General features: G+C 36.5%; 3 protein-coding genes across 8 annotated transcripts; 1 reads left to right on the forward strand and 2 right to left on the reverse strand.

Moving 5' to 3' along the window:
* Positions 1 to 338: 338 nt before the first annotated feature.
* Positions 339 to 31081, reverse strand: LOC121413898 (centrosomal protein of 162 kDa-like). Its single transcript, XM_041606884.1, has 30 exons — positions 30962 to 31081; positions 29490 to 29658; positions 28141 to 28244; positions 26847 to 26937; positions 26363 to 26402; positions 26028 to 26077; positions 24469 to 24751; positions 23570 to 23631; positions 22961 to 23007; positions 22278 to 22308; positions 21542 to 21694; positions 20412 to 20597; positions 19650 to 19885; positions 17931 to 18123; positions 16223 to 16353; positions 15747 to 16004; positions 14840 to 14986; positions 13815 to 13927; positions 12694 to 12841; positions 10843 to 10992; positions 9925 to 10086; positions 9073 to 9156; positions 8340 to 8588; positions 5913 to 6214; positions 5254 to 5357; positions 4029 to 4165; positions 3295 to 3519; positions 2159 to 2308; positions 1373 to 1425; positions 339 to 617 (listed from the first exon to the last, which is right to left on the reverse strand). The coding sequence occupies exons 1-30, from the start codon at positions 31025 to 31027 to the stop codon at positions 386 to 388; spliced, it is 4356 nt and encodes a 1451-aa protein (XP_041462818.1). The 5' UTR covers positions 31028 to 31081; the 3' UTR covers positions 339 to 385.
* Positions 31082 to 41540: 10459 nt separating this feature from the next.
* Positions 41541 to 66660, forward strand: LOC121413899 (rab-like protein 3). Of its 6 annotated transcripts, none has more exons than XM_041606887.1 (10): positions 41541 to 41596; positions 54400 to 54491; positions 55145 to 55262; positions 56607 to 56724; positions 57263 to 57410; positions 58567 to 58638; positions 60959 to 61006; positions 62339 to 62350; positions 64582 to 64673; positions 66289 to 66660. In XM_041606887.1, exons 1-9 carry the CDS (start codon positions 41545 to 41547, stop codon positions 64645 to 64647), a joined length of 726 nt encoding a protein of 241 aa, XP_041462821.1. In that variant the 5' UTR covers positions 41541 to 41544; the 3' UTR covers positions 64648 to 64673; positions 66289 to 66660. The 6 variants fall into 6 exon arrangements, with proteins under 6 accessions (XP_041462821.1, XP_041462819.1, XP_041462822.1 ...); XM_041606885.1 differs by having other exon boundaries at positions 64582 to 64620; XM_041606888.1 differs by lacking the exon at positions 62339 to 62350.
* Positions 66661 to 71710: 5050 nt separating this feature from the next.
* On the reverse strand, positions 71711 to 81352 carry LOC121413900 (transmembrane protein 135-like). Its single transcript, XM_041606892.1, has 7 exons — positions 81203 to 81352; positions 79904 to 79970; positions 78667 to 78834; positions 76573 to 76713; positions 75319 to 75417; positions 73309 to 73376; positions 71711 to 71864 (listed from the first exon to the last, which is right to left on the reverse strand). Exons 1-7 carry the CDS (start codon positions 81334 to 81336, stop codon positions 71738 to 71740), a joined length of 804 nt encoding a protein of 267 aa, XP_041462826.1. The 5' UTR covers positions 81337 to 81352; the 3' UTR covers positions 71711 to 71737.
* Between the last annotated feature and the right edge of the window lie 31103 nt (positions 81353 to 112455).

A 112455-nucleotide genomic window follows, 5' to 3' on the forward strand; every position in this document is an offset into this window, starting at 1 on the left:
CGGAAGAACTACATCATATCTTTGAAGTTCTTGAGGTGTGCCAACTCTCAACCAGCAGATAGTCCTACATGTGTCATAACTTAGAGTGGACTGACTGGCTGTCTAACGTAAAAAATCTAAACCTTGCCTTTGAAGCTCTCTAAGAACATCTAAAGGCATGGTCACACCGCCCAAGCGTTGTTGGAGCGGCAGTGGAGCAGAGAGAAAAGAGCATCACCGCTCGCTACCGTTCACCATTTTCGATTTATGTTTTCAATTTTTTCCCCAATTTGTGAGCGAAATTCTGCCCTCTTTCCCTACCACTCCAACAACGCTCGGGCGGTGTGACCATGCCTCTGAGATAGACTCTGGCTAGACCCTAAACCTAAGGATTACCCTACATGTGTCATAACATAGAGTGGACTGACTGGCTGTCTAACGGAAGAACTACACCTTGTCTTTGAAGCTCTCTAAGAACCTCTAGGATGGCCTCCAGCTCAACTCGGAACCTCTGAATCTCCATGTTCTTGGACGCAACAAGCCCTTTGAGAGTCAAGATCTCCTGGTCCTTCTCTGAAGTAGCACTGTGAGTAGCTCTCTCCACCAAGAGTTGTAGGTCTTTGTCACGTTGGATATGTCTGGGAAAGACACAGATTATGTATGACATACTAGTAATCTTCTTGTCGTTTATGGATATGTAGAAAATAATCATAATGATAATCTGCTTTCATATAGCACTTGTACATCATAGCAACATCTCTACTATCATCCAGGGGGCCCGTAACACAAAGCTTAGCAATGACCGTTAAATACTTTTCTATGATTGATTGCATTGACTACAATGTACAATTAATCGTGAAAATCAAGCATATGATCAATTGCTAATCTTTGTGTTACGGGACCCTGATCATAAAATCATCTAATATCACTCTTTCTTTTCTTTTTCATGAACTGGAACACACTGCAGCCTCATTATTGCACTCATTTCAACTTGATCTATGATCATGCTTTGCATTATCTTGCTCTTGGAGTATCAAAGACAAAAATAACAAGTATTCTTTCTTAAATCATTTGCTTCATTGCATATACATGTGAAGTTCATGATGTGATGTGCTCAATACAACAAATTAATTGTTAAATATATTCTTTCATATGCATGTTCAATTCAATTCAATTTTATTTATTTCATGTATTATCCTTAACCTCATGGTTAGTAATGGGTGTCTTTATTCATTTTTTTCTTATTTTTTTCTAATGCAAGTCATTTGGAGGATGTGTATTTTTATGACTGACAAGTAAACCATACCTGTGAATCTGCTTTTGTCAATGAATGGAGAGAAATAATCATCATCAATGACAAACAAACACAAATCAAATCACAATATGAAAGTACCTGCTTTCCAATGCTACTATCTTGGCTTGCAGTGCTTCAAAATGCTTCATCTCCTGTAAGATAAGTACATAAAAAAGATAAGATGAATTGAGGGGTGGAAAAGGAGAGAGGAAAGAAAGAAGGTATGAGAGAGAAAAGAGATTGATTATACAGTTACACAATTGATCCAATGTCCATGATTTTCCAAATTTTGTGTTCTATGATGTTCTTGACAAAAGTCCCATGTTTGTCAGAGACATCTCCATTAGATGCAATTGTAAAAAAATAAAAATCATCAAAGAATTTTAGTTTCTGTACCAAAATGCACAGCAATATGATATGCAGATAATGCTTGGCAAACACATGCTAAACACTGCGAACATGAAATTCAGCAGGGGCCCGTCTTACGAAGAGTTGCGATTGATCCGATCAATCACAACTATGAACGGCCAGCAACGTCGACATCTAAAATGCATGAATGCTCAAAATGTTTGAAATTCATTGATTTCTTGACAACCTGAGGTGTTCACCTTCGTTTACATAGGACATTATGCAAATTTCATGTAGAAAAAAGTTATGACACTGATAGATTTTCGTAATTCAAACTGATTGGCGTGAATTTTTCAGTGAAATTCTGCGTTCCCAATTCCAAATATTTTTTCCTGTTTTTCCGTATTGCAGAAGCTGTGAAATTTACATGTACATTAAATCATTTGCATTCATCTCCATCAAACCCATCCATCTTTATACAGAGTTTGAGAGTCCCTTCCCCACTTACGAAAGAAAGAATTTAAGATTTTCACTCACAGGTGTGTGGTTCTCCTTAGCCTCACGTAGCTCCATCCTCAGTTGATCCACCTGCGTCTCCATCACACGCTCCCTCACCCTGGAGGCCTGGAGACGATCTATCTCCAGACGAGCCTCGCTCAGCTGGTCCTGTAGCTCTCTTACCATCACCTGTGGGGTATGGAAGAGGGGGGGGTGAGGAGAAGGGAGTGTTGGGGGGACATTAATGGGTGCATCTTTCTGATACCAAGTATTCTGCCAAACTTTGGCAAAAGGAAGCAAGTGACACATCAGTCAAATTTGAGTTATTGTTGTTTCTGAAACACCCTTTGTGTGTTGCACGTTCAGGCACAATTTGGGGAAGAAATGATCGTTCTATGGAAAGATATTGAAGAAAATATGCTGTTAAATTGCATCGACACCTATGTAAATGACGAACACACATTGCTCATTTACAACAAATGATACTTTTGTAACTTAATTCCTTTTGCCAAAGCACGGTAGTACCATGCTGCTGTCTAATTTGAAAGAGACCGTCACATTACAGCAATACTCTCAGGTGAGCTTTTCCATGAAATGACCAACCTTTTCATACTATGACCAACACCATCAAACTGGCATAATCAATATACTACGTGCAATAATTGAAACAAACTGGGCCAATATTCTTTAAATGGGAAAATCTCTTCCATTAAATCATCATTCAGACAAAGTTCCATATAAGAGCATGTGTGACTTTACATGCAAACAAGCAACAAGTCATGTGTTTGATATATTTGTCTCTCATCCTTTTATTCTTTTTTCTTATTTGCACTTCAGAATAGAAACTTCTACATAGATAGGGCTATATGCAGTATATGTTTATCATTATAGATATTTATAATAGCTATGTCAAATAATATATATATATATATATATATATAAATAACAAGCACAAAATAGTATAATAGTTTTTTTAACTACATGTGAATCTGCCTGAGTGAAATCTACCAGAACCAAAGAAACTTGTTTGACTTAATAGGAAAAATCCGACTTTAAATGTAAATAACACATGTTTGCATATTCTGGTCTGGAGAATTGCTTTGATTTAGACAATTGCTTGACTAATGGAAGGTTGATATATCTAAAAAGCAATGCTCTTGATGGAGGCCACTAACCTGATGTGTTTCCACCTGACTATTCAACCTCGCCATCTTGGAATCTCCCACCATCATTGCTCTCTCGGCTTTCATCCTCTCAATCTCCATCTGATGATGCGATCTCAACGATGACATCTCTTCCGTAGCTCTCTCCCTTGCCTGTCTGGTGGCGCCCTCCGCTTCGGCCAGCGCGGCATGGAGGCGGACCCTCTGCTGCTCCATCTCTAAGGATACATCATCCAGCTTGAACATGGCACAGAATGGGGGAGGTGGGGTTAAATGGAAAATGTTAAAAGGAAAAGACTGTACATGAATCTACATCTGTTTTTATTTTCTCCTGCGCCCTGTTGCATAAACCATCACTATTCTGGTAACTTTGCTATCCGATGGTAACTCTCAAAGAATCCTTAATTTTGATTGGCTGTTTAGATGTTACCAAATCTTAAAAAAAAACTTTTCATATTATACACACACACTACAGCAGCATGCAGACTAAGCTTGACAAACAATAGCTAAACACTGTAAACAGGTTTGGTCATTATATACTTTATTGATGCATCGATTGGCAAAATTAGAATTTGCTTTACTTTTCATTTATCATATTTTGAGGAAATTAAATTTTTGGGAAATTAAATTTTTGGGAACCTGAGAACTTGTGGGTTTCTCTGGGAGATCCTATGTTCTTCTAACAGTCTGCAAATTTGTGTTCCTTATCATGGAAATCTTGGGAATTGATGCAAGGAATTTCCTACCTGATGTTTAAGTCTCTCATTCTCCATCAGAACATCTGATATGTGAGACCCAGTGAAGTTTTCTGGAATGTACGGCTTGGTCGATTCCTCCACCACCTCTGATTTACCTCCTTGTCTCTTTAACTTCTTAGTTTTACCTAAAAGCAATGAAATCTAACTTGTAAATACTGTTTAATTATTGAAGGGTAAATTGTGTTGAAATATTATCTGCATGAAGATACTCACATATTGACTAGATAGATTATTGTTCCTTATGAATGCAAACGAGCCAAATTTGACGTTGTTCCCTATTAGCGCTTTGAAACTCATGTAAAAATCACTATATAAATAACGATATTATTCACTTATTTCTTTTTTTAACAGTTGTTTATTTGCTGCATGAATGAGATATTTCCAGACATATTAGTGAAATATGCAATATATCGTACAAAATTATGTCTTCAGAACTGAAGAACTTTAGAACTGAAATACATTGCAAACAGAACTCCTAAAATTATCAACTCATCATTTTCAAATGCATTCATGAACCAATTTCCTCATTTGTTTATTTATTATATAGGCTATTGGGTTGAGCCATGACCTCCATGCCATGTGACCCCAAAATCAGATCAGATTATTATCCCTCCCACATTTATACATGAGTAAAATTTGAATATGATATTTCAACCAATTCTTCATTTATCGCAACATGTCCTTTTTACATGTATGTATGAGTAACTCTATGACCTTTGAACTTAAATTAGAGATTATCTTCCTTGGTGGCAACTTAAATTAGAGATTATCTTCCTTGGTGGCAACTTAAATTAGAGATTATCTTCCTTGGTGGCAACTTAAATTAGAGATTATCTTCCTTGGTGGCAATATGAAATGTTTGTTTCTGTTCTCAGATTTCCTGAGAATTTTTCTTTTGTATTTAATACACATCATGGGGAATACATGTATATTTCAAACCCTTAGTAATTTTTCTTTAATTAAGACTGAAGGAAAAAAGGATCAAATTCTCTATTCCTTTTGTCTTAGTTCCAATGACAATAATGGGTGTGCAGTACTGAACTAGTGCAGCATCAACATACACATTCAGGTTCTTATTCATAATTTGTAATCATTTCAGCTGAATGCAAATTCCAAATAGCTGCATTGTTGTTTGTTTGCAAGTGAAAACGAATACATAAGCACTTTCTATTTTCCTATTTTTCCTATTACTTACAGTTTTATTATGACATACCTTTACCACTCTCTGTTGCATTCATAGCATGGAATCGTTCTTCCATCAATCTGTCGACTGTAGCTTTTAGTAACTCAAGCTCCTTGTCTTTAGCGCCAAGCTCTCTGTTTGCGATGAAAGAAAAGGGTCAAAGGGAAATCAAAAATAAAATATTCAAATAGCTTAAAGATAAATACCAGTTGAAGTAAAGATCTCAAAATGAGTTCGAACAGAATCCAATGAAATTACCACCAAAGTGTTTGTATGTATAAATAAAAAATATGCGCCAAATAGCCCTGGAAGAAAATGCGTAATTGCTGAGAAATGAGCAAAATAAGCACGTAATTCCATCAAATTTCAGGTGTTTTTGGAAGCAATATTATTGAACTGTTCCACATATATCCTTTTCTATGTTGGTGATCATCAGAATTGTCGATTTTGAGCTAAGATCTCATGATTTTACAAAGATAAGTTTACATTAATGGACAAGATCTAGATGTATTATAATATTTTGACTATGAACCTTCAGTTAAAAGACTTTCTCATGAAATAATTGTTTGCTGCAACTACTGTATTTTACCTTTAAGCTCTCTACATTTCTCATCACTGCTGTTGTTCAACAATTCAATATCATGAATTCATAATTGTCAAAAAATCTTTTAAAATAGAGAAAGACTTACAAAGCCAGCTGAGAGAGCTTTCCTTGGAGATCCTTCTCTCCCAATCCTCTTCCTATTCGTCCATCTTTTCCATTCCCATCTCCTCCACTCATTCCTGATGACACTGCCTTGGACAACCTTCTCTTCAGCTCCTTGTTTTCCTTCTCCAGCTCCAGGAGCTGGCTCTTGTTCCTTTCTCTGATGCCATCCAGCTCCTTCTGCAGTGCTGTCACACTGGTGTGGGGACGGGTCTGGGATTGCCTACCAGTCTCAATTTGCTCTACTTGTGACTCTAAAGAGTTGATCCTGTCTTCATATCGCACCTGATTCACAAAAATTAAGATATATTTCAATTACTGTTAGACTCTTATCACTGCCAAAAAAAAATCAAGAAGATGATGTGAATTCTGACTTGCAGCGATCAAAGGAAGTAAACAAATCTATTTCTTCTGCAAATGTTTGAGTATTAAAAGCACAAGAAAAAGTACAATCTTAGGATGCCAACTTCGCACCTATCTTATCAAAATGCAGAGATGCCAACTTTTGGAAATAAGAATTAGGGAGGATTTGCAACCGCCACCAAATTATGTGCGCGTAGCGCTCGACCCTTGCGGCCGGGGTCCAGGGCCCGCCTTAGGCTTAGGGCCCTGGAAGCTCTGGGTTTCTAAATGTTTTCTGGTGCAATCTGACCCTTATTTTGGGGCATTTCACAGGTTTTGAAATAAACATTGTTCCCACTTTTTTAACATAAAAAATATCAAACATGTCAAAAATGCATTTTCACATGTAAAAAAAATGAAGGGACAAATGAAGTACCTGTTCAACAACAATAATGAGGAATTATCACTATCGGCTATAGGCAGGTTGTGTTCCACTATATTAAAATCCAGTAAAGAAAAGCTCAGCGCTGGTCCCTTGCTTGGTGAAAAAAACTGAAATAAAGACAACAGGGTACTAGTGGAGCTCGAAGATCTTGTCTTCGCAATGTCCGTAGGCCTATGCCGTTTGCTCCCGAACGTTTGTGCTTCCGAATTATCATCACGACCTCCCTGCTAAACTGAAATGTCCACGCTGCAAATTGCGCAAAATGCATGGTAAATTCCTCTTTCCGAACACACAGGTTCTGGAGACTGTATTCAGTCTTATACTTCTGAGACAATTTCTTGGTCTTCTTTTCGCCATTTCGAGTCAATATCAACCCATCAATACGCCGAAATCACACACTGATATTCCACCGCACGACTCGACAAATCCAGTGGCCGCGAGCGCACACGCCTCGCGAAGCTAGCCGGGCCTACCGGCCTGGTGCACAGTGGATTCCCGTTGGGCATATCACATGCACCAGCTTTTCGCTGCTCCTTATTTGTCTACCTTTCACACAGAATTAAGTAGCAGCGAACGTAATGGAGTTATACATGCTAAAGTTAGCAGACGATACATGTCCTTCCAATCCAATTTGATGATTTTGATCAATGCAAAAAAATCATAATTTCGGGAGGATAAGGATGGTAATCGTAAGGGCGGGAGTTGGGATGAATTTTCGGGAGCCTCCCGATGAAATCGGGAGGGTTGGCATCTCTGCAACGGTTGAATGTATAGAGATTTTTTTGGGGGGTGGGGGGGGGCTTTTGAGGGGGAGGGGGTTGATAAGGAAAAAAAAAAATTATTTGTGTTTACAGAACTAAGCTTTGTTCACAAGCAAATATATCCAGGAAAATCACAAGTTACTGTCCAGGGTGACTTAAAGTAACTGCAGGAAGTAAATTTCCTTGTTTTAATGATCTTGTAATCACCATTCAAATGTGACAGTACTTTTTATTTCAATCCAAAACTAGTGTCGAGTGACAACTTGCACCAAACTCCAGAAGCAATGTTACATTTACATTGAAAAACACAAACTTGATGCAGTACAATCTTCATTGTGGAAGCATCACAGCGTAGTTGTTCCAACTCTTCTCTTGAATTCAGAGGCCAGTAATCTGAAGTCAGGTTAAATTTAAACTCTGGTTTAAAGTTGTGGTTTATGGACGGCCAATAGTTGCATAAATCTCTAACAATATAATATAAATGTATCAGCTCATTTTTCGCTAAAACCATTCTCAACTGTTTCGGACAGGTAAACAGGATAACTTTCTTCACCATTCACGAGTTAGGAAAGAGCACAGTAAGCATAAGAAACATGCAATGTAAGGAAAATTTTGACATGTTTGGCTTTCCATAATTTTAGCACAGAGGTAGACCATGGTCTAAGTGAAACCTGACTTCAGAATACCCGCCAGAGGGTCATATGATTGATTCCCAAATGTTGCCACTATCTACCAAGGTGTTAGAAGGGAACCAGATAGGATGCAAAAGCAAAATGTAGTATACACCTATGAAGAAAGTGAGAAAATCCTTGTTGGATTGATCTCCAGGGAGTGGACAAAATGGAATGTGATTATCTCATACCTTCATGGCATTGTACTTTTGTTCAACAACTCGAAGACCTCTCTTGTTGTCCTCCTCTTTCCCTTCCAATTCCTTCTCCAACCTCTTGACCTTGTCCTCCAGAAAGGTTATTGACCTTGGTTGACCTTCAGTTGACTTTTGACCTTTGCCCTCGGCTGGGAGTGGAGATGAGGTGGAGGCAGCAGCGTAGATGAGGGCAGGCAGTGAGTTTGGGTGTCGCCTTCTGATGATGTCGTTCATTTCTCGGACCTGTTCACATACAAATAATAACAAGCATGTGATGACTTAAACTGTGTGGAATGAGAGGCACATGTATATTGTATCAATTCTCAGTCTGTAATAAAAAATAACTTAACTTCATAGATCAAATTGAAGTCATCAGCAATCTAAAATTGCAACAAACAAGCAAGGTTTGAGACATATTGTGTCTCAGAGCCCCCAATAGTTTATGTGTGGCCAAGTTCAGCGGTGTGCCTGATAAGGAGACCAGGCCAGACAGAAAAATTCTAAATACTATGGCAGTGCCCTTACCCCTACATCATAGACATCTTGATGAAAAACTGACTACTTGACTTATGAAGCTATACCTTTCCTGCCTGACATAAAGATTACAAATATAATTAAATCACCAGCTGGATTTTGATTTTGAATCCTGTTACTAAAAGAGCACCTTTAGGAAAACCACCTATGCTGGAAAACTTTTCAATATATAATCTGGAATGATGTCACATACCTGTCTTTCAAGATCTTGTATCTTCTTAGCATCAGCTGCTCTTTCTTTGGCTCTCCTTTGGGCCTCAATACTCTTACTGTTTGGCTGTGGGGTAATAAGGATGTATACTTTAAAATATCACATCATGTGTACAACCTAAAACCTTTAAATTCACCTAATGGTGTAATATCAAGAAAAAATAATAATAATTGTGCTTACCATATCAAATGGCTTTCCCAAACCTATCCTGTCTGAATGGTAAATAACAATGTCACAACAGATATTTCAATCAGTGTCTCCCAGCCCTTATACCTTTTACACAATTGATAAAAGGCTTGAATTGGAAATGACAGCATGTAACGTTCATTTTTATTCATATTTCTTTCAACGTCTTATATGTCTCAAATGTTGATATTTAATTACTTATTTTTTATTTCGGTATAAAAAACATTGCACATAGCAGCTTTACGGCTGCATTGCGTACAATTTACAAAAATGATCGATACAAATAATACACAATAGTTGATCAAAATAAGATATTAAAATAAGACATAAATAACTAAACTCTGATCTAGATTCAATGAATATTGGTAATAGGATTTAACAAATGATTTTACTAGATGAAGATTTTATAATATAATATAATTCATTACATAATTCAATGTACTTTCACATTAATATTGTATCTTAATGCATGTATTACCAGAGGACGGTAAATTTTCTATGGGTCTTTTTTGAAGATACATCAATAAATGAATGAATCTGAAATTGAATGGAAATGTGGCACTGAATTCTTTTTTCAAAATACCACAAAACAATAGCTATGATATAGAAGAGTACATGTATGTGTAGAATGAAGAAATTGTTTTCTACCTTGTTAGGACCACTCTTAAGTTGTTCTTTCAGTTCTGCTATTTGATCATCTTTCTCCTTTAGAGCCGCTGCATCCCTGTCCAAGAGTTCTTGATTTTCGGAGTACCATCTAACCTTCTTTTGAAGGGATTCCATCTCACGCTCATACTTCACCTGCAACTCCTGGAAAAATAAATGTTTTGTGTTTTTTTTATGATTCAACGTAATGCGCTTAGTAAATGTGCATGCGATACGTGTATGGCTTACTGGCTGAAATGAAATGCGCATTGATGCTGCAGATAAGATGTGCGTTTGAAAGGATTTTCCTTTCGCTTTCAAAATTTTCTTTCTTATTACCATAGATTTACTTAAGAAAAACTACTATTGTTTGTATTTTCACTAAATTCCGAGGCATGGTACAACATAAATAGCGAATATGCTTTTCGTGCAATGATGCAACATTTCGTGTTCGGTGAGAGAAGAGACACTCTATTAAACTGGGCTAACTTGCTGAATAGAGCATCTTTCTTTCACCTTATGCAAAATCTCGCACTATAGCCTATTCGCTATATGTATAATGAGGAATACCATACAAGGAAAACAAAAACTTGTGGTCTTTACAGATAGGTAGTTTTCCTGTACAGGTGTTTGCTAAAATAGATTTAGCTGTATTTGATGCTTTTTCATAAATGGTGCTCCTAATATATCTAATCTTACTATCAGCTTCAGAAAATGTACTTCAAACAATATACTTTCAGTACCAGAACCAGTTTCTTCAACATGTAGGAAACAAAACTGTCTGCCTAGCAGAGCTTGGGTGAAAAATTTAATGTTTGCTATCTCTCATAGTATCAATTCTTTATTGGGGTATGAACTAGTTGGGCTAGGGGGGGGGGCACACTTTCAAAGTATTACATACTTGCTACAAATCTCACTTACCTTGAATTCAATATTTTTGCCATCTCTCATAGAATTCAGTCTTTCTTGTTGCCTAGTCTTCTCTCTGACTAGCTGTTCAATGTGGGCTTCAAGTTCTTTCTTCTCCTGGGTCAACTGTCTAGCATCCGCTCTTAATGTAGCTCCACAAACCTTTGCATTTACCGATAAAGATACAATCAATCGTTCAATTAAGTACAACTGGAAGTTTGGTGAATATCTTTACTTGCCATGCATGGGCCGCGGAAGACACACATCACTGGCTCTTTCGGTCATTTTCTTCAGGTGCACGAGGCAGTCAGCAAGACACATCACATGTACAGGCTATCGTGGACATGCCCAAAATGCATCAAGTGTGCAGCAGGCGTGCGCGAAACACAAAAGACATTCCCCACAAGATGGCGACATTCCATTCAGGACAAGGTTGTTATAATATAGGGCCGATGTACTATGTATGGCTGAATACATGAATTAACACATTACAGCAGGTAACACGTAGGTAAGTTTAACGTGATCAGTCATGTTTTTATTTGGGGGGGGGGCTACTTTATAGAACCTCCAGTACTCCCTAAATCTACATTAGAGAAGCTTGAACATTGCAGAGCATGAGGATTTTTCAGGGCTCATTTTTTTAATTTCTGTGTGCTCTTATGAGCATTTCGGAGGCCAAAGCACCGCGCAATTTTTCCCAGATCAGTACTGTACAGTATATCTTCAATGGATCGGACTGGAAAAACTTCTCTCAGAATATTAGGAAGATACTCTCTTGATGAATCTACTTGGTGCATGTGTGCACGGAGAATAACAAGTACCGGTAAAAGAAATTTACTAGATTCTGCTCAGACTAGGGAATCATACACTGCACACAGAATTTCATTGATGGGACCTCACACATGTATGACGGACATTACATTTGAAGTGCTTTGTCACATTTTGAATGTGAGGCAATTTGCGAAGCAGACATCCTCACAGTGGACTTTTTTACTCTGTAGCTGTCTTCTATAATCCGCCGAGAGATGTCGTTCTAATTGATTAATTGCCAAAAGGCAGATCATGACTTTAGCCAGGAACATCTCTAGAGACTTGTCATCTAATCTACCCATTGCTGCCAAGACTTCTCAACTCTTCTGCTCTAAGTCATCTCAAGGACTTAACCTTATCTCACAACAAATTCACTCTATACTCTCAGATATGTCCTCCTGTTTCAATTCTCTCTTTCAACACAGAGTCAGTCTGTTCCATTTTTCTTTTCTCATTGACTTCCTTTTATTCCACCACCAGTCAGCCATTAGACTGACTAACGACAAAGTGAAACATAAGCCTCCTCTACGTTATCTGTTTTATCATGCAAACCTTCAAACATCACCAGATGACCATTGGTTGTATCGATATTTGAAATAAGATAGAAGGCATCTGACAGTTGTCAATGATTGTTTCACCCTTCTGACCTGATGGCACAATTCATTACATATAATATCCAAAACCATCGGAACACATGCATCTATTGGTAAAGAAAAGCTGGTACAGTATGTTGGCACATGCTAGACGCTTGCATTAATTCAAGTTTCTCACATTAACATCACCACCATAATCACCATCATCACCACCACCACAATTGAAATTTGTGAGATAAATCCCTTTTTTTGAGCAAGTGCCATGAGCGCCCAGCTGAGGCGGATCCGGCGCTTTACAAGAACCCATCATCATCACCACTACGACTAGCACCACCATCACCACTACCCTCATCATCACCATCATCAGCATTACCATCAGCATTAGCATCATCAACATCATCATCACCATCACCTCCATCATCATCATCATCAACATCATCATCATCATTCACTCTCATACCTCATGTTCTTTGATCTCTGCCTGTAATTCTGCTATCTTTCCTGCTCCCAGTACAGCTGTATTCCCTGCAGCTATCTCTTGCTGTATCCTATCGCCTGTGATGATGCCTTTGTTCCTCAATGCTCTATCTTTCATCTCCATCAGCTCTCTTTAGAGAAAGAAAAGCGAAAGTGAAAGATTGTGGCCCGTATCCTGAAGTCGGGTTTAACTTAAACTCAGGTTTAAAGTTGTGGTCTAAGTATGGACAGCCTCTGTTACATAATCACTAACAGTAGAGATATTATACTTCAGCTCATTCAGCTCTCAAATCATTCATAATTGTGTAGGAAGTATAAAAATAGATGATCGTCTCCACCATTGATGAATCAGGAAAGACCACAGTAAACATAATAAACATACAACTTAATAATAAATTTTGATACTTATGGCTTCCCATACTTAAACCACAACTTTAAACCTGAGTTTAAGTTAAACCCGACTTCAGAATATGTGCCTGTGGGTCCAAGTCCACCCATATCAATGTAGAGAAGAGTCCTATCCTTTTCACATTGAGAACCCACTGTGCTATTCATATAAATGAGATACCGAACATTAACTCTAATAATAATATTAATAATTGGGTGGTAGTTCCAATTATGAATATACAGTCGATCCCTTCAATATGGGTGTCAAATTCCATGGTAGAGGCAAGTTTCAAGATAATCCACCTAAAATTATCACAAGAGCAAAACAAGATGGATGGTCATCAGAGAAACAAACAGTCAGCCTAAAAATATTACGTCTCCCTCACACACATATCTTAGGTGGAGGCATTGAGACAAGAAAGGATTTGTTTAACTTCATTTAGGATCTAATATGTTTTTCTCTTGCAGGTAATGCTGTAATCATAATTGCAGAGACGGAAATCCCCCCAAGATTCTAAGCTAATCGGTCACTCAATTGCTGCGATAAAGATGACTACATCCATTAGCATCCACATGGATGGTGAAGTTAACAATTTCAGGGATTCCTCCTGGTACACTATTTTCATGCACTGACAGCATGTACAGCCCCAGAGCTCAGATTTTGCAAACTTCCACAAAGTTATTCAATCCATTTAAGTCGGGAAACATTTATCATACCTTAAGTTGCCGACTTCAGTTTGCAGTCTCTGGTTCTCTTTGAACATCCTTGCCTCGTTTTCTTTGTTGCCTCCTTGGAGTTTCTTCACCTCATCAAACAGTCGTTCATTCTCCTGAGAACATGACCAAATTGAAATGATGATCTTGGAGGCAGAACCCAAGGTGCGCGAACATACATTAACTCAAATGTAGATGCAACATTCTTCTGGTAAATTAAGCATTGTTTTAGACAGTGAGAAAGGGTCACAGACCAATATATTGAACGCATTTCCAATTTAAATTCAATGAGGTCCAAAGGAGAGAGCCATATGGTAATTTGAGCGTCAATCCTAAATAATCATTGTCCTTAAAATCTATTGCACCTGTTATATGACTTATCCTCAGCTGAAGTAAATAATGTTCAACAATTACTTGTGGAAGAAGATGTATATCACCATAACATTGTATTCCAGCTGGTAACCAGATACTATAATATGCAATACCAAGCAGCCCTAATAGAAACAAAATTCAGTATTGTTGTGGACAAGCTGGAAATCAATGGCCATTGCCAAAGCCAAAGCCGGACAGTCACGAGTCTAAGACTTAAAAACTCTAAGGGTAAGGCCAAGACCAATGATCATTTCACAAAGGACTAACAAATCTTTCTTATTATGGCAACTACCATAGTAACAGGGCTCAGCAGCCAATATCAATCATGGTTTAAATGGTAGTTCCAATAATGGTAAGGTTACCATAGTTGTAACTCTTTATGAGACAGGCGACCAAGACCATGGTCTCTGGTCCCATTTCAGAAAGACTTCTTATAACAACAAATGCATAAATTCTATAATAAATTCACTAGCAGCCAATCAGAGTGAGGGATTTCAATAGCTTAAGCGTTATTGTAACTTTGTTATCATAACAAGTTCTATGGAAAGGACCCTAGATGTCTGAAGCCTGAAACATGGCTACATAATTGTTCTTGAGACTGACATTGAGGAGCAAAACACTGAACAATTACTCAATTGCACACATTTTTGCCTAACCTGTTGGTATCCTTGGAGCAATGTCTCTTGTTGGACGATTTCTCTCTGCATCAGTTTGAGTTGCTCCTCTTGGCTGACTCCTTCTGGTGTTTTCCCTGAAACCAACTCTCTTCTACGGGCCTTGTCCTGATCATCCTGGCTATTCAACTAAAAGGATGATGATGATCAGAGTCACAAACAATGATGTCAACAACAGATGCTAGAATTCCATGTCAAATCTGCCACAAGGCAATCAAATGGCACTATTACAGTAGCTTACAACAATGTTGCTTATATAAATCATCAACAAAAAGCTTTATGTAACAAAGCCCTGGACTGGTATTCTCAATTAGTATCTCAAGTAAGACAATAGTGGCATTCTTTTTTTAACGTTATTTGTAACTTTTCACTTTTTTACAAATTCATTACGATTTGAAAACAAGAGAGATTGCACTCCAGATATAGTAAATTATTTTCAATTATCAACCTAAATCTAGATGTGCACGTTGGGTCAAGCAATAAAACTATGGTAAACTGTGAATGCTCAAAGTGTTACCTACATCCATTACACCTCATTCTCATTTGCTCGTGAAGTATAAATTAAAGTTCATCAAGTGTGTTTATTACTCTTAATATTAAATTTACTTCATAACATTTTATCATATCTAAAAGAGCTCTTGACACCAAGTCAATATGACTACACACAAAAAAAAAGAAAAAAAAGAGAGAGAGATTGCAGACATTGTGATGGGAAGCATTTTCCTGAAAGACAATGTATTGAAGAATAATAGCAGGGCCCGCAGGAAGAAAAGTTTTTGAAACTGAAGTGGCTACCCTGGGTAAATATACCTATATTATTATTATCATAAGAATAATCCAAAATGATACAATAAGTGACAACATTTGCCAAATAAAAGAAAAAACTTACTTTTGCAACAAGAACAAAATTCTCTTGCTTTAGTTTAAAGATCTCCTTCTCATGCTCCAGTCTCAGCTGTGTCTCTTTGCGTTCATACTCCCTCTGTAGGTCCGTTATCTCAGCTCTCATCTTGGCGTTGAGACGTCTCTCCTCCTGCCACTGCTGCTGCCATTCATTCACCTCAGCGACCAGTGCCCTCTCACGAGATAGCATGTGAAGTTTGGCCTCCCGCATGCTGGCAGAAAGGATCGGCTCTTCTGTGGATTGCTGAAAAAAAAGAGAAACATAGAGATAGAGAGAGAAAGGGGGATAAGTTATGTCAATAAATATGCTAAGATGTCACCGCATTGCTGCATAACTTTTAATCTAATATTATTCTAATTAACATAAGAAATGTAAACCTCACAATTATTGTTTTTTATGCTTGCCTCAATTAAAACTTCCCTTTAAATCAATAAGGCTCTGAAATAGTTTCCCCTACTCACTTTAAGAGGTGGTGTGGTTCTCCTACCATCAGCGAACTGATCATGAAGATACGAAGCGAAGGATTCCACTGAAGCTAGAAGATGTCTCTGAGATCTATCATCTCTTCCATTCAATGCTGGGATCTCAGAACCTGGAAAAGATACCGACATTCACTGAGATGTGTCCAGTCACGTCTGAACCAAGCCTTTTGGCAAGGTCCCACGGACATAAGTGTAAGGGGATTCTTTGCCATTACAGGCGGGTGTTTCAGAAAGCTGTTTGTTAGTTAAGAACGACTTTACGAACAACTGGTGAACCTTTCTTACGCGCTAAATAATCACCAATGAACATTGCACGGTGAATATCATTTGCCACAAGAAAGGTTAACCAGTTGGTCTTAACTGACAACAGTCACACTTAACTTATGAACAGCTATAAACATAAACGGATAATGGAAACTACATTTGGATTATCTTAAAATGTTTTCATGGTGGCATAGATAATCGTGAAACACATTTACAGTACACTTGTGGTGAGTCCTCGATGGACTACGAAAAGTGGATAGAGGTAGGGGTGAAATAAGGAGACGAGAAAGTGTAAGGTTGGAAGGTAGTATTCTTTTCTGAGATGAGTGAAGTCCTTAACAGGACTGTTAAATAGAAGAGGTGAGAGGCTTGAGTTGTTTGGAGACATGAGATGATGCTGGTTAGAATTGGCGATGGAGCTGTAGAGCAGAAGTTTCAGGCAGGTTGTCTGTCCATATTCCAGAGACTACAGAAAACTAAATTACACTCATACATGTAAGCTGTCTGTGTAGCCTTTTGAATCAACATCACCATCATCGTCATCTTCACCATCACCACCACCATCATCATTGTCCCGCATCAGAACCTATACACTATATAACAGAAGGCCATGACAAAAGTCTAGTCTGAACCAGACATTTTTCCCTTGTTACCATTATGTTAATTGCATCACCATCATCTTCAAAGTCCTAAAGATTCCTAAGGCCCCCATTCTAAAGAAGGGAGACCTTTGACGGACTTTTGAAAGACCAAAAATTGGCAAGGTCTTACAACAGTCTCCAAGATCACTGAAATTTGTCATCTCTGTGAAATGGCTCAGAAAGACTCTTTATAGAACTGTGAAAAACTTATCGATACTTCTTGTCTTACTGTCTTCTTGTCTCACAAGTCCTGTAAATATCCTTCAATGGTCTTTCAGAGATCTTTCATGCAACAAGTGATCTCTCAGAATTCTTTCCATGGACTTTCCCTAGTCTTTCAATCTCTCATGAGTCTTACAGTGATCTCCACAAAACCTTGAGAGACAGTTTAAATATCATGGAAAGTTAAATAAGAACTTTGAAAGTCCATACAAAGATCACTGAAATACTGCTGAAAGACCACCAAAAGACCATTTTCCTGAAAGACCGCTGAAGGACTGCAGTGAATCGCTTATAAAAAGTTTTTGGACTGAAGAGGACCACAAAGACCATTGAAAGGTCCATCAGGAATTCTGAAAGACCTCAGAGATCTTTGAAAGTTTTTTTTTAATTTTTTTTAATTTATATGTTTTATTGGGTCAACAAGTTGATTGAAAGACATTTGAAAGATCAAGCAAGCTTCAAAGTCTTACAACAGTCTTTCAGAGGGCTTGCTCTCTGTGGAATGGGGATTAAACAGGAACACGATGATATCAACGTAAAGAGACATACTAAAAACTCACCCTTGACCTTTTGCTTGCCAACATCAGCCGGTGACCAAGCAGCCTTCTGACCAGACTGCTTTGGTCCGTATCCGGAGCTCCTTACATGTGAATAGCGCCCTCTCTGTTTAGATGGAGTTCTTTTCTTAGACGCTGGCTTCCGTGCCTGAGAAGGCATGGGTTGGGCACTGTCGACAGACTCAACATCAGCACCCTGGTGAAAGTAAACAAGGGAGATGTAGAGATTTTAATAAGGAGAAGAGAGAAATGAACAAAACAAGCATCACATTCCTGCTGGGTGACAGGTACATGTACACATGTTTTTCCAAACAATGATAATACAGGTTCTCCCGCATGTGCTTATCTGCGCTGGCAAACTTCAATTTGCAGGCTTTTCAGCCAAGATTTCAATATTACACAAGTTTATTTTGCGTAAACCTACTATATCTGGATTGACGATGATATGGGAACAACTAACCTTGATTCCAAAGACTTTCTAATGAAATCATAACTTCCTACAACAAAGGAGGTTTCAATTGAGATGGAGTAACAGCAAATAAAATCTCTTTGAACTAGGTTAAAAGTGGCCAGCAGAAAGTATGTCAGGCATGCACTTAGCTCAACATCTCTTGCAATTGTGTAGACAAATGATTCCCGCATGACTCTGCAGCTATAGGTCATACATAAAGGGAAATATGCTTTTATGATGATAATTACTTTTTCGCCGCATCTTGGTCTGGTTATACAGTATGTGTAGTACATAGTTCGGAGGCATGCGAAAATAAACTATGCAATATGTCCTGAATACGACTCAAATTTGCTCGACTGGCCATGTGCGGGCACTCATCTGGCATATACAGTAATGAACAACAATATTCTACAGACCACATTTGAAATTTTAATTTGCCCAAAAGATCGGAAAAGTGTTAAAATCTGGTTTCTGTAGGGGTCAATTTTTTTTTTCACTAATTGCAGGTTAATTGATATAATCTGGGCAAATATCTCGTCATAATAGTGCTTGGTTATTGATGTTTTGTCATGATTCAAATTTCAGTTTGTTTATTAATATGAAAGATGGAAAAATGATACAAATGGATATTCGTAAAATTTCAACCCTCTGCTTTCTTCACTGAAACTGGTGGCTTCGAAGGCAGACATCAAAAGGTCCTTATTGCCGTTCTTTCTTTGGTACTTCTTTAGAAATGAACAGCTGCTTGAATAAATTTGTTGCCTGTTGGAACTCCAGTCATAGAATCTTCTTGCTACACCAACCTGAGTTTAGCTACATGTATAACAGGGCCCGGGGTTTCACAAATGATTCAATTGTGGGCAGTTCTGTAAAATAATCAACCTTTTTTTACATCGGACCCCCATTTTTCTCAAGTTTTACATCACTTCATGAACTGACCAAGTCATGGTCCTTTTAGAACATCACAGACTATAAAAAGAAATCAGATATCAGAGACAGAAAATTCATGAAGATCCCACATATATGGGGGCGGACATATATGTACATATCTTATTTAATTGGCCTTGTGACTTAGAGTCGCACTAAAATTCAAGTTGTGTATGGTATAAAAGGCACCACCACACTGGTTAAAAAGATACTTAGAGGGCTCACTTCTTCATATTAATAAATAAGATTGTGCTTTACATATCGTCTACTTTTTGACATTTAAGCACGACTCTAACGTTTAGTTGAAAGAACCTCCTGGTCCATAATGAAATACATGTATTTACACTAGCCTGTTGAAGATCCATCCCTCTAAGCACAGGTGACGCAGGCTGAAGATTGAAACCTCTCGCCTCCCCAGCTTCAGAGACAGGACTTAAAGCAAACCCTCTGGCCTCGGAGTCTGTACCACGAACATCAGTATCCTGATTGGCAGCTTGTAAATCAAACCCTCTCGTCCCTTGATCTTCCCTGGAGGGATAGTGCGCAGGCTCGAGACTGAAACCTCTGCTCTCATCTTGGGCTGGAGACAAACAATGGGAGGAAATTCTACTCAGATTAGTGGGTGTTGCAAGAAAACATTTGCGATCAATTACAAATATTCTATTGCAATTTTACAACTGATAGATCAATGTTAACTATAGCAAATCAGATTAAATTTCTTGTTTCAATAAGCAGATTAGAAATCAATCACTAATTTGCAATTAACTATGCGACATATGATTGATATCGGGACCTAATATAGACTTTCAATTGATCCCGAATTTCTTGCAATGCCCCATTAGAAATAGTTGGAGGATATGAGATTGTATGGAGTGAACAATTTAATACACATAAATGGCAAAACCATCGCCCCAAAACTATCATCCCTAAGAATAAGAAGTTATGATTTTAAATAATCATATTAATGATAATGATTAACAATTATAACATGACACTACATTCAATACAACTCGGTTGAAATAACCCGAGAGAGTTTATTCAGATTTTCTTCCTGCATTGAAAATTCAATGATAAATAAAAACAGGACAAATGAATTATCCCCCTACCATCATTTTTAGAATGTCTTTCTTGATTTGCTTCACGTAGTATATCTTCTACAGTGCGTTCCTTGATTCCTTTGTTGACAGAGTGATCCATGTCCTCACCAAGGTGTAAGGTAGGAGTGTCAGCGGCTTCCCTCAAGATCGCCTGGAGAGCTTCCAACTCTCCTGTAGTACCACCAGTACTTAGACCTGACAAGGAAGAAGGATAGAATAAAATGGTTGGCGATTCCTGAGCCTTGTTAAATAAGACTTTCGTGTACTACTTGGAACCAGTATCATAACACGATGGTAGGCGCTGGTCGGAATCTTACAGAACTCAAATTTCTGCCTGGTGCTCAAAGAAAAATAACATGAAAAAGAAATTTTTCATGTTTAAGCCCTAAAAACTGACTAGTCTAAATTCACACCTGAATCAATGTGGAAAGCCATCAGGAAATCAAATTTTCACCTTGATAACCCTGCTTGTAATTTGATCAGCATTTGGGCAATGTTGCCATGGCAATTTCAACATATGGAAGAATTACTATTAATGGTAAGTTTTCTGCCACTTGGCCCGATGTGGCAGATTATATATCATTCATTCCCTTATTTTCTGATAAGTAATTATAGATGACAAGAATGAGTTAGGGCATTACAAGGCCATGCTGGAGCCTTGAACACTTCAGCCTTGAGACCTTGAACACTGTTAAGGCGACCGCACACCTTACGACTGGTCTGCGACCGGATTTCAGAATAAAATGTAGTAGAATTTGATGGTAATATTGAGACTTGGAATATCTTACTGTGTAATGTTTTAAATCATTGTATGAATACATATGATCAAATTTGTAACTATGCTACATGTATCATCCTTCTTAGAATAAAAGCAAAATTAATATCCAGTCATAATGACGTCATAGCAGTCGTACGATTGGCTACGACTTGAAACTAATTTTGCCTTTACTCCTACATAAGGGCCTGCAATTTTTCAAAACGGTTATAATACCATTCTTTCAATTAATTTTAACCTCGAATAAAATGATATGTTCCACTGATATCATCAGAAAATGAGTCAAATGCTATTTGTTCCAAAATTGGATAGCGAACAGTCATAAGGTGTGCTGTGGCCTTTAGACTCACAAGTTCCCACTTACCTCTAGTATCTGTAGGAGCAAGACCTGTTGGTCCAGAATTTAAGAAGCCTCCTCGATTGGTAGAAGGGGCGTCACCATGCCCGCCTGCGGGTGGAGATCTCCTTGGAGCTTTCACTGGACTAAGGGTTGTGTCAATCGTATCTAATAAAGCAACTGCAAGTTTGAAAACAAATATCATTGAACAGAAGGCTATTTAAACCTTATGCTGTCAACTTGTGTTCATTTGTTTTGAAATGCTGAATTATTTGATTATCTTTAACATGATGGTAAGAAAAGAGCTTTTGGGCAGTGCAGCTGCACACATTTCAAATGCTGCTACACATGTATACAAAATTTATTCTAATCATTTTTAGTACCATGATTGTTATTTGTTTTCAATAATGACACCATGCAATAATCTTTCTGAAGAAAATAGAGTCATTGAAGAATGGAACAGAGAATTTTTCCCACAAATCCACAATAATAAGACTTGTTACACTTCAAGAAACTATGATTTTTTTTCACAGAACAGATTCTCTACTTCTCTGTTCTTTCAAATCATTGTTAAAACAAGTTCAATATCCATGTCAAATGCGTAAATCTGCCATAGACATTGAAGGAAATTCGTGATACCAACAGGACTTAGGAAAGGAATTATGCATGACATTACTGATGTGCACTAAGACAATTAATCAAAACAAATCCAAATATTCAACACACAAGATTAGATCATTTAGAAAGGGTAATGAGAGCTCACCTTTCCCTAGCATACCACCATCAGATTGGTCCTAAATAGTAGATACAAGGAGTAACCATGTGATATTCTGTAGGAGTAATATCTGTATCTGTAATTCCAAATTCTCTAAATTCAGTCTCAAATTTGTATAATGATGTATTCAGGTTTGATATGACTGTTTTTGTGGGGTTTCTTTCTTTCCCTCTCATTCTACCTCTTTCAGAGCGCTAAGAGACATAACTGTAATTTGTACTATATAAAATTGAGTATTATTATTTCTATCAATATATCCAAAACATTCTGTATTCATATGGCACATGCAGAGGAGTATAATTCTAGTCGTCGGATTGAAACTTGTCAGTAAATGGTTGTTTTCAATGTGGTTTTATTTTGTTGAGTTTTGCAAGCCAGTTCCTTCAATGGTATGTGTACAATACGGAAACCTTATACTGTTGGATTAAACATATGTCCAACCCAGTATATATACAAGATTTCAATGACCAGACACAAATCATGACTTTTAATTATCTTTTAAGGTAACTATACATTGACAAAAAATTCAAATTCAATTTGACAACAATTTGAGTCAATATGGCCAGTTCATACTTCTTAAACAATTTGTAAACTGGTAGGAGCTTTAGAAACAGCAGAATCCAGTTCACAGCAGTTTGAAAGTAAATGCAAAATTATTTGCTGGATTTTACCTTTTCATTTGGAGAAGACTTCTTTGCCAGAATATCACCTGCTTTACCTGATGTAGGAAAAAGAAAGAAAATAAGTAGCCCTAACAGAGATGATAGTAATGTTACGAAAAAACATAATTTTCAAGCTGTATTTAGAAGAATTTAAACAAAATATATAAAAAAAAAAAATGCTGTTAACATACAATCTTTAAGAAACAATGCTCACAATTCATTTGTTCTTATAATAAATATATTTAAAAATCCCTCTTTACCAGATGAATACACACACTTTAACCCCCCCCCCCCACCAACCAAACACATATACATACAGGCTGTAAAATTGAAAATATACATACATTTAAATAATGCATTCTTATCAAATTTAAGGGATGTCATCCTCTTGTATACGACAATGAATATACATGTATTTTTTATGTCTGAGATAATATTTTAACAATTTCTGTGAAACAAAATAATATCTTTTTTTCTGGAACAACATTACAATAAACCCATACAGCAGAGCATTGATACTGCAAGCAAGTATTTATTTTTAAACATCTGTAAAATGGCCAGTTGACATCTGCTAATTTCTACACTTCTAGAGCAAACTATAAAACAAGTGTAAGTTACCAGAGTCTGCTGGAAACAAATCTTCCATCTTCTTGACTTGTGGGCCAGTGTCCTCTGGAGATCTGTATGATAGGAAATATTAACAAATCATATGAAGAAAGAAAAATGAATCAAGTTTATCTGACATTCATAAACAACTATGAAAAAAGGGTCTGTTCTGTTAACATGTGAACAGGTTTTCCACATATCATGACTGACCACATAACATGAAATGCAAGAACAACCAATTTTTTTGGACCACCTCCTGGGATTTGGTTTACAGAAAGTTAAATAATTATTCACAAAAACACCATTCATATGATAACAGAATAATAAGTTCATTGACCCAAAATGAAATTTGACCTTGATCGTATGATCCAGGACTTGTGCAAGATGATCAGTGATACTTGATTACCCTTATGTTCACATTTCATGAACTATATCCATAAACTTTCAAAGTTATGATGGCAATTCAACAAATACCACAACATGGCAAAAGTCCACTAACCCTGAATGACCTTTGACCTTGATCATGTGACCTAAAACTCAGGCAGGATGTTCTATATCATATTCTTTTAATTTTAAGAAGACATTTCAAAATTTTAACCTTGGTTATGATTTCAATCTTGATTCTCTACACATGGTCTTAAGTTTATTGACCCAAAATGACCTTTGACCTTGGGCATGTGCTCTAACATGATGTTCAATAGTACTTGATTACCCTTATCTACAGGTTTCATGAACTAGGTCCATCTAGTCGCTAATTTATGATTAAGACATTTCAAGGACCTAACCTTAGGTTGAGATTTCAATGTTGACGACGTCCCCTGCCGTCAGAAAAGCGGCGCCTATAGTCTCACTCTGCTAGGCACGGTGATACGAAAATGAAGTACTTAATCAATTTTGGCCGTAACACTCACCCCATGTAAGCCGATGGGAGTGTCCCCATGGTACCCATAGTGCCTGATAGATCAGCCTCTCTGTTCAATCTACTATAGTCTATGGTCCTCTCTGCTTTCTCTTCTAGCTCCTTGAAGAACCTAGCCTTGTCAGCCATTTCTTCAAGCGTCTCGGCTCCTGGTCCGGTAGATCCGAAGGTGCTCTGGCCTCCGTATTGATCCTGACCGGTGGAGCCCATTGTGCTCTGGCCTCCATAAGGATCCTGGCCGGTCAATTCTCCAGTCGTCAGACCTTCTGTTGGTTCTATACAAAAAACAAGCAAACAGAAGATGTGGTATAGGGGTAGTAAATTAGAATTTATATGGAATATTTGCTTCCATCTTTAATAATTCTTCAATATTCATGACAAAGATGACATTCCAAATAGACATAGCTCATTTATGGAAAAGCCTTTCATTAAAGGATTAAAATATTATCTACTTGGTGGATGAGATTAAAACTAGCATTCCACAGAAAGAGCAGATGAATAAATCATTGCTACATGAGAATACCATCCAAAGTGGATATTCCTAGTATACACTTTCCAACTTCTTATTAAAAAGTCTAATAAAAATCGCTTTGTGACGCATATGTGTATGAACATGAATGCTTGTATGAGGTCTACCACAATCAAAGCCATTTTTAAATGTACATGTAGCTACATGTACCCGAACACACAAAAATGAAAATATCAGTGTTCATTCACTATGAATACACCTGCAGATCAGTTCGCTATTTTTTCTTTGAATTTTTCAAAATATGTATTATTTTGAAAGGTTTTTGTTTTTATTACTTACTGTACGTAAAGAGATATTCATATTTTTATATTTCCAGAGTGTAGTGGTTTCATGGTACACCATGTATTCAATCCCCTGAAGACAACAAGAACACACTTGCTGAAACATAAGTTTGGGCGGACCTTTTCAGGACCAACATACGCCCATGGAAGCATACATGGTGTACTACACTACACTCTTCTTCCTTGCTATGGAAACCTTTAGAAGCTACATTTCTCAATCTTTTTTAATTGCATTACAACAAATATTCAACAATTCATATCACACTTGAAATAATCTTACCAATCTCCCTATTTTCGAATATTAGTTTCCTTCCCTTGTTTTTCATATATCAACAGCCTCTTGAGCTAACTAATCATCCCCTCCACCTATAACTATCGTATCAGCCAAACTTCTCTTCTTCAATAGATGATAATAATATGCAACATTTATATAGCACTTAATACCAATATTTTTTTGTTTTGTATTTACATGGCATAATACAAATGTTTCTAAATGCTGCATTCTATTACCCCGGCTTTAGCACAGCTATCCTGATCGGACAATCGAGCATTCAAGGAATTCCTTCCTCCTGGGCACCCATTTACTACACCTGGGTGAAGAGTGGCGAATGTAGATAAATGCCTGGCCAAAGGACGCGAGTGCTGTGATGGGATTTGAACACCCGACCTTGTGGTTCAAAGTCCAAAGACCTACCCACTGAGTCATAACACCTCTACGATAAAGAATAAACTATGTATCACCTGACTGACTGTATGTATCCTCAAAGCTGGCTTGCTCTGGTATGACTCCACTGAGAAAGAAATTTAAAAAATTAAAAATATATAAAACATTATTCAAGAAAGGTGTTAGTGGATTTTTTTTTCAAATATCCATAGTAACCTGTTGACTAATGAATTCGGTAATTTCCATAGGTTTTGAACAGGGACCCATCCGGTTCCATCAGACAATGGGTTAATAATGAATTTTGATATATAAAACAGTATTGTGTTATGGCATATACTTGTAAAAGACAAAAATATAAAGTTGAGTCTATATATTTCAATGATTGAAATAGAAAATGGGCAGAAGTTCTTACCTTCTTTTTCGACTTTCCTCAAACTTTTCATCAAAGTCATCTACCAATGAAAGTAATGAAGAAAATTACATAGATAATCGAATTTCACGAAAACTGTTAACAAAAAGAGATTAAATATCTGCAAAAGGTCTCTTTATTCCCTGTAAATTATAGATAAACTATCAGTAATGAAAAAATACAACATACTAAAATACCACAAATCTTGGTATACTTTATAGCTTTTCATATCATCAAAAGTAAACATCAGCTTAACCTATCAGTGAAGCATAGAGCAGTCAATATCGATGTTTTTAACTAGTAACTTGCAGAAAAAGAAGGTTTTTTTCCTAATACAGTACACCAACATGAAGCTTTACTGGTAATGAGATCTGGAAACATGTAAATAATTATTCATAACTAAATGTAGATGAAATTATAGATAACAGTAAGCTATGCCTCTCTTTTAAAATGGTATTTACTTCCTGTTTCTCAAATTCATGCTCACCTTCTTCTAAACTATCGCTGCTGATCTGCCTTCTTGGAACTTCAGACGTCTTTGCGGGCTCCACTTCATTCTTCTCCTCTATACGTTTTCCCTGCAACATTCAATATCATACAAATAAAAAATAACCTATATAAGGTATCAAAGCAAAACTAGAAATATCACTACCCCTGTCCAATCCCGTTACCATGGCAATGAAATTTCCAATTCATTTGGAAAAATTGGACTTTACAAAAAGACAAATATCTGTGCCAAATTTCTCAAGCACTGGTAAAAAACCAAGGAAGTAATTTAATCCACATAATTTTACCAAAATTTTGCCACATGTTGTTACCATTGCAGCACATTGTCTAAAACATATAAAAACTATCTCTTGCATATCTTTACCTCAATATCTATGCGTGAGCCAAATCTATAAAAGAGAGTTTGTTAAAAACTGAGGAAGTAGTTCAATCCACAATATCTTCAACTCATCAAACACTAGACTGACGTACACTGATTCCTAAATAGCAGTCCCCCTCCAAGCTTGTTATTTGGCAAGGGCATAAAAGTCATTTCCTTAAAGGACAAGTCCACCCCAACAAAAACTTTGAATAAAAAGAGAAAAATTAAATAAGCATAACACTGAAAATGTTATCAAAATCGGATGTAAAATTAGAAAGTTATGGCATTTTAAAGTTTCGCTTCATTTCACAAAACAGTTATATGCACATCTCAGTATGCAAATGAGGAACTGATGACATCACTCACTCACTATTTATTTTGTATTTTATTATACTAAATATAAAATATTTTAATTTTCTCATCATTGTCATGTGAAATGAAGTTTCATTCCTCCCTGAACATGTGGAATTCCATTATTTTAACGGTGTGCTTCAGGCAAGGAGGCCCTAATCATCAAATTCGTAAAAATTGCAATATTGTATAATTCAAACAATAAAAAACAAAAGAAATAGTGAGTGAGTCACATCATCGACTCTCTCATTTGGATGTAACTGGCTCGTTCACATACCAGGTAACTATTTTGTTAAAAATAAGCAAAACTTTGAAATGTCATGACTTTCTTATTTTACATCCGATTTTGATGAAATTTCCAGCATTGTGCTTGTTTGACTTTTCTCTATTGATTCAAATCAACATTTTTCTAAGGTGGACTTGACCTTTAAAATATGATGCATCCATATATATATATATAAAAAATTTCAGACATTCAATATTCGGCTCATATTGATATGATTAATCAGTGTCTGAATCATAATATATAACAAAATATAAAAAGTTTATTCCTTCTTTTTACCTTCTGTAAAATGCCCTTCGGCTTCACGACTTCTTCATCTTCTTCTTCTTGAACATCTCTAAGAGGAGTAGATTGTTTCTTGGGTTTCAACCATTTCATGCTGCCTGCAACAAGTTTTTTAAATTAGGATTTAAAAAGTTTGATAAGGAAATAGAGTAGTGCGCCTCCTCTTCGCATGATCTGGCCAATGCGGCCATGTGTTTTATAACGTGTGCAACAAGACATTTAAGTGCAACTCTTAAGTCATTCTTCAATCTTTGTGAAACACCCCTCTTTGACCACAGTGGACAATTTAGATAGGTTTTAGATTTGTACTTCAGATGATATGATCCTTCACTCTTTTGCTGTAAGTTCATTTGGGTCAAGTGCAGCCATGTTCCAGTTTCTTCATGAACTTTACTCTTTGATGATCACTCGAGCCTTTTACAAGCATAGAGACTACTTATCGTCGGCTTTATGCCAAAAGGGCCTTAACTGCTTTTGGCCATTCCGAGATAATGGCGTTTATGAAGGTTTTGGCCTCTCTAATAATCAAAAGTTTGTGGTCGTTTTTTTGCTTTTGAAGCCAATTTCGATAAACGTGTTAAGTTATTAAGTTTTACATGAAATGTGTTAAATTTATTATAAAATATTCAGAACCCCTAAAATCGGGTTAAGGCCCTTTTTTGGCATAAGGCCGACGTTATATGGTTTTATGCATCTCTAAGAAATACTTATTATTATCATTACCACATGTGGTGACATGGCTCAGCAGCCATTAAATATCAAGGTTCCATGAAAGTTACGATTGTATTAGTTGTATTAGTGTTAATGAAACAGGCCCCAGGTGGTTGAATGCAGTAACTGAGAAGCCATATTGGAAAGAGTGGAAAGCCACTCTCTCAACAAGATAGAAGGCCCTAACTTCAAATCTGTATTCAAACCATCTTTCACATGCTAATGTGATTCAGAGAGCACAGATTCTCTGAACAATCTCAGACATTAGGTCTTTCTTCAATGGGTTCATACAGGTAATAATTGACAAATGCCGCCAACAGGGAGTTGTCATTTGTAGTTCTTCAATTTAAATGTTCATATTACTCATCTTTGGTTGGGGGGGGGTAATGTATGTTTCAAAAAAAAATATTAAATTTTCAATAAGTGACAAATGTTGCAACCGAGAGTTATCATTTGTAGTTCTTCAAATTAGATTTTCATATTCATCCACGTTTTGTTGGATTGGGTAATGTATGTTAAAAAAAAACAAAGATATTTAATTTTCAAGAAAGAAAGGAATGTCTACTTATTGAATCTATAGAATGAAAACAAAAGATCTCGGCACGCAAAGACAAAGGGCGCAGATAGCTTACTTGGTGTAGAAGCGGGTTCATTATCAGTGTTCTTCTTGCCTCTTCCACTCTTCAATCCATAGTCATCATCTCCTTTCATCCACCATGGGGTACCGGTGTCTTCTTTCTTCCCTCTTCTTGGACTTCTGTTCCGTTTGCTGGTGAAATCCATGGAGTCATCGGAAAGAGACTAGGATATCATGAAAAATAATAATAATATGCATTTATATAGCGCAAAAACTATATCTATATATTCTATTGTGCTGCAAGAGCTTCCTAGGTGCTATACATACTATTGGAATAGATAGGTTTTTAATTTTAACTTGAAATTATGTAAATTTGTTGAATTCCTAATGTTGAGGGGAAGTTTGTTCCATAGTCGTGGGGCTGACATCAGAAATTACCTATCTCCTAGTGTTGCTTTAGTCTTGTGTGGGGGTACTTGTAGTGTGAGTGTATCTTGTGAGCTACGTAGATGATGGTCATGAGATCGGGATTTCAATTTCAAGAGATCTGAGATGTAACTTGGGGCCTAACCATTAAGACCTTTAAAAACTATCATTAGGATCTAATTCTTTGTCGGACAGGTAGGCAGTGTAATTCTCTCAATAATGGGGTGACAGGAGAGAATTTGGGAAGACGACATATCATACGTGCGCATGTGTTTTGCACTCTCTCCAGTTTGCTTATTTGAGAATCGAGTAATAATAAGTTTTACCAAATTATGAATAATTGTCATTCATAACTTGCAGCATCCACATAGTGCTCAACACATATTGCAATGTTTCTAAGCACCGTTGGATATTACCAAGGCTTTAGCATGGCTATACTGATCAGGTGCACGAGCATCCAAGGAATTCCTTCCTACAAGGTACACATTTACTACACCTGGGTGGAGAGTAGCAAATTATCAAGGTAGAATCATGACTAATTTGAGGGACAGGGTTGGGCTCAATTACAAGGAAATTGATCAATTACGTAATAGGTTACATTTTTTAGTAATTGTAATTGTATTTGAAAGTTTGAAAAGGAAAGTAATTGTAATTGTATTTGAAAAAATGTTATTGACTTCAATTGCTGTCAATTACTTGTAAATACATTCAATTACTTTACAATAAACTTATTATAATAATCTATGAAATAATTTCAGCATCAAAGAGTGTAATAGGCAGAATCCGTGCTCTTCAGCATAAACCTTCATCTAGTCAGTTTCTCTGTAACTTAGAATTATTTTGAAATAGGCCATGCTATGTACAGAATACATATTGGCTTCAGTCATGACTTTCATAGAAAGTAATTGAAATTGTAATTGAAAAAATTGGTAATTGTAATAAAAAATGCAATTCAATTCAAGTAATTGTATTGAAAATTTCTTCAATTATGCAATTACAATTGTAATTTCAAAGTCAGAAGACTAATCCACTGGGCCATAACGCTCCACTACATCGCATAGCATAGGAAAGACTGTTTAGAGCTAGAGAAGTGAGACAAACCTCTTTGAGAAACTGCTCAAATTCATCATCAAGTTCTTGTTGGGACAATCTTGGTGCTCGAGGCATCTTGCTCGCATCTTCTTGCTGACCAGTTTGTTACTAACAGGATCCAGGTGACCTCTGTAAAAAGACAATGGGAATCATCTTTTAAGAGTCAACTTTACAGACTTAAAATGTCATAAAACTCTCCTTGTCAGATAACTTAGAAGTTTATTGATAATTGTAACAACACTTTACCAACAATGTAACAATAATGTCTCTGCATGAATTAGGGGCTAGAAAATTTGAATACAATTAAAATCTACAATGTACATTTTAGTCCTTAATGCACCACGAACCGTCCTCTCTGCGCACTTTGATGCGAAAGTTAGTTTGGTAGTAAACGCATTTAAAGAAAAGCTTTTCTAAAACCAGCAATAAGTGCACCTACAAGGAGAGCAAATTATTTACCGGCGTCTTCGTTCGATAGTTCAGGTTCAAAGTTTCATCCCATATCTTTATATTTTCTTGAAGTGAATTATTTACGTTACAATGGGCATCGTAACAGACACGGTAAATAATTTGCTCTCCTTGTGTGCACTCATTGCTAGTTTTAAAAAAGCTTTTCTTTATATGCGTTTTTCTGCAAAACTATCTTTCGCATCGAAGTGCGCAGAGAGGACAGTTTGTGGTGCATGTGACGAATTTTCATGTCGAGCAGTCTAACATGAAGGTTTTTGTATTAAACAAAAATAATTAGAAGCAAAATCATCAAATTTGGACTAAACCAGCTAGCTAATAAATGATTAGAGTGGCCACACCGAGAAGTCAACAATACATTGCATTAATTACTGAATTATATTTCAATAATCTTGAACTATACTCTTTAAAGAGGACTGTACTCAACGGAAGAAGAAAATTGCTATTGGGATTTCTGAGTCATTGTTCAATAATCATTCTGTCAAGGCATTGGAATATCAATCACACATCATTTTTAAAGGTTGCGATCATTAAAGAGGTGATATCGTTCGAATTAGAAAAGATGCCCACTGACTAAGAGGGGAAGTTCATCCTGACTAAAAGTTTAATGTAAAATTGTTTAAACTGATGAAGGTTTGAAGAAAATCCATCAAATATTAAAAAAGTTATATGATAAAAACATTCTGAATTTTTCTCTTTTTTTTAGAAGAAAAATTCAGAATAATTTTTATTGTATTGTACCACCATCATTATATCAATAGAGAAATCATTTCACATCTATTCCTCATAGAAAAAATAGTCAGCATTATTTTAACCATTTTGCATTTTATATTACACAACATATTGAATAGCTGGCTATACGAGTCTAACGTTAAAGACTCTACAAACTACAAAGTCAAAGAAAAGTGTTAAACTAATTTCTTATTTTACAATTTTAGATCCCAAGGGCCCGTTTCTCAACACCGTCATAAGTCTAACTTCTTGACTAAATCGGAGATAGTGAGCTACTTGTCCGCTAACCGTTTCACGAAGCCCTCTTTACCAAGATCGGGTACAACAACCTCACTAAATATTTATGACACCTCCGAACCTGTCATAACTTCTTTCTTAATGACGTAGTGGCATCACGTGGGTAGACTATGACATGCAAAAGTGCCGAGAAATTTGAAAATTATAATCTTACGTAATCAATCATAGAGGTTGAAATTACATCCCAAAATAAGTTGGATAATGCATTCAATGATCATTGTAATACAAAGTAACTATGAATACTGTTGGTAAAACGCCACAAACCCATTCATTTTGAAATAGTAAAATAATCTAATCGATAAAAATTCTACCACGTCAGGCCATCCATAACTGGACTTGTATTTGTCGTTTTCAGACCCATTGACATTTGGATAATTCTAATCTCTAATTTATGCATAGAATTTGTCAAATCGTAAGATCGGTATCAAGGATTTAAAAAAAAAGAATGTTAAACTATATTTCGATGTTTGGAATCGTAAAACATTGTATAATTATCATAATTTTACAAATAAAACCGTTTTGGTTTACTTTCGTAAACTATCAAAATTGGATATCCCGGGGGTACCCATCTCAACGTAAACATGTGATTTTTTAGTCATGAAATAAATTATTCATGATTCCATTTTTCAGCAATTGAATGCCCCAGTCTTCATGGTATAAGTATGTATGATGCATAATTTACCTGTGCTATTATTTTTAAAAGATGTAATTCCCAATTCATCACAATATTTGCAATTTCGTCATAATCTTTCTTTTTGAAAATTATGCTATTTTGTGACTAAGGCTACGTCTCGTCTGCTCTTTTTACCGATAGTATCGATATCAAGGTATTTTAGTTAGGAAGCCTTTCGTGAAACAGGTTTAGTAAGATTGGAACTAACTCCGTGGTTTGTGGATAAAGATATGACTAACTTGTCCAGGTGTTGAGAAACGGGCCCCAGGTTCCTAAGAGTAAGACTAGTAACTCATAGTCATATTCATAAGTCAAAACTTTCATCTTAATAATACCGGTATATCAACACTCAAAAATTATAAAGTCCCCATCATGCCCATACAGTAGGCCCTAGTGCGCGCTTGTTCTATTAATTAACTGGGTTCACTTTCAGGATCTTGATTAATTAAATTAACTCGGCTCAGCCTCAGCTCAACATCCGCCTTCTGACTCGGCTTCGTGGCATATTTTTTACAAATACAAACGGAGGTAACGTATCGTACTAGTACTCGGGGTCCACTTCGGCTTCGCTTCCTCGAGCTCGCCCAGCTCCCCGGCGCGGGCGGGTGCTCACGCTCGCGCTCGTTGCCATTGCGTTGGGTCCCGCGTTGGATAGAACATCATTTTTATCTTATTATTCTTTACCTATAAATCACTTATTTAGTTTCCTAAACTATGGTGGCTTCCATCAGGGAATATTTCCCATTTCACTCAAATATCTAAAATATCTCTGAACATACCTAAATGAAAATCAAATGACCAACACAAAAAAGTCAAAATCGGATTCAAATAGAAAAATCTCTGCGGCCAAAAATGAAAATACAGTGTAATCTAGATGACAAACAAGAATTGAAAATGACTTTGTGAAAAAAAAATTGTATTCGAAACGATTCAACGATCATTAATAAATTGAAAACTTGAACCTTGACACTTTATTTGACTGTTTTAACCACTGATTCGGCCTCGACCCGCCACAGGGGCCGCGGAAAACCATGTACAAACACGTGAAAATGACCATCATATGATTGTGATTTTTTTTGCATGCACAATCATAGGCGGCGTCCTTAGAAGATTTTAGTGGCACCAGAGTAAAACTGTTTGACGTGCATGATTTCCCTAATCTGTGGATAATAGCGGCTTAAATTAAAAGCAATTAAAAGCGAGGGTCTTTAATGAGCAATTCTAATGAAATTTTGGAAACTCGAAACTCGAAACTCGAAGTTTAGCAACACACGTAGTAGGAGTTTTAGTAGTAGTAGTAGTAGTAGTAGTAGTAGTAGTAGTAGGAGTAGGAGTAGTAGTAGTAGTAGTAGTAGTAGTAGGAGTAGCAGTAGTAGAAGTAGTAGTAGCAGTAAGAGTAGTAGTAGTAGCAGTAAGAGTAGTAGTAGCCGTTTTAGTAGTAGTAGTAGTAGGAGTAGTAGTAGGAGTAGGAGTAGTTTTAGTAGTAGTAGGAGTAGGAGTAGGAGTAGGAGTAGTAGTAGTAGTAGTAGTAGTAGTAGTAGTAGTAGTAGTAGTAGTAGTAGTAGTAGTAGTAGTAGTAGTAGTAGTAGTAGTTTTAGTAGTAGCAGTAGTAGGAGTAGTAGTAGGAGTAGGAGTAGGAGTAGTAGTAGTAGTAGTAGTAGTAGTAGTAGTAGTAGTAGTAGTAGTAGTAGTAGTAGTAGTAGTAGGAGTAGGAGTAGTAGTAGTAGTAGTAGTAGTAGTAGTAGGAGTAGCAGTAGTAGAAGTAGTAGTAGCAGTAAGAGTAGTAGTAGTAGTTTTAGTAGTAGTAGTAGTAGTAGTAGTAGTAGTAGCAGTAAGAGTAGTAGTAGTAGTAGTTTTAGTAGTAGTAGTAGTAGTAGTAGTAGTAGTAGTAGTAGTAGTAGTAGTAGTAGTAGTAGTAGTAGTAGTAGTAGTAGTAGTAGTAGTAGTAGGAGTAGTAGTAGGAGTAGGAGTATTAGTAGTAGTAGTAGTAGTAGTAGTAGGAGTAACAGTAGTAGAAGTAGTAGTAGCAGTAAGAGTAGTAGTAGTAGTAGTTTTAGTAGTAGTAGTAGTAGTAGTAGTAGTAGTAGTAGGAGTAGTAGTAGGAGTAGGAGTAGTAGTAGTAGTAGTAGTAGTAGTAGTAGTAGTAGTAGTAGTAGTAGTAGTAGTAGTAGTAGTAGTAGTAGGAGTAGCAGTAGTAGAAGTAGTAGTAGCAGTAAGAGTAGTAGTAGTAGCAGTAATAGTAGTAGTAGTAGTAGTTTTAGTAGTAGTAGTAGGAGTAGTAGTAGGAGTAGGAGTAGTAGTAGTAGTAGTAGTAGTAGTAGTAGTAGTAGTAGTAGTAGTAGTAGTAGTAGTAGTATAGGAGTAGGAGTAGTAGTAGTAGTGGTAGTAGTAGTAGTAATAGTAGCTTATTTTCAAAAATTTTCAAACTTTAATACTAAATGTTACCAGGGGGTGAAACCACTTATCCAAGGTCATTCGTTTCAAAAATACTTTTTTTCTACAAGCTTAGGCGGCGATTTGCGGTTTAGCTGCAATTTGCGGTTTAGGGCCTTAACAGGCGGAAGCGGGGGGACAGGGGGGACGTGTCCCCCCCTAAATTTGAGGAGGGGGGGCAGTCCCCCCCCTAAATTTGTTGTTGATGACCTTTTTTTTTCTTTTTTTTTTGCTTGTCAATTTATTTTCCTACGTCCCCCCTAAAATTTTTTGGGTTGTCCCCTCCTAAAATTTTTGGCTTCCGCCGCCAATGACAATGGTCATCCCCCACCGGCACTTTGTCCGCGGCCCCTGCGCCTAGCTCGACTCTGTACAGCAAGATTTAAATAATAAAAAAAGATAAATAGTTTTGATATGTTGGAAGGGTAAATAAAATTATTGAGTGAGAAATTAAAAACTTCATCGAGAAGATAGACAAGTCATTTTAGTAACCATAAGTGGATAAACAGAATGAAAGAACAATATCCCCATGCCCTTGGCTAGGGGGTTCTGGTCGGGGATTGTCTGAGGAACACCCCCCCCCCCCCACCCCCTTTGCCAATAGCGAGAGGAAAGAAAAAAAGGAAAGATAGGAGGAAATGTAGAAAAAATAGGATTAGGGGAAAAGGTGAAAAAATCACGCACAGTTCGCCTCAGTGGGCAGTGGACCGGGGCAGTGGATGAGAAAAAAGTCTGTTCTAGATTTCTATTTATTCATTCTCCGAAATTCACAGTAAAAATCATAAATGTACTTACAGGAAAAGCAAGATATAAAATAATAACAAAAAAAAACATATAAGAAAACTTTGTAGGCCTATGGTTGTATAATGATGATAACTTTCAGCTCGTGCTACACGCTTGCATAATTTGCAAGAATAGTGAATAAATAGTCCTTGGAATGTCTCCATAACTCTTCAGGTCAGCCTGAGAAAAACATCAAATATTTTCAGCGCTTTGCATAATTGTTTAGTCAGATTAACTGCTTAGGCCTACAAAATTAGCAACATATGATCTACATGTAGAACGTACGGCGAGTGCTAACATGTTTCCTTTCGGGGTAGAGTATCAAAACTCGTTTGTCATGCTCGCATAGATTTTTATTGAAATAGGGCCTGCCATACAGCTCTTATAAAAATGCTCAAAATTATTATTTAGCATAGATTGGATATGACAAGAATTTTTAACTCTCGCTTCGCGTTTACGTTCTTCATTCCGCCAAATACAAATGTTCCATGATGACGAATCAGAGTGCATGTGAATAATGTCCGCATGCAGTTATACTCGATCAATCCTAAACAAGTCAGCCGTAATTTACAATAATTGTTGATTTCAAATGCCCTTTATAAAAACGTACTTCAGGTCAGTCCACCCAAAAAAATGTTGATTAGAATTAATAGAGAAAAATCAAACATGCAAAATGCTAAAATTTTCATCAAACTCGGATATAAAATATAACTGTGACATAAACTTCTTATTTTATATTTGTTAAATTTTTAGTGTGATATGCTTAATACAGGTTTTTCTTTTTTTATCAACTTCCTTTAAACTGCCCACTTTTCAGATTATATAATATTTCTACATAGGCCTATCCCCGACCCCCCCAAAAAAAAAAAATCAGCTAGCGCTTCGCATTTACTGATAGAACAGAATTGTATTCTTGTGACTAGGTTGAAAGGCATCTGTCAGCATATGTGAATACTATATATTATTCATTTGTTATGAAAGTGTAAAGACTATCCTAATTACATTGAAATAGATTTATTATTGAGGAGTGCTATATATATACATATATACATAGGCGGATCCAGGGGGGGCCCGAGGGACCCGGGCCCCCCCCCCCCCTATTGGCGGAGCAAAAAAAAGGAAAAAAGGGGGAAAAGAAAGGAAAAAAGAAAAAGGGAAAAGAGAGGGGAAAAGAAGGAAGGCAAGCATAAGAGGAGGAAGATGAGTGAATAAAATAAGATAAGGGGAAGACTTGGAAAATATATTTTTTTAATCTTTCATTTTGGGATATAAAGTTTTCGCTCGCGCTTTGCGCTCGCATTGCCTTTTTGGTGATATCTTGCTCAATATGGACCTTAAAATATCAAATTCTGAAGTCAATATACAAAACATATTTCAGCTGGGAAATTGAACTTTCATTATTTTGTTTTATTTACAAATTGATTTTTTTTAATGTACAAATTTCTGTTTTATGGTCTGAACATTAACAATTTCCGCTTGCTCTGTGCGCTCGCAAAATTTGATTTGTCAGGTATTTTCCTGTATTCCATGAAGTTCTCAAAATACCCCTATTTAGGTCAGATTGTCAAAACGTATCAGCTAGCGCTGCACGCTTGTATTTTGATTAGTGAGTTATGTATATCTCAATATAAATTCTAAAACAAACTACTTAAAATCACCATTTGATGACAATTAGTCATAAATTTCTGCTCGCGATTTTGCGCTCGCATTGATAGATATTAAACTCATGCATCTTATGCATAATTACAAAAGTGCTTTACATGTCCAGTTTTCAGGCCATAACATTAATAGATTTCGCGCTCTCATACTTATAGGAAGAGAAATAGGAAGAAAGTCATCATTTTCTTATGATGACATAATGTCCTTATAGAATCTCCCGGTCCTATGTCAAAACTCAAAGTAACAATAATGAAAAATATCAGCTCTGTTTTAACTGTGATTCTTTTTCACCTCACAATTTTTCCACAAAGTGCTTGCAATACAGAGAGTGACCCCTTTTCAGATCTGAATATCTTATATTTTTTTAGCTCGCGCTTTGCCCTTGCTTTATTGATTTTCATGGTAAAAAATGGTATTTAGAATACCCAAATTCTAGGTCGATATCTGAAACAAACGTTCATTCAGATACACAGCTTGTTCTCCATTTAAATAATTATCCACTTTCAGATAACAATATAAAAAAATTGTCTGGTCGCGCCTTGTGCTCTCATTATTAATGTATGAAAATTTCCAATAGCTTAACCTTTTCATGATTTACAAAACATGAATAGAGTGTCCAGAATTTTTCCGCTCGCGCTTCGCGCTCGCATCAATACTGTTCAGTTTTTGTCTTATTCTTTCCACGATTACAAAAAGTGCTTGAAATTTCCATTATTCAGGTAGAAATGTCAAAAATTTTCAGCTCGCGCTTCGCGCTCGCAATATTTGAATGTTTAAATATATAACGTCTTCATGGCTAAGTTCAAGCAGTCCATAACAGATACGTTTTCGATCAGCTCAAAACGTATATAAAACTTTTCCGCTCGCGCTCTGCGCTCGCATTATTAATGTAAGGAAGATCCCCACTTCCTCATCCTTTTCATGATTTGCAAAACTTGAATAGAGTGTCTCGTTCAGTAGGTCTAAATCTCGAAATTTTTTGCTCACGCTTCGCGCTCGCACCAATCGTTTAGTTATAAATATGCATTCTGTTAAGTTACAAAAATTGCTTAGAATTTCCATTCCTTAGATAAAATGTCAAAAATTTCAGCTCGCGCTTCGCGCTCGCATTATTTGATATTTTCAAAATATGTAACGTCTTCATGGCTAACTGCAAGCAAGCCCATTAACAGTACCTTTTCCATCAGTTCATTTCTGCTCGCGCTTCACGTTCGTAATAATTATTCACTTGCATACACATCTTTTTTCAGGACTGGCAGAATGTTCAAAACTTTTAGAAAAAAGTACATAAGATTCCAAAAAAAAAAGCTCGCGCTTCGCGCTCGCATTATATAAATAAGGATTATGGTATTATATATTTATGTTTATTCATAAGAATAAAGCTAAGAAGTGACTAATAGGACTACCCATTTAAAGAAACCAATAATCCCGGCAAATATCATATTCGAGTGGCCGATCGGGGAAAATATGGCTGAAAAAAATTCCGGGCCCCCCCCCCTATTGGCGAAGGCTGGATCCGCCCCTGTATATATATATATATATGTATATATATATATATAGTAGGCCCTAAGTCAGAATCGTAATATTCAATTAATGAATACCGAAAATCGCCGGCCGAAGTCTATACATAGTTTAGCGAAAATTGGGCCTAACCATGGTGGTGGGCTACAACTATCGGGAAGTAATAGAGAAATTTAAAAAAAAATCACAAGCTTCTTCTTCTTCTTAGATTGGTTTGAGTGGCAATTAGTCATATTTGACTATTGTCGCCATTTACTCTATTAATAAAAAATCTCACTTCTCACATAATAAAATTATTACCAATACATATGTGAAATATTTTTCATGTGCATCCTTCTAATATGAAAAAGGGATAATTATGATATAGTTTGCCGTAACTGGCGTAACTCTAATCAAAATGGCATATAAACAAATCTTCACCAAAAACAAACCGCTAGCTTCAGCTCAGTTCCAACTAGTTGCGCTTGCCCTGTCCTTTCAAGATGCAATCATACCGGTCAGCACGGTACATTGTGCCGATTTTTCGGACGTAAATGCCTAGGTCACCCATGCATAGACGAGGGGGCGCTAGTGTACCTGTGCTTACAGATGGGTTAAACATTAAAATAATTTGTTTCTTTTTTAAAAAAACAACATCAACAAGGCGGAAACACTTGTGGGCTTTGTAAGTTATATGTGCAGAACATATTGTACATATTATATCATACATTATTATGCATATATATATTTTTTTCTTTTCACATTAGACTTGTACAATCATATCCTTTCATATTTCTTAATAAACAATACAATATAAAAAATAGTACATCACTCCTTACTGAAACGTTTCGTTCTTGAAACGAAACGTAAAAGTGCTTTCTGTATCCCTGGATCATCTTTTTTTAAATACTCCATTATTTGTCCAGGCTGTGATTCATTCAAATCTACAAGGAGCATTGATCTTTCAATTATATATTTTGGACAATGTAAAAGATAATGTCTGACAGTTTCTACCTCACGACATGTATCACAAAACCCTGTTTGATGGATCCCTAATCTATGTAGATCTTGGTTAAGACCAGCGACTCCAAAACGGAGACGATGGAGCACAGTTTCCTGTCTCCCTAGATTACATTTATATGTGGGTAACACTGATGGTTGCAACTCTTTCAGTGCTGAGTTAGTTTTATTCCATCTTTCTTGCCAAACTATCTTACAACTTTTTGAAATAAGTTGCATAATCTCTGATAATGTTATTTGATTATGAATTTCTATTTTGTTTGATAAAGCTTTTTTTGCGCAGGAGTCTGCTATTTCATTTCCTTTTATTCCACAGTGACCAGGGATCCACTCTAGGTATATATCTAAACCTTTATATTTGAGTCTTGTAGTAATAGTCAGAATTTCTGTGATAATAGGATCGTCTTTCCGATTCTGTAAAGATAAAAGTGCACTTAATGAATCACTGAAAATAACAACACCTGTATATATATCTAAATATTCTATCCATTCCAGTGCAAGAATAATCGCAATCAATTCCGCCCTGTAGGAGGAGGTGAAATTAGATAACCTTTTGCCTTGGTGAAAAGAAAAATAAGGTACATAGAAAGCGGCTGAACTAATTCCCTTTTCAGGAGCTTTGGATCCATCAGTGTATATATGGAGTTGGTGTGACCATCGCTTACAGCTATGTTTTTCTGTGAGGGTATCCTTGAAAAAGTAAAAAAACAATAAAATGTTGTGAGCTATACGTATAAGTCATCAGGTTTTCACAAAATTGACCTAGTTTAATGAGTTTAATAATCTTTGAGTTCATTTCCTCCCCCATCCCATTTTTTCCGGGAGCGCCCCCCCCCCCCCCCCCCCCAGATCCGCGCCTGTGCATGTGACGACGGAGTGCCGTAATGTATTTTGAATGCAATGCAAAAATTAAAATAATGCCAGCAATATTTCGGCGATACCATACTTGATTAAATCGGATCTTAGGCTTAGCCTTAGGAATCTAGATCTGGATTTGGTCAAGAAAAATTACTTTATCGATGTTACGATGTCGTCAATTGATATCGAAAAGGTGAAAATCCTAGTCGTAGGGGATTCTGGTAAGTTGATATGTTGAAATAAGTGGCATATTCGTTGTAAACCACGTAGAGCTTACTGCCAATTTTTGACGTTACGAAAGTGACAACACTGTCTACACTACAGTCCCGTGTGTAGATTTGGATGTGTGTGATTTAGAATACTGAATTGAATAGATATGAAAATTGAGACTTAAGATTAAGAAGACACAGCATCACAGATTTATCCTGTCAAATCCACGACTTGCAATGTTTTATAAATAAGATTTTGGTCCCACACCTGTTAGAGTTTACCAGTCAGTCTCTCAAATAAATTTCAGTAAAAATGCAAACTTTTAGTTTTACATTTTCAGCACTCCTAGTACCAATGAGGTCCAAACATTAACATGTATGGACCTCATAGGCGACATTACCCAAAATTATGGGTTAGACAATTCAGTTCTGATTTCAAACCCAAGACTTTGGTAAATGTACGCCTTAATACAAATTGGAGTTATGCGATATGACTTTCATTTGGTGGGAAGCCTTTAAATATTTCAAAAAATGAGTTGAAATTAAAATGAATTACTATTAAACTTACATTTCAGGCCCTTTTTGTTGATTTTCGGTGAGCGTTCCACACAGCTGCGACGAGTGATCAACTCCGAAGTGATACGCGAACTGGTCAGCTGATCGGTCAGGTGATCGGTAGATTATCTTTTTGTCAGACGTTCATAATTTATGTAAAGCGTATCAATCTTCAGTATCTTGATTCCAAAGTATCAGTATTGCAGATAAATGTCATTATTGATTGGAATCAGTGGCGGATCGGGGGGGTGGGGGTGAGCATTTCTGCCCGATCCCCCTATTGAGATTTGTAGTAAATATTTTGGAATTAAATACGTTGTTCATACTAGTTATGCGACCCCTCCCTTATGATGATCACAGCATTATTTGTAATGGGGATATTTCGTTCATATTCTTGTCTCTTTCTCTTTTTAGCCTTTTTTTGCTTGTTAAAACCTTTTTTCCTTTTTTTTTGGGGGGGGGGGGGCTCGCCAAATTTTACGTGGGTCAAAATTACCTTCATTTTTTTAGTGACAATCTTTTTTTCATTTGTCCAGTTCTACGCGAGACAAAATTACCTTCGATCATTATTATAGTTAAAAACTTTTTTTTATTTATTTTTTTTTTTGGGGGGGAGGTTGCCAAATATCACGCGAACGTTTTTCAGCTTCTACTTTTTTATTCGACTTATAATCAAATATTAAATGGGGCTTACCACAGTTTTTTTTAAAGTCAATTCATAAGAATATTCCTCCTCGGGATTTGAGCTTTCATGAAATATCAATTTTTTTCATGATTACCAAAAATACTTAAAATTTTTTATCGGTGTATGCCTATAAAGCTTTAGCTCATGCGTTGCGCCTGCCATATTTTAATGCTGATCAACTTTATGCTTTTAATGAATTCCTAAAAACAATAAATTCTCAGATCATCAATTTTGTCGCAATCGAATAATTCGATTGCGTCTCTCTATCAGTTTTGAATATTCATAAAAAATATCAGCTCGTGCTTTTTGCTCATAATATTTTGATTAGTAAATTCTTCTCTTATATAATCGAGTCGGATAGATAGATAGATAACTAGAGAGAGAGAGTTGGGGGGGTCCCTCAGCTACTTGTCCTCGCTTATTTGTTATTATTTGTTATTATGCTCATGTTGTGAGAGCTTTGTGTTTTCACATTTTTTTCTTTTTCAACCTTTTTATTGTCTCGGAGCTTCCCTCTATTTCTTTACACTATATAATGTAGTCCTTTTTACCTCATTGTTTCAATCATTGGCGGCGGAAGCCCCAAATTTTAGGAGGGGACAACCTAAAAAATTTTGACAAGCAAAAAAAAAGGCTCTCAACCCAAACATTTTAGGGGGGGACGTAGGAAAATAAATTGACAAGCAAAAAAAAAAAGGTCAACAACAAATTTAGGGGGGAACGTCCCCGCTTCCGCCGCCTATGGTTTCAATTCTTTTTTTGTTCTCATTTCAATGAAAACATCATTATTAAACTGACGTAGAAGACTTTATTACGAAATTTTGACATTGTTTTGTTTCATTTGTTTGGCTTTCTTTTTTTCTTCTCCTCATCTTCTTTTTCTTCTTACTTTTTCCCTTTCCTTATTTTCTCTTCAGTATTTCATTTTATGAGGTATCCGCCAATTTATACAACACCAAGCATATAGAGGCGGATAATCAGTGAGGGAGCATGACGGTGTGCCGCTCTAAAAAAAAGGAGGAATATTGGAAGAAAAAAAAAGAAGGGATGGGGAAAAAATAAAGAAAAAAAAAAGATGATGATGGCAATGATGATGATGAAAATTATCTTGGTGATGATGATGGTTGTGGTGACGGTTGTGGTGATGATGATGGTGATGCTAATGATAGTGGTGATGATGATGATGACGAGATGTAATTTTGTTATTTTGTCTTTGAAAAAATTAAGTAGTGCAAAGTTGAATTCATTTAAAGTTTATTATGAAAATAGCAGAAAAAAAATTGGTATGCGTTCGAGGAAAATCCATCCCCCACCAATCTTTTTCAAAGGTAAGATTTTTTTTTTGCCCGGGGGGGGGCCACTTCCATTCACGAGTGGATACCATGCGCGACCATGGGGTCTCGAAAAGCACCCTAAACACGTAATTTCCATATTCTGAAAATGCACCCCTTAACAAGTATTGGCGTGTGAAACCCTACCCTTAACAAGTATTGGAAACAAAACGATACTCTTGGCAAATATTCCCTGAAATGAACCCCTAAACAAGTACAGGAATGTTTTATTGTTACGGGTCCTTCGGTCGTCGGCTTTACCTTATTTGGTTTAGTACGACCCCACCTTCTACACCTCGCGCAAATCGGACTCTAAACACGAAGTGTTGGAGCAAAAAGGACATCCTTTATAAAACATTTTGATTTTGTTTTATCATCCCCGCAAATTAGACCCTAAACACGACGGTTTTCCTAGCGAATTAATAGATACCCTTTTTTCGTTATTTTTGTGTTTTTGACACCCTTATCACGTTACGTAGGTAACGTGCCCTATCGTGAAAAGGACATCCTTTTTACGTGTTTTTTTGGTCGCGCATGGTATCCACTCGTCAATGTAAGTGGCCCCCCCCCCCCGGGTTTTTTTGTGACGGCGTAGGCCTTTGCAAGCAGCTATTATTATGGTAAAAAAGTAAATGAAATGTCAAGAAATACATGATAATGATTTTTATGGTACATTTAGTATATCAATTCATACTTGTTATCAAAAAGAAAAAAGTGGGTCGTTACGGACCATTAAAAATGGGAAATTTGGGCATTTTATATTTAGGATAGAACAACTGCTCGTTATAGACGTCACAATAAATCAAGCATTCTAAATTCTATCAACTCCATTTTTTGTCAAATAACACCTTCATCGATATTTTGAAATGATTTTTCTCATATTTTCATCATCTTTTTATCAGGGTGAAATTCCCCTTTAATTTACAAAACAGATTCGCAAACAATATCAAGAGTAGTGGGAGGCAAGGGTGGAAATCTAAGGTAGGGGACCAGGGGCTGGAAAACAGGCAAAAAAAACAAAAACAAACTAACAAAAAGGAAGGTTTATCACCCCCAAAAGAAGGTCGTCTCGTCCAAAATACATGTTTTACTTCGATTTAAATGATGTAGGCCTATTTCTTACCATCATATATAAACAAAAATAGTAGGGGGACATTTGATAATGTGCCCCTACTATTTTGGGTTAGGGGGAAGTGTCCCCCTGGGATTTGCGCCCATGTGGGTGGGGGGTGTTGCACCTCCTTTCGGAATCATTATGGAACAGTGTGAATAGTCGCTGTGATTTCGATCTCATACCTATAAAAAAAATAGAACAGAAGAACGCCTTGACCACAGGCCAAAATGCCTAACAATTTTTCCGCGGCATTAGCGACTCTCGTAAGGGGCGCTCCATTTATAAATAAAGTTGCATGTGTAGCTGTCTATGGCGACAGAATTTATAGCAGAATTGAAGCCAGAAGCGTGGGAATTTTCAAGAAAATTCAAGAAAAGAACCGGTGAGTACCGATTTAACAGTACTAATCTAATTAGTTACATGTATTGAATTATAAGAATATTCAATTTTTCGTGAAACAAAGCTTAGTTCTAAGCTAGGGCGGCCCAAATGCGCGTGAGTGGAGTCCCAGTTTCTTAACACGGGTAAGTATTGCGTTGTCGCCTAGAGTGATTTTCAGTAGAGGCGCTGGTCCAAAAATTGGGATTGTCCCAGAAAACAAGGATATCCTCATAAACCAAGACAAATCATGTCTTGATAAATTGAGACTGTCTTTGTTTATGGGGACGTTTTTTTTCACTTCCCCCTACGGCTACGGGACAAAGACAGCAATTACGAATATTGAGAGTGCTAAAAATAGATTCAGTGACCTCAATTCCACCCACTCTAGGCGACACCGCAATACTTACCCGTGTTAAGAAACTGGGACTCCACTCACGCGCATTTGGGCAGCCCTAGCTTAGAACTAAGCTTTCTTTCCGTAAAAAATCTTTATTCTTATGATTCAATAAACGTTAATGAATGTATAATTACTCTTAAATCGGTACTCACCGGTTCTTTTCTTGAATTTTCTTCCAAATTCCCACGCTTCTGGCAACAATTCTGCCTACGATTCTGTCGCCATAGACAGCTGTTCATGCAACTCTATTTATAAATGGAGCGCCCCTTACGAGAGTTGTTAATGCCGCGGAGAAATCGTTAGGCATTTTGGCCTGTGATCAAGGCTTAGCTGTTCTATTTTTTTTTCATATGTGTGAGATCGAAATCACAGAGAGTAAACACTCTTCCATATGGAAGAGTGTATACTCGCTGTGATATGATCCCGATAGGGAGGCGCAACACCCCCACCCACATGGGCGCAAATCCCAGGGCCGTGGGACATGTACCCCTCACCCAAAATAGTAGGGGGCACATTATGAAATATCCCCCTACTATTTTTGGTCATTTCATTCAAAATAGAAATAAAACATTTGGAAGAGACGATCTTTTGGGATGCCCCCCTTTTTTTGCTTGTTTGCTTGTCAAATTTCTTTTGGTTAAGATGACCTTCTTTAGGGGGTGATAAACCTTCTTTTTTTTGTTTGTTTGTCAAATTTTCCAGCCCCTGGTCCCCCTACCTTTGGGGAGAGATTTCCGCCCTTGCAAGTAGACATACTCTTGATATTGTTTGCGAATCTGCACGGGCGTCGGAGGCTGGGGGATGAGGAAAAGCGGTGAGACGAGAACAAAAATAGAAGCGGAAAAGAGGACAGAAAAAAGTGAAAGAAAGAAAAATTAATGGAAAATAAAAGGGAAGAGAAAATAGGGAGAAATGTGATGGGTAAAAAAAATTGGGGAAAGAAGACAGAAAAAAGTGAACGAAAGAAAAATTAATGGAAAATAAAAGGGAGGAGAAAATAGGGAGAAATGTGATGGGTTACGTCGAGATTTATGTGCCCGTGCAAAAAGAAATGAGCAGAGGTTGAGATGTTGTCCGTTTGGGCAAATGCCTCTCTGTTTCTCGGACTGGCGCCCGTGTTGCAAAAAGTGTTACCGTAAGCTGATGGAATCACTGCTTCATACCGACAGTGACAGGATTTAGCGGTTGTAGGTATAAATCGCGCTCTAACACTCTAAAACTGTGTTCTTTATCAAAAAGCTGTCCTTCATATTCATTTTCGCAAAAGAATATAAAGTTAATTTAAATCATTGTCTGTAGTTATCCTGTTTATGTTTAAAATACTTAGAAATTGGGTTAGGTTATAAGGTTACCAAATTATCAGGGCAGAAAATATATATTTTTTTTTTATTTTGCGCGTCGAGCTGGCATTATTTGATCTGTGAGATTATGTTTTTGATGACATTCATTGTGTTCACAGCAATAATTATTAAACATTGCGCACGCGCCGTGCGCCGCATGAATTATGTAGATCAGTGAATAACTTACCGCTACACACGAGCAGTTGCATAATATATACAGAGCAACTGCCCATGTTTAATGGTCCATAATATACCGACTTTTTTCTTTTTTGGAAAGAGTATGAAGTTATCTACTGATATACTGAATGTACAATAAAAGTCATTATCATGTATTTCTTGACATTTCATTTACTTTTTTTCCCATCCCATAGCTGCTCGCATAGACCTACGCCGTCACAAATAACAAAACAAAATCTCACTTTTTTTTTCTTTTTTGGTGGGGGATGGATTTTTTACTGGATACGCAACGGTACAATTTTTCAAATCATTTTTTTCTGCTATTTTCATAATAAACTTTAAATGATTTCGCCTGTGCACTATTATTTTTTTAAGACAACTTAACAAAATTACATCTCGTCATCATCATCATAGCATCGTCACCAACTTCATTCTCATCTTCATCACCACTACCACCATCATTATCATTATCATCATCATCACCGCCACCATCACCACCACTATCATCTTCACCAAGATAATTTTCATCATCATCATCATTGCCATCTTCGTCTTTCTTTTTTTCTTATTTTTTCCCCTTCCCTTCTTTTTTTCCTTTCTATTTTCCTCCTTTTTTAGATCGAGGGGCATACCACCACGCCCCCTCACTGGATATCGGCCTCTAAATATGTTTGTTGTTGTATATAAGTTGGCGGATGCCTCATGAAATGAAATAAGAGAAAATAAGGAAAAGGAAACTAAGAAGAAAAAAAACAAGAAATGAGGAGAAGAAAAAAGAAAGCCAAACAAACAAGAAAAAACAATATCAAAATTTTGTTGTAAAGTCTTCTACGTCAGTTTAATAATTATGTTTTCAGTGAAATGAGAACATAAAAGAATTGAAACAAGTAAGAAGGGCTATACATCGTAGCAAAGAAATAGAGGGAAGCTCCGAGACAATAAAAAGGGTGAGAAAAAGAAGACTTTGAAAACCTCACAACACGTACGAGCATAATAAAAAAAACTGGAATAAGCGAGGACAAGTAGCTGAGGGACCCTCCCCCTCTCTCTATCTATTTATCTATCAAACTCGCATATACAAGAACTTCTTACTAATCAAAATATTGCGAGCAAAAAGCACGAGCTGACATTTTTTTTAAATATTCAAAACTTATAGAGAGACGCATTTTAAACATTATTCATGAAACTTATTAATCATTCATTTCCAATCATTCGATTGCGACAAATGATCTGAGAATTTAGTGTTTTTAGGAATTCATTAAAAGCATAAAGTTGTATCTCAACATTAAAATATTGCAGGCGCAACGCATGAGCTAAAGCTTTATACAAAGATTTAAAAAAATGACATTTTAAGTATTTTTGGTAATCACGAAAAAGATTGATATTTCATGAAAGAAAGCTCAAATCCCGAGGAGGAATATTTTTATGAATTGACTTTAAAAGCCGGGGGCCACTTCCATTCACGAGTGGATACCATGCGCGATCATGGGGTCTCAAAAAGCACCCTAAACACGTAATTTCCTGATTCTGAAAATGCACCCCTTAACAAGTATTGACGTGTACCGTACCCTTGACAAGAATTGGAAACAAAACGATACTCTTTAAATATTCCCTGAAATGCACAAGTACAGGAATGTTTATTGTTACGGGTCCTTCGGTCTTCGGCTTTTTTACCTTTAATTGGCTTAGCACGACCCCACCTAGCTTCTACACCTTGCGCAAATTGGACTCTAAACACGAGGTGTTGGGGAAAACAAGGACATCCTTTATAAAACATTTTAATCTTGTTTTATCATCTCCTCAAATTCGACCCTAAACACGTAATTTTCCTAGCGAAATAGATATACCCCTTTTTCATTATTTTTGTGTTTTTGACACCCTTATCACGTTACGTACGTAACGTGCCCTATAGTGAAAAAGATTTTTTTTTTGTCGCGCATATGGTATCCACTCATGTAAGTGGCCCCCGGGCTTAAAAAACTGTGGAAGCCCCATTTAATATTTGATTATGGGATTATAAGTCGAATAAATAAAAGCTGAAAAAAAAAGTATTTTGTGTTCCTCTATCATAATTCTCTTTCTCTTTAACACTAGTTCCCTTTTTTTTTTTCGGGGGGGGGGGTATTTTGGTTAAAAAAGCTAGCTAGGAGAGAAAAAAAAATCATAATTTCTGGCTGTAGTCGTTGAAGTGGTAGGGACACCCCCCCCCCCCCCCCCCGTTATGCATTACGCCAATATGGGACCAAATGATCCTTCATGTCCGGCACGAAACTTATGCAATAAATTAAACTTTATTTTTTGAAAAATTTAAAGCTTGCGCTGTTAACTCCAATCGCTTTCACCTGAATTTGCGATGAATGCTAGCGTTATGAAATATATCATTATCAACGTCTGGCGAAAAGAATAACCAACCGATCACCTGACGAGAAAGCGTATCACGTGATCTGCATAACAGCTTCGATCGCGAGTCAGAAGTGAAGAGCAACTGCCAAGAAAATCAGGAAAAAGTCGTCAAAATGTAAGTTTCCCTTAATATCTTTCATTTTATTTTTGTTGCTTACAATGAATTTACGATCCTTAATTATAATATTGGCCAAAAAAAGAAATAGAGAGCGTACTTGTGAAATAATATCGAAATATCCTGTACTCAAAGATTTCTAACCCCGCAATTCCACTGATGTCGCCTATGAGGTCCATACATGTAATGTTTGGACCTCATTGGTACTAGGAGTGATTCCACCCAGTTCACCGTCTATTTTTATGACTTACCGTCTTCCAATAATCTTGTTATGAAACCTGATATGTTTACATTGACTAGCACACTTGATTGGTGTCGGCACTTGGGCGCTAATGCAGTTTCGCACCGGCCGGTTACCAGCATACCTCATCACCAATATTTGTTCCCAAATGTCATGACAAGTCAGAGTCTCTCAGTCAGATTTCGATGTCAATACATCCACCACTTTTCAAAATATCGTGATCGGGAATGGCTGTATTTCGACTTCGATCTCAACGTCGTTGATCGACACGGCGTAGACATCGCTTCGCAGATCGCTTGGATTCACCGTGCACCGTAATGTTGATATGAACTGAAGTTAGCAACCAAATCATGCGAGAATGTGGCGAACAAACTGCCAGCATGCCGCATGCGAATCTATGTTCGCATGATTTGGTTGCTAACTTCAGTTCATATCAACATTACGGTGCACGGTGAATCCAAGCGATCCGCGAAGCGATGTCGATCAACGACGTTGAGATCGAAGACGAAATACAGCCATTCCCGATCACAATATTTTGAAAAGTGGTGGATGTATTGACATCGAAATGTGACTGAGAGACTTGTCATGACATTTGGTAACAAGTATTGGTGATTAGGTGTGCTGGTAATCGGTTGGTGCGAAACTGCATTAGCGCCGGCACTTGACAGGTGAATGAACTTTCCTAGATTTCTTGTGTGAAGAAATCCTTATAAACTGAGACAGTCCCTTTAAACTGGGACGATCCCAATTTTCTGACCAGCGCCTCTACTTATTTTACATAACATGGTCATGGAATAATTTTCCTGGTATCGCATCGCAATTTGCTCCACTGTCCACATTTTTAAAGACTGTTATACATATATTATTGCATGAAGTCTTTTGTATAGCATATTTTTACATAGGACTGTACATTAGGCCAAGTAAAAAAAGAAAGTAGTTGATCGTCCTCGCGCGCATCTATTTTGGCCGCCGCATGGAAATTTTTTATATTTACTATTTTCAAAAATTGGCTAAAAAAAAAAAAAAATTGTGATGTTCCTTTTTTGATGTTCCCTTTTTCATTGCAGCATCAATTTTCTTGATATTTACTATTTTTATGGCTGCTGAATAGCGAAAAAAATCGCAAAATTGGCGAGCGATTAAATTTTGCTCTCATTTTCTTTGGGATCTCTCTCGCAACTTCAAAAACAATTGCAAAGTCCGATATCGCCGTAACTGCAAGAAAGAAAAAAATTCTGATTTGGTTTTCTATTGGAATTTTGAAGATACCATCATAAATTAGCAAGAAAATAAAGTTTGCAAACTCGGGGAAGATCACGGATTTCTTCATTTTTAGTGCATTTTCGGGGACCCCGCTTCCTGAATCTGAACTAATCCGTCGCGTGCTTTGGAAATATGGCGCAGAAAAATCAATTTTAGTGACGTAAATTTGTATTTCGGCGGGTTTTTTGGTGAGTGATAGCACCTATACTTCGATGTGTGTTACGGTGATTGACTGTGCTTGTTGTGACTCTGTTGGGTAATGCATGACTTGTGTGCTGGGATGATGTTATTGACTGTGCTGGCGCAACATGTGAATTTGTGAAATCAATTGAGTTTTCTAACGTCAGCAGGCAGTGCATTGAATATTCAAAAAATAATTTCAAGTGGGTTATTCTTTATGAAGATTGAAAATCATTAATGGGATTCCAAGAAGTGCCAATTCTGTTCAAATTTGATAAACTTAAATTCTTCCTTGAGCTATTCAATTTGATGGAAAATTGTAAAACTAAAAATTAGTTAGTAAATATATCTAACACTTACAGTTACAAACATGAAATAATAAACATTATGTGAACAATTAACAATTAATTCAATCATCATTTAACATTTGATATCAATTAGAAAATGAATAAAAATTGAACAGTATTAAACAACATGTTAATGAATATACAAGCAGCTGGAAAACTGCGATGCGAAACCATGCCCAGAGCTAAAAAGAGATTGGCTCTGGAAAACTAATGATGGCTCCTTGGTAATAAAAATGACCCCACCCCCATGCTTTTTTTACCTTTACAATATATATAGGCCTATATTAATATAGAATAATGTTTAAATCATTCACTTGACATGAACGTTTTGTTTTACAATACAGTACCGGTATACATCAGTATAAATACATCAATAGATTTTTATCGCATAATACATTTTCCATATATTTCCAATCAATTGTATGTATGCATACATTTCTTCTCATTTATTATTAATATTAAGCATGCATCGATCAAATATTTCGAGCTTGACATGGCCTGACAACCATTAGAATAAAAAATAGCAAAAAAATAGTAAATAGTAAGGACCTCCCTCATCATTGATGTCAAAAATCGGGCCGAGAAAATGCCTCCTTGTTTTTAAAAAAAATAGTAAGATAGCAAATAGTAAGGACCTCCCTCATCACCGCTCTCAAAAAACCCGGACGATCAACTACTTTCTTTTTTGGCCTAAATTTATAGCTGAGAGAGCTTTTCTCTTATGACCGAAAATGCTATTCAAATTTGTAAAGCAAATTATTTCTAGACAGCTGGCTGCCGTCTGTTTCGAGGAGTTTTTCAACATTTTTAAACATTTCTCCTTGTACACAGATGGCTCGCGATCGTGCAGCCGCCGTTTAGGGATTAACGATGCCAAATCCCCCGACGGGGTTCATCGATTTTTGTCTTTATTTAGAAAAGATATAAAGAACTGGACCAAAGTACAGATTATTATTCTGTTTTCGCCTGAAATGCACCAAAATGGGAAAAATAAATTTAAAAGGACAAAAACAGTGATTTACTTTGGCTGTCGCGCAACTTTACTTCCTTGGTTTATCCTAACTTAATACATAAACATATGGCCATTGAGTCCTTGTACAGATTGAGTTAGAACTTCAGTCTCTGTGTTTGGTGAGTGGAGCCAACAGAGTTCAGCGGAACAACCAATTTAACAGAGACCAAAGCTTTTGGTCTAAATTATTCCCTGCATCAGAAATTATGCCTACTATTCACTAACCAGGATAGGATCTTTTAGTGCCTAACGTTAATCAAATTTGTTAAAACTAAAAAGTGCACAAATAATCGGACAGTTACAAATATCAGACTTCGGGCTTGGCCTCATTTTTTTTTTAGTAAAGAAAGTTCAGTTTGAAAAAGGGAGGGAGAGAGAGAGAGAAGATGAAATTTCTAATAATTTACATTTATTATATTTTTATTTGTTACTTATACCATGGTCACATTTGCTCTACGGCGGCCGTACGGCGAGTCGAAAACAGCCGTTTCAACATTTTTGTACCAACCACATATACATGATATAGGTGGTTTGAATTGAAATTAATAAAACGGCTGTTGTCGACTCGCCGTACGGCCGCCGTAGATCAAATGTGACCAAGGTATTATCATGCTTTTATTTTAATCTAACTTATCTAGATTCTTGATAATTTATTTATTTACACAACATATTTTTTTAAAGTGCAGTGATACATGTACATGTACCTTGCCCTCCCCCCTCCGTACTGGGAACATAGAAAATGTTAGGTTATGATAAGAATGTTTCTGTGTGGTGGGTACAGATCATTAATTTTCCGTTTTCCTGTCCCTGGTGCATGAGATTAATATAATAGCATGTTGCACAATGTACTTGGCAAACTGTGAAATACGAAATACCAGTCATTCGTGGACGCATTGTTGTTTTTCGTGGATGTAAATGAAAACCACAATTCAAAAGAATATATGAATAATCAAGACATCAAAGTTGGTGCTTATCTCATTAGATTTTAAACCACCATGTCAATCTAGTACAAATGACCTTCCTCTGATCATGCGTAGAATCTTTTCATCATGCGCAGAAAGGAACTACGAACTGGCTTATTAAAACTGCTGGGGCTTGTTAGTAACATCATACTGTAGATATTTTATGAAGATATACAGTTGCATTCTTTTGGAGCGGGCCATATAAATAATCTAATTGTTTTCATCCAATACAGTTCCAGTATAGTTTAAGGTATGTGGAAATAATTGATATTAAAAACAAAAATTATGAAATGTTTCTAACTTGATTTACAGGTGTTGGCAAGTCATCTCTAGTACATTTGATATGTCATGGGCAACCTATTTTGAATACCTCTTATACAATAGGAGCATCACTTGATGTAAAGGTTTGTAAACATATTAACATTTATACTGAAAGAACATCACAAAAAAAAATCAAATATAAAATAATTGATTTGTGTACATGTTTATAAATTTAAGTTGCTTATTATGGGAAATACAATTGGTAGGAACAACAATGGAGATTGAAATAAAAAGCTATCATATGAAATTTTCATATACAAGAGATGGTGAAGATGATTTATAAAAATGTAAAGATTGAAATCATAAACATGTAGGCCTCCTGAAATTGCATCATCAGCATTCAAAGGGGTTTGTAAAATCATACCAATCTTTTATATGATCAACATTATGGGTTCCTGTCCACATCGCTTGCCCAAAATGTTATACATATACATGTATTTGATGATTAAGAATTAATCAATTTACATAAAAAATATGATCTTGATGTTTTCCGGTCTAATATTTCCAATAACATACTTCTGAAAATTAAAATGAAATGGAGTACTCTTACATGGACAATTGTATTAAAGCAGACATTCAGTTTTAGTCTACTGTTGTATTGTGTTTTTGTACATGCTAGTGGTTCACCATCTGATATGATAATCTTATCATACATGATAACTGATTGGTCAATATTCCACTTTTTTATTGAGTAATGAATGCAAGGAATAATATGATTGGTCATTTTCCTCGTCAGATTCACGAATACAAAGAAGGTACTCCCTCTCAGAAGACCTGTTTTGTAGAATTCTGGGACATCGGTGGGTCTGTTAACCATGCCAATAGCAGGCATATATTCTACGCATCACTCAACGGTAAGTAAGCTCAAAAGACATACTGAAATCATCAACTCCATGGTATATTCACAGAGAAAAAATGTAGATACATGGTTTCTGGTTAATATACCAACACCTCAATGATTCTAGCTATTCCAGTTTTAGTACCAATGTTAAAACAGTTTTTTATATATAATAATCTTTTTTTATTACAACCATGGATGATCGTGAGCTCATAAGTAGCCCATCCACCTCATATCTGAGTAGTTGTAGGTGTGAACATAGACCGAGTCTTACAAATAGGGATCTACTGCTTGTATCAAAATCATGGCTCTCAGCTCAGAGGATTGGGGGGCATCTATTGTTGCATCTCCTCCCCCCCCAAAAAAAAAGAAGATAATCCTCAGTGCTGATGGCCATGATTAGAATATAGATGGGTAAAAATGACATGCTTATTGCAGGACAGGTGGAATATCTGGAATGCCTACCCATGGTAAAACTATTTAAATAATATTGACTGGCTTTGAGGGAGATACCATAGGCCCATATATTTATTTCCCAAAGTAGTCTCATATACATGTATGGGTCTACTGAAGGAAATGTAATATGGTATGTCCCGAAAATTATAGCCAGTCACTATCATTATTATTGCCTATAGACCTTCAGTTGTATGATGTGGTAGTCAATCTATTTTTGTGAGCAGTTTATGTCTGTTTGCCTGTTGTTACTTCTAAACTCAGGATTACCTTGATGAAGTAATCCTGGCTACATGTAAGTAATTGTGACTCAAAGTGTATAAAGTGCAGGCACGCATAATGTGTGGCGCGCACATACACTTTACGCGTACACATCTCTATGTGCGTACACAAGAATTTTGCTCGGGTTGAATAAAATGGGAATATGGATATTATGGACCAATAATTTACTACATCGGGGCAAAAGGAAAATAACAAATTCACCTAGGAGGGGTGTATGAATATTATGGTCCTTATTCATTCAGCTGAACCCTGGATGGCTCATTGTGGCGTATTTTGTGTAGAGTTAATCAATCAGACGGACAAAATACTTGTTTATATCGTCTCTAAAATGCCTCATTCAGGTAATAATGTGGTACATTGAATGACTCAGAATGGGATACCAGAAATACTCTGTGACTGCAGGAGTCGTAGATGAGTGCAGTGGTTGCCTTAACCAGGAGGAAATGTCTGGTACCAGTATACCATGGAGGAAAGCCATCCAATATAATTATTTTTTTACCTATAATGATCATTGTTCATTAGCCCATGCGGCACTGGATGATAGTGCACAGAGAGTTTTGTACGTGAGTCTATGGGAAATTGTTAAATACTGTTCAGATATGGTAGTGATGTTTTTATTTTTCAGGTATCATTCTAGTTCATGATCTGACGAATCGTAAATCTCATACCAATCTTGGTAAATGGCTGAGTGAAATTCTACAGAGAGATCAGAACATTGGGTCAGAGAGGCATAGAACAAGTGTGTAAGTTAATCAGACATCTTTCTAATCTGAACATTATCATCATCATCGTCATCACCACCACCAACACGATGATGATGATGATCAACATCACCATCATCAACATCACCATCAGTATCATCAGCATCATCATCATCACCATCATCACCATTATCATCACCATCATCACCATTATCATCACCATCATCATCACCATCATCACCATCACCATCATCATCACCATCATCATCATCATTATCATCATCATCACCACCACCACCACCGCCAACACAACCACCAATATCATTATCATCATCACCACCACCACCGCCAACACAACCACCAATATCATCATCATCAAGCAACTTCCACGATGACAACCACCACCACCGTCATCGTCATCATCATCACCACCACCGTCGCAGCCACCACAACTACCAATATCATCATCAAGCAACTTCAACGACGACGACGACAACCACCACTGTCATCATTACCAATAATATTGATATCACTCTTATAATTTCCTCCCCCCCCCTCCCATCTCTTCTGCCAATATTAGGAGTGAGTATGACCCTGAGCAGTTTGCAGGCCACCATACACCCATCCTGGTGGTAGGAGTGAAGAGAGATCAACTTGATTCACAAAGACAAACCAAACTACAATCTTCTTCAATAGCAGAGGAATGTGGGGCTGATGAAATCAATTTAGTAAGTAGTGAAGACGTCGTTTGGTTAGTATTCATTTAAAATGGAGAATTTTTTCTTCTCAATGTATAGATTTATGCATTCTCATGCTTCATTATGGATACGATACTTTAGTACATCATGTATGTGTTCTTAGTGGTCTTCACTATAAACAATTGAGGGGGGATTATCAATACACCCTGTAGAGACAAAAGCCAGGAAGTCAAGTGCAAACAATAAAAAATCAATACACCATACATCTTTGTGGGTCAGGTTGTGTAACCAGGAAGTCGGATTATATTGTCTCTGAAAGATTCTGTTACTGTGACAGTCCAGAAATCACTCTCTTTACTTTCTCTTGCTTGAGGGCTATTCCACGGTTACTCACGTTACATTTGGAGACACCTTGACTCATACTTGGAGCTGTAACTCCATTATTATTGATAGGAACTAAACATCTCCGTATCACAACAAAGTACACAGTCTGACTATCGTTTGTATAAAAACAAAACTTGGGAAATTCTATTATGCTCCTGGCAAATCTTTGGAATGTTTCGGTTACTCACGTTACAGATTTGTCCCAACCTGTGGAATTGCCCTTGAGCACTTCATGTTGGATTATTACTGGATTGGAATCAGGGTATACAGTGATGTAATACGCACATGGATATTCATGAAACACCTGCTGCTGATCCCCCCCCCTCCCTGGAAAATTTGCTCAAGAATGGACTTAATTACTTGTATGTGTAGGTAAATCCTGCATTTATTAGTATACCAAATTCATTTTACAATTAAAACCTGCTTTGTCTGCCTGTATAGCAGGACTGCCTATCTATACAGACCACATTAAAAAATCCTGTATTATAAGGAATCTCTTACCTGCTCATAAAGATTGCTTTTATTGTCTCCCTTGTAGGTTGTAATAAAAGAGGTGAATAGGTCATTGTGAAAGAGATGAATAAATGCAATTATAAAACCTGTTAAATGCTCTACAAATTTTACATTCGCCACTTTCAGTCAAAATATTTTCAGCTGCTGATTTTTTTTATCTGTGTAACACTCTGAGTGTGAACCTTTTTTGCGTCCTCTGCAAAAAAAAATGCCCAAGGGCTTCCAAGTCAATGCACAAGAAATTCAATAATTCATCCCATTTTTTTTACACTTTCCCTCAAATGATTAGAACTGTACAGATGCCAAACACTTAGCACCAGGGACCACAAATGCTGTTAAACTGAGCCGTTTCTTTGATAAGGTAAGCACTAAATACAGTCGGCAGTTGTCTATGGAATGGGTATGCTGCTCTCATACCAAGGAATTATTTCATTTCTATTTGGTTCCAGTAAAGCACCCTACCCTGTTTTATAATTATGTTTTAGACCTCTGGGTCCAGTAACACAAAGATTAGCGATTAATCGTACGCTTGATTTTAACGATTGATTGTACATTGTAGTCTATGGAGTCAATCGTAGAAAAATGTTCTACGATCATTGCTAAGCTTTGTGTTACGGGACCCTGTTGTGGTCCAATCTTTCCCCTCCACTTCCAGGACCCTATATTTTCTTTATTTATAATTTCTTTTTCTGCAAATTATAGAAATGTCATGCATCTTAACATTTTAATGTCAAATTATTTACTGCATGCTTAGTCTATAGAAGTAAAACTTGAACCTAGTGGCCCGTAATCTGAAGTCGGTTTTCACTTAAACTCAGGTTTAAAGTTGTGGTTTAAGTATGGATAGCCAATTGTTTAATCACCAACAGTAGAGATACAATATTTCAGCTCATTTGGCTCTCAAATCATTCGTAATTCTCTAGGAAGTATAAATAGATGATTGCCGTCACCATCGATGAATCAGGAAAGAGCACAGTAGACATAAGAAACGTGCAACTTGATGAAAATATTTGACACTTTTGGATTCCCATAATTTTAGCACAGAGTTAGACCATGATCTATGTTAAACCTGACTTTAGAATACAGGCCAGATTGTCTTAACTACAGTAATTGAGTACCATGGCCCATCATCATTATTAACGCATTAAATTTCTAACAAAAATATGAATTATACATTGCATGCATATCACAGCTAGCAACCTGACATTGTGCAAGTCAAAGTTATGATTTCCATGCTTCTTTAAATCCTTTCCAAAAATGTACAGTATATAAATTCAAAATGTAATAATAAATCACATTTCTTTGTATAAAAAGGATCATGCAATTTTATTCTTGTGAAGAGTCCATTACATGGCATAAAGTTTTTTTTTTATAAAGAAATCAACAAAATTATCACAGAGATGTAGATGCACATGCAATGAAATATTGCTACATGTATTTTTAGACCATTTTTGTTTTACTTCATACAAAAACATTTGTTGTTTGATGTCTTTATACTGTCAAGATGACAGATACTTTTCTTCCATCTTTCTTGGTGATGATGTCTTTTAACCTTTTGGAGACTAAGCCTGAATATGTATATACTATGTGAGTAAAAAAAAACTTGACACCTCACAAATCACTAATTTAAGCAAAAATATGTCATGAATGCATGATCACTATATGTATGGCCTGAAAGAGTATCTTCTCTCAGATAATTTGATACCACATTTATGTGGTGTGTATTCACACCTGTATGCATTAATTAATCCAGATGTCAATGATGTTATAGTCCTACAAGGGTTCCATTAAAATCCATTTCAAAACACATGTTCAGTATTAAAGTTACATTTATAATCCTTTAATAATCACATTTTAGTATCAATTCTCAAGTTAATTTCATTGAAAATGGATAACAAATATGTTTACTAGTTCATGAAGGAGTTTGACATCATTGACCTCTAGATTCATTCATTGCAGTCATGCCTTACTTTGGCGCAAGTGAAAATTTGCATAACTGCAAAGAACACCTTCTGATTATCTAAGCGTGAAGACATACCACATAAATATGGTATCAAATTATTTGGGAGAAGATACTCTTTCCAGCCATATATACCAGTAAGGATTATGCATTCGTGACATTTTTTTTCAATTTGAGATTTGTAAGGTGTCAATTTTTTTACTCACACGGTATATATGCAGGCTGGAGCATGTGGAAAATATTTGTTATGATCAGCTAGGCTACAACAGGTTCAATTGTCGGGTCATTTATGCCTTTAACATTTAAGTATTGACACATAACTTATATATTCTCTCTTTTGTAAAAAAGTGATTCCATCTATTCTTCAACTGACTTGGTGCTTTTCATGTATAATACCTCTTTCAATAACTCTTCCTCTTTTGCATTTCTCAGTGAATACATTCAATAATTCAACCAGAAAGGACATCCATTGGGATTTTACCCTACATGAATTATCAGCATCACCTCACGTACAACTACCCTCCTTCAGTACTTTCTGTCTTGTGTCTTCTGCTGATGAAATCAGTGCCAAAACAAAGCAGACCTTTCTCAACCATGCTGCTTGAATAATTCAAAGCTTTACGATAAACATACAACAACGCTAGGGCTGACCGGCAATTTATTGAAAGGGGTATTATACAAATATATGATTCTAACATGAACTCCCTCTATCGTCCTGAAGGTGATCTCTCGTCGTAGCGGCCATAGTACTAGGGACGGTCCCAAAAAGGTGTGTAGAATTGTTAGAGTTAGCCTCAAATTTGTAGTTATTTTTTCATCACAGCCCCCCCCCCTATACCATATTGAAATACCCCTCTCCCTCACATTGTGTTATTTTAAACATTGATTCTTTGTTAGTAACTAATATGTTTTTATTGAAAATTTGTACCCTGTAATCAGTGTTCAGGCATTGGATATCAATCAGATATGTTGTGAAGAAAAATAGCATGAAGAAGTATTAATGATACTAATAAAGCATTTGAATATGATTCTCTGACATGTGTAAATGCATCATGTTGTCACAGATATATGATTGAATGAATTGGGTTTTAACCCCAACCTTCAGTACTGTGATGTACATTGTTTTCTAGGGTCAGAATGATGTGATGATTCTTCATTAAAAAAATTGTACATGAAAAATAGTGTGCCTAGTTTTATCCAAGGGAACAGGTTTTAAAATTAATTTCTACATCTTGAAGATAAGAAAATAAGAAGTATGGGATATTTACTTAATGATTTTAGCTATTAAAGTCAAAGAGATTTCTGCCTTTAAAGGCCACCGCACACCTTACGACCCGACCGGCCGGCTACTGGCTTGCGACTGAGTGAGGGGAGATGAATCGCAAGGCAGTCATAAGCCTCGACACTGCACACCTTGCGATCCGATCTGCGACTCACGCATGCGCTTTTTGGCATAGCATCTGAGAAATTGCGCTTACTACTGCGTATAAAATGCGCTTTGTTTATCATATTACGCGTTATGCAACTCTGCTGTCTGGGGGTGGATTGAGCTTGCGATCCAGTCTTAAGGATTCGACATGTCAAATCCTTTTCCTTGCGACTTGTCTCTGACCGGTCTGCGACGCTCAAGCTGACAAGAGCTGTGACGTCACATCTCCCCTCACCCAGTCGCAAGCCAGTTGGCGACCGGTTGGGTCGTAAGGTGTGCGGTGGCCTTAAGAGACTTGAATTTAACAATCGCCTCTGCAACCATCTATTTGCAGCGATGTGGTTACAAGCTACTATGTATTTTGCACAAGATCGCGACAGTTACACAAATAGGTGCACGGTCAATTATTAAAGGTCCTTTAGACAGACTTACATGTACCTCACATCCATGCAGTTGGCCAATGCTTAGGGTGCAAAACCTATGTATCTGAGTCCAGAATATTTTAATGACAGGCATTTGTCGATCCAATCAATACCTTTCTTCATTAAAAATAAATTTACTTTGTGCATGTTCATTCACAATCTAATGTTTCTATTTTCATATACATACATAATAATGGTTTGTTATCAATTTATTCTTTTTATGCTATTCGTTGTCATGGGGTTTTTGTAGTATTCCTTTGAGGTAAATCAGGTTTTAATTTTCATTTGTTTTTCATCTTCATATTCATTTAACCATAACATACTCATGAACATTCATATAATATAATGAGAAAAATGAATGGATACGGATAAATATATCTTCATTTTTATTCGGAACGTGAATTGCATGGCTACTTTTCAGGTTTTGCCGTTATCTCTCCCAACTTTAAGGGAAAAAATTCCATGCAATTCACATTTGTTTTTTATGTAAATATTAAGAACTGGTTAGAGGAGTCATTCACATTGCATTCAGTTTTATTCGAACGTATGTAATCTATGCAGTAAATTTTCATTCACCATGATCACCCGTTAAAGCCATTGATTTCACTTTCACTTGCGGCATCTCACAGACTGCATTCTTTGTATACTCTGATTTCATTTTGCACACATTCGTTGCAGTTCTATGATTTTTTTTATTGCATTTTGAATTTTTTATCATTGATATTTGGTGTTTGCAGAGGATTACGTACTATTGTTCCTCTGTTTTCAGTTCGCACGTCATTAACAGGAATCCACTTTACAGAATCTGCTTGTTGTATTGGTATAATGGACATCTGTTTGATGTGATTCCATGTTTGTTTAGCTTCATTTGGATTTGAATATGAAAAAAATCTTCAGGACTATTTTCTTGATTAGCGGTATATAAAGGCCTGTATTCTGAACTCCAGTTTAATTTGGTTTGACCTTTGTGTTGGCTCAGTTGGTAGAGCTTCCATCTCAACGGGGAGGTCGAGAGTTCAAACCCTGGCCGCATCAGACCAAAAGATGTTAAAAGATGGGAGTTGTACTACCCTGTTTGGCGCTCAACAATACAAGGGATAGAGCTACGTTGATCTGGCGCTGCACAGTGGCTGCCGGGCCCACGATTAATTGGACAAAAACATATTTTCTGAGGATTTCTGTTTCAAACAATGAAGTATGGATTTTCATTTTTTTTTGTAATTTAACTCTGGTCTAAATTTGTGGTTTAAAGAGAAATGCCAGTAGTTGCAGTAAACACTGATTTCATGAGAAAGTCTGTAAAACCAGGCTTAATTGTAAGTATATCATCGAGGATCTAGATCTGGTACAGTTTAACATAAACTGAACTTTGAAATCTTGAAATCTACAATGTACGCTGAAAAATGTTCACACTGAAGATCACCAACACAGATAGGCACACGTGGGACAGTGTATTATTATTGATGGAATAAAGACCTGACGGAAGTGACCGAATCCGCGCTTATTTTGCTTATTTCTCAGCAATTACACAATTTCTTCCAGAATCCTTTGGCACATATTTTTTATTCATACAAACAGATACTTGGGTGGTCATTATATTAGATTCTGTAAAAAGTCATTTTGAGATTGCTACCAATACTGGAATTTATCTTTAACTATGGATAGCCATTTATTACAGGTATCTCTAGCATTACAAGGTCACTTTGTCAGTTCATTTGAAGCACTTAAGTCATTCAATAATTGCTGAAATAGTTTATTTCATCATTAAAACAATATGAGGAAAGAGCCAGGTAAAGATAGGGAACATACAATGTAAATGCAACTTTTCCCATAATTTTAAGAAAGAGTTTGACCATGGCCTTTAAAGTCAAATTTCATTACTTCATTGAGAAATGCAGTGCATGCTGGTGTGGTGTGTTTGATTAACGTAACTAATCCAAATTTTTTTCGCATTAGATCTCAGAGTTTTGAAGTACTTTGAAGACCAAAGCAAAATTAAATGGATTAAAATGAATTTTGGGTAGATCAAACGATTCTTTTATTCTTATCAAATTATTATCATATTTGAAACAGAGGGTCGTGGGTTCAAATCCCAGCCATGGCGTAGTTTCCTTCAGCAAGAAATTTATCCACATTGTGCTGCACTCAACCCAGGTGAGGTAAATGGGTACCTGGCAGGAATTTATTCCTTGAAATGCCATCGCGCTGTAAAAGGCTGCGAGGCTAAAGCCAGGGTAATAATATCCAAGTCCTTTGGAAGCGCATAGAGACGTTATTTATAATGTGTTTTGCGCTATACAAGAACTGTCTATTATTATCATATTATTACTGTTTTATTACTTTTTCACCCAACAAGCCTTCTAACAGCTGTGGCACACATTTGCCAAACACTGTTGATAATTAATCTGTTAGACTTTAATATAGTGAATCAACCGATAGAATAAAGCATTTTTTTTTGCCTCTCATATTGTTGTTGTTGTTTTGTTTTTACAGGTTATAGAGAGGAGGTACTTCCCACGTGACACATCTCAGGTTGGTGAATATTTATACAACTGCTGATCATAATCACATGCATAGTGGGCTGTGTAAGTCACCCAATCATGTTACAGAGTATATAAACCTTTCCATTCCTCTAACACATACTATGGTTTGAATGTCACAATTTTATAAAAACAAATAATGCACATGGCCTGTCCAGTGTAGAAAGAAGTTTCCACCCTATTAACTTTGCTTCATGTGTTCCAGACTGTTTCAAAGTCGGATAATTTTTACTATCGCCTTTCATGTGAATTATCAGGATACTAACTCTACCAAGTTTCATTATACATGTGTGTTCAGTAGGTACATGTAGTAGCTGTTATTAAATCCTAAATCTTAATGATACAACTGCCGTAGAAATTGCATCCCTAGCGGGCATGCGGAAATCACACTCATAAATTGGAATATTACCGTTATGTATCCATCCATTCCTTTGCCTTTAAGACACATTGGTTTGAATGTAACCGACTGCACCTAGTTCATGTCCAGTAGGTACACCTAATAGCCTTAAATGAAATCTGAATATGCAACCACTGATGATAATCACATGCGTAGTGGACTGCATGAATCATGGAGCGTATAGCACTGTCCATTTTTGTAACAGAGATGCACATACACGTAGAATATAGCCCATTCATTTAGCAATGCCGATTTTGCACCAAGACTCAAACTTCACTAAATTACTTTACCAACCATAGTGATAGTGTTCATTAGCCTTATCTACTCTTTATACTAACTTTCCTGACACACTCTTTTGTACTAAAAAAGCATTTGCCTTGTGTGGTGTTGGAAAGTTGTGTTAATTTGTAGAAACTTGCATAAATTCTTAAAAAGCTTACAATTGTAAAGCTTTTGTTTATTTCACTCAACAGAGTTTTAAGCAGCTTTGTTACCTTATAAAAAAGTAAAATATTTTATGCGAGTTTTAGTGCAGCCATGTCAACTCCCTCAGCCATTTTTACCTTGTATAGTTTACATTATCTTTTTTTCTTGTTTAATCTGCTACTGTACATGTATGTACTGATATATAAGCTGTAGTAGGATGGGGGGGGGGGGTCAGGTGTCCGGACACTTCAAAATTTCGAAGCCTTCTTTTTTGTCTTTGAATGACAAAAAGTATATGAATTCAGTAGTTGTAATCTTCTTCAATTTTGTTCTCCATAATACTGCCTAATACTTAGTACTACAAACTGATGAAACTTTGCTTGATAGCTTTTCCAAATGGCTGTTTGAAATCGATTGTGCGGACTCACGACTACTGGGTATACATGTCATATTTTTGTTGCAAATTTAATGTGTAATTTGCTATGAAGTAATGTCAGTACCCATACTATCTGCGAAACAAGAATGCCTAGGGTGTTTGTGAATTACATGTATGCGACCTCAACTAGGAATGTAATGTACTATCCTGGCAAATTGGAAAGACAGGTCCCACTATTTCCCTCTCGAACATTAATTTTATATTGAATAGTTGTTGATTGTTTGCGTGTGTTTAAGTTTATTCTCATATTGATGAAGGGAGTCTTATTTCTTGTACAATTTTATATTGAATAGTTGTGATTGTTAGAGACTGTGTTTCAGTGTACTCTCATTTTGGTGAAGGTGAGCATCAGTTTGAGAATGGTTCCAACTAATTGTCTTTTGTTTTTGTCTGTCTTCCAGACTACGTCCACGCAAGAGAGGAGACGGATCAGTACATCGCAATACATGAAGACTCTTCATACAGACTAGCTGACGAATGAAGTGCAATCATATTATTCAGATGGTAGCAAACGCCTTTAAGAGACTTGACCTGAAATTGGTTGTGAAAATTTAAAAAAGACTCGCTTCCTGACTGGAGATGAACACCTTGGTTGAAAAAAGAGGATCAAATCTGAATGTCGGCTTTACGGTGTCAAGAAGATTAACTCTTCAAATAGAGATTGGATCTGGGCCTAGTCTTACAAAGAGCTGCGATTAATCAGGTCAAAAACAATTACACGGTATGGAAAGCCAGCAACGTCAACTTAAAAAATTATGTGTTTGTTCAAAATATTTCCAAGAGATGTATATTCATACATTCACTGTTTTCTTGACAATTCAGTATGCTTTTCTATGTTTTCAAAGGACATTGTGCAAATTTCATAAAGAAAAATAATAACATTGATGGATTTCCATATGCTTAAGATTGATCGGATCGATCGTAACTCTTTGTAAGAGTGGGCCCTGGATAGTTTGTGTGAAATGCAGATGGATACCTGAGCTGTAGGAACTTACTGAATTTGAGTCAGCTGACCATTTAAGAAGTACAGTACATACTTTTCAATTTTTGAAGGGATGTAGATAGTCTTCAGTGCAGAATAGAGATGGACACTAAGCTGTATGAAGAAGAGAGTCAAATCGAAATGCTCCTGGACTATTTGGAAAAGTATTACTTGGAAAATGCCACAAAGGATTTTTGATAGTTGTGTGAAATACACCTCAGCTTTAAGAAGGGACTTGTCTGAATGTGGCATATTACTCTGCCAAATCTGGAAGGGCTTTTGGATGTAAGGATATGATAATCTGCTTTGTGTTCAGGGGAGCGTTTCATCAACATTTTTGTCCGACAAGTTGATGATGATTGGCTGGGAGGCACTGTTCCTATGGTAACTGTCGGATAAAATGGGACTTGTCGGATAAAACGTCTGACAAGTCTTTTCATGAAATGCTCCCCCGGTGGCTGTTTGTAAGTTATGAGAGACTTTACAAATTATTGGTGATCCTCTTTTTGTGGTAAATGATACGTACACAACAGATTTTCACTGATGGTTTAGTTCTAAAGGAAGGGCAAACAGTCGTTGGTAAAGTCGCTCATATCTTCCAAACAGCTTCATAAATCACCCATCGGGCATGCACTGTCAGTGAAATGAAGCAATGCAAGATATTGAGCATGGCCAAGCACAACTGACATTGTCTGACATAGCAATCGTTTGTGATGTGCATTTTCCCAAATAACCTAATTCACCAGGATATTGGACAGGCAGGCAGTGTGTGTTCTTTGCTTAATGTGCAAAGTATCGCAGTGCTTCACTCCAAATTATATCTTGGCAGTTCAAACCCTATCGTGTATAGTATGCATTCAAGCTGCCAAATTATGGGGTCTTGTAGATAAATATGCCTGTATTCTGAAGTCAGGTTTAACTTGGACCATGGTCTAACTCTGTGCTGAAATTATGGGAGCCAAAAATTCTGTTTATATTGGATATTTCTTATGTTTAATATTTTCTTTCCTTTTGCTTTCATAATGAATAAAAATACCTGTTATCATTCAGACATTTATGAACAATTTGAGTGACAAACAAGTTAATAAATTGGATGTGTATTGTTAAGGATTTGTGCCCCAATTGGCTCTCTATACTTGAACCACAACTTTAAACCGGTGTCTAATTTAAACCTTGAGTTCAGAATAGGGCCATAGAGTTAAATTAAGTAACCTCTCTACAAGACAATGTCTATGTTTCTCTATGTGTAGTCAGTTTGTACTGTACATACACGTTATTTACTGATGTTATTCTACATTATTTTATTATTCGATACACAGTGAATCAAAACCACAATGAACAAGATTGTATTTATTGAAATATGTTTTATTAAAGAAGTCATGATTCATGGCAATTTATATGTACATATTTGTCTTCTGCTGTACATTATTTTCTGTATTTATCAAACATCAAAGAATACATAATACAAGTACACACACACACACAAACATCTTAAATCATACTCGATCATATTTCTTGTTGGACAAACATTTCTTGACTAAATAAGAAAAACATTTAGATGTATACTTGAGTAATATAGTTAAAACCTTTCAATTTCCCTCTGAAATGATTTTTTTGGTCAATTACATACAAAGAATGGTATTGCATTGTGTACTTTGCGTGGTACATGTACAAATAGAGACCAAGTTTACGGGCACGAGGCATTTTTTTAGTTTTTTTTAAATACATGTGCTATTAAATGCTAAATCTCATCCACCATTCTCTTTTTCATGCAAAAAATTAAAGCATTTAATGTAAAATTGGCATTTTACATTACTTTGATTTATGGTGTGCTCCCCTTATTTTTACTTTTTGCATGGAAGAAAAAGATTGCTGACAAACTTCATACACATCAACTTCGAGCCAAAACAAAACTAATTCTTCCCCTTGAGAGAAATAAGAATATTTAAGAATGAATAAAGCAACATGATGCATATATATTTTGCTCACTCTCCAAGTGTGTAACTCTTTATCTTGGCGGTACATATTTTTAAAATTGTATTCTTTTCCTCCTCTTCCTTATTTGAAGGGGTCCCAGGTTTGGTGAGGTTGTAGCCAACAAGAAAGTTTCATTCTCTTCACATCATTCATCATCAAAACAATTTCAAGATTGCAGTTCAAATTACAAGTACATAAACATATATTCAATTTCAGTTGCGTTTCTTATATACAGATATCATATAATCACAACACAATACATATAAAAAGCTCTTAACAATCTCACAGTGAATTCTCACTAAATCAAACATTTTAACTATGGATTACGGGATTTTTTTTGCCCATTGGTGAATAATATAGGGACATGCCAGTAGTAAGTTTAATAGGTTATGATTATTATTTTTGTTTATCTTCAAAATATTATATCTGGGGCCTGTTTCATAAAGAGTTACAATTGCCATTATGACAACTACTATGGTAACCTTGATTTTGATTGGCTGCTGAGCCCTGTTGCCATGGTAGTTGCCATAATGGCAAAGTTACAACAGTTGCAAGTCCTTTATGAAACGGGCCCCATATCTGAAATGAACAATACAAAAAAATTGTCCAATGAACGAAAAGATTAAACCTGACAATATGATGATTGAAAAAAAATTGGTTTACAGAGAGGACTCTACTTTCTCCTTCCACTCCCTCTTTCTCCCTCTCTGATTCAATATTTTCTCATGCCAACATTCTCTCCTCCCCACATTCTTGCCCCCATCTCTTTCTTCCCTTTCTCATTCTTCCTATGCTCGCCATTTTCCCCATCTGTCACACAATTTCTTGTGACATTCTTGTGCTATAGCAGAGAATGTGGGCAGTATAATTTCATGCAGTGGCGGACCGTGACCCGGAGGAGACAAAGCATTGGAGGGGCACTGTATTGTTTGTCAACAACGCTGTGCCCCTCCAATGCTTTGTCTCCTCCGGGTCACGGTCCGCCACTGATTTCATGTAACACTCTTTGATATCTACATGTAGCTTTATATATCCCAAATGTCTGGAAGTCATAAATTACATGATGCTTAATAATAATAATAGGCATTTATATAGCGCCATCTATCTAGAAATATTCTATTCCGAGGCACGTTGTTATTATTATTACCCCGGCTTTAGCTCGAGCTGCCTCTCAGCGCTCATGCATTCAAGGAATTAATCCTACCGGGTACCCATTCACCTCACCTGGGTCGAGTGCAGCACAATGTAGATAAATTTCTTGCTGAAGGAAATTACGCCATGGCTGGGATTCGAACCCACGACCCTCTGTTTCAAAGTCAGAAGACTTATCCACTGGGCCACAATGCTCCAAAAACGATGCTTAGGCTGACATCTACCATCATTGACTACCTTCAGGGATCATGTCATCGTTGCACAGAAGCAAATTGACTTAAAACCATGAAAAAAATAGAATAACATTCCAAAGTTTCTGTAGGCCTACTACTTTGATTCTAACATCTTCATCCTAGTTCTAAGCAAATGTTAACACATTGGCAGTCTTAAGCATACTGATCAAAACAATTTCATCATGAAACCCGATGTTGTGCGTCTTATTTTGTCGATGTAGACAGACACTAGCAGAGGTGGCATTGTCTGAATAGAGCATTCATAATTCCTGCTCCATCAGTCATTATCATGAAAGGCTTGCGGGTCGACCCCTTTTTTCTTGAGACATACAAAATCAAATGGGAACCAATTAAGAATCAAAACGGCAAAGAAATATTGAACTGAACAATGAATACCAAGCGCAGGAAAGAATAAAGATTAATTAAGTAGAACTAAATTTGAGATCCAAGGAAAATAAAAATAATAAGATGGAATTCTTGACCACTTTGAAAGAGAAATGCAGTGATTAATGTATGGCGCTGCATTCACTGTGGTGGGCCAATCTCTCAGGATTAACACTTACAGTGATGTCACTATATGGGCGCAATTTTGCATGCCTGCCTCCCTCATGATACATACAAATTATTTCAACTCACTTTTTAATCAAAATGTTTTTAATAATTTACATTTTTAATGAACAAATAATAACATGAGATATCTCTCTGCGGTTCTCATTTACTTAGTTATTACTGAACATTATGATTAAGATTTACTTACTTGGAAAGCATTTTCTGGAAATATTGCAAGAAAATGACTGAAATTAAATAATTTTGCGAAGTGATGGCACTAATTTCTTTGGGATGAATAATACTTTTTTACATTTACAACAAAAAAATCAAAGAGCTGTTACCAACATGAATAACAATTACGTTTGGGTGTCACAATTACCACACCAAGGCCATCTTTCATAATACTTGTAAATACATGTATATCACAAAATTGCTCTTAGCCAATCAAAACAGAAGCATTTCAGTAGCTTTTATTGATAACAAGTTTTATGAAACAGGGTCAAAGAATCTGATTGTCCACACACATAAAACAGTCCAATATATGAATATTCCAGTATGCATGAATATATTATTTATAATCCATAACAGATGACTTTGACATTCTGAACTCTCAAATTTGAATTAATTTTTTTGTTAAAATCTGCGGTCTGATCATGGGCAGCACAGTGTAGGATAGATCTTACACAGTAATTTGGTTTCTAAGTACTGTTGGTATTCAGGCCTCTAAAACAACCTGGACGTAGAACAATAATTTTTTTGAACACTAAACTTTAAAACCATGGTCCAGCATAGCCTTAGAGAGTAACTCTGTAAAAACTACATGCACCAACAACAGTTCAATGTTGAATGATTAAAACTATCATCGAGGTCGAATAGGAGTTCATGATATGACTTTTAAATCAAGGTCAACACCATAATTCTCATTAAAACCTGAAATTAAGCTGCAGATTGAGAGGCTCACACTAGACCAGCAGCCAGGAGGTTTGGTGTGAATCTTGTATCATATTTGGGCCAGTAATCAGGATCGAGTTTAGAGGCTTGCGATCCGGAAACGTCCAGCAGCTTACGGTTCATCTGGGCAAATCTGCAGTGTTAGAGGGAAATACGAACACAAAGAATAGCATTATATCATCACTTCATTTGGATGGGATAGTCTCTATATACACACCGTCATCTTGCTCAGTGTACCCTCTTCCATAAAATCCATCATCATCTAGTTGCTGTACCTTTTCCTCCGACCATTGGTCCTGCCACATTTACATGTATATTGGACGATATGATCACAGCCTTAAATATGCTATCCCGAAGAAACCACAGATGATTACAAGTTCTCTTTCTTTCGACGTACTGTCAAAATTTGGAATCCCTATCAGGATCTGTTGTAATAGGAACAATCCCAGCTGTATTTAGAGAAGCTGCACTGCCATTCATCCATGCAATGCAGCCTCCTGTTGGGTCTCTTATGCTGTAAACCAAGAGGCAGTTTTTACTTGCACATTCACTTTTAATGTATACAAGTGAAATTTCACATTACTTCACCATGGCAACTGGCACTGATACAAAGAATGTTTTCATCCAAGGATAGCTTTGCAGCTGCTGAAAGGGATTACTCTACAAAGTTCATAATGTTGTACTCTGTAGGAGATAACAGTAAGGTGTGATGCATGACTCAATGGCCCAAATACACAATTGGACTCTTCTTTACGTATGTAATATTATAAGAATAATTATGTACACAAAATCTGAAGTCTTTGGATTTGACAGCACAAAATGATTAAGTCTTGCGGTAGAGTCATAAAGGAACAACCCAACTTGTGAGCATATAAAAAAAACAAAATACACGTAAATGTGAAATACGTATATGGTTTGCTGTACATTTGGCTTGCTAAGATTATTTATTCCTCATTAAGTGATCGAAGAAAGGAAGGTATAGGTGAAGAAGTAAAACAGAGTTGCCAAGTTGTATTTTCCTTTTTCAGTATTCTCATCTCAAAATGGAAGAAATGCATGGCCCCAAAGTACAAGCCTGGTGCGACACCTCACTTTCCAGCGACACATATGACTTATATCATTAAAGCCACAGACAGAAAGATTAGGTACATACAAGCAATATCCCAAATAATATTTTCAAAGTGCTATGGAGCATCATAGGCTCCATAGTTCAGTACGCTATGAAATTCACTTAGCTTCATCTAGCTCTCAGAAGAAAAAAATCATGCGGTAGAGATCACTATTTTGTGCATTTCAGCCGTTTTGAGATATGTACACATCAACTTACATATACGGAACGTATTCTGAACATAACACAAAATGAACAAACTAGACAAAAACACCCCTGAACTATTTTTTTTCAATTTGTTTTGGACATCTCCCCCTCCAAATTGTAATTTGAGTTTAAACAATGATTAATATGGCACCCCTCTCCCCCTTGACTTATGCATTATTGAATTTTCCCGTGTTCCATATGAAATGCAGCCAAAACATTCTACTTGGCAGTTGTGGTACAATAAAACAACACTGATACTTACTTGTTTCCTGTTAGACCAAGAAGGAACTTCCAGTAAGCCGGTCTAATTTGATGAGGCTCAAACACGGCCTGAAAGAAACAAAAATAATCATTAGAATAATCTTTAGATGGAATTCTAAATCCCTTTGAAAGAAAAAACAAATGATAATCAGGCATTGCTGGAGATCATAAAAATAGTAAATTTTTGATATTTCACTAAAAAAGTACCAAGGATTTCCATAACACTTAAAACAGCTTAATGTATGAAAGGGAAAACAGTTACACTTGCCAGAACATTTTAACCTTCTAACCCATACATTACAGCAACAATGAACAGGCTTCTTATTGGCAGCTATGCTAAAGCTGGCCTCGTCTTACAAAGAGTTATGATTGATCCCATCAACCTCAGCTATATGGAAATCCACCAATGTCATGATTTCTGATACAGGAAATTGGCACAATGTCCTTTGTGAATAAAAGAAAAGAACACTGAATTTTCAAGAAAACAATGAATGCATAAATATGCATCATATCTGGAAAATATTCTAAACAAACGTGCAGTTTCGATGTTAACATTGCAGGCTATCCATGGTTGTGATTGATCGGATCGAAGGTAACTCTTTGTAAGATGGGGTGAAAATCTATGGAGCACCTGGGCCCAGTAACATAAATGCTTAGCAATTGATCATCCATAGGGCTGATTTCTACAATTGATTGCAACTCATAATTGTATATGATCAATTGTAAAAATCGGCCTCATGATCAATCACTGTAACTGGACCCTGGGGAGCGTTTCACGAAAGGACTTGTCGGACATTTCATTCCCTTTTATCCAACAGTTACCATAGTAACAGTGCTTCTCCGCCAATCAGAATCAAGGAAAGATGTCAGATATGACAACTTGTTGCTGAAACAGTCCCCAGGAGTGTCATAGCTTGACAGAAATGGCCATTTTACATGAACCCAATATCATTATTATCAATTTCATTTCATCATTTCATCTTTTCCTCACAGATATAGGAGAGGAGACATGATTGATGTTTATAATTTTATGTATGGTATCTTTATGACCCTAGCATTGATCTGCTTGTACGCAGTAAGGGAGGACAAGACGCCATTCACAGAAAAGCAAGAAGCAGTATGCGTGGCTTTATATAAGGGAATTCTACTTTTCAAATAGAGTAATAACAGTAGTTCTTTGGACAGTCTTACAGTTTGTTCTCTGTGCTCGCTGGACATTATATCTTGGTGATCTTGGTGATTGGTGATTTTTTTTTTACCTGATTGCTAAGAAAGCATGAATGCTTGTAAGCAAGCAACCAGAGGACCAACGGCTTAAGGTCCCCTCCGAAGGACCTGGTACTGAGGATTAATGCCTTACCAAAGGGCATTAGCGCACCAAGTGGGAATCGAACCCGGGTCACCGGAATACGAATCCCCCGCTCTACCGACTGAGCTATCGTGCCTCCACACTACAGAAAGTGTGGTTTCAGCAACATTGGAAAATTCTTTTAGGAATCGGCTTGATAATCATTGGAAAGATGCTGCTTTTAAGCACGACTTTTAATAATCATATTTCTGTCTTGCCACATGCCACATTCAACTATACTTGAAACTGATAGTGTGGAGTATACAGAATAATTACATTGATCGATAATAATAAGAATAATGGTCCATTTTTGTAAAGTCCATAACACATCATAAGTCTCTATGCGCTTGAGAAAACAAAGGAGAGGAGGAGATCGAAGTGTTGGTGTGTTCATTTTGTTGAGGCTAGGAACACTTTAAATAAGTATGTTTTAAGAGCTGTTTTGAATTTGCTAACTGAATCGATGGTTTTAGGAAATTTGAGAGTTTGTTCCATATAACAGGGGCTGCATGAGCAAATGAACTCTCGCCAAATGATTTTGTTGATATTTGGAGGTACAACTAATAAATTCATGCTTTGTGAACGTAAACAAGAACAGGCATTATGAGGCAAAGTCCTAAAAGCATTGCCAGATTAAAGCAAAGGAAAGTAAAGTATACTTACAGCCTGCAGGACGATGGATGTACTAAGTGCATAGAGAATGGAATCACCATGAGGAATGATGGGAAGATACTTCAAGTCCTGAAGTTTGAAGAATATGTTCTGGAAGATGGGAGTTGCATAACAATTTTTTTTTTTTAAATATCCATGAATTTCAATATAAAATATACCTGAGAATATCTCAAAATGAGTTCGAACAGAATTAAAATATCCACCCAAGTTTTTGCAAGCATACATAAACAAAAATATGTGGAAATATGATCATAGTAGAAATATGTCATTGCTGAAGAATGAGCAAAATTTGCATCGAATTTGAGCCCAGAGTTGGGAAAGTTTTTTAAATCAATTTCTTAATTGCATTGACAACAATTTATAATCAATCAGAAATATTAATTTTACAATAAATCAGTAAGATTTGTGTTATGGGAACCTGATAAGATCCAGGGGTGGCATTCTTGAACACTGTCATAACTTTTGTCGTAAGTTTTGTCATACCTCTCGGAGATGTGACACCGCTGTGATTGTCACAAATCGGTATTCTGAACATTGTCTTTTCCCTGTCATATCTCTCAAAGTTCCCGTCCATCTTTTCGGAAGCAATCCAATTAAAATCATCGTTAGTTAGCAGTGGGAGCCCTTCTAGCCAATAGGAAGGCCCCGTGACAGGTAGGCTGTATCCCAAATAAAGTTATTGGCATCGCGCAACTACACGAATATTGATGCCCTTAATTACAAAGAGAGACAGGGAGCGGTGAAGGATTTTAGAGGAGAAGTAGAAAAAGAAGGAAAACAGAGAAAAAAAAGGAGAAATAAATATGTAGGACCTAACTAATTGTGGCATGAAAAAATAATTTTGAAAATTGTCATGGATGATGAGTGAAACTAATACAACAATCTAATCTAAATAATATCATTGTATGCTTGACATTCAGTCGGCAGGGTATTGGGATATTTGGTACTAAAAGATATGACAAAATTTATGACTGCTACCCCCCTGTCATAACTTTTGTCATATCTTTTGCTTGTATTAAAGGATTACATGCATTTAAAGCCGCACATTTTTGGTGCGCGTTAAAGGGCTGAGACGAAATTCATGACAATTTTTTTTTTATATTAAGGAGACATCAAAAGTGGGCATCAATTCAATTAATCAATGAATTGAAAGAAGATCAAAGAGTAAAATTCCAATAGGCTTTTTTCTTCTTCTTTTTTTCTTTGTTATCTTCTGCCTTTTCTGCTCTTTTTTCTTATTCTTACCTCAGCAGCCTTTGATAATACATAGAGTGAAAGTGTTTTGCTTCTATAGAAGATGGTTGATAGTCCAGCTATGAAACCTGCTAGCAGACCATGTATGGGACTGTCTTTGTTCCGTAACCATCGCAAGAGACAGTTGACACTCTGTAACGCAAACAGATAAAGAATATATTACATAGCTTGTGTAGATTCGAATCAGTGATAGGTCAATACGCCATCACGTGATCATAGCTGCAAAGGATTGCATTTGTTATATTCTAGGTTTTGACGTCACCTCAGTGAATATAACTGCGTTGTATTGTCAATTGCGGCGTAATATTCACTAAGGTGACGTCACTCGCTGCTTACAAGTTGGGTAATCAGGTAGTTTAATTGATGTACGCGCTAGTGTAAACGCGTCGATTGCATGAAGAACGCGCTTGATGTATTTTCAAATGTTTTCTATTATAACGTAGACGGATCAGAGCTGTAGCAAGAATTTCGGGTTGGAGCCAGATAATGAAGGCAATATCTGATGGCGAATACACATAGACTATATAATATCACAAATATTGCCTGGTTTATCGTTTTAATAAATAACATTTCAACTCCCCTCCGAAGCTATATTTTTCCATTGGGAGAATGTTTTCCCTCAGCGCTGCGCTTCGGGCAAAATACAAACGCGTGGGAAAATATAACTCCATCGGGGAGAGGAAATGTTATATTCAAACTCTAGGTAGGCAATTTAAACTCTAGGTAGGCAATATCTGTATAATATTGAGAGACAGGGAACTTTCTTCCTTAATTTCCAGTAACTGCCTAAACACCAACAATGATGGAATTCTCTTTTTGGTTGCTCCATGCATTTGGATTCCGTTACCAATCCAACTTTCTTATTTTAACAACCGTGAGACCTTCAAACCTGAACTAAAGATCTATCTTTTCAATTCCAGCAAATATGTTGTGATTACCGGTAATATGTAGCATATTGTGAGGGGCAGCACCTTCAAAATCTATCTTACATATAGATGGGTCCATACAAACTCCATTCATCATCATCACCAATGTGCATTTTGTGGAGTATTACTTCACTGATGACTTCACTTTAGAGTTACAGATAGACTCGGGTTATCAAACAAGGCTTTGTCCCCCCTGGGCCCAGTTTTACAAAGAGTTACGATTGATCCAATCAATCGTAACTATGGAAATCCATCAATGTCATAATTTTTTTCTACAGGAAATATGCACAATGTGCTTTGTAAACAAAGAGAAGCACAGTAAATTTTCCAGAAAACAATAAATCCATGAATATACATCATAGTTACAAAACATTTTACACAAACATGCATAATTGATGTTGACATTGCTGGCCATCCATAGTTGTGATTGATCTGATCCATCACAACTCTTTTTATGACGGGGCCCTGGTTCGGGTACCCAGCAAAGGTCTGAGTAGTGTCTTTCTGCTGGAATTCCCCTTTTCAGCATATTTTCCTTGCCAATCATGTCATTTTAGCATAAGGAAACACACAAGGAATGTGGGTATTAAAGCTAGCTGATGTAGAGACAAAGAGAGCGGGATTCCTGAAAAAGACATAGAACAAACTTTGTGCAGGTGCCTTTAAAGTAGTTTTATCCCAACATTACTACTTGTACAGATTTACAAAATCCAACATGTCCTACTCATTCATTTTCTTTCTCTCTCTCTCTTTCGCTTGCTATATTTATCTTTTTCTCTGTAAGGTAATGTACAGGTATACAAGTATTCCTAAAGGTAACATGACATTGTTGCATCTGTCTTGTCTTGAACCGGAGAAAGATATATATATATGTATAGCGGAAGAAATTTTCCAAAAGCCTCGTAACACTGGCGGTCATTCATAGTGGTGAGGGTCAATATAGAGGAAAAAATGATATCATATTGTATTATTATATTATTGTATTGTATTTGTACTTTATTTATATATTTATAGTCCTGAGGAAGATCATGCATTGATCGAAAGCTTGATTAAATGGAGAAGCAAGGAGCAAACACCACTTTGTAGTCATTTTTTCCTCTAGATATATATATATATATATATATATATATATATATATATAAAACAATGATGAACTTACCCTGAATAGACCTGAGTAGAAACCTAAGAAGAGACCTAGAGAGAAGTTATCTTTGTGGTACAGCGACGTTGGGATGTTAGAAGGATTGCTGAAGGCACTGGATAAAGACCTGAGGACATTGATAAACCCCTGGATTGTATAGCCTAGGAAAAATCTCCTCAAGAAAGCCTATGAAAAATAAACGATACAAAATGAAAGATGTTAGACTGCTGAAGGGACTGGGTAAAGGACTTGAGGACATTGACGAACCCTTGCATTGTATAACCAAGAAAAACTTCACCCTGAAGAAAACTTTGTTGTAAAAATAGTAGAAAAAAATAGTACAAAATATTGGTGAAGGTTTGAGGAAAATCCGTTTAAGAGTAAGAAAGTTATCAGAGTTCAAAGTTTTGGATTTGTGACGTCATAAACGAGCAGCTGCCCCATGTGTTATGTAATATAAAATGCATGAATTTCAAATTTTGTATGTTTCCTGATGACTTAATTTTGTTTTCTATTCATGATCGTGTGTGAAATGATTTGTCTATTGATATAAAAAAGGTACAGTGAAAACCATTTTCAATTTTCTGAGAAAATGACATTTCATTGATTTATTTTACCATTCACTATGTAGGAATGCTGCTCGCATATGACGTCACAAATCAAATAATTGAAATTCTAATAACTTTTTAATTATTTGATGAATTTTTCTCAAACCTTCAGTAATATTTTTTATTATTTTTCTGCTATTTTTACAATGAACTTTTTGTCAGGGTGAACTTCCCCTTTAAGGAAGAGTGGGAGAATAAGAAAAATGCTAAATAATAGTAGTTGCAGTGAGTGATAATGTTGAGAGAAAGGCTTTAAGATCATCACAGGACCATCACAAATAAAGACCTAAGCCTAAGTTCTGGCATAGTTTACTTAAACAAGACACTGTGAAATAACAGATACTGTACTGAAACCGAAGTTAGCTGTAAACCACGAAAACAGATGAGTACACTTGGGCAAGCACTGGAATAGCAGCCAAGCTAATTCCATGATGATAATAATGACAACTGCAGACTTGGGAACTGTGCAGAATAGACATAATCGTTTCCAAGTTGTATTATATCATTATTGTCATTATCACTATTATTATCAATCACTATTATCATTTTCCTTAGTATTTTTATTATCATTCTTTACTAATATCATTGTCACTGACAACAGAATTAATTTGCAGTGTCTCTAACACTTGACACTTTGCATACTTTACCTCAATGGAGTAATAGACACAGCTAGATTCATGAAGGCACAGCGTATGCTTACGGAGATCTTTTAACCTAAAAACAAATAGATAGAAAAAAGATTGTTTAAAAGATAATCAAGTCCTTTTAGATAAATATGTACCAGTATGTTAGCTTTTCCTCTATGGTAATAACTATAAAAACCTACATTTTGATTGGTTACTATTTCAAGGTAACCATGATGACAGTAAGTTTTTGTGCAATGAAATGGAAGGAGATATTCTTTAATTAGAAACACAACCTGTTTCCCAATCATACATGTACGGTATCTCCTGATAATTTAAGAGAGGATATTAATTCTTGCCAAGATAATATGTTCTAACCCTATACAAACAAACAGCCACTATGAAAAATATTTCCTGTTGCCACATGCACATATATGTTTGAATTTCCTGTACTCAAAACCATGTCTAACTGGTGAATTGTCTGTTGGCCTTAACCGTCCTAGGTCAATTATCTCTGGTCTCATCTCAGACGGAATGAACCCAATTCATCTCCAAACAATGTCTCTGATTTCCACCATTACACAAATTCAAATTCAAAACAAGAACCAAGTTTTATCTTTAACATGCATGCTATCAAAACAAAATAGTTAAAGACCGTCTAAGACTGCTTTTATTTAGACCTCAAGCCATGATCATGATTTAAATCATGATTCTAAACACACAAACATGAATCACAATACCACAATGCTTCCAGAATTAAGTCTATTATACCTCATTTTCTTTACTTCTTTTCATCTTGTCGGTTTATTGAAAATGGTGTTCGGAATTGAATTTCAGCATAGATCCAATTTAATAATATTGACAGTGTTCACTCAACAACTGAGATCGTTGTCCAGTTAGTTCACTTACTAGAACTTAAAGTTGAAGACAGGACACAAAATGAAAAGCAGTGGACGATGCGATGACCAACACAGAACTTGAAGTTAATGCATGTGAAAAGACATGCATGCATATACACGTGAGCATAGCGCACACCTTGAGCTTTGAAACAGTCAAACCGAAAATAGCCCGACACAGTGACATCATAGAATCATGATTGCATTCTAAATTTATAAGACCTTTTTGTTCATAATTGTACAGAAACGTCTTTCCAAACACCCCTTTTTCCTTGTTTCGTGTTTGTGAATTGAAAGACGTTTATTTTCGCTTTTGACTAAAATGCAATCGTGATTCTGCAGAATCATGATCTGAATCATGATTCAGATCATGATTCTAGGGTAAAAAAGTGGCGCATAAACGCACCCAATGTTGATCTTGACTTGCCTTTTGATGAAGTTGGTAATGATTGTCTGAAGCACCTTTGGTAAGAATTGAGTAAATGAAGGTCTGTCCTGTTGTCCAGGATGTCCTGAGGAAGGACCTGTGTCTTGGTTTGATTCTTGCTCACTGGCAGGCATCTCTGAATTACCAACCAACAATCTACAAGAAATTAAACAAAAGAAGATGCATGGTATTTGTGTAGTCTTAGGTTATTTGGAAAGATTGAAATGAATGAAGGGTTGTCTTGGTGTCCTGGATGTCCTGAGGAAGGACCTGTGTCTTGGTTTGATTCCTGATCACTGACAGGCATCTCTGAATTACCAACCAACAATCTACAAGGAATAAAACATTTAATGCATGGTATTTGTGGAGTTTGAGAGTATTTTAAATAGATTGAAATGTAAAGTTGTCCAGGATGTCTACAGGAAGGTCCTGTGTCTTGGTTTGACTCTTGTTCATTGGCCGGCAGCCCTGATTAATACACATACCAACAATCTATAAGGGACATGCATAATATTAATGGAGTATTTATCATTTTGGTACGAATGAAGAATTATCACGGTGTCCATGATGTTCTGGGTAGCATCAAATGTCTTGGCAAGGCTCTTGCTAACAGGCATGCAGCTCTGAACTACTGTACCAACAATTATTATCTGAAGAATAGCAAGGTTGACATTATTCATGGACCTATTGGAGCATGCCACACTGGCACTGGTCCCACGGTCCCAGACCAGTAAAAATTGCTGTAAAGCCAGTAACTTTTCAGAAATAGCCAGATTTACTGGTCAGGCATGACCAGTACAAAATATATCAAACTAATAGGACTGATATTTTCTCCTCTTTGGTGAATTATAAAATTGGCGACACATGGCATCTTAAAGAATGGCTCTCATAAATTATGTTGTGTGTGTGTACTGTTTTGTTTTGTATGTTTAATTTTTTTTTTTTGGGGGGGGGGCAATAAAACAAAATAGACGAAAAATAAACTCAAGTCTTTTTTTAAATGTTTTTCTTTATTTTGGGGGACCAGTGAACTTTAGGTTCGTACCCTGTACTTTGAAAAACTGGGTATTTACTGATCCGACATGAACAGGTTAGACCGGTAGATAAAAAAAGGTCAGTCTGGAGCCCTGCCTATTAGTAAGTTTGGAATGAAGAATTCTTTTGGTATTAACAATTTGAATTCATTTCATTTCATCCCTTTTCTTGGTTAGACTATTCTTCGCTGATGATAGACAACTCTGAACTACATCCACAGACCATTAATTGATACACTATACCAACTATACAGTCAATCTAATGCTTCTAGGACAAAAAATAGCAAATTTTAAAATGTACAGAATAGTGAAAGACTAGGCTGTCACAATATCACATCCTATGGGATATCCCCCTCTCACATGATATTGCAACCTTATTTTTAGATAGAAAAACTGATATATTTAGACAGGGTACCACATGGGGAATCATATTGTCATGTATAAAAAAATGGATTTCCAAAACATTTGAGCTCTACTGAACAATGTCTTGGCACCAAAAAGAGACATTTGATTTCATATCAAAGACACTTTGCCTATTAGTGATTGCTCTTTTTCTGATCAGCATCAGGAAAGGCCTTGGCTGGAAGGGGAAAGTGACCTTAAAGGACAAGTCCATCCCAACAAAAACTTGATTTGAATAAAAAGAGAAAAATTCAACAAGCATAACACTGAAAATTTCACAAAACAGTTATATGCACATCTCGGTCGGTATGCAAATGAGGAAATGATGACATCACTCACTCACTCTTTCTTTTGTATTTTATTATACGAAATATGAAATATTTTTATTTTCTTGTCATTGTCATGTGAAATGATGTTTCATTACTGAATGAACACGTGGAATTTGTGCTTCAGGCAAGGAAGTCCTAATCGTTGAATTCGTAAAATTGAAATATTGTATAATTCAAATAATAAACTAGAATTTAATTTGTCATGCGGACGAATTAGGTGGTCTGTCATGATTTTTCATTCAGAGTCGGCTAATGTATAAAATGAATCACTTAGATATGATTGATAATCTTGATTCTAGACATCCTAAGAATAAATTTTGACCATTGCTCAATGTGATTATTAATGTGGTGATGACAATCGTCAGACATACATATTCACACAGATATATAGAAGATAGATCATGACTATATATATTGATGGATGGCGCGATGGATGGATCAAGTGATGGATTGAGAGATAAATGATAGGTGGTTATATTAATAAAACATAGATAGACAGACATATAGATAGATTGATAGAGACAGATAGATTGATATAGAAAGATAGACATATTGAAATAGATATATATAATAGAAATAGACAGATAGATAGATATATAGATAGATAGCCAGACAGACCGACATACATATAGAAAGATAGATAGACAGGCAGATAGATAGATGGATATATAGAAAGATAGATAGATATACATATCTAAACAGATTGATATATTATATTAGACAGAGAGAGAGATAGATAGACAGATACATATGCAAAGTAGGTAGATAGACAGATAGACATATATATGGATAGAGTGAGAGAGAGAGACATATTCAAACATGTAGATATATATTTGACAGAGAGATAGACATATATGTCATGTAGGTAGATAGATAGATAGACAGACAGATGGATGGATTGATATATAGATCATGGAGCTAACAGAGAAGGAGAACCATCTTCCAATTCCTCTGTTAATCCTTTGTTATTGCTTCCTTCGGGCGAAGGAACGATATCTAACATCAATCGGCGAGCCGCCAGGCCAAAGTTAGAGCACGCTTACATAACGCGATAAGCCCCCTCGTAAAATCTGAGGTCAGAGATTTTTTGAAGGACCCTGCGAGGCACCGCCGTAAACAACGTTCTCCCACATAACTTCCCCCGAGCTCAGTTTTTTTTTCAAAATTGAAACACGACTTGCTGTTCTTCTAACATCCATATCTCTTCGTACGGATTCCTGATGTACGTCTTTTATGTATGGTTGAACTTCTGAGATGATCCCCTTTGCATACATACGAAATACGTTGCAATCTGAATTGACTCAACAAAATTACAAACGGAGGAAGTTGGAGATTGGTAATTTTCAGTATGTCTGTTTTTCTTCCATGGTTAAATCTTTTCCTACCCGTACCTGTTTTAGAAATTATAATAAGATGAAAGAGCATATTTTGAGCTAAATTTTCATGCCAAGATCATTTGCAAGAGTACAATAGAATCGATAATATAACGACGAATCTGCGGGGCATTTCTCTGGCGATTGTCGCATCGTGGAGTACCCTCCGGTGCCCCACGCATTCCTATTTGTGTAAGTTGAAAGTGAGTGTAATGAATGACGGGAGCCGTGCTCGCTCAGCTCTTGTCTCTGTATCGTTTTTGGAAAATAGCAGGGGCCGCGGAGCGAACAGATTTAATTTACAAACCAGTAAAAAGGAGAACAAAGTATAAAAATTGTTATTCTACATAATAAAGAAATTAAAAACAACATGTTTGGGACCACAAAGAAGTATACCCAGTTCTATGTCAGGACGATTCATTTTAAGTTACAAAGTCATTTGGAAAAAATTACAAGCGAAGTTTTACAATTTTTAGGACCAAAAATAATCATGATTTAAAATTATTTTAGAGAACAAAATAAAAGATGATTACAATTATTGAATTCATATCTTTAGTTTAATCTAAAGAAAAAAAGGCTTCCAAAATATAAAGTGTCCGGACACCTGACCCCCCCCCCCCCTCATTTCTAAAACATTCTATTTCTGTTCTAGATATATTAAGAAACACCGAATATCATTATGATTTTTGTTAGATTAGGAGATTTTTTGTATGTTTAAGATTGTACTTTTTTCTTTCTTTCTTTCATATCCTTTTTCTGGCATCATTCTATCCTTCCTCTTTGCCCTTTTTTATTCCATCCTATCTTTCTTTCCTGATCTTCTCTCTCTGTTCATTTTTCTTTCCTTGTTTGTCTTACTCTCCGTCCTATTTTAAATTTCCTTTTTTCCTTCATTTTTTCTTTCCACTTTTCTTTGCTTCCTTCTCCCTTTTCTTTTCATTTTTCTCGATCCTTCCATTATTTTCTTTTTTTAAATTCTCTCCTTAATTTTTTCCTCCCTCTCTTTCATCCTTTTTCTTTATTTCCCTCCCTCCCAGGGTGACCAGACGTTCCGCATTTCCCGGGATTGTCCCGTATTTTTCTCCTTTGTCCCGGCGTCCCGACAAACCCTTCCCGGGACGCCTTTTTGTCCCGTATTTAAGAATATTGAACAAAATGTAGTTAATGCATTTAAAAGTGGTGATTTTTTTCATCAAATAACCAACAGATGACGAGCAGAGATAACAATGAAACTAATTTGGAGATGTAATCGGTGGAACAAATTATTTAGTTTTCATAACTAGATCTTGTTGTTTCAGCTTTCGTTTTGAGTCTTGTTGTGTATGATGCCGCTGTTTCATCTAATTTTTAAGTTTGACAATGTTTCTCTTTAAAATTTTACTCATTTCTAAATAATGTTAGTTTTTCAAAATTCTGAAAATATATTAAAAAACACCAAACTTCATTATGATTTTTGTTAGATGACTTGATTTTTTTGTTTGCTTGAAGTTTGAACTTTTTTCCTTTTTCTTTTGTATCATTCTTTGTTCATCCTTATATCCTTCCTGCTTGCCCTTTTTTGTTCCATCTATCTTTATTTCCGATCTTTTTTTCCTGAACCTTTCTCTCTCTCTCTGTTCATTTGTCTTTCTTTCCTTCTTTCTGTTACTTTTCTTTATCAAATTTCCATTCCTTATTTCCTGAATTCATTCATTCTTTCTTTCCTTAAACTTTTCTTTGCTTCCTTCTCACTTCCTCTCCCCTTTTTCGTTCTCTCCTTCCATTATTTTCCTTTTTTGTCATTCTCTCATCTCTTCATTCTTTCCTCCCTCTCTTTCCTCCTTTCTTTCATTCTTTATTTTATTTTTCCCTCCAATTCTTTTCCCTTATAATATTTATTTTCTTTCCCTTCCTTCCTCCCTTCCTATTTTCTTCTTTCTTTGTTTCTTTCTTCCAAAGAATGAAGGAAAATATTTCTTTCCTTCATTCTTTCTTTCCTCCCCTTTTTCTTTCTCACTTTCTTTTTTCCTTTCTCTTCTTTATTTTGTCTTCCACACATCTATTCATCTTCCCTTCCTTTCTTTTTTGTCTTTCTATATTCATTTCAAAGAATGACGGAAACCTTTTTTCTCTCTTTCATCCTTCTTTTATTCTAATTTTCTTTAATGTTTTTCTTTTCATTTTCCCCTTCAGTTCATTTTTCCTTTTCTTTTGTCTTTTCTTTCTCTCCTTCATTTACCCTCCCTTTCAATTCTTTATATTTTTCACATGTCTAACATTGTGTATCTTTTTTGTTGATTGTCCCGTCTTTCTTTCAAAGAATAAAGGAAGCATTTTTCTTTTATTCGTTCTTTCTTTCCTCATCCTTTTTCTTGTTTCTTTTATTTCTCTCCCTTATGTTTTCTTTCACACATCTTCCCTTCCTTCTTTTCTTTTTCTTTCCTTCTAAATTCATTTCAAATAATGACGGAAACGTTTTTTCTTTTATTCTATCTTTCATCATTTTATTCTAACATTCCTTTTTTTCTTTATTTTTTCCTTCATTTTCCCCTTCATTTTTTTCTTTCTATCCGTTCTCAATTCAACTCTTTTCTTTCGCCTTTTCATTCCCTCCTTCATTCTTTCGTTCACCCCCCCCCCACCTTCCAATTCTGTACATTTTTCCCCAAGTCGAACACCGTGTAGCCTCCTTTGTTGATCTTTTTTTTAAGACCTGGCTCGGTCGATCCGCTCATGCAGCGTACTTTGTCGATTGTCCCGTATTTCTTTTTGTGAAATCTGGTCAGGCCTGCATTCAGCTGGTTCCAAAACCAGATTTTCGTCTTCGAAATCACGACGTTCGAAATCGTGAGCCGCCATGTTTGCATAAAATTCGTGAAGCCGATGTGAAATGCATTATGGGTGAAAACACTACTGCGCAAGCGCAAACCCGAGCTGTTGATCGCGTCGATCAACTTTCCTTATCTGATTTACGAGCGGCCTCTGTAATGCGCCGTGAGGGACCCTGCTGAGAGGGGATTAGCGGTGCCGCGCATGGGGCAAAGCGTTTGAGAGAGTCAGATCTCCTTCTGTTAATAGCTCTATGGATAGATAGAAAGAAATATACATAGATTTATAACAGATAGCGGATGGACGGATATGATTAGATAGATATAATATGAAAAAAAGTGATTATAATCTGTTTTATTTTGCAATATTTTAGCTATTATTTATTAGAATTGTTATAATTGATCGTGCGCAAGATATTAAAAAAAAAGAATCATGTTCACCCATGGACTCAAACCCCTGCTCGCATGCGTGCTGCCCACATGATTGAATGAGATGCAAGTCTGACGCCTAACCGATTGAGCTAGAATATTTCCCATAGACTTTACACGTAAGCAATTTTGAGAATTACAATTCCAATATTGCAAGTGAAAAACGGGCATGATCCCGGCATCTGATCAAAAAGTGGAGGGCACATTATCGAAAGCCCAGAATCTCAGCTATAACATATTAAAAGCTCAGGCAAAACTGACAAGAAGAAATGGAGATATGGCTCACGAAATAGAGGAATGTCGAATCTAGTTTTGAGAAAAAGTCATGTCCCATAGAGATTACACGCAAAATACATGTGATATGAAAAAAGCAATTATAATCTGTTTTATCTTGCTAAATTTAAACTTTTATGCCTTTTAATTATCATAAAGGATCATGTAAGAGGTGGCAAAAAGAAAGAAAAAAATTGAAAAAAAAATCATCTTGTTCACCCCAGGACTCGAACCTCCGCCCTCGAGAAAGCAAGTCAAATGCGTTATCCATTGAGCTACGATATTCCCCATAGAGATTACACGTAAGTAATTTTGAGAATTACAATACCAATTTTGCAAGTGAAAAACGGGCATGATCCCGGCATCTGATCAAAAAATGGAGGGCACATTTGCGAAAGCGTAGGATCTCAGCTACAACATACTAAAAGCTCAGGGAAAACCGACAAGAAAAAATGGAGATATGGCTCACGAAATAGAGGAATGTCGAATCTAGTTTTGGGAAAAAGTCATGTCCCATAGAGATTACACGCAAAATGAGGAAAAATGACATGCCTCTTTTCATCGCTGTTTTACGCAATGATGCGTTTCTCAAAACGAAAATTCATGTTAACTAAGGAGAAAGAGTACATTCTAATCTACGACATATCGAAATCTGGGCGAAAAACGATCTATATTCGAGAAGTTACAACCAAATTTGCATAAATTTGATGACGTCATTTTTGAAAAAAATGAAATTTTTAGTTTAGGCGCCATTTTGATGACGTCATGATATAATTTAGGGTTAATGGTGACATGAAATCAAATCTACAACTAATACTCTATCGATATATGAAAAAAAAATTGGGGGTCAATGGACTATTTACAGAGCTACAGTAAATTTTCAATAGGCATGTTTTTGCCCATATATGGCCTATAGTGAGAGCTCGCGCGCACACGTGCTGCAAACTTTAATGGGTGTTAATTTCTATATTAATGGTTGTAAAAGGTTGATCAAGGTATCAAATTGCTCAGAATTTTATTAGCAATGCAATGATATTAAAAGAAACGGTTTTTCTGCGTTGCGTTAAGGTGTAACGCGCGGAAACGCGCGCGCATATGTGCGCGCGCAAAATTTTGAAATGCTTAAAATGACCTGAAACGTACCCAAAAAAATTTATAGGTCATTTGGACGATTTTTTTACCTTTGACGCGCGCGTCATGACCTCTACATGACCTTTGATGACATTGACAGTTGACCCTTGACCTGAAGTTAATGTCATGTAAATATTGTTAATTTTTGATAATTGATAATGAAGATATGATCAAATGAAGAATTTTACAAAATGGCGCGTAGATGACGTCATCATGACCAGATGACCTTGAAAAGCTTAGTATGCCGTCTCTATGATAGATTCTATATATGACAGAAAAATCAGCTAAATTGATTTAGCCAATTCGGAGAAAAGTTGGCGACAAACATAGGTGATAAGAATAAATAAAGAAAGAAATAAAGAAAATTCTGACGAAATCAATAGGTGATCTGTCATAGACAGACCACCTAAAAACAAAAGAAATAGTGAGTTAGTGACATCATCGACTCTCTCATTTGGATGTAACTGGCTTGTTCATATAATTTTCTTTGTTGAAAATCAGCGAAACTTTGAAATGTCATAACTTTCTTATTTCACATCCGAATTAGATGAAGTTTTCAGCATTGTGCTTGTCTGATTTTTCTCTATTGATTCTCTATTGATTCAAATCAACATTTTTCTTGACCTTTAACCATAGAAATCTGGCATCTCCCCCAAAGTTTGACCAGCACTTATTGATATGCAAGGCAAGAGAACTGTATAAATGTAAGGGCGTTAAAAGGGTTAGGAAAGCTTGAAAAGGTAATGAAGTAATGTGAGAAATAACCTTATTGAAGACTTACTTCAGCGCTGATTTTGCATCTTTTGTGAGGCAGTTTCCTATCCTGTATGGAAGAATGAAAGAAAAACAAAACTTTAAAATGTGAGTCCAAATGAGAATAGAATTTACCCTTAAATAAAAAAAGTCTTGATATGGTACCTTACCTAGGGATGTTACTGGGAAAGTTTTGAAATGAAAAACCCAGTACCTTGAATTTACTTTGGATTTATTGAGCACCTGTCACATCCGTGCACAAGAAAATCCCTTCACAAATATTGAATAATGACTGCTGTTCTTTGTGATTCTTCAAGGGAGATTACTTTGCAAAGAGGGATTCAAATTGTGGTGGGTACTTCAAACAGAAATTGCCAAGTATGGAAGGCCATAAAAGAGGTTGAATTTAAAAGGAAATTTTAGCATTATTGTTTGTTAATGGAAATTCTTTTTGAGAGGGATATCAAATTTTTACTGGCATGTCAACAAGAAATATCCAAGCAAACAATTTCTAGAAGAGTGGTTGAGGGATACAAGAATTTCATGTTGAATAGACATTTTTTGAAAGAATGATTTTGAATTGTGATAGGGACTTCAAAGAGAAATAATCATTTATGAAATGCCAGAATGAGTAATGTATGATGGCAGGTAAAAAAAATATGTAAAATGGAGAAGCATTATTCTTGAATTGTATCTTTTTTCATAACTGTATTAAATTTTTGATCAAATATGAATTCCTAAAACAAATACCTAAAATGCTGTACAAAATCTATTTCCTCCTTGTTATTAATACAATTTAATAGAAGTGTTGTAGTTTTTAATGGAATATTGCATACAGTGAGTCTAGTGATGATGGGGCAGAAACACCCAAATATAACCTTACACCTGAAATGTAAAATCTTTGATTTCAGTATTATAAGAAGGTTAATGAGGTTAACCTCAAAACTCCTACGGTGCCACCACAAACCACTTTTATAATGGGATTAAAGCATCACTAGGAATTTGTGGTTCGAAGATGGCAATTTCAGGAAAATTGAGAGAGTGCGGTAGCCTTGCAGCCAGCTGATTGACATCTGTTTTAGAATTTTTAACGACTGACCAAGCATTGGTTGATCAGCTCACTGGACTGATTCAGAAATGATACTGGAAATAAACTTACAAAAATATACAAATAGTACAATAGATAATTGGAAATAGACTAAGATTATGTAATGAATTCAAATATTAAAGTAGACCTATACTAATTAGGCCCTATTAATGTCCATTAACTTGAAATATGTATTCGTTTACAGGTCAGTGTGAAATATACATCAGCATGATCTATAAAGAATGTACTTTTTGAAATTATAAACATTCAATAATAACAACAAACATAAGCCTATTATATTCTGACAACTTTAAATCTGCTGGTCCAATGTTGTTACATGAAAATAATGTACATTTGGCAAGATACAAATAGAAAATAAACCTGAATTTAAGATGAATGTAAACATTTCCAATACAAAACAAAAAGTCTACGAGTGTAAACCTTGCAAATACATGTAGCAGTGCAATCAGTGGCAGATCAAGGGGGGGTGGGGCACATCTGGCCTGTGCCACCCCCCCCCCCCTTTGAGAGTCACAGCATATATTTTAATGGGAGTATGTCTTCCATAGGCAATTGAGGATCTTTTTTTCCTTCACAAATTTTCCTCAGGGGAAAATGTCCCCCCCCCTTGTACCGTTTTCATACTGAAGGCGAAGTGGAGTTACTCCGGAATAACTCCGGATTGAGTTTATACACTTGTACTGCGGACCGACTTTAAACCCCCTTTCATACTGGCAAGCACCGCAGCGGTGTATCCGCAGTCGTTGCCATGGTTTTCAAGCGAGTTCGCGCCATACGTGTGGCGAGATCACAGCGATAAGCGCATACCGCATTTCCGGTGCGGAGTAACTCCGTCTGTAACCCTCTTCTCGAAGTGGGTCGAGTACTCCGCTTTGAATCCGGATCGACCTAATCTCAGAATTTTCATATTGCCATCCAAAGTGGATTAACTCCTCCTGGACTCCGGACTAACTCCACTTCGGCTCTCACTATGAAAGGGGTATTGGAAAATTATGGATCTGCCCTTGAGTGCAACTGTAAGTATGAAAGAACCCTGGAGTTATGTATTTACACAACCCCCAAGCATATTTTAGCATTCTATAATACACATTTACATTGCAATAAATTATGATAGAATATGACCAATGTGTGATAATTTCTTGGTATGACATAATGCAAGATTTATTGGCTGCTTAATGGGCGTTCTGTCTCCAAGTGTGTTGGGATGATATATGGTGAGTCTTAGACAAATAGTCATTATTCATCGCTACATATATACACTTCTTTCTAATGACCATGATATATGGGGAATGTTACAGAGGGCCCAGTAACATCTAACTGCTAGGCCATGATTAAAAATCATTTGCAGCACAGAGATTTAATCATTTTAAAATGATCTCTTTGAGGCCTGAATGTTTGATCTTAAAACACTTCATAATTCCTTTCTTCCTTCCTTCCTTTCCCTCCCTCCCTCCCTCCCTTCTTTCTTTCTCTATGGGGGACATCCCAGATGTCAATTTAATGTAGTTTAAGAAGAAATTCCAATCACATTTTTAACAATACACTTTGTTACAGAGGACCCAAGCAAGTACAAATTTTAAAAAGTTTAAAATGAAGCAAATAGGACAGCTCTTTTTCTTTTTGAGCAGCCCAAATTCTCCCCTTTCCCTCAATAATTATACTTGCTTATATAGCGCTTAATACTTACTTCGTCAGAAGTCTCTAAGCGCTCTACAGTATATGCAGCATAATTACCCTGGCTTTAGCAGTGCAGCTGTTACGTGCGCTGAGTTTCAAGGAACAAATTCCTGCCAGGTATCCATTTACCTCACCTGCGTTGAGTGCAGCACATTGTGGATCAATTTCTTGCTGAAGGAAATTACGCCATGGTTGGGATTTGAACCCACGACCCTCTGTTTCAGAGTCCGGAGACTAATCCACTGGGCCACAACGCTCCACAATACTCCTCAATACTACCACCCAAGCTTAAATGGGAAGTTTAACCTGAAGAAAAGTTAGTATAAAAAAGTGTAAAATTTCTAAAAGTTTAACAAAATACATGGGCGAAGGTTTGCAGAAAATCTGATAAAGATTAATAAAGCTATTATAATTTGAAGTTTTGGATTAGTGAAATCATAAACGAGCAGCTGTCCCATGTGTTATGTAATATAAAATGCATGAATTTCACTTTTTTTAAGAGTTGCAATCAATCGCAAGTATAAAAATCTTGCACAACTCTAAAAATCATGCGCAACTTGATTTTCAACCAATCAACAGCGAGCATTTGGGACATGCGATTGATGTTTTGACTTGCGTTTAAACGCAACTGTTTCTGCAACGGGCCCCGGGTGTGGCATGATTTGTCTATTATATAGAAATGCTACAGTAAAAACCATTTTCAATTTTCTGAGAAAATGATTTTTCATTGATTATTTTTACCATTCTCTATGTAGCCTGTAGGAATGCTGTTCGCATATGACATCATAACTCAAATAATTAAAATTTTAATAACTTTTTAATTCTTAAATGGATTTTCCTCAAACCTTTGGCAATATCTTTTATTATGTTTTCTGCTATTTTTGAAATAGGCTTTTTGCCAGGTTAAACTTGCCTTCTGACTCATTATAACTCTTTTAAATTTTCCTGATTATTGTGCTCTCTTTCTCTTTTCTTTTTTTTAATACATATTTACATGTTCCATACCCTTTCCTTACTCCTCCTCTCTCTCTCTCTCTCTGACTTCCTCTCTTGCCCATATCACCCTAAATTATGAACATTTGAATAGTTTTGTAAAATATTTTTTAATAATCCACTTGCATTGATTGTAACCCACAATCACCTGCGTTTTTTTCTTCATCCTTAGGTGGTTTCAGACAGCCTTGAAGTTCGTCAGTTCCAGGTATTCTCTGATCGGGAAATTTACCCCGATCAGAAAATACCAGGTAATGTGAAAGCAAACTACGCAAAATCTCCCAGAAAGAAAATACCCGCTAAATAGTAGGTACTTGGCGAAATTACGAGAACTTTTGCGGTGATTTTTCCAAGGTCGCAGGTATTTTGGCGATGTGAAAGCAAATTACGGGAACTTTTAGCCCAGCGTGTTGTTGGGCGCGGGAGCTGTGGGTGGCTGCTGGGCTAGTGATTTTGAATCTCGCGCCTTGCCTGCTTATCAGACCATACTATGCGCATGCTCGTAACTTCAGGAACTTATCCCGAATTAATGGGTATTTTTTAGCCAAAAACAGTTCCTGTAATTTAACGGGGATTCTTGTGATCGAGGCAGTTTGAAACCACCTCTTGTGTAGTTAAATTCGCTGCCCACCTGTCCTTCACAATATTTCTCTTTTTCCTTCTCCTTCTCTCTCTATATAATTCTGTCATTATCTCTGAGTCAAACGGCCACCGCACACCTTACGACTGTTCGCGATCCAATTTTGGAACAAATCGCATTTTGCTCATTTTCTGAAAAAGGGAATGGAAAATATCATTTTATTTGAGGTTAAATCAATTGAAAGAATAATAATATAACCATTTTGAATTTTGAATTTATCAACAAAGTTCATTCATCTGGCATGAATATTTTGTTTTAAAATATATACAATGATAACATAAACAAAAACATTCATGACTGTATGTCTTATAAATCAGTAATACATCAGTACATAGATTCATTTTGAAAGATTGCAAGCTTTTATTTTGGACTAAATGCCAAACTTACATGTAGTTTCAAATCGCAGCCAATCGTACGACTGCTATGACGTCATTACGACTAGATATCAAATTTGCTTTTATTCTGAGAAGAATGATAGCATAGTCACAGATTTGAACATAGGTATTCATACGATGATTTAGAACATTACATAGTAAGATATTCCATGTCTCAATATTAGCATCACATGTATTTGATGCTATAACGCTTGAATAATCAGGAGGTATTTTTTACTGTGATGTAAAGTTTGATTTGTGCCAAAGGGCGTGGTTGGTTGTTCTGTTGCTGTTGTTAGTCTGTTGTAAAAATGTTTAAGTTTTTGTTTAACTGCTCTCATTTCTTTATTTCTGCATCAATTATGTTCATACTTGGGACATAAATGATCCTTGGGTAATACCACATATGTGTCACTGAGGATGATGAGGTCAAAAGATCATATTAGGCGGTTTCAAACCGCCTCGATCACAAGAATCCCCGTTAAATTACGGGAACTGTTTTCGGCTAAAAAAATACCCGTTAATTATTCCTGCATTCACACCGCCCCGAAACACATCCTTCGGGATAAGTTCCCGAAGTTACGAGCATGCGCATTATGGTCTGATAAGCAGGCAAGGCGCGAAATTCAAAATCACTAGCCCAGCAGCCACCCACGCCGCCGCGCCCAACGACACGCTGGGCTAAAAGTTCCCGTAATTTGCTTTCACATCGCCAAAATACCTGCGACCTTGGAAAAATCCCCACGAAAGTTCTCGTAATTTCGCCAAGTACCTACTATTTAGCGGGTATTTTCTTTCGGGGAAATTACGCGTAGTTTGCTTTCACATTACCAAAATACCTGGTATTTTCTGATCGGGGTAAATTTCCCGATCAGAGAATACCTGGAACTGGCGAACTTCGAGGCGGTCTGAAACCACCTATTGCATATTTTATTGATCGCAAAATCAGGCAAAACTAGTGATTTGCGAACCACCTTGTTTTTATTACAATAAATAAAAGAAGTAAAGGTTTCTGACATAAATTCTCATTATAAGGTATAGACAGTTCTGGTTGATTCAAAATAAGATATTTGGAAATAAGTCCTAATTATGATCCAAATTGGCTGGCAAAGGGTTCTTAAATTAAAGTTCACAATGCTGGCCGTGATGAAAGCGGTGTTGCCTTCATTAGGTGGTTTCAGACCGCCTCGAAGTTCGTCAGTTCCAGGTATTCTCTGATCGGGAAATTTACCCCGATCAGAAAATACCAGGTATTTTGGTAATGTGAAAGCAAACTACGCGTAATTTCCCCGAAAGAAAATACCCGCTAAATAGTAGGTACTTGGCGAAATTACAAGAACTTTCGCGGGGATTTTTCCAAGGTCGCAGGTATTTTGGCGATGTGAAAGCAAATTACGGGAACTTTTAGCCCAGCGTGTCATTGGGCGCGGCGCCGTGGGTGGCTGCTGGGCTAGTGATTTTGAATCTCGCGCCTTGCCTGCTTATCAGACCATACTATGCGCATGCTCATAACTTCAGGAACTTATCCCGAAGGGTATGTTTCGGGGCAGTGTGAATGCAGGAATAATTAATGGGTATTTTTTAGCCGAAAACAGTTCCCGTAATTTAACGGGGATTCTTGTGATCGAGGCGGTTTGAAACCATCAAATGTGAATTCTCGGACCCACAATGAACTACCCCAGATAACCCCCCCCCCTTGTATAACTCCGCAACAAACTTTTGTGAGGCAAGGCATAGTAGGTAATAGCAACATTCTTTCACTGCCACAACACCGGGATAAACCACTTGTGATACGTTTACTTTACATATATTCTACATTATATATATGATGTCTGCGGAGATAACTTCTTCACTGCCGCTTTCTTCTTTTCATTTTCTCACAGAATGATATATTATATGTATTATGACAAGTGGGGATATGACATCATCAGTTTGCTCATTGAAATTCATGACATGCCTAGAATTGTTTCACAGGAATGATGCAAAGCTTTCAAATGCTATAACTTTGTTATTCCTTGTCCAATTTTAATGTAATTTTAAGTGTTTTGTTTGCCTGATTTTTCTTTATCTTTTAAGAAATCATTATTTTCAGCTTGGAGTATACCTTGACATTTTTCAAACTCTGGTCTCTAATAGTCGAAACTTAAAGTGGACTTCAGGATACGAGCTATGTTTTTGTTTATTTACTTGATATCAAGTTGCAATTAAAGCTGTTAATCTTACTACAGTTTTGTTTAAACAGGTATGATTAATTAAAATTATGCACTAAATTAATCTAAGACAAAACTCTGTCCTCTATTCAAGGATAAAGGGTGGCAACCCCAAATTCATGGGTGCTGAATATGATTTCAAAATTGGCAATTTCAATTTTTTTTATCAAGTTATGGTGTAGTTCAGTAGTTGAGTAGTACGACCCACATCATCTTTACCAAAACTACTTTCAAGGACAAGTCCACTCCAACAATAGCTTTATTTGAATAAAATGAGTAAAATCCAACTACCATATCGCTTAAATTTTAATTAATTTGGTTGTCAAATGAAAAAGTTATGACACTTTAAAGCTTTGCTTAATTTCAAACAAAACAGTTATATGCACATCCTGGTCGGTATGCAAATGAAGAGCCTGATGATGGCATCCACTCACTATCTCTGTTGTATGAAATATTCTAATTTTCTCCTTATATTCAAGTAAAATAACAATTAATTCCACCCTGAACATGTGAATTAAGCATTGTTTAATACTATATTGTTCAATCAAGTTGGTCCTTATTGTAAAATCTTTAAAAGAAGAAATATTGTATAGTTCAATAAAAAAAAAAAGAAATAGCACTTGAGTGAGGGTCATCATCATCTGTTTCATTTGCATGTCACTGAGGAGTGCATATCACTGTTTTGTGAAAAATGAGCAAAACTTTAAAATGTCATAACTTATTTTACATCCAATTTTGATGAAATTTTCAGCATTATGCTAGTTTTTAGTTTGTTTTTCTCTATTTTAACATTTTTATGGGGTGGACTTGACCTTTATAAAAGTAATACAGATATCATTATCACAATATCTTCATCATTCTCAATCCACCGTATAGCATACACAGGGGGTGGTTTCACGAAGCATATCAATTATTGGTTTCACTGATAAATTTGATCTGAGCCAATCAGATACAAGGGTTGCAGTCACTTGTAGTGAGAATCACTGACAAACTCTTGAGCAATAATGAAAATCACTGACAATAGGTGGTTTCAAACCGCCTCGATCACAAGAATCCCTGTTAAATTAAGGGAACTGTTTTCGGCTAAAAAAATACCCATTAATTATTCCTGCATTCACACCGCCCCAAAACATACCCTTCGGGATAAGTTCCTGAAGTTACGAGCATGCGCATAGTATGGTCTGATAAGCAGGCAAGGCGCGAGATTCAAAATCACTAGCCCAGCAGCCACCCACAGCTCCCGCGCCAAACGACGCCCAACGACACGCTGGGCTAAAAGTTCCTGTAATTTGCTTTCACATCGCCAAAATACCTGCGACCTTGGAAAAATCCCCGCGAAAGTTCTCGTAATTTCGCCAAGTACCTACTATTTAGCGGGTATTTTCTTTCGGGGAGATTACTCGTAGTTTGCTTTCACATTACCAAAATACCTGGTATTTTCTGATCGGGGTAAATTTCCCGATCAGAGAATACCTGGAACTGACGAACTTCGAGGCGGTCTGAAACCACCTAATTTGGTTCATGAAGTATGCCCCCAGTCTAACTTGAAGTTAGTACCAGGTTGGACGAGGCCCTGAAGGTCATTATAATCATTAGGGGAGGAGTTATTGTCCTTCTCAAGAGCTTAATGGGTTTGTAATAGTGACATTTGGATTTGTGCACTCAATGACACAATAATTAGGTGATCTGTCAATCGACAGATCAACTATTATTTTCGTACGAATTTTCTTTTTTATTTCTTTATTTTTTATTTTTATTTCCCACCTGTTCTTGTTAGCACAAAATCTCCAAATCTACATTGTCAATAATCTTCAAAATATCATCAGATATGGGGACTTATGATGTGTATAAAGCAAGTTCAAGGTCAAAAGGTCATCATGACGTCATCTAGACTCCATTTTGTAAAATCACATTATCAATCATATCTTCATTATCAATTATCAAAAAAATAACAATATTTACATCACATTAACTTCAGGTCAAGGGACAACTGCCCATGTCATCAAAGGTCATGTTAAGGTCACGACGTGCGCGTACGCGCGTCAAAATTTTGAAATGCTCAAAATCACTTTTTGACCGAAACAGAGTATGAATCAGGTCATTTTAAGCATTTCAAAAATTTACGCGCGCGTTCTCGTGCGTAACGGCACTATGAAACAGGATTGCCATTTTTTTTTATATCAATGCACCGATAATATAATTCTGAACAATTTGATACCTTGATCAACCTTCTACGACAAGTAATAAAGGAATTAGCCTCCATCAAAGTTTACAGCATGCCCGCGCACACTAAACATAGACAATATATGTGCAAAAACATGCCTATACAAAATTCATTATAGCTTTTAAAGTAGTCTGTTGACCCCCATTTTTTTTTCATATTCGAATAGAGTATGGATGGGAAATGTGATTTCATGTCGCATTTGACCCGAAATTTTATCATGACGTCATCAAAATGGCGTCGGAACTCAAAATTCCCATTTTGCTACTTATGACGTCATTATAATTATGCAAATTTGACTTTAACTCTGTAAATATTGGTCAATTTTCGTTCAGTTTTCAATATGTTGTAGCTGAGGACATACTCTTTCTAATTTGATGCCTTTATTCACTTTTAAAGGAATGGATCATCCTGAAAAATGGCAAGTTATAGAGGCATGTCATTTTCGCTCATTTTGTGTGCAATCTCTATGCGAAATGACTTTTTCTCAAAACTGGATTTTACATTCCTCTATTTCGCGAGCCATATCTCCATTTGGAGTATGTTCTAGCTGAGATTGTAAGCTATCGCAAATGTGGTCTTCGTTTTCCAATCAGATGCCGGGATCATGCCCGTATTTCACTTGCAAAGTTGGATTTCAGATCCTCTTGTTTTGCTTATGTGCAAAGTCTATGGGAAGTGTGTAGCTCAATGGGTAAGGCACCAGACTTGCATCCTTAAGGTCGAGGGTTCGAACCCAAAAGTGGACATAAATTTTTTTTCTTTTTTTTTTCAACATTTCGCAAATGTTCCTTAATCACCATTATAAGGTACATAAGTTCAAATATCGCACAATAAAATAGATTTAAATCTCTTTTAATAAGCCTATAACACTGATGTACAATTTGTATCGCCTTTACACCTACATGTATTTCACATATTCTCATTTCCCTCTTTTCACGAGTATTCAACATGTTCTTTTCGTAATAAAAGTTCAGTTTTCAAGATGATGATCGTATTGATCTCAATAAACATGGTGGTTGTATTCGTGATCATGAAAATCAGAGACAGATCACCTAATTCGTCCTCATGACGAATTAAAATTCTAGTTTATTTTTCAATCTGGGTAATATAATAGAGCTCTCTGTATCAGAAAATTTTGTATTTTTTGCATTTTAATGACACCTACATGTACTTTTACCTTTTTTCAGTCAATGATGTTTGGCCCAATTTTGTATAGTGTTTGAGCTCTATGATTTGGCATCAGTAATTTCTAGATATTGTTTTTCATGCCTTTAATAACGCAATTATCTTTGGTCAGTGTTCTTTTGATAAATAACAAGCTCTATGAATTGGCATGAGTGAGGTTTGGATTTAATGATACAACAATTACATGTATCTTTTTCATTCAGTGCTGAGATTTGATAGAGCTCTATGAGTATGCATGCATCAGTAAGATTTGGCTTTCTGCATTTAATGACAAAATAAGTCAATTATCTTTTTCAGTCAGTGTTGTTGAGTTTTATATCACAATAAAGGTCTTATGTAGTTCATTTCATTTCATTTATTTATTCCAAATTCTCATTAAAAACATACAAATCAAAGAATACACTGTACACTACATGTATATACAGATAAGGATACAAAAATAGAATAACAGAATAAATGAGAATATGAGGGAGCGAACATAGGCCAAAGGCCTTTCTAAGGCTGGGCTCCCAAACCATAATAAAATCATAATAATCGTAGAAGGGAGAGGGAGAGAGAGAGAGAGAATGTAAAGTGTGTGGGAGTTAATGAGGCAATTAGTTCTTGAGAATGATTTAGAATAAAATATTTGCATTGGTGAACACACATTTATTTTCACTTTAGCAGCACTACAATAAAAAAAGTTTGTCGAAGCCATCTCTCCCAAGTCAACAGATGAACACTTTATTGCTTGAGTGTAATTTACCGAAACTTCTGCCACTTTCGTATTAAATTGACACTAAAACAATGGCAACCACTCCTTCGATAGGGTCAAACGAAACACCATCAGCGATGGATGTGTTCAGTGCATGTGTATACTTTGCTATGACAATAATTGGCTTTACAGGAAATGGTCTAGTAGTTGTGGCAATTCTTTTCTCTAAAAAACTTCGTACCAAAACGAATGCATTTGTCACAAGTCTTGCTGTGACAGATTTCCTAGTCTGTTTTGTTTTTCCTATCCAGGGCATCGCATTACTGACTCGTTCAACTGACCAAATATTTCTGTGGCTATGTGAATCTGCAGGAGCAATCACAATCCTGACATTATTGGCAAGTGTCAGTAATTTAGCACTTATTGCGGTGAATAGATTGTTAAAAATTACACGATCCGAAACCATCTACAATCGAGTATACACTCAGAGGAATATTGTCCTGATGATCATCCTCTCTTGGGGTTTGCCATTTCTGATGTTGGTCATTCTGCGGAGCCTTGGCTTCATTAATTTTGGCTATGGCAACTTTCAAAAGACATGCTTTATGCATGCACAGCCAAGAGGAAAACGCTCATTTATAGCAATACTTTCAATTTATGTCTTACTTGCTTTTGTCACAATTACAGTCATTTACTTCAAAATTATCTTGTTCATCTGGAAGAGGAACCGTCAGGTAGCACCGGCAGCTGCCGCTGGATGGGACATCACGGTCACAAAGACACTTTCACTCGTCGTGGCAGTATATTTCATATGCTTGGGATTTTCGGCCGTAATCGTTCTCATCAACCTAATAGTTTTTCCGGAGGAAGGAGTATTCCTAGCATATTTTCTTCAGTTGCCTCTAAGTAATTCAATAATGAACCCAATTATTTATGCCTTCAAGCATAATGTCTTCAGGCACACTTTCCGATGCATCTTAAAATGTAGACTGTCTGATATTCAGGAACCTTCTCGCCAGCTACGAGTGCTCCTTGGTCGCCGGTTGTGTGGAGATTAAAAGACTTTCTTTCACTTCAACAATTTCCACAATGGACCTCACCTATTCATATTGTAATTGTCCGATGCATCTTTACATGTAGACTGTCTGATATTCAGGTACCTTCTCGTCAGGTACGAGTGCTCCTTTGTCGTTGGTTGTGTAGAGATTAAAAGACTTTTTTCACATCAACTGTTTTAACGATGGACCTCACCTACATGTATCACATCCTTAAATGTCTTATGCACCTTTAAATTTAGACTGTTTGATATACAGGAATCTTCTCGCTGGTTGTGTCGAGATTAAAGACTTTCTTTCACATCAAGAAATTCCAGAATGGACCTCACCTATTCACATCCTTAAATGTCTGATGCATTTTTAAATTTAAACGGTCTGATATTCAGGAACCTTCTCGCCAGCTAAGAGTGCTCCTTGGTCACCGGGTGTGTGGAGATTAAAAGACTTTCTTTCACATCAACAATTTCCAAGATGGACCTCACCTATTCATATTGTAATCGTCCGATGCATCTTTACATGTAGACTGTCTGATAAACAGGAATCTTCCTTCTCTCCAGCTTCAAGTATTCCTTGGTCACCGGTTGTTTGGAGATTAAAAGACTTTCTTTCACATCAACAATTTCTATGATGAACCTCACCTATTCACATCCTTAAGTGTCCGATGCATCTTAAAATGTAGACTGTCTGATAAACAGGAATCTTCCTTCTCTCCAGCTTCAAGTACTCCTTGGTCACCGGTTGTGTGGAGATTAAAAGACTTTCTTTCACATCAACAATTTCCATGATGGACCTCACCTATTCACATCCTTAAATTATGTATGATGCATCTTAAAATGTAGACTGTCTGATATACAAGAACCTTCTTGCCAGCAAACATGTGCTACTCAGTCACTGCTTGTATGGAATATTTCAACAGTCACCTTGATGAATCTCTTTAATGTTGTTTATATTTGTTGTTACTTTTTTAAAGTCTGTAGATATATATGCCACGGTTAATGTAGCGATGTAAGTATTAGAAAAAATAATGAAGATAATAATGGGATTTATATAGTGTCATCTGTCTACTGTATATGTATATATAATCTAATCCAATGCAATCTACCTTTACCCAGGCTTTAACTAGAGCTGCTGCTTCAAGCATTTTGTGCACTTAAGGTACTGTCACCTCCACCTGGGTTGAGAGCAGCACAATATGAGTAAATTTATTGCTGAAGGAAAACATGCCATGGCTGGGATTCAAAACCCACTTACGCTCTGATGAGTTTCAGACCCACTAAACCATGACGCACTACATTCTAGAATATTTTTGTGAGTTATGACCCAATCATTTGAAGGAAAAAACTGAATTTGAGGTGGTGAGCATTTTCATTAAAAAAAATGGAAAATTCCACCCAACAAAAAAAGTTGTGTGAATAACAAGCGAAAAATCCAACAAGCATAACACTGACAATTTCATCAAAAGCGGAAGTCCAGGTGGAAGTAGAATAAGAAAGCTATAACATTTGAAAGGTTCTCTTTATAATTTCACGAAACTGTTATACTCACACCCTGGTCTGTATGCACATGAGGAAATGGATGACGTCACCCACTCACTATACTTATTTTTCATTTTGTGATATTGGTGCCATTTGGGCGCCACTCCTATTTACAGTGTGTCCAAAAAAAAACAAGATTTATTGATGATTGATCATAACTTAATCACAAAACAATAGACAAATTACCTACCGTTACAAAGCTTAGAATCCCCTCTTTTGTCTAAAATTATTTAGATTATTTCTCGGACCCGCAATGAACTACCCCGCATAACCCCCCCCCTTGTATAACTCCGCATCAAACTTTTGTGAGGCAAGACATAGTAGGTAATAGCAATGGGACAGCCACGCAACTTTCTTTGTGTTCCTTCACTGCTACAACACTGGGATAAACCACTTGTGATTAATTTTTACTTTACATATATTCTACATTATATGTATGATGTCTGCAGAGATAACTTCTTCACTGCCGCTTTCTTCTTTTCGTTTTCTCACAGAATGATATATTATATATATCATGACAAGTGGGAATATGACATCATCAGTTTGCTCATTGAATATTCATGAAGACATGCCTAGAATTGTTTCACAGGAATGATGCAAAGCTTTCAAATGCTATAACTTTGTTATTCCTTGTCCAATTTCAATGAAATTTTTAGTGTTTTGTTTGCCTGATTTTTCTTTATTTTTTAAGTAATCACAATTTTCAGCTTGGAGTATACCTTAAAACTTTTCAAACTCTGGTCTTTCATAGTCGAAACTTAAAGTGGACTTCAGGATACGAGCCATGTTTTTGTTTATTTACTTGAAATCAAGTTGCAATTAAAGCTGTTAATCTTACTACAGTTTTGTTTAAACAGGTATGATTAATTAAAATTATTCACTAAATTAATCTAAGACAAATCTCTGTCCTCTATTCAAGGATAAAGGGTGGCAACCCCACATTCATGGGTGCTGAATATGATTTCAAAATTGGCAATTTCAAATTTTTTTATCAAGTTTACGTGTAGTTCAGTAGTTGAGAAGTATGACCCACATCATCTTTACCAAAACTATTTTCAAGGACAAGTCCACCCCAACAATAGCTTTATTTGAATAAAAAGAGTAAAATCCAACAAGCATATCGCTTAAATTTTAATTAATTCGGTTGTCAAATGATAAAGTTATGACACTTTAAAGCTTTGCTTAATTTCAAACAAAACAGTTATATGCATATCCTGGTCGGTATGTAAATGAAGAGACTGATGATGGCATCCACTCACTATCTCTGTTGTATGAAATATTCTAATTTTCTCCTTATATTCAAGTAAAATAACAATTAATTCCACCCTGAACATGTGAATTAAGCATTGTTTAATACTATATTGTTCGATCAAGTTGGTCCTTATTGTAAAATCTTTAAAAGAAGAAATATTGTATAGTTCAATAAAAAAAAAAGAAATAGTGAGTGAGGGTCATCATCATCTGTCTCATTTGCATGTCACTGAGGAGTGCATATCACTGTTTTGTGAAAAATGAGCAAAACTTTAAAATGTCATAACTTATTTTACATCCAATTTTTATGAATTTTTCAGCATTATGCTAGTTTTTAGTTTGTTTTTCTCAATTTTAACATTTTTATGGGGTGGACTTGACCTTTAAGTAATACAGATATCATTATAACAATATCTTCATCATTCTCAATCCACCGTATAGCATACACAGGGGGTGGTTTCACGAAGCATATCAATTATTGGTTTCACTGATTAATTTGATCTGAGCCAATCAGATACAAGGGTTGCAGTCACTTGTAGTGACAATCACTGACAAACCCTTGAGCAATAATGAAAATCACCGACAATAGGTGGTTTCAAACCGCCTCGATCACAAGAATCCCCGTTAAATTACGGGAACTGTTTTCGGCTAAAAAAATACCGATTAATTATTCCTGCATTCACACCGCCCCGAAACATACCCTTCGGGATAAGTTCCTGAAGTTACGAGCATGCGCATAGTATGGTCTGATAAGCAGGCAAGGCGCGAGATTCAAAATCACTAGCCCAGCAGCCACCCACAGCTCCCGCGCCCAACGACGCCAAACGACACGCTGGGCTAAAAGTTCCTGTAATTTGCTTTCACATCGCCAAAATACCTGCGACCTTGGAAAAATCCCCGCGAAAGTTATCGTAATTTCGCCAAGTACCTACTATTTAGCGGGTATTTTCTTTCGGGGAGATTACTCGTAGTTTGCTTTCACATTACCAAAATACCTGGTATTTTCTGATCGGGGTAAATTTCCCGATCAGAGAATACCTGGAACTGACGAACTTCGAGGCGGTCTGAAACCACCTAATTTGGTTCATGAAGTATGCCCCCAGTCTAACTTGAAGTTAGTACCAGGTTGGACGAGGCCCTGAAGGTCATTATAATCATTAGGGGAGGAGTTATTGTCCTTCTCAAGAGCTTAATGGGTTTGTAATAGTGACATTTGGATTTGTGCACTCAATGACACAATAATTAGGTGATCTGTCAATCGACAGATCAACTATTATTTTCGTACGAATTTTCTTTTTTATTTCTTTATTTCTTTCTTTATTTTTTATTTTTATTTCCCACCTGTTCTTGTTAGCACAAAATCTCCAAATCTACATTGTCAATAATCTTCAAAATATCATCAGATATGGGGACTTATGATGTGTATAAAGCAAGTTCAAGGTCAAAAGGTCATCATGACGTCATCTAGACGCCATTTTGTAAAATCACATTATCAATCATATCTTCATTATCAATTATCAAAAAATAACAATATTTACATCACATTAACTTCAGGTCAAGGGACAACTGCCCATGTCATCAAAGGTCATGTAAAGGTCACGACGTGCGCGTACGCGCGTCAAAATTTTGAAATGCTCAAAATCACTTTTTGACCAAAACAGAGTATGAATCAGGTCATTTTAAGCATTTCAAAAATTTACGCGCGCGTTCTCGTGCGTAACGGCACTATGAAACATAGGATCGCCATTTTTTTTTATATCAATGCACCGATAATATAATTCTGAACAATTTGATACCTTGATCAACCTTCTACGACAAGTAATAAAGGAATTAGCCTCCATCAAAGTTTACAGCATGCCCGCGCACACTAAACATAGACAATATATGTGCAAAAACATGCCTATACAAAATTCATTATAGGTTTTAAAGGAGTACGGTGACCCCCAATTTTTTTTCATATTCGAATAGAGTATGGATGGGAAATGTGATTTCATGTCGCATTTGACCCGAAATTTTATCATGACTCAAAATTCCCATTTTGCTACTTATGACGTCATTATAATTATGCAAATTTGACTTTAACTCTGTAAATATTGGTCAATTTTCGTTCAGTTTTCAATATGTTGTAGCTGAGGACATACTCTTTCTAATTTGATGCCTTTATTCACTTTTAAAGGAATGGATCATCCTGAAAAATGGCAAGTTATAGAGGCATGTCATTTTCGCTCATTTTGTGTGCAATCTCTATGGGAAATGACTTTTTCTCAAAACTGGATTTTACATTCCTCTATTTCGTGAGCCATATCTCCATTTGGAGTATGTTCTAGCTGAGATTGTAAGCTATCGCAAGTGTGGTCTTCGTTTTCCGATCAGATGCCGGGATCATGCCCGTATTTCACTTGCAAAGTTGGATTTCAGATCCTCTTGTTTTGCTTATGTGCAAAGTCTATGGGAAGTGTGTAGCTCAATGGGTAAGGCACCAGACTTGCATCCTTAAGGTCGAGGGTTCGAACCCAAAAGTGGACATAAATTTTTTTTCTTTTTTTTTTCAACATTTCGCAAATGTTCCTTTATCACCATTATAAGGTACATAAGTTCAAATATCGCACAATAAAATAGATTTAAATCTCTTTTAATAAGCCTATAACACTGATGTACAATTTGTATCGCCTTTACACCTACATGTATTTCACATATTCTCATTTCCCTCTTTTCAAGAGTATTCAACATGTTCTTTTCGTAATAAAAGTTCAGTTTTCAAGATGATGATCGTATTGATCTCAATAAACATGGTGGTTGTATTCGTGATCATGAAAATCAGAGACAGATCACCTAATTCGTCCTCATGACGAATTAAAATTCTAGTTTTTTTTTTCAATCTGGGTCATATAATAGAGCTCTCTGTATCAGAAAGTTTTGTATTTTTTGCATTTTAATGACACCTACATGTACTTTTACCTTTTTTCAGTCAGTGATGTTTGGGCCAATTTTGTAGTGTTTGAGCTCTATGATTTGGCATCAGTAATTTCTAGATATTGTTTTTCATGCCTTTAATAACGCAATTATCTTTGGTCAGTGTTCTTTTGATAAATAACGAGCTCTATGAATTGGCATGAGTGAGGTTTGGATTTAATGATACAAAAATTACATGTATCTTTTTCATTCAGTGCTGAGATTTGATGGAGCTCTATGAGTATGCATCAGTAAGATTTGGTTTTCTGCATTTAATGACAAAATAAGTCAATTATCTTTTTCAGTCAGTGTTGTTGAGTTTTATATCACAATAAAGGTCTTATGTAGTTCATTTCATTTCATTTATTTATTCCAAATTCTCATTAAAAACATACAAATCAAAGAATACACTGTACACTACATGTATATACAGATAAGGATACAAAAATAGAATAACAACAGAATAAATGAGAATATGAGGGAGCCAGCCCCTACAGAAATTTCCAAGCTTGCGGGAAGCGTGCGACTAGCTTGCGCAAGCTTGCGGCATGCTAGTAACTAGCATGCGGTTAGCTTAATAAGCGTGTGATATGCGTGCAGAGTAATAGTTAAGCGATCTTTTAGCGAGCAGGGACTGTTCGCTAGCATGCACTCGCTTATTAAGCGAGTGCCCTGCTAGTCGCATGCTAGTTACTAGCAAGCGGCACGCTTAAATTTCGGTAGGGGAGCATAGGCCAAAGGCCTTTCTAAGGCTGGGCTCCCAAACCATAATAAAATCATAATAACTGTAGAAGGGAGAGGGAGAGAGAGAGAGAGAGAGAGAGAGAGAATGTAAAGTGTGTGGGAGTTAATGAGGCAATTAGTTCTTGAGAATGATTTAGAATAAAATATTTGCATTGGTGAACACACATTTATTTTCACTTTAGCAGCACTACAATAAAAAAAGTTTGTCGAAGCAATCTCTCCCAAGTCAACAGATGAACACTTTATTGCTTGAGTGTAATTTACCAAAACTTCTGCCACTTTCGTATTAAATTGACACTAAAACAATGGCAACCACTCAACCGCGTAGCCAGGATTTCATTTTGGAGGGGGCGGTAAATGCACGCAAAGCGTGCCAACACTTACAGAGCGCGCGAAGCGCGCTCCCTAGGGGGTGGGTGCAGGGAGGGGGAGTTTCCCCCTCCCTTGCGAAGCGCGAAGCTTTTAGTGTTTCATAAATTAAAATTAAAAGGAGCCGTTTCTCTTGTCTCTAGTACCTCCAATTTGGTTGACTATATTGCGATTTTGAACCTTGTTTTCAAATGATTTTGAATGCACAAAAGAGGTATATACATGTACAATGGAGGAAATTAAAATGATAATAACTCCGCGCGAAGCGCGGAAGCTAAAGCGTTTTATCAATTTTTCTTGCCATAAGAAGGGTCCCGAGAAAAGGGTTTTCTCAAAGATATATTGAATACTTTCTTTGGAAAGATCAGATTTGATTACAAACAATTTAGCAACAGTGCATATTTTTAACTCGCAAAACAGAGGATAAGATTGGTAGAGGAAGATATTCCTCCCCGCGCAGAGCAATGAAACTCTGAAATTTCAAAGGGCGGACGTTTCATCAAATGTAGATGAATACCCAATCGGCTCTAATTCAATTGATTTTCTAAGATTATTGAACTTCATTACAAGGAAAATAGTGCGCAAAAATAGTTGAAACTTCTGCGATTTATTGAAACTATTTTTATTAAAAAAAAGGATGCCTAATTTTTTTGACTTATCCTGAAGCGCTTCATTTTGAATATAAAGAAACTTTATAAGTGTAATTCAAAATTTCAAACTGAGGGCGCAAAACAGGACAGGAGATGAATGTATACAGGGAAATGACATGAAGTTTAATACAATTTGATAAAAAATATTGTACTTTTTATTTAATACAACACGAATTTCATACCCTTCCTCTTTTTAAATTAGGAACCTATTTGCCCACAAATTATGGTTGTTTAGTAATGAGCTGAAAAGCGGGAGAAGTTGACTTTATGGAGGTGACGGCAGAAACTGATATAAAGATTTTACCCGCCCGGAGCCGACCAGCCCAGAAGTTGCGCGATCAATTGAAAAAAAAAGATAACTTCATATATTTACTTCGGCCTAACCTTACTCAAATTCATGCCCTAATGTATACAATTTTAACTTTACCTGGCAAGAAGCACATAGCTGAGGTGGAAAAACAGGGTTAGAGAATTAAAAGGTGGGGGAAACAATGGAGAACTTCAATATTGTCATCTAACCGCGCGCAGCGCGGAAGCAAAATTCATTTATAAATTTAGAGCAAGAAGAGTTAAGGACTTTCTCTTTTGAGAAAAAAATAAAGAATAAAAAGAAAAAAACAACACAAAGCTACCTTCCTTTCTTCCCTTTCCTCCCTTCCCTTTTCTCCTCTCTTTTTTCCTTCTTTTTTTTTCTTTTTGGGGACGTTTATGGGGGGGCGACCGCCCCCACCACCCCCCCCTGGCTACGCGCCTGCAACCACTCCTTCGATAGAGTCAAACGAAACACCATCAGCGATGGATGTGTTCAGTGCATGTGTATACTTTGCTATGACAATAATTGGCTTTACAGGAAATGGTCTAGTAGTTGTGGCAATTCTTTTCTCAAAAAAACTTCGTACCAAAACGAATGCATTTGTCACAAGTCTTCCTGTGACAGATTTCCTGGTCTGCTTTGTTTACCCTATCCAGGGTATCGTATTACTGACTGGTTCAACTGACCAAACATTTCTGTGGCTATGTGCATCTGCAGGAGCAATCACAATCCTGACATTATTGGCAAGTGTCAGTAATTTAGCACTTATTGCGGTGAATAGATTGTTGAAAATTACACGATCCGAAACCATCTACAATCGAGTATACACTCAGAGGAATATTGTCCTGATGATCATCCTCTCTTGGGGTTTGCCATTTCTGATGTTGGTCATTATGCGGAGCCTTGGCTTCATTAATTTTGGCTATGGCAACTTTCAAAAGACATGCTTTATGCATGCACAGCCAAGAGGAAAACGCTCATTTATAGCAATACTTTCAATTTATGTCTTACTTGCTTTTGTCACAATTACAGTCATTTACTTCAAAATTATCTTGTTCATCCGGAAGAGGAACCGTCAGGTAGCACCGGCAGCTGCCGCTGGATGGGACATCACGGTCACAAAAACACTTTCACTCGTCGTGGCAGTATATTTCATATGCTTGGGATTTTCGGCCGTAATCGTTCTCATCAACCTAATAGTTTTTCCGGAGGAAGGAGTATTCCTAGCATATTTTCTTCAGTTGCCTCTAAGTAATTCAATAATGAACCCAATTATTTATGCCTTCAAGCATAATGTCTTCAGGCACACTTTCCGATGCATCTTAAAATGTAGACTGTCTGATATTCAGGAACCTTCTCGCCAGCTAAGAGTGCTCCTTGGTAGCCGGTTGTGTGGAGATTAAAAGACTTTCTTTCACATCAACAATTTCCACAATGGACCACACCTATTCATATTGTAATTGTCCAATGCATCTTTAAATGTAGACTGTCTGATATTCAGGAACCTTCTCACCAGCTAGGAGTGCTCCTCTGTCGCCGGTTGTGTAGAGATTAAAAGACTTTTTTTCACATCAACAATTTTCACGATGGACCTCACCTATTCACATCCTTAAATGTCTTATGCATCTTTAAATTTAGACTGTTTGATATACAGGAATCTTCTTGCCGAATGTGTGGAGATTAAAGACTTTCTTTCACATCAAGAAATTCCACAATGGACCTCACCTATTCACATCCTTAAATGTCTTATGCATCTTTAAATTTAGACTGTCTGATATACAGGAATCTTCTTGCGGAATGTGTGGAGATTAAAGACTTTCTTTCACATCAAGAAATTCCACAATGGACCTCACCTATTCACATCCTTAAATGTCTTATGCATCTTTAAATTTAGACTGTCTGATATACAGGAATCTTCTTGCGGAATGTGTCGAGATTAAAGACTTTCTTTCACATCAAGAAATTCCACAATGGACCTCACCTATTCACATCCTTAAATGTGTGATGCATTTTTAAATTTAAACGGTCTGATATTCAGGAACCTTCTCGCCAGCTACGAGTGCTCCTTGGTCACCGGTTGTGTGGAGATTAAAAGACTTTCTTTCACATCAACAATTTCCAAGATGGACCTCACCTATTCATATTGTAATCGTCCGATGCATCTTTACATGTAGACTGTCTGATATTCAGAAACGTTCTCGTCAGCTACGAGTGCTCTTCTGTCGCCGGTTGTGTAGAGATTAATAGACTTTCTTTCACATCAACAATTTTTACGATGGACCTCACCAACGTGTATTCTTATCCTTAAATGTCTTATGCATCTTTAAATTTAGACACGCCTACATGTAAATTTAGACTGTCTGATATACAGGAATCTTCTAGCCAGTTACAAGTGCTCCTTGGTCACCGGTTGTTTGGAGATTGAAAGACTTTCTTTCACATCAACAATTTCTATGATGAACCTCACCTATTCACATCCTTAAGTGTCCGATGCATCTTAAAATGTAGACTGTCTGATAAACAGGAATCTTCCTTCTCTCCAGCTTCAAGTACTCCTTGGTCACCGGTTGTGTGGAGATTAAAAGACTTTCTTTCACATCAACAATTTCCATGATGGACCTCACCTATTCACATCCTTAAATTATGTATGATGCATCTTAAAATGTAGACTGTCTGATATACAAGAACCTTCTTGCCAGCAAACATGTGCTACTCAGTCACTGCTTGTATGGAATATTTCAACAGTCA

This window comes from Lytechinus variegatus, chromosome 4, assembly GCF_018143015.1.
Source record: "Lytechinus variegatus isolate NC3 chromosome 4, Lvar_3.0, whole genome shotgun sequence".
NCBI classification, from domain to species: Eukaryota; Metazoa; Echinodermata; class Echinoidea; order Temnopleuroida; family Toxopneustidae; genus Lytechinus; species Lytechinus variegatus.

What these genes read in the sequence shown, in the direction of transcription:
- LOC121413898 (XM_041606884.1), bottom strand. Translation starts at nt 31,027, where the DNA reads ATGCCTCGAGCACCAAGATTGTCCCAACAAGAACTTGATGATGAATTT. An exon ending in TTTGTTTCCAGCAGACTCTG is followed by an intron (nt 23,008 to 23,569) that starts GTAACTTACACT and finishes TTCCTACATCAG; the next exon opens with GTAAAGCAGGTGATATTCTG. An exon ending in TGCAACAGAGAGTGGTAAAG is followed by an intron (nt 4,166 to 5,253) that starts GTATGTCATAAT and finishes CATTGCTTTTAG; the next exon opens with GTAAAACTAAGAAGTTAAAG.
- LOC121413899 (XM_041606885.1), top strand. Translation starts at nt 41,545, where the DNA reads ATGTCGTCAATTGATATCGAAAAGGTGAAAATCCTAGTCGTAGGGGAT. An exon ending in ATTCTACGCATCACTCAACG is followed by an intron (nt 55,263 to 56,606) that starts GTAAGTAAGCTC and finishes TTTATTTTTCAG; the next exon opens with GTATCATTCTAGTTCATGAT. An exon ending in GAGAGGCATAGAACAAGTGT is followed by an intron (nt 56,725 to 57,262) that starts GTAAGTTAATCA and finishes TGCCAATATTAG; the next exon opens with GAGTGAGTATGACCCTGAGC.
- LOC121413900 (XM_041606892.1), bottom strand. Translation starts at nt 81,336, where the DNA reads ATGCCTGCCAGTGAGCAAGAATCAAACCAAGACACAGGTCCTTCCTCA. An exon ending in GTGTCTATTACTCCATTGAG is followed by an intron (nt 78,835 to 79,903) that starts GTAAAGTATGCA and finishes TATTTTTCATAG; the next exon opens with GCTTTCTTGAGGAGATTTTT. An exon ending in CATCCATCGTCCTGCAGGCT is followed by an intron (nt 73,377 to 75,318) that starts GTAAGTATACTT and finishes TGTTTCTTTCAG; the next exon opens with GCCGTGTTTGAGCCTCATCA.